This window comes from Lissotriton vulgaris, chromosome 4_1 (assembly GCF_964263255.1).
Source record: "Lissotriton vulgaris chromosome 4_1, aLisVul1.2, whole genome shotgun sequence".
Lineage (NCBI taxonomy): Eukaryota > Metazoa > Chordata > Amphibia > Caudata > Salamandridae > Lissotriton > Lissotriton vulgaris.
Genome location: NC_141691.1, coordinates 580,192,158 through 580,336,336, shown reverse-complemented (window position 1 = coordinate 580,336,336; position 144,179 = coordinate 580,192,158). Strand labels below are relative to the sequence as shown.

The following is a 144,179-nucleotide window of genomic DNA, read 5'->3' as shown; positions in this document are numbered from 1 at the left end:
TATATATATATATATATATATATATATATATATATATATATATATATATATATATATATATATATAATTCACTGAAAAAAACATAGGTTATAGACCATATATAGTTAGGAATTCGCATTTACAAAACCTTATTTTACTCACACAAAACCATTGAAATTCCATATATAGTTAGTTGCACTAACTATATATCGCGCACCCGCAATCCACTGCTGATGATGTCACATATTACATCATTCATGACATGGTCAGTGACATCACTGATGACATCACTGATGACATCTCAAATGACATCACTGATGACATCTCAAATGACATCACTGATGACATCACTGATGACATCTCATTTGACATTACTGATCACATCACTGATGATATAATTCATGTGATAATACGATGAACCTCTTCAGACTCTAATATAATCTTAGATACAATCAGTGTAAACAGACACTCACAGACTGTCACTCATCCATGGAGTTACTCACACACCTAGTCAGTCATGCAAAGAATCAATCACACCTCCATTTCCTCAACTATACAGTTATACAAACTTTACTTTTTTAAACATATACTAACACATATTTACTCTCTTATACAATCCCTGATACAAGTTCACAATGATCCATACAGCCACTCACACATTCACTGGCTCTTATGCACAGTTATTTATATATGTCAACTCTCACATGTACTGTGTTTTACATATGTACTTACTTTGACATGTAGCACTGAGATATCCATTCACTCACCAATACACTCATGCACACAGTCAACCGCCCATACAGCTGTTTCCACATGCACTTTTGAAACCATACATCTAGTGAATCAACTGCTCACACATCTATGCACAGAGTCATACACCTCCCAGCCATCCACGCACACACTCAGTCTCCCATACAAATACTTGGGCAACCAATCAATAACCCATATAGTTACTCATATAGCTACTTATCAACACATGCAACAGTTTACAGAACAACAGACATAATGATGCACAAATTAAGACAGTTTAGTCACTAACCCATGCACTCAGTGAGACACATTTAATCACTCACTCATACAGTCAGTCATGCACCTACTAAATCCTTCATCCAGACACTTATACATCCACTCATTCTTCAATATGTAAGACATATTTTAACTTTACAGAAACATACAGTCACTGGATGTTGTCATCAGTGATGTCATCAGTGATGTCATTTGAGATGTCATCAGTGATGTCATCAGTGATGTCACTGACCATGTCATGAATGATGTAATATGTGACATCATCAGCAGTGGATTGCGGGTGCGCGATATATAGTTAGTGCAACTAACTATATATGGAATTTCAATGGTTTTGTGTGAGTAAAATAAGGTTTTGTAAATGCGAATTCCTAACTATATATGGTCTATAACCTATGGTTTTTTCAGTGAATTTTCAAGGTTTTGTAAATGCTAATTCCTAACTATATATGGTCTATAACCTATGGTTTTTTCAGTGAATTTTCAAGGTTTTGTAAATGCTAATTCCTAACTATATATGGTCTATAGCCTATGGTTTTTTCAGTGAATATATATATATACATACATATATAAACATATATCATCTGTATATCTATATAAATACAAACATAAATGCATGCATACATATACTTATATGCATACAGATGCATGTTATTTACATGAAAGTTGAAAAAACACTAATAAAAGCAAAGCTAAAAAGCCACCTCATTACAAACAGAATGGCTTTAACTTAAACGAGGGCGAGATCTATTGCATTTTCAATGCTTGTTTACTTTGGTTCCATCAAGAAGGCATTCAGATGTGTCACACATTTGCCATAAATTCTGAATGTTAGCACTCTAGTTGCACATTAGATCACTGTAGTAAAGCTACTGCTCACCAGGGACGTCTGCTGCTGGTATTCAAAGTGCATGTTTCAGTCTGCATGTCAGAATTTTTTTAATGAAATAGAAGAGGATTTGAGAAGTCACTCAAAATGATCCCTAATTTTTCTTTCTGAAGCACTAATCATACTTTCTATGGCAAAATTAACCCCCTCATGTTGTTCCTTTTTAAATTGAGTGTTTTCAGACTTATCACTTCATTCCAATCAAGATGGCTTCTGGTGTGCCATACTTTTCTCATAAGTAAGACTGTTAGCGCTCTAGTTGTTCTTTAGAACACTCTGGGACATTCTGTCATTGGGCTATACTTGGGGTACATCTGGGTGATATTTGGGCTACATTTAGGCTCTTTTGTCTCTGGTGGCCATCTTGGGAGACTGTATGTCAGAATTTTTTTATGAAATTGAAGAGGGTTTGAGAAGTCACTCAAAATGTGCCCTAATTTTTCTTTCTGCAGCACTAATCATAATTCATATGGCAAAATATACCCCCTCATTTTGTTCCTTTTTAAATTAAATGTTTTACGAGTTACCACTTTATTCCAATCAAGATGGCTTCAGGTGTGCCATACCTTTGTAATAAGTAGGACTGTTAGCGCTCTAGTTGTTCTTTAGAACACTCTGGGACATTCTGTCATTGGGCTATACTTGGGCTACATCTGGGTGATATTTGGGCTACATTTGGGCTCTTTTGTCTTTGGTGGCCATTTTGGGAGACTGCATGTCAGAATTTTTTAATGAAATAGAAGAGGATTTGAAAAGTCACTCAAAATGTGCCCTAATTTTTCTTTCTGCAGCACTAATAATACCTTCTATTGCATAATATACCCCCTCATTTTGTTCCTTTTTAAATTAAATGTTTTAAGAGTTGCCACTTTATTCCCATCACGATGGCTCCAGGTGTGCTATACCTTTGTAATAAGTAGGACTGTTAGCGCTCTAGTTGTTCTTTAGAACACTCTGGGACATTCTGTCATTGGGCTATACTTGGGCTACATCCGGGTGATATTTGGGCTACATTTGGGCTCTTTTGTCTCTGGTGGCCATTTTGGGAGACTGCATGTCAGAATGTTTTAATGAAATAGAAAAGGATTTGAGAAGTCACTCAAAATGTGCCCTAATTTTTCATTCTGCAGCACTAATCATACTTTCTATGGCAAAATATACCCCCTCATGTTGTTTCTTTTTAAATTAAATGTTTTAAGAGTTACCACTTTATTCCAATCAAGATGGCTTCAGGTGTGCCATACCTTTGTAATAAGTAGGACTGTTAGCGCTCTAGTTGTTCTTTAGAACACTCTGGGACATTCTGTCATTGGGCTATACTTGGGCTACATCTGGGTGATATTTGGGCTACATTTGGGCTCTTTTGTCTCTGGTGGCCATTTTGGGAGACTGCATGTCAGAATGTTTTAATGAAATAGAAAAGGATTTGAGAAGTCACTCAAAATGTGCCCTAATTTTTCATTCTGCAGCACTAATCATACTTTCTATGGCAAAATATACCCCCTCATGTTGTTTCTTTTTAAATTAAATGTTTTAAGAGTTACCACTTTATTCCAATCATGATGGCTTCAGGTGTGCCATACCTTTGTAATAAGTAGGACTGTTAGCGCTCTAGTTGTTCTTTAGAACACTCTAGGAGGCTGCAGTAGAACACAAAGGAATCAACTGACAGTCTCTGTCCTTGTTGGATGTACATGTTTTACTGAGAATGTCAGACTTCATTTTCACATGACTGAGAAAGATAATGTGAATTTACAGAAAATATGCTTTCAGTTTAGCTTATAGATCCCCTTCCAAACCACTGTGGGAAAATCATGAGATATTAGTTTTCTTTCAAACAATATTCATGATATCACAGCAGAAGGTTTTTTCACATGGTAAAATCACCTTAGAACCCACCACAATTCCTAAAACGAGTATGGTACCATCAACAAATGATTTATAATGTAACTAAAGTCCTAAAACCCTCTATTAACTACAATGCTTTTTAATGAGGTGCTATCATGTATATTGGTCCCAAGATGGCTGCCAACACTTCTTGGATGAAGTGCTGACAGCCAATCAGATCAGATGTGTGGTTAGGCTCCGCCCAGATATATATCTTTATTTGAACCTAAATTACTCAAAATCCACTGGAGCACATATATTGAGACCTAGCAAAGGCACATCGGGCTAACAGTCCCTACAATTTTGCCAAGTTTCGTGCAAATCCATTCAGCCGTTCGAGCTAAAAGTGAGGCCAACCGCCCTATGGAAATTAACATGGGAAAAACGCGTTTTGGGACCCCCCTTTTTTCTCGGCCCCCCCTTGACGAAACCCCCCCAAATTGTCAGGGGCTGCTCAGAAACAAAATGTGCCATTTTCCTGAAAATTTCAGCCGATTCCGTACACAAACGCCAAAGTTATTAGACATAGAATTTTCAAAAATCCCATAGAGAAAAAATCCTAACTATATATACCTACTGGCGACCGCCAGTAGGTAATATATAAAATATATATATCCTGGTGCGGTGCTCGTTGTTTGAACAAGAGCACTTGATGCTCGAACGCGTCAACTGGAAAGGTCGGATTAAAATAAACATCTCCTTTCGCCCGCGCGGAGGTTATGAGGAGTGCTGTGCTGATATATATATATATATATATATATATATATATTTATATATATCTCACCTACTGGCGGTCGCCAGTAGGTAGTTATACTTAGAACCTAGCTTCCATAGGCAAAGTATATCAAGGTCAGCTCGTATCCTGAAAGTTTGGGAGTAATTCATCAAGCAGGGGCTAAGAAAACAAGCATTTTCAATGCAATGGTTTCGCCTTTGGAAAAGTTTGAGCTATTGGCATTGTTAATGACAAAAGTTTTATTTATGTGTTGGTTTTGAAAACAGATAAATAAATGGCATTGTCACTTACATTGTTATTAGCTTAATCTCTGCAGTCTCTAGAACTCCATAGCACTCCCTAGTTACTCTACACTCCCTAGCACTGTGCACTCCCTAGCTTCCCTAGTCCCTCCGCACCTCTTAGCATTGTGCATTTCCTAGCTTCCCTAGTCCCTCCGCACCTCTTAGCATTGTGCACTCCCTAGCTTCCCTAGTCCCTCCGCACCTCTTAGCATTGTGCACTTCCTAGCTTCCCTAGTCCCTCCGCACCTCTTAGCATTGTGCACTCACTAGCACTCTCTAGTCATTTCCTAGCACTCCTTAGTCACTCCCTAGTCACTCTGCACTCCCTAGTCACTCTGCAATCCCTAGTCACTCTGCACTCCCTAGTCACTCTGCACTCCCTAGTCACTCTGCACTCTCTAGTCACTCTGCACTCCCTAGTCACTCTGCACTCCCTAGTCACTCTGCACTCCCTAGTCACTCTGCACTCCCTAGTCACTCTGCACTCCCTAGTCACACATGCACACTTAGAGCCACACCCCCCCCCCCCAAAGCCACATACTCCTCCCAGAGCTACACACACCCCCCCAGAGCTACACACACACCACCCCAGAGCCACACACACACCACCCCAGAGCCACACACACACCACCCCAGAGCCACACACACACCACCCCAGAGCCACACACATCACCCCAGAGCCGCACACACATACACACTTTGAGCTACACATATATAGCCAGAGCCACACACATACACACTGATTACAAACACACCCAGAGCCACACCCAGATGCACACACAGAGCTACACATACATACCCAGAGTCACACACATATAGAGTTATACATACACCCAGAGTTACACACACATATACACACACATACAGAGCCACACACACATACACACACCTAGAGCCACATACACACATCCAGAGCCACACAAAGACATACACACACAGAGCCACACACACACACACACATCCTGAGCCACACACACACAGAGCTCCACACACACAGAGCTCCACACACACACCTAGAGACACACATACACCTAGAGCTACACACCGCATGCAAGCTGTCTAGGCTCGACCTAACAATCAGAGTGGAGAAAATAAGAGTGGCAAAGTGTTTCGTTTCTAATAGATAGAATACTGTTGTGTGGCAAAGTTCGTAAACAAACTGGGGAATTTTCATCTGGGATTTGTATACAGTAGGGTCCGCAAAACAATGTCACTGAAGCCAAGCATGCATGCTTAGATAGCTGCAGTACCTTTTTTAGTACTGTAAAATGATCAAACATCCTGGCCATTTACAATTAAGAGTGGAACTACGGATAGATAGATTTTTTATTTTTTTTTAAACAACGAGATAGAAACAATTACTTTCATATGTAAACCTAAGGAGGCATGCAAGACTTCTCCCCGGTGACCTACGGTTATACTAACGCCCTGTATATAGAGTCTAAGAAAGGCTAAGAAATCAGAGAAGCTGTCTGAAGAAGAGAACATTTTTTAAAGAAGCAATAACGCTAAGGATAGAAACATGGGTAAAGCAAAAACCTGATAAATGTTGACTCCATGGCAGGCATGTGGTATTGAAAATCGGTAGGGCAAAGTGTAAAATAATTTGACATGGCAAACATTATCTGCCCTAAATTTATCATACGTAATAAAATGTAACTCATTAAATACCTGAAGGAATAACTAGACCAGTGTAAAAAAAATATTTAGATAACAGAAAGCAAGGTTCCAAGTAAACAATCAGTAAATGAGTGAAACTATGTGGCACAAATTATAAATAAAATTGTTTCAGGAGCACCATTGCATATCTCCTTGGCATCCCTTTTATGTACAACTCCCTTAAACATGCATCTACTCCATACATTTAATCACCTTATTATCTACTTAGACTCCTTTGAAATCTCAACCCTCGTGTCTGATTATCGAAGGCAAAGGTTAAATGGAGGGCAAGGGAATCTACTTTCACTTGCTAGATAGACCTACATCCCATTTGACAAATAGCAGTAGCAAAACGTGGACATTATATTTTGTAGACTCTTGGGGGAGTTAATATCATTGAGGTCATACCAGAGAAAGATCTCCTTGTTCAGCACAAATATTTTGGCATTATTGTACCCTCCCTCAAAGGTACTCATCTGCTCCTTGTGCCAGCTCCGATTCTCTTGATCTAACCACGAATGTTTGACAACCCAACTACCTTCACAAAGTAATCACAGCACCAGATAGGTCCTTCTCTTAAACTACTGCCTAAGCATCCCTGACATACTTACTGTTATTTCCTTCAGCTTCGTTCTCTGTTCTCATCGGAGAAGTTTTAAGGCTTCATTTTTCTTTAGTCCCTTTCGCTGACTTTTTCATAAGTCCATTGACTACCAAAGGATTCTCCACAGGACGGCCTTACTTATATATCCCTCTGTTCTTGCAACCGCTGTAAAATCTTTTCCACTCTGAGCCGAGCGGCTCCCTAGGAGGGTAGGCAGGCTTGTAGGGTAAGGTACTGCGGGAGCAAGGTATACTAAGGGGAACCCCAAGAGTTGAGGCAGCCGCAACGGGGGAGGGGCGCCATTGGTGGTGACCCGAGGTAGGGTGGAGGCAAGGAAAGGTGGGTGCAACCCCGGCAGTGTAGGTGGAATCGAGACCACAGCAAAGAAGGGTGGTGAAACCATGTGGGTGGAACCAAGGCAGGGGCAGAGGGAGGGTGATTGTAATCAAGGCAGAGTGGTGGAACAGAGAGACAGGTGGGTGGAACTGAGGTGGGCTGGGGGCACCCCGGAGGCGTGAGGCAATGAAGATGAGGCGGGTCTCGGGAGGAGACGGGCAGTATCAGAGGGTCAGAAGGGAAGACTTGTGGGAACAAGGAGGGCGAGGCAGGATGAATTAAACTAGACGTGCGGAGGCCTTCATGCCAGGCTGCCCTCTGCTGACTGCACTTCGGGGCTTGGGATCGGTCACAGCAGAGATGCCAGGGGGGAGGGCCCGCGCTGTAACCAGGAGGCGGTGTCAGCAGAGTGGGCCTCACCACCACGCCCGGGGCGCCGGGCTATGCGCACGCGCAGCTCACATTTTACATTTTAGTTTAGCCTCAGCACCCATGAAAGTTACCAGCCTAACTCCGTGAACATACAAATCACAGTGAGCGCTCTGCCTCTTTAAGTGAGCACTCTGTGCAGCGCTCAGTGACCACTCTATTTCTCTCAGTGAAATGAACATGCGTGCATGGTCGGTAGTGCGTTCACCCCTATTCCCGATCCCCACAGTCCTCAAACTCCCCCCCCCCCCCCCTGGGGGCAGCGACACGTGGCACTGGTTCTTACCGGCGATGTACTGCCGCCTGCCGATCCCTGAGCCGGCAACAGAGACCAGAGAGCGGCCCGGACCTGAGAGCGGCCCGGATCCGAGGCGCGGGTTCAAGTCCTCCGGCGGGCGGGAGACGCAGCGATGCCGGTGACCCTCCTGCGGGCAGATTTGCGGGGGTAGAGGCGGTGGCACCCTCCTGCGGGCAGAGGGAGAGGACCCTCCGGCTGAGCTGTGGGCAGGAGCCTCGGGAGCGCAGACCCTCTGAAGACACAAGCGCCGCCCTGAGATGAGACTGGTTGAGAGCCTATGGGGCATTGCGGGAGGGGGGTGGGCGGGAAAGGAACGGACAGCGGGAGGGAAGGGAGCGGGAAAGGAAGGACAGCGGGAGGGGGGCGGGCTCACGGACAGCGGGAGGGGGGACGGGAAACACAAGTAAAATATGCCGCTTACCTGATAGCCGATGTCAGGCAGACGTCCCTCGTTGTGTGCCTTCCAGGAGAAATGAACAAAACAAACCTCCCCCCACCAAAAAAAAAAGCACCTCCCACAGCCGCATAACGTGGGTCAAAAGCGAAAAATTCTCGGGAACGCCCCCGAATCTGGTCCGGCCTTGACGGACAGATCCGGCTCCCAATGGCTAGCCTCCATTTATGGAGCTAGCCAATGGGAGCTGGGGGACGTTCCTGAAGCACATATGGTAAACAAAAGATTTCACCTGCGCTGAAAAGCTGCGCACAAGTGCGCAGCCTTCGGCCAGGCGAAACCTAAAAAGGGGGGTCCCAAAAGTTGTTTTCTCCATGTTAATTTCTGTAGGAAATTTTGCGACAAGCTACAGCTCGAACTGCTGAATGGAATTACCTCAAATTTGGCAGAAAGTTAGAGCTTGGTCCAGAAAGCGACCTTTTTTTAAATGGTGTAAATCCGTTCAGTAGTTTTTGAGAAATTCAAAAAATAAGAGTTAAAAAAATGTGCCCATAGTAAACTTTGTGCAAGGCTACAGCCGAAACTTCTGAACAGAATGACTCAAAATTTGGCAGAAAGTTCTTGGGTCAGAAAGCGACCTTTCTAAAAATAATGTAAATCCGTTCAGTAGTTGCTGAGAAATTAGAAAAAGTTAAAATAAAAGTTTCGATATCTGGGCGGAGCCTAAATCTTGTGGCTCGGTAGAAGCGAGTCACGAAAAATGGAAAAACAAAGGTATAAAACAAGAGAAGGGGGCAGGGTAGAAAAACCCTGACCCACTAGGTCTGCTCAGGGGGGCCCAGAAAGACCCCCAGGGCCCCAAAAATTATTATTTTTTTAAAATAAAAAATCTGCAAAAATTTGCGGTGGGGCTGCGGTTTCTCGCGCTTTATTTTAATGAGGTCCTTGGGTGGGCTAGGTTCCGGGGTATTTCAAAAAAAATATTAGCTCGTAGGGGTCTACACTGCCCCGGGGCTTCACTCATGTTGGGAGGGGGGTTGTACTGCTCCCCTCCTGGAGTCTTCTATGTACTTGTAACTTTGACGTCGTTTGACGAATATTTATGAAATTATCCCAAAAGTTTCTCTTTTTTTGATTAGCTCCCATATTAAAAGTTTGGGGTGAATGGTGTATGGTGTAGGAGGGGCTGAGAAACAAGAGGGTCCTAAAACATGTTTTCTCCATGCAATTTCCATACGAAACTTTTCAGAAGACTACAGGTGAAACTGATGAAGAGAATTACGCCAAATTTGGCAGGAAGAAAAGTGATGCTCCAGAAAGCATGCTTTTGTTTAAATGGTGTAAATCCGTTAAGTAGTTTTTGAGAAATATCAAATTTTACAGATATCGATATTAGAGAATTCTGACGTGATTGGCTGAGGGGTTACGAGCACCAGCTTGCGGCTTATTGGCTGTGAATGGTTGAAACCAGGAAGTGTTGGCAGTCATTTTGTGGTTCACTCCGTCAGGTCGCATCTCTCCGTGTAGAAGTCATCGGGTCCGCAGTTTTACCTGTGTGAGGCAACACTGGCATCTGTGTCTGTGTGAGATATGCCTTTCACGCTGCCTCTCCTCATATCACCAGGTCGCGGGTATGCCTTTAGAAGCCCGTCTGTCAGTTCGGAGCTCTGTGAGTCAGTCTTTTGGTATGATCCCCTACACTACCCAAACACCAATGCATTGTCGTAAACTTTAAAACACTACCCTCAGCAGGACACCCTAAACTACACAAACAACACTGCACTACCCTAAACCCTAAAATACTACCGCCAGCACAACCTCCTACACTATTCAAACACCATTGCATTCTTGTAAACCCTACAACAGTACCACTAGCAAGACCCCCTACACTACCCAAACACCACTGCAGTACCCTAAATCTTAAAACACTACTCTCAGCACAACCCCCTACACAACACAGACATCACTGCACTGCCGTAAACCCTAAAACACTAATCCCAGCATGACCCCCTACACTACCCAAATACCACTGTACTGCCGTAAAACCTTAAACACTGCTCCCAGCATGACCCCCAACACTACACAACACCACTGCACTACCCTGAACCCTGACCCCTTACACTACCCAAACATTAGTGCATTGATACTACTGCCAGCACAACCTCCTACACTACCCAAACACCATTGTATTGTCGTAAACCCTAAAACAGTACCCCTAGCAGGAACCCCTGCACTACTTTAACACCACAGCAGTCTCTCAGCACGAACCCCTACACTACACAAACACCACTGCACTGCCGTAAACCCTAAAACACTACTCCCAGAATGACCCCCTACACTACCCAAATACCACTGTACTGTCGTAAACCCTTAACCACTTAACCGCAGCGCGACTTCCAATACGGTACAGGGGCTCGAAAGAGTGGGCGGGGCCGCGCCGGCCAATGGACATACACAGCACTACCAAGGTAGTGCTCGCGACGGCCGTTGGCCGACACGCGCATCGAAGGGGTTACACACTACTCCCAGCATGACCCCCTACACTACACAAACACCACTGCACTACCCTGAACCCTAAAACAGTACTCCCCGTATGACCCCTTACACTACCTAAACATTAGTGCATTGTTGTAAACTCTAAAACACTAACTCTAGCATGAAACTTACACTACCCAAACACCACTGCAGTACCTTAAACGCTAATACGCAACGTCCAGCACGAACCCTCTACAGTACACAAACACTACTGTACTACCCTAAAGCATAAAACAGTACCGGTCCGTCGGCTTGCAGATGTGCGTCTGCAAGCCATGGTGTCCCTAGCTGTACATGTGCCAGTCAGTCCATTAGGTCATAGGTGTGTCTCTGCTAGCAAGGCCGTTGGCCCGTTGGTGTTCCGTTGTGAGTTAGACCCGAGTTCTCCCTCTGCGATGAACAACAAAATGGTGTACAGAGTTCCCCCGGGAGAGCTTTAAGAAATTTGGCTCAACCTGTAATTCTCTCTCATAATACCTAGACATAGGGTGAAGAAAGGGTCTCAAGTGTGCAGTGTCGACCCATATTCCAGAATGAAGAGGCACCTCACACAGGCTATCAACAGGACCACAACTGTAGCCCCAGTCGATAGTTGTTCAGCCTCATCATCGGTGCCTTGCTCCTTCGGCGGGCTGGCGGTGCAATGCCCGTCGGGCAGCGGTGGAAGCTGCACTTTTAGTGGAGATCTTTAATTCTGGGCCAGCGGGTGTGTGCGTGTGAGGGGCCAGAGGGAGTGTAATAGTGAGCGTGGTGGTGAGTTTAAAAGAAGTCAGGGAAGTCCTGTTGGTAGACAATTTATTGGTCAGGCTTCCTGCTTCAGTAAAATGAAAAAGGGGTACTAGGGGGTGGCAGGTAATGGGACCAACCCGTATTCAACCCTTTGTGTGCAAATAGTGTGCAAATAGTGGTCAACATGTTTCACGCCCTAAGGGCGATTCTTCAGGACCTGGGTGCTCATAAATTACTTGGTTCCTTAAAAATTGATTAGGCTCACTGGTGTGCGTTTGTGAGCCGACGGCATGTAGCTCACACTGTGCAAGCCGAGCCGATGGGCCACAGCTCTCCCTCTGCGAGCCTGCTCGACGGCCTGCAGGTCTCTCTGTGCTAGCTGGATCGCAGCTGTCACTCTGCGAAACGATATTGGGAATATAAGGTGGTTCTAAAAAGAGCCCTTGTGTTTATTAGTTGGAGCTACATATAAGTGTGGATGCACAGGTTCAGGTTATTCAGAAAAACTCAATTTCCCTGATCTGTGAAGTGTACTCCATCACTTCTGTAGATATCAGCCATATCAAAACGTATGTTGTTGTTGTAGATCGACCCCATTCTACGGTTTCTGAGGTATGCAGACACAGCTTTGTTGACATTCTTCCTCGATTTTTCAATCTGAGGACAAAATTGGTTTGACCATTCCCACTTCTGTCTTTGGCATATAATGGAATATACAAAGACAGTTTGAGGCAAAAGCAACATCAATTGTCTATAGGTGTCCTTCATTAGCATTTCCAAACCTACCCCAGTCAATGTGCCTAGGTCGTTTTCACCACAGTGCACAATCATGAGGTCAGGGTGTTGGAGATGCAAACAGGTTTTAACCAAAGGCAACAATTGGTGCCACTTCAATCCTCTCTGTCCAAACCATTTAATGTCCAGATTTTGTGAAGCTAGGTCTAAGTCAATAGGTCTCTGTTCTGCATACCTTTTGCACCAGAAAACATAGCTATGTCCTACGATCCACATTAGCATTTTGAAGGTATAACTGGGAGGTATGGATAGATGTCTGTAGCTCATGCAATCTGTTTGTAGAATAAGAGATATGTTTAAAGATGGGTAACTTCTTTTTTTCCCCATAAAAAACGATAACTGATTGGGAGATAAAAAGCATTGTTTTTTAAAAGTAGGGTGCACATTCGTTTTGTGGAGAAGCATCTTTGTGATTGGTTAATAGAAAGTAGTTTAAACGTGGATTACATATCATAGGATAAAATTTGCTCAACTCAACCACACCTACTACTTGCACTTGGAGGGCACTGTTCGAACTTAAAATAATCATGAACTTTTAACTTGCACGTGCCGTTAAATGTTCGAAAAAATGTTGCAAAAAAATATCATTAGGTTTTAAAAAAATTATGAACTTTTAACCTGCACATGTTGTAGCATGTTCTAGAAAGTGTGTTGATAGAATAAGTTGCACTTCCTTGAATATTTTAAAAAAGTGTTTATATGGAAAAAAAATTGAAAAACAATAGAGAGAGGTTTTGCAATCTACAATCTAAAAGAATCAAGGAACTATTCTAATTTGTTCTTTACATGTATGTATGTGTGGAGCAACAAAATTACAGACACAACAGCACCAGGAAGAGGATCAATCAGGGAGTGGGGGGACGGGGGAGATGGCACAGTGGCATACATGCACAATTAAGTACTGCACAACTACAGACAAACCATGGCCAAAATGAAACACACCAACAAGGAGCACAAGTCACACAACCCACCAACATCACACCACTGAACAAGCATAGAAGTGCAAACCACACTGCCTGAAAAGGAGAAGGGTGAACAAAACCTAACATGAAGGGATATCTCACACACAATGCAGCACACACACATAGGAAGCAGAGTACACCAACATCCAACAGAATGTTGTCCAAATACAAACATTAGCACAATTGAACACAGGACACAAATGCTCGCAAGATTGCTCAGAAAAAGAACTTTTCATCCCTTCAGTAACTTCTCTAGCTGCATTCATACAGGATGTGTACAAAGGCCAGTCGTGGGCATTGTGAGATGTCTGCGACCCTGATCATCATGGATGAGATGCCCAGCATGTGGCACATGGTCAGGTTCACTGTGTGTTACGTTGCAAACAGCTGCTTCTCCCTCCCATGAGCCACCACACTTTTGTGCAGTGAGCTGTTGTATCCCGTGCACTCCTACGGCACACAATTGTAATGCCTATTTATTTGTGCATGTCCTGCGGCATTCTAACCACACCGTGACACTGCCGTTTGGAGGTGGTGCATGCCACTTTATAACATTGACTGCTGCGGCCCTTTTGGCGGCTACACCAGAACACAGAGACACACCACACTTCCTGTACACGGACATGTCCTAGACACCCCATTCCCCTTGCCAGATAGGCACACCCCTGCGCTGACCTATGTACACGGGACTAACACACGCCACTTGTGCATGCAGGAGGATGCATGCATAGTTACATGTCCAGGCTCACTGCTAACGCTGAGGTGACATGGTAACGTCTGATGAAGACAGCACACTGTGATGTTGCAGGGCCCGTGCCCATCGTGCTAACACAATGACGATACGGACACACTTGCTCAGATGCGGGTTCGGGGGACGTTGGCAGTCCTGGGGTTGTCGCGATTAGTGCTGTGGCCCTCATGGGTATCCGTGTATCATTGTCAGGTTTCCCGGCCTCCGGTAAATCACTGCCTGCAATTGCGAAAGTTATTTACTTATGCAAAGACTACATTACCCATGTTTCCTAATGCGGCGCGTCAGATGACGATGCGCGCCTGGGAAACGGGATATCCTGGCGGTAGCGGAAGGGACTTTGCCGATTATTCCTTCCTGTTTTGGCTTGGTGATTGTGCGACCTGCTCTGTGCTTTTGTGTTCGTTCCGGATGGGCTGTGGTGAAGCTCGCGTCGGACAGAAGTGCGGAGCCTTGGGATTAACAGGTGGGGCTTAGGAAGCGCCTGCATCGTTTGCTGTTTGTTCGTGTCCTGTGGACACCGGATCCGTCGAAACCTGGGTGGATACTTTGGAGGGGCTTAGGAAGCGCCCACTTCGTTTCCAGAGTACCAGCAACAGGTTTTCCCCACGCTTAGGGGAACATTTGTTTATTGTTTGAGCTACAGGTGTATTTAACCCATATCTCTTCCGACTCGGCTGAGTCTGAAAGGTTCAGGATTTTGACGCTTTTGTTTTCCTGTGGGCAACTTTGAAACAGGAGATCTTTTCTGTTCCTTGCAGAGACGTATCTGCAGAGGAGCGCTTTTCATTCATTTGGTGCTATCTTTAACTGGGCATTATTTCAGTTGCTGTATTCACATATGGAAGTACCCTAATTGACTCCCGTTTTCTGTGGTTGAGATACTTTTGGGGTATTTGAAGTACCTATCGGTACTACTCAGTAATCAAACTATCGGAGGGGAACGTTCTCTCATTTATGTACACTGTGACAAGCGAAGGGCATCCTCATTATTGCTTTTGGTCATCTTCCTGTTCGCAGAGGGTATGTGGTGAATGGTTTTCTTTAACTCAGGGGAAGATTGAAACCCTTTATTTTAGTGGTGGGAAAAAGGGGGCACATTTATGGTCTTCTTTATATCTTTTGCACAGGACACTCTGAGAATTGAGAAGAAGCCTTACCTGTCACTCTTCGTTTTCTCATCACTTACAAGATTATTCAGGTGGGTGGCGGATATACCACTGATCGCAGAAAATAGATAGAGTTAGCGCCGCTCTTCCATTGATTCCCTGTTTTGTATGTTACAGGTTCCTGCTCCAGTTGCCCAGCGGTTCCCCTCCGGACTATCTATCTTTTTCCCCCGCTTGATCTCCTTAACAGTCTGTGGTCTAAGAGCCAGACTTGGGATGATCTAGAGGTGGGCCCCCTATCAGCATCAAGCCCATCCTGAGGAGTAACGTCGCAAGGGTGTTCCAGTTTGGCTCTTTGCTGTGTTCCCTTTCATGTTGGAGGTAGTCGTCCTGCTTAACACCAGCAGAAAGCAGGTGTAAAATCACCTGTGCTAACGCGGCTTTTCGCCGGAATTTGTTTCGCATCGCAGTTTTTCCCTTTCGTTGTGATGTGGTTTTTTCGTGTACAGAAAAATAAACGAACTGGTTCGTGTATCCCGTCAAGATCCTGCACCTGAGTCACTATTCCTAATCAATATAAATACAATGAGATGTCTTCATTGATTTTGTGTGTACACTGTAAATGCAACCACTACCACAGTACAAATCAATACAGGATTTTAGTATTTAGAATATATCGTAAAGGTGCACGTTGTGTCTTTTTGCACGGAAACAGTACCTCAGCACTTTAATGCTACTAAAGTTGAGATAAATCTAACACACTATTCAGAAGCTGGTGCAAACTGCAGATATAACCAGTTTTCCAGCGATAACTGCCCCAAAATTTAACACCATGGTGTCCCTGTGCGGTTGGACAAACAAATATCTTACTCATGAATGGAATTACATATAAATCATTTTATTTAAAGAAAACAACAACAATAAAACTGAGGGGAGTCTGGTGCTGTGGTAGCTGCCACAGTCTTGAGGTCACTGCCATTCAGGACTCAGGACACAGTTACACATGTGGAATCCGCTTGTGTTTTACTGGGTTAGTGGCATCACGTATCGCCGGTCTTGCATATGGAAATATGACTCACTGATCAGAGGGAGTCTGTTGCTGTGGTCACTGCCACGGACTTGAGGTCACTGCCATTCAGGATACAGGACACAGTTACACATGTGGGGTCGGCTTGTGTTGTTCAGGGTTACGGCATCACGTGTCGCCTGTCTTGCATATGGAAATATGCCTCACTGATCGAAGGGAGTCTGGTGCTGTGGTTGCTGCCACGGACTTGAGGTCACTGCCATTCAGGACTCAGGACACAGTTACACGTGTGGGATTGGCTTGTGTTGTACAAGGTTAGTGGCATCACATGTCGCTGGTCTTGTATATGGAAATATGCCTCACTGATCGAAGGGAGTCTGGTGCTGTGGTCGCTGCCACGGACTTGGGGTCACTGCCATTCAGTACTCAGGATACAGTTACACACGTGGGATCGGCTTGTGTTGAAGAGAGCTAGTGGTAGCACATGTCCAAAATTCGAATTGCGAGCTCTGCTGGCCGCAATGTAGACTTGTGTTGACTGGTCGTTTGCACTTGAAGATGAATTTGGTGATTGTACTAAAGCTATAACTGATATGAAAAAGTTTTTGAAGCTAGGATACTAAAAGGATATTATATAGGTTTCAGGTCTTTGATAGTTACTTGCCTACTGGACTCTGTAATTAAAGAATCAAGACGTAATTTTAATTGTGAGCCCTGATGACCACAGTGTAGGCCAGAGGTAGCGGTCAGCAAGGGCCCAGAGCCACGTGGTGTTGAGTTGAGGTGCACAGTTAGTGGCACCAGAAGCATTGAGACTGTATGAGCCTGTGATGATGCTTGGTGCGGACGGGGCGCACTGGAGCAATGTCTCTTGCCTACTGGACTGCGTCATCTGCAATCAGGAGTCTATCTGAATTGTGAGCCCTGCTGACTGCAGTGTAGGCCAGAGGTAGCGGTGAGCATTGAAAGAATCTTCATAGCAGTCACAATCGTCAAGTAATTCCATTTCAGTTTGCCAAGGTTTGAAGAGGTAAATAGAAAAAAATCTCTTCTATCTGGAGTATCGCAACTTAGTTTCCTGTGATTAATCAGATTTCCTTTGGCATGCTTTACTAAACATCCTTCAGATCCAATTGCAGCATATTTTCCTTCCTTTATAATTTCCATAACATTTTTTATATATGTTGTAGTATTTCATATAGACATATGTTTTACAGGAATGGACTTCTATTTCGATAGTACGTATCCAACATATTTGTTTTCAGAATATCTGTACTTTCTGGTTCATTCAGTGCCAAGTATTCAATTTCTTGCACAGATTTCAAAACTCGATTTTGTGCTGCAGGAAGACCAAGACTTATCGAGATGATCCCTCTTGACTTTGAATATAAAATTGCAGATGTCTATCGACGCGAACATTTGTAGGATCTCATTTCTTGATGTGAAAGCATCTTTAAGCTGAAGCTGTACAATTTTTTGCTAAGTGTCTTGTCTTGTGAATTTTTTTCCCACATTTCTCTCAATTCTGCCTTCTCTGACTTGGTAATATATGACGTGACATAGCGAGAAACAGCAGTTCAGTTATGTGCAACATATTGTATGTCCATATTTGCATTCCACATCTTGTAAATCACTGCATTGTAATCATTAATGTACTTCAATTGCTCAGTTCTTTTCATATTATAAGTATTTTTGGGTGATTTTCGAGTGATAGTATGCCTCACTGCTGACATAAAACTGTTCAGTCTTCCTTGCGATGACTTATGGTGCACTGAGTTAGTAGTACCTTTGGCGCTCAGCGTGTACGTTCCCTGCAATGATGCGTGTTCAGGGTGGGGCACACTCGGACTAATTTCTTTTGTCTATTGAATTCTGCCTGGCTTCTGTTGAACAGGGCTAGCGGTGCTACATGTTGCGGCTTGTGTTGAACAGAGTCGGTGGCAGCACGTTTCACGCCTTGTGCTGTACAGGGTTAGTGGCATCACGTGTCGCCGGCCTTCCATATGGAAATATGCCTCACTGATCGAAGGGAGTCTGGTGCTGTGGTCGGTGCCACAGACTTGGAGTCAGTGCCATTCACGTGTGGGATCTACTGTGCCGATGATGCGTCGTACGGGCAGGCCGTACTGGTAACAATGTCTGTTGCCTACTGGACTGCGTCATCTGCAATCGAGACTCGATCTGAATTGTGAGCCCTACTCACCAAAATGGAGGTAGGAGGCAGCAGTGAGAAAGGGCCCACAGGCACATGGCGTTGACTTGAGCAATGTCTGTTGCTTACTGGGCTGCGTCATTTGCAATCGCGACTCTATCTGTATTGTGATCCCTACTCACTGCAGTGTAGGCTGGAGGCAGCGGTCAGGAAGAGCACACAGGCATGTCGTGTTGACTTAAGCAATGTCTGTTGCCTACTGGACTGCGTCATCTTGAATCGCGACTCGATCTGAATTGTGAGCCCTACTCACCACAGTGTAGGCCGGAGGCAGTGGTGAGGAAGAGCACACAGCCATGTGGCGTTGAATTAAGCAATGTCTGTTGCCTACTGGACTGCGTCATCTGCAATTGCGACTCGATCTGAATTGTGAGCCTTGCTGTCCATAGTGTATATCGAAGGCAGTAGTTTGTACAGACATAAGTGCACAGTGCTGTGCCGCTGGGGCCCTGTGTGGCAGCAGCCAGCGATCGGCTGCGGAGGCTGGCGGTCACAACAGCGACCTCGTGGCAGGGTGATGGGCGCCGCCCTGGCAGACGCTTTGGCTTTCCTACAAGTGAACCACGCCCAGAGCTCCAGCCTATTTATTCACACTCTTACGCTGAAGTGGCTTAGGTCGGACCAGCCTATTCCAGTTACGCTTATGCTTACAGGGAGGGACGACATAGCTACATGACTGAGGTCTTTCCTAGTGTTTAACGTAACATGGTTGGGTCCACTGTCCACAAACCTACAAGCACCAGTAGTATTTGTGCACATGGAGAGGTGTGTGTTGTGCATACTGAGATGTGTCCAGCACATCACCGCTACACTTTGCATTGTGTGCAATGTTATTCATGGGTGAATTGCTTCCTTCACATATAGTTTGTTCACACCTGTCCCAATATTCAGCTATTGTGTGGCTGAGGGGCCAAGCTGTTTTCGGAAAGTTCGCTGTCTTGTTCTGCGCTGCCTCGGTGGTAGAGGGAGGTGGGCTCCTGGGGGTGGTGGTGGGTGTTGTGGCTTTCTTGGGTGTTGGAGCTGCTTGATCAGTAGGTCTATGGCATGTGTTGATCTTCAAATGTGGCTGTGGGCTGGGATCCCTTTCATACTGTATGTAGTTGTTTAATATTTTTTTTAAACAAGAAGACATTATATAGTTTAAATAATAAATACAAAAATTACAAAAACTATTTTTAGGATATTAAAGTTAAAAAATGTAAAAAAACTTTTTTTACAAATTAGTGACAAAATCATAGGTTTATTGAACTTTATAATTAGAAATTAGTATTTAAATAACCTTTGAAATTCACCAAAAAATAGGTTCAGGAACATTACATTTATAAATTAGTATTTAAAAAAAAATTCAAATTTACTAAAAACACATTTCCTAACATTGAGCTATTATATGGCTGAGGGACCATGCCGTTTTTGGACGGTTCGCTGTAGTAGGGAGAGGGGTGATACGGGTGGAAGTCCTGAGGGTTGTGGCAGTGGTTGTTGTGTCCTTCTTGAGTGTCAGAAAAAACTATAAGTTAAATGAACATTATAATTAGAAGTTAGCATTAAAAAAAATATTGAAATTCACTCAAAAAACATAGGTTTCAGGCACGTTATAGATAGAAATTAGCATTTAAAAAACCTTTGAAATTCACTGAAAAAAACATAGTTTTCATGCACGTTATAGTTAGAAATTAGCATGTAAAAAACCTTAGAAATTCACTAAAAAAAACATAGGTTTGAGGCATGTTATAGTTAGAAATTAGAATTTAAAAAACCTTAGAAATTGAGGCACTTGGCAATGAAAATCAGATTTAAAAAAAAAAATGATGAACAAATATTGCAAATACAGGAAAAACTGTGACTTATGTGGCATCCAGAAGTCCAGACAGACAAAAAAGCTTATTGTTGAAATAAAGTCACTCTGAAGCAAGCAAAGGTAAGACTTGACTTTATTCTGTCACCAACTCTCCAAGACTGCCAGAGGGATGCCAACATTCCATGGCAAGCTCTGGCAGAACATACTAACAGGGAGGGGAAAAAGGGGTGGCGGAACGTACCAAGAAGAAGAGGTGAAGACGAGAAGGACGAAATTACAACACATCTCCCATCGCCAACAAAGGGAAAGCCAGGGAAAGGAAGAGAGAAAGTAAAACAAAGGACGAAAGAAAAAGAAGAAACCAAGGAAATGGAGAGGGGAAGGAAACTACAAGAAGAAAGTGGAAGGAGGGGGGCGAAACGTCCTCTGTCAAAATTACATGCGAAGGATAGGGAACATGAAACCTGTAGTACACTCTACACGCTAACATTGAATATTGCACAATACATGCGAAAGATATAGGACATGTGTAACCTGTAATACAGTCTTAATACTAACAGTGAATATTACACAATACATGCGAAAGAAGAGGTGAGGGTGGGGCAAGAAATAAACCCAACACCCCCCCCCCCCCACCCAAACAGGAGGAGGACAGGGGAAAATGCTCACTATTCAATAAGACCCAACTTTATAAATTCCACAAAAGGTAGCTGACAAGAATGTAGGAATAACATTGACAACGTCTGAAATACTAGACAAAAATCTCATTGGATAAGGAGGCACAATTGCAGGTTTCATATTGTAAGATGGAATTTACTATGATATATTACATAACAATAGAAGGGCATTACCATATTACTCAACAAAAGTAGGGATACAGCTACTATTGAATGCAATAATTTATCTCTCCTAGAGGAAAAAGACCTACGTTCATTCTGTAAGGGCAGATTATATATATTTCCTTGTACATTAATAAGAGCATTTCATATACTGATTTGTGTGGGAGAATTAAGAGAGGATTCTCCCATCCATTCCCTTTAAAATACGTACTTAGGAGACTGTACTTCTTCACTGCATACTATTTTTACTTGATTCATCTCCCCTTCTTTGCACACTCTTGCGAAATGGCCCTTTTTATTACACTTAATGCAAGTAGAATTACGGGCGGTACAATGAATACTGTTCGCAAGGTGTTTGCTGCTCCCACACCTGAAACATTTTAACCCTTCAGTAACGCTAACAGGTTTTTCACCTTTAATTTCCTTCGACCTGATCTTAAGAACTTCAGTGTCACCATTATCCTCAAAAGTGCCTTTAATTTTGTTTACACCCCCGACTGGTTCTTTTGGTGGGTTCATTTCCGAAATACACTTAGCAGTGTGTTCAATGGATTGAGCCATACTAATGGCTTCTCTTAATGAGGGATTTTTAGATAGAAGTTTCTCTTTTATACGTGGGTTGTGATTACATCTTACCAATTGATCCCTGATAAGGGAGTCATTCAACTCACCGAACTCACATAACCGAGTTAGGCCGCGGAGTGCAGCTTTATAGTTAGTGACTGACTCGTGTTTGCCCTGAACACGAGTAAAAAACTTGTGCCGTTCTAGGACTACGTTCACTTTGTCACAGAAGTGAGTTTCTAATTTCAACAGAGTGATTTTAAATACATCTAAATCAAACTCATTGTCCTCTAATTCAGGATCGGGAAGGGTATCATAAATTTTAATCCCCTGAACACCTAGGTTATGAAGTAAGACATGTTGTTTCCGGACAGCAGAAAACGTCCCCCCCCCCCCCGATGGCAATAAGGTAAGAATCAAACAAATTAATCCAATCCTTGCAATGGATTTCTGGATCCCCAACTTAATAAGGAGGGCGGTTGGCTCATGGATGACGCAACCTTGGAGAAGGAAAATATGGTACAGGTTCTTCTTACAATATAATGGAGAATAAAGGGAGAGTTCCCTTGTGATTCTTGCTATAAAACACTTCACACCTGAACAAAGCAGCACTAAGAATGTACTAGATACCCACAAAAACAGAAAAAGTAAATGTAACGATAGCTTCACTAAAAAAAACTCTGTCCAAAAGTGGTATACAATAACCAATAGGTTACCCAAACATGCACTAACTCACTATAGGAGCGTAAAAACAACACAACAGTAGATAACGCACAAGGTGTACTGAAGATACAACGGATAAGGTAGAAACACACGGTCTTGACAAACTCACTGTAGGGCGTACAACAACGCAATAGTTGACAACGCACTGGGTGAACTGAGAGTACACAGATCTAAGGGTGATACTTATATAGGAAAGAGGAAATTATTGTGGGACCATCATGAAGAACACACGGCCAGGTGACCTTCCTTGAGGACGAATGGTGTGCATGTCACCGTGAGAAACAGGACAATGCGCAGGAGAGATTCACTAGAAAAGGCACTGAAATCAACTGGTGTGTGTATCACGGTGAAGAGCGCAGTGGCACACAGGAGGAGTTGGAACGCAGAGGTGGCTGAAATTTAGATGGGGTTAATAAGGGCACAAAGGATGGTGTGCGTATCACCGATGTCCACGCACAGGACGTGCAAGTTGGAAGGAAATTTCTGGCACACACGATATATGCGTATGTCCCCACTAAAGTACATACAACTGGCAGCACAGTGTCAACTGAAGGGAAGTCCTGGGCCAGAAGCGCGTCGAACGTACTGAACAGTTTTATCTGTAGTATTGAAAATGGAGGAGAGACGAATTAGGAACAGCACAGCCAGAGGTTCGCCAAATATGAGCCTCTCCTAACATTGGAAGTAGAGAGGTTGGCGTATGCCAACCCGATGAAAAGCAGATCAGACCAAAAAAATATATATATTATTAGAACGTTCTTACTTGCGGAGTGAAGACAGATTCGAAGGATGCAGCCAGCCGCCAGGTGACCCGCAGCATAAACTTGACCTTGGGGTGAGCGCTCGGAGTGACCCTGAGGAGACTTGACGTGCGGAGCCACAGATCTCTGTAAGGCGGCTGGGGCGTAGGACACGCCTATGACTGGGTTAGCTACCGGGGCATGAAATGCGACACACCGGAACCCCAATCACTTTCGAAGCTTCCGTAGAACACCAGGAAACAACACCTCATCTGACAGGATATTTCGCCTACTTAATGCAGCACTCTAAACCCCAAAAAGGTGAGAATTCCCGCCAGGCACAGGAGAGAAGTACACCATAGTAGGAAGGATACCAGCAGTGCGCCCTCTGAAGACGGAATCAGAAGACCGGTTCTTAGTCAGCAGGTGCAGCGCACACGTCCTCACGTTACCTCGGAGCGGCTGCTGACTGAACAGTTAATCTCCACATGAATAAATCATGGGCTCAACAGCAGACGAGCACTCAGGGCCGGCCGGATTTGTAGATAACTTCAAGATGGTGAGGAAAACGCTGCTTGTCACGCACTTACACAGGTTCCTGCTTCAGAAAATGTTTCTTTAAACAATTTCAAAATGACTGACTTAACTTCTATGAATCTCTTGGCTGCTGGAATGTCGAACATGGATCTCCACCGGGACTCTCCACTTCATCAGCTTTACAGCATGAACATCATGGCAGCACTCAAGTACAGGTCGGAGAGAGCACTGAAAGGGGAGGTGACAGTTTGGCCCCCTGCGCTGTTTCCCTCATCGCCAGTGTTGAAATAAAGTCACTCTGAATCAAGCGAAGGTAAGGCTTGACTTTATTCTGTCACCAACTCTCCAAGACTGCCAGAGGGATGCCAACATTCCATGACAAGCTCTGGCAGAACATACCAACAGGGAGGGGAAAAAGGGGTGGCGGAACGTACCAAGAAGAAGAGGTGAAGAGAAGGACGAAATTACAACACTTATCAATGCTGTATCAACCCCAAAACTTTTACACAATATTAGACCATGTATATATATATATATATATATATTATATATATATATATATATATATATATATATATATATATATATATATATATATATATATATATATATATATATATATATATATATATATATATATATATATATATATATATATATATATATATATATATATATATATATATATATATATATATATATTCACTGAAAAAACCATGGGTTATAGACCATATATAGTTAGGAATTAGCATTTACAAAACCTTATTTTATTCACACAAAACCATTGAAATTCCATATATAGTTAGTTGCACTAACTATATATCGCGCACCCGCAATCCACTGCTGATGATGTCACATATTACATCATTCATGACATGGTCAGTGACATCACTGATGACATCTCAAATGACATCACTGATGACATCACTGATGACATCATCCAGTGACTGTGTGTTTCTGTAAAGTTTAAATATGTTTTACATATTGAAGAATGAGTAGATGTAGAAGTGTCTGGATGAAGGATTTAGTAGGTGCGTGACTGACTGTATGAGTGAGTGATTAAATGTGTCTCACTGAGTGCATGGGTTAGTGACTAAACTGTCTTAATTTGTGCATCATTATGTCTGTTGTTCTGTAAACTGCTGCATGTGTTGATCAGTAGCTATATGAGTAACTATATGGGTTATTGACTGATTGTTGAAGTATTTGTATGGGAGACTGAGTGTGTGTGTGGCTGGCTGGGAGATGTGTGACTCTGTGCAGATCAATGTGTTCTTGTATCAATGATTGTATAAGAGAGTAAGTATGTGTTAGTATATGTTTGAAAATGTAAGGTACTCTATGTTAAACTGTATTGATTAGAAAATGAAAGTGTGATTGATTCTTTACAGGACTGACTAGGTGTGTGAATAACTCCATGGATGAGTGTCAGAGTGTGAGTGTCTGTATTGGTGTATGAGTGCATATGATAGTGTTGTAAAGATGAGTGATTGTATGTATGAATGATTGTATGGGTGAATGAGTGAATCTGTGTGTAGACATAGGAATCAGTGAGTGCGTATGTAGTAACTAGTATTGGTGTGTCAATGGTTTAAAAAATTATATTCTGTATTTTACACTGGATGTAACAGAGGTTATATTAAAGTGTGAGGAGATGCATTGCATTGTCACATGAATGATGTCATCAGTGATGTCATCAGTGATGTCATTTGAGATGTCATCAGTGATGTCATCAGTGATGTCATTTGAGATGTTATCAGTGATGTCATTTGAGATGTCATCAGTGATGTCATCAGTGATGTCATTTGAGATGTCATCAGTGATGTCATCAGTGATGTCACTGACCATGTCATGAATGATGTAATATGTGACATCATCAGCAGTGGATTGCGGGTGCGCGATATATAGTTAGTGCAACTAACTATATATGGAATTTCAATGGTTTTGTGTGAGTAAAATAAGGTTTTGTAAATGCTAATTCCTAACTATATATGGTCTATAACCCATGGTTTTTTCAGTGAATTTTCAAGGTTTTGTAAATGCTAATTCCTAACTATATATGGTCTATAACCTATGGTTTTTTCAGTGAATTTCAATGGTTTTTTAATAGCAAATATCAAAAGCTTTAAAAATGTCAAGTACGTGGAAGGTAAAAACATTTTTGTGTTTATGCACGCTGATGTGCTTTGAACGCTGCCCCCCCCCCCTCTTTTCTTTTAGGAGTATTCTCTCTTTGCAGATAGTGAAGGGTAGGTAACGCAGGCCTTTGCCCCCGTTGTAATCCGTCGTGCCTGCTTCCCTCTCCATTTGATTGATTATTATCTAAGCATTTACTGTTTTGGAATTGGTTCTCTTTGGTTCATTCTCTATTTACAAACAAGCACAGAGTCACAATACTCTGTTTAGTCTTTGCAGATAGTGAAAAATCGTTAGAAAAAACAAAAGGAATCAAGCAAAATCAGTAGGCCACTAATGGGATCTCTTTTTGAACTGAGCTCGACGCCATGATGGCTGCAAGACAGCTCGGCTCCGCCGCCCACCCCGCCCAAAATAACGACAAACCCTATGCAAATATTATAAATATATACAACACACCAGCAAAGTAACAGGGTAAAACGTTTCATTAAATAACTATTTACATGGCAGCCTGCTGCAACATCGATCCAAATGCATGCCGCCGTTCCCGGGATTTCTCCCCGACTACTCTGCGGCCTACGAGATGGAGAGGCCGGGGCGTTGACTAGGCGGGGCCTCCGGCCGCAACCACAGCGCCAACGATCGCTGCTGACGGAGGGGAGCCTTGCCGGTGAGAGCCACTGATCTGAAGAACAGCTGCCTGCGGTGCCTCCCTGAGCCGCTTGACGGAGGCCCCCGAGGGGCGGTGTGTTGGCGCGGACTGGGAGGGGGCGCTTGGCTCCTGCCCCCTCCCCAAGTCTTGTTGCCCTGGTGTGGCCTAAGATCGCCCCCGACATAGGCGGCCGGCTCCCGGGGTCCAGCGGAACTTTTTGCCTTTTGGTGACTCTTCCATTCTGCACCTTGTCCCACAATCCGTTTGACCTGAAGACACGTCCTGCGGTGCCCTCGCAATGTGGCCTGGTCCCTGAATGTGCGCAGGAGGACAGTATTCCTCGCTCGGCCAGCAGAGTTGCGCCCACTCTTGCGACCTACGACATGGAGAGGCCGGGGCGTTGACTAGGCGGGGCCTCCGGCCGCAACCACAGCGCCAACGATCGCTGCTAACGGAAGGGAGCCTTGCCGGTGAGAGCCACTGATCTGAAGAACCGCTGCCTGCGGTGCCTCCCTGAACCGCTTGACGGTGGCCCCCGAGGGGCGGTGTGGTGGCGCGGACTGGGAGGGGGCGCTTGGCTCCTGCCCCCTCCCCAAGTCTTGTTGCCCTGGTGTGGCCTGAGATCGCCCCCGACATAGGCGGCCGGCTCCCGGGGTCCGGCGGAACTTTTTGCCTTTTGGTGACTCTTCCATTCTGCACCTTGTCCGACAATCTGTTTGACCTGAAGACACGTCCTGCGGTGCCCTCGCAATGCGGCCTGGTCCCTGAATGTGTGCAGGGGGACGGTATTGATTGGATCAAGATGGCGGCTTCACACAAAGCTGACTCAAGTGTTGCTGCTGATGCTATGCAGACAAAAACTGGTTTTCAGTTTGTACATTCTTCAGGATTTTTCCATCCAAGGCTGGTTGAGAGTTTGTAGAACGATGGCTTCAGATTTTCAACATACTACTCTTCAACATTCTTCATAAATGTAACAATGTGAGACTCACTAGGAGAATGGCCGTTTATCTTTCCTTTCAAAATGCTGCCAACAATATTTTCTGAATGGAAGACACCATCTTGTAGCATAAAGGGCTGCGTCAAGGGTGATATTGCCCAGAATGTCTTGTTTTCTAGTGCTCGTAATGACGAAGCCAGAACTGCCGAAAGGGATTCTGGTCCTGCCGCTACTTATTGGAGACATTGAACTATACTCTGAACCTGCCTGGCTTCGACCAAAATGGCGCCAGTATGGGAGCGACTTGCAACTCCTTATGACGTTCTAGTTACTTAACCTTGACGTTATGGGGGATGTATGCGGTCTTTGTGCACATGGCGGGCGGGGAAGGGTACTGACTGGGAATACGGACAACCCTATTGATGTCGATTTTTCATTATTGAATATTGTATTAATAAAGCTTCGAAGTAATGTTACCCATGATACTCGCCCATGGTGTGCGTATGGACGATTTTATTGTAACTGATCCTGTTATACTTTCAATTAAAAAATCAACCTTCACTGATCCTGCAACCGTTTGTCACGTTTAGTTTTTACAATTAAATGGCTCGCTTGTCACACACTCCTATACCCCTGGCTTTTGAAAGACACCATCTTGTAGAATAAAGGGCTGCGTCAAGGGTGGTATTGCCCAGAATGTCTTGTTTTCTAGTGCTCGTAATGACGAAGCCAGAACTGCCGAAAGGGATTCTGGTCCTGCCGCTACTTATTGGAGACATTGAACTATACTCTGGACCTGCCTGGCCTCGACCAAAATGGCGCCAGTATGGGAGCGACTTGCAACTCCTTATGACGTTCTAGTTACTTAGCCTTGACGTTATGGGGGATGTATGCGGTCTTTGTGCACATGGCGGGCGGGGAAGGGTACTGACTGGGAATACGGACAACCCTATTGATGTCGATTTTTCATCATTGATTATTGTATTAATAAAGCTTCGAAATATTGTTACCCATGATACTCGCCCATGGTGTGCGTATGGACGATTTTATTGTAACCGATCCTGTTATACTTTCAATTATAAAATCAACCTTCACTGATCCTGCAACCGTTTGTCACGTTTAGTTTTTTCAATTAAATGGCTCGCTTGTTACATACTCCTATACCCCTGGCTTTTGAAAGACACCATCTTGTAGAATAAAGGGCTGCGTCAAGGGTGGTATTGCCCAGAATGTCTTGTTTCCTAGTGCTCGTAATGACGAAGCCAGAACTACCGAAAGGGATTCTGGTCCTGCCGCTACTTATTGGAGACATTGAACTATACTCTGGACCTGCCTGGCCTCGACCAAAATGGCGCCAGTATGGGAGCGACTTGCAACTCCTTATGACGTGCTAGTTACTTAGCCTTGACGTTATGGGGGATGTATGCGGTCTTTGTGCACATGGCGGGCGGGGAAGGGTACTGACTGGGAATATGGACAACCCTATTGATGTCGATTTTTCATTATTGATTATTGTATTAATAAAGCTTCGAAATAATGTTACCCATGATAATCGCCCATGGTGTGCGTATGGACGATTTTATTGTAACTGATCCTGTTATACTTTCAATTATAAAATCAACCTTCACTGATCCTGCAACCGTTTGTCACGTTTAGTTTTTTCAATTAAATGGCTCGCTTGTTACATACTCCTATACCCCTGGCTTTTGACCCTTTCGCGCGGTCTGTTCTACCGCCCTCGGGCGATCTATGTAATGAACAGACTACCACTGCCAAAACACAAGGGAATGCATCTCAGAGAGATAAGTCAAGTACGTGGTAGATGAAAACATTTTCGTGTTTATGCATGCTGATGTGCTTTGAACGATGCCCCCCCCCCACCCCCCCGTCCTCATCATTTAGATTACCACCGCCCATTGCACAAAAGCGTACCGGGCGCTCCCCACGCATATATATATATATATATATATATATATGGTCTAATATTGTGTAAAAGTTTTGGGATAGATACAGCATTGGAACGGAATACACACTTTGTAAGCAGGCTGCATCATTAGGCTGGAGGGCCGAGAATCGTCGAGTGCTCCTCCAAGCTTCAGGGCAATTTGGGATTTATCTACACACGGCTGCCCCGGCCGTGGGAGGAAGCAACATCGTCAGCTGGGACTGAGTGTAATTTCTCAGCTGACTGAGGCCGGATTTCTGAACTGTTCGGGATCTTCACCGGCACGATTCTCCAAATGCTAAACAGAGCTTGCTTTTAAGGTGCGTGACTCACTCAGAGACTTTCATGAAGAGAGAAAAAATGACTTTAAAAACACGCATGAACCTACCACAAAGAGAGCACCAATCTGTAAATCGGACTCCATACCCCATAATGCACGTAGGATAATGCAACCTTGACACGCCCATGTGGGAGGTATGGTTAATAAATGCCGGTAATCAAATGTGGTTGTCACGTGTGCAGTCAATGCCCAGGAAGAAGGGGCGTGAGGCCCCGAAACGCGTAGGCAGATTGGAACGGAATATATATATATATATATATATATATATCAGATACCAAATAACTCGCCGCACTCGCCTTGGTTAAGTTGCAGTTTCTTTATTCAAAACGTGACAAAACACCTACGCGTTTCGAACCGTAGTTCGTGTTCACGGTCCGTGAACACGAACTACGGTTCGAAACGCGTAGGTGTTTTGTCACGTTTTGAATAAAGAAACTGCAACTTAACCAAGGCGAGTGCGGCGAGTTATTTGGTATCTGATACAAATCTGGGACACTGCCCTGGTCCCGTCGCTGGCACCGGCTGTAAAGTGCTCCCGCTGCGACAGGACAACTTGTATGCAATATATATATATATATATATATATATATATATATATATATATATATATATATATATATATATATATATATATATATATATATATATATATATATATATATATATATATATATATTCTAATACCAGAGGGAGAGAGATTATATTTTTCTAGCAGAAAATGCTCCTTTTAGCATTGTCCAACATGAAACTTTCTTCACTTCAATTGAAGTCACCGCCACTACAACAAAATTCAATAGGGTTATTAAAATGCCCAATTGTTTCCCTCAAAATGTAGCTGTACCTAAACGTTGGCATGTATGCCTACACAATAAAGAATCAGTACTCTAACCAGTATGCTTCAAGAGTTACTACAAATTACCCCAAAAAATCAAAATCATGTTAACAATCTAGACTGAACAAAATGTATTGTCCAATTGTTACTGGTACTGTTACTGCTTTTATGCTTTTGGTTAACTGCTGTATTAATTCATCTTTTGATCGAAAATATTCTGAGGCATTTGGTATAAAACAAAAGCGCCACTGTGCTTACAGACCAGAAGCAACAGGTGTTGTTGAGCAAGTCAATGTTACAATAAAGAACAGGCTGGCAAAAATGTGTTTAGCTACAGGAATGAAGTGGACTGGTGCACTTCCACTTGTTTTGATGTCTTTGAGAAGTACTCCAGATAGAAAAACAGGTCTAAGCCCACATGAAATACTCATGGGCAGAGTCATGAGACAAGCATTTGTTTCAGTTGATAAAGTGCTGAGTATAAATGATAGTGCAATTAAGGCAAGACAGGTGATACTTGTCACAACAAATGCAGTAAAGTGTAGAGGTCTGAAAAGATGGATTCATGCTAGTCATACTATTCGAGTGCCACCACCTGAGAATCCTGACGAAGGTGACACAACAACTGATTCAGATTCTGAAGAAGAACCTGAAAGAAATCCAGATCCTGAAGATCGACAAGGAAGTCGACATCTGGAAAATTCAAATGCGAAGGAGGCATTGAATGAAAACGATTTAGAGATTGTGATACTACACTCTGAAAATGATGAAGATCTGCTAGAAAAAGAAGCAGAAAAAGAGTCTGAACAAGAAGTGAATCAAGATCAGGAGAGTATTGAAAAGCGGATTGGAAGCTCTGAAAGAAGGAACGAAAATTCTGAAACTGGTGGATTGGAAATAATTGAAGAAGAAGAAGAAGACGAATTACCAAGTACCAGCTATAAGGATGATGTTCCTAACAGAGTGAAGCTGCCGAGTAAAGAAGTACCTGAATCTAGAGCTGATATCACAGAAAGCAAAACAGATGAAAGTGATGATGAATCCAAAGTTAAAAGATCGAGAAAAAGAGCTTGGAGAGTTGAATGCAATCTAACTGAGCCAAAGAAGAAATTGTCAAGAAAAGGAGATAATTGGTCAAATGAAAATGAAAGTCTGAAATTCAAATTAGTGAACAAATCAAAAGAACAGGTTAATGAAATCTCAAGTCGGAAAGGTGATTCAGATAAGAAAAATCAAGCAGGAAAGAATATAGAAGTGATTAGCAGTAAAGCAAAGAGGGTGTTAAAGCCTAATCAAAAATATAAATCACCTGAGTGGACTTATATTATAATCCCACCAGTAGTGGAAGTGAATAGTAGTAGCCAAGAAGATTTAGATGACACAAGGGATAATGATTGATTTTTTTTCATATAAGGTTGAAAAATTGTAGGTGACATAAGGTTGAAGAAATTGTGTTAGGTGACACAAGGTTGAAGAAATTGTGTTAGCTGGTAAAACATATTGATGTAAGACGTAAGGTCGAAGTAAAGCTGTTAGAGGATTCCTTAATTAAAAAAAAAAAAAAAGTTAAAAAGGGGGGTGTATATTAGTGATTTTTAAATTGTTGATTTTTTTTTTGAAAGGCTCCTGCCTCAAAGTAAAAGATGCCTAATACTAACAACAATTCGAGATGCTCTATTTTAAGAAGATGTTGTAAAATGTCTTCTATTTGTGTGATCTTAATAGTTCTGGTTTGGTTAATTTTAGCTGTCATTTTTCCTTTTGGGATAGACAAAGAAATGTTTAAAGCTAATATGACTAGTAAAGTTATGGCTAAACAAGTTATTCATGATGTAGTAGGTAAAACTAATAAAGTCATTGAGCGCAAACCAGAGATCCACCAAGATAGATCTGTTGGTGATTTTTCTAGTAATACCTTTTCTAGACTTTTATCTGAATACGTTAAGGTGATGAATGCAAAGGATCGTTATGTATGTGTGAAATTGCCAACTTCAGTGTCAGAGGGGGTGACATATAATATGCTTCCTCTTACTTATGGTGTGACATGTAGCGTAATAACTAGTTCATTTTATGAAACTGGTCGGTTAGAATATTATTATTCTGACTTTGATGAGATTTTTGCAAATCTAAAAGTTGTAAATAGTTTGAACAAAGTGAGACCCGCTAAACAGATGAGGGAATTTTTCTTAGCGACTGGTGAACTCAACTATGAGTATGCTTTTAAAAATAATCTAACATGTAAGTTGAGAACAGAAGAAAAAACATTTTTAAACATGGTGGAAGAGAGAAGAGCAATTTATAAGAGAAATGTGATGTCGAAACATACTAAGTCTACATTTTGGCAGGTAGAGGATGAAAAACTTAATGGTAGAGATGTAAATGTTGCAATTAACATAGATAACCCTGTTAGTGGAAAACTCTGTATAAGGAGAGACAATACTTTATACGATAACTATTTTGTGGGTGCAAGTCAATGTGAAGATACCTATCGTATTATAGGGGGTTGGGGATTTAACACCTTGGCTGCTAGGTGTTTTCCCCCCCTGTGCTGGAACTCATTTATTCCCATTGTTCATGACGAGCTCAGCTCGTCATCAGCACAGCTCAACCGTGCATCATGACGAGCTGAGCTCGTCATCAGCATCGAAAGGGTTAAAGGAGGCAAAGATCCAATTTTTCCTGGAATTTATTTCATTTGTGGGGATAAAGCTTATTACAGTCTTCCCGACCACTGGTACGGGACATGTTTCGTAGGTTTAGTTTTTCCAAAAACATTCCATGTAGATAGAAATGCAAAGGGTTCATTTGAAATTGGTAATCACCTGAGTAGATTTAGAAGAGAAAGCTTTTTAGAAATTTTAGGAGACATTTTTGGTGCGTTAATACCTATGGTAGGAATAACCCTGAATGCAAACAAAATTAGAAAATTGTCCACAATTGTTGACAGATTGTCGACAGATACTGCAGGTGGATTCCAATTAGTAGATACAGAACTTGTTGCCATGAGATACATGGTAATGCAGAATCGTCTTGCATTAGACATTCTGCTTGCAAAAAAGGGAGGAGTCTGTGGGATATTGCATGTCCAACACTCGATAAATTCTACTACTCTTTTCACAGTGAGTTTTAAAACAGGACAGATGTCCTTATACTCGAAAGCTACAATTTCATAGACAATCCTCGCTATACATTCTACCTTACACACCTAAATCCCTAAACTTGTGCTGTACGTCCACAACACGATACCACTATTTTGAAACAGAACAAATGCACTGTGTAACTTCACTTGTCACACTACTCAGCCGGCACAACTAGGAATTTTCACACTACTGAAAAAAGACCTTTCAACTACATGTAACAACTGAACAAACTTAACATGTTTTAGACATGTATCCTATGTATTTACCATGTAACATGTCAGTTACCAAACTAACCGTAACTCTGCTACAATGGCGTTTTGAATCCTGTCCAGAAAGGAGCCTTGCACAAGAAGTGGAAACTTTTACCACGTTGACAATTTTGTCAGAAAAATACAGTTTAATAGGTTGTGCTAAACGTGCTCTTGGAGAGAAGGTTTCAAGGACAGGAAGCGGCAAGATTGCCAAGGCAAGGAAGTCATGAACTGTAGCTCGAGTGAAATGATACATTTTCGAGGAAGCGAAATGACACGAAAGCAAAGGACAATAGGGCTAAAGAAGAGCCCGTTCTCGGTTTGAAAATGGTGATGACACAATATGGTCTGACATTAGACAGCCAATGGGAACTCTGGATGGCAAAGAAAATGTACAATTTTGAGAAGATTAGCTAGTTAGATAGGTATAAAACTTGGCCCCATGGGCAAGAGGGTATTCCTCTCGTTACCCGATTCCTGAAAGGCGTGACGTGCTGTTGGACTCTTTGGCGCACGTAAGGACGGCAGTCTTTAAAGATTATTCTTTCTAGGTGAAGCGAGTTTTAGACAGGGTGTTAGAATTTAGTTCAGTTCAGTTCAGTGCTTTATTGTACAGTTACTAAAAACCATTACAAATAGCCATTGGCAATGATAAAAGAACAAATTATAAAAAAAGACAGTTAAAAACAGTACGATCTGTCAGTTCATTTCCCTTATGTTTTCCTGTGGGGGGCGGACTGGTCCTCTCCTTAAGTAATCGTACATCATTGAGGTGATGCTTCAGTGTTCCGAGACAATTTAAGTCTTTAGGCCATCCTAATGTTTAGAGGTTGATGGTGTTGAGGGGGTGGTATCGGTGAGCATTTGGTCTTCCAATGTTTGAGCCCGATTCTGCCACTCCCAGATATTTTACCAATCGACAGGCCATTTGCACGTCATCACCTCTGAAGCAGGCCAATGTTGATTCTCTGCAGGTCCTGTTTCCTTTTTTTTAAAATAGGGGTCTCAGTAAGTTCAACCGGACTTGCAGCAGCTCTTTACAGATGGTAATGAGGTGTGTGATGGTTTCCTCGTGTGTTCCGCACAGGCAGCAATTTGCTGGTTTTGGGGGGCGCAACCACGGAGGCATATGGTCCGCTGACGGTAGTACTCCCAGTCGTAGTTTTAGAAATGTTTCTTTTGTTGTTTTAGAAAAACTTGTCGACAAATACGCCTGTGGAGTAAGTTTGTTATAAGTTTGTAGAGTCAGCCAGCCATGTGTTCGTTTAGCTAATGAAGCTTTGTCTTGAAGAAGGGATTCTTTCTTGACGATTTTATTTACAGTTTTTTTTGAAGCCTGCCAAGTTCCCTTGCAGTTCCCATAGCTGCCTAGCCCCCAGTTGGTTGATGGCGTCCTCCAAAAAGAGTCTTGCTGGGCTGTCATTTTTACTTTGTAGTTCTTTCCAGAGGAGATCATTAAGGGTGTTTGTGTCACCTCTGCTTATTTTATACTAGGTCTTAAGGTATGTTCCCTTGCGTGCTAGCTCTTCTTTAACCAACCCAAGTTCAAGTCGGATCTGCGCCGGGGAGGTATATTTCGGCAGACCGAACATTATCCGCATTGCTCTTGAGACTACTCCATTCAAAGTTTCGGAGTCCCTGCCTCTCATCGCTTCACTTCCGTATGTGATGGATGGAATCAGTTTTGCTTGGATCACTTGGAGGAGTGGGATGAAGTTGGGACCAGTGATCTTATTTTTGAGGTTCCTTAGAGATACTGCTATCATTAGGCCTCTCCTTTTTATTTCCTCCTTAGAATTTAGGGAATGGAAACTTAATTTGCTTTAATTCATGCTGATTGATTTGCTTTGAAGTGTCAGTCTAATAAATCTTTTCCTTAATAAAATGTTGCTTTCATTTTGAAATAAAATAAAGATTCTTAATTAAAATGCTCTTTCTTTGAATAATAAAGCTAATAAAAATTAGATTTGAAATGACAAGATGGTCTTGTTTATTCATGGTCTAGTTACCATCAGTTAATCCATTTGCCTTAGTGACTTAATTAAATGACTTATGTTTAAATCCATTGTAAGAAATGATAATCTGCAGTTGTATATAATCATGTAAATAGTTTGTGAATACTACTGATTAATTAGGTCACATGATTCAGTCGCTCAAAAATTGTCTCGTTAGTTTATGGGCCTTGGTAAGTGATTCATGATTAATGGTGAGTATTGTGGAGATAAGTAGCGTTGGTGAGACAGTTTTTCATTAGGAGCGCTGGATCAGCACTTATAGAATAACAATGGGCCCAATTGTCGTGACAACATGTGGTGTGCCTTCTCCTGCATGGGACTTTCTATGGCAAAGCATTCTGCTTTTGTCTTGGCGCCATGCTGAAGAAAATAAAAATAAAATAACTAACAGTGTTTTCACTGTACATTTAAAAGACAGATTTCAACATACAAAAAAAAAATACTATTTATTAATCGGTATTGTTACTAGCACAAATCTTGATTGCAGAAAGGGTCCGATGTCGCTTTGCAAAGTTGTGCGCATACTGAGAAATGTGAAGTGCACGATTGGCTCAACGTATGTAAACTTATTTTGACTTGTATTTATTTTGATTGTCTATTTACTTACTTATATATTATTGTGCCACCTCCTCCGATATTTCTGTAAAACTTATGTTTTGTCCCAAATTTTTGTCCTGAATTTTGACCCTTTGTCCTGAATTTTTACACTGACCGACCGTCATGAATTTGCACCATGCCAGTTGGTAACCATAGCTAAGGTTGACTAGGCATTGCTTGCGGCTACCCTAGTACCAAAGCTCACAATAATCGCCTGGGCAAAGTTCTAAGTAACACTGTGTATCATCAGTCTGGCTGTGGCAGGAGGCTCAAACATCCTATGATTCAGGCAAATCACTTGGGTCCTGATTACGAGTTTGGAGGATGGGCTACTCCATAACAAATGTGACGGATACGTCCTCCCTACTACGAGTTCCATTGGATATAATGGAACTCGTTAAACGGCGGACGGGATATCCGTCACGATTGTGATGGAGTACGCCAAACTCGTAATCAAACACAGTATCTCCCCCAGCCACTTAAAAAAACAAGCATTTACAATGCAATGGTTTCGCCTTTGGAAAAGTTAGAGCTATTGGCATTGCTCATGACATTTTTTTTTTTTTTTTTTTACTTATAAATAAATGGCATTGTTATTTACATTGCCAACAGCTCTCTCAGCCCACACAGCTCTCTCAGCCCACACAGCTCTCTCAGCCCACACAGCCCACACAGCTCTCACGGCCCACACAGCTCTCACAGCCCACACAGCTCTCACAGCACACACACAATGCAACGGTTTCACCTTTGACAAAGTTAGAGCTATTGGAATTGTAAATGACAAATTGTTTATTTATGTGTTGGTTTTGAAAACAGATAAATAAATGGCATTGTCATTTACAATGTCAATAGCTTAATCTTTCGCAAATGCGAGACCTATTGCATTTGCACCCACACACACACACAGCCACACGCACACAGAGCCACACACACACACACAGAGCATGCCCCCCCGTACGTTCCTAAGAGAAGACCAAAACATGCCAGAGAAGTCTATAACAAAGAATCAAAAGAGGGCCTTGACTCATTACTCAGTGAGGCTGAGTCCAACTAATACTAATGACCAACACAAAAGCCAAAACTGGGGTTTCAATAATTGAATGAGCTGGTTTCAATGAAGGTTGTTTTGATTGAATCAAACAACAACCGGTTAACTTGTTACACCGAGCAATTTTATTTGATTTTTGCAAACGGTCTTTTTTTCTTTTTTCAACACATTATTCGTTGTGCGTGGAAAATACAAAATGAACAATGAAATACGTTTTATGTACAATATATACAAACATATAAATACAACATTTCATACACACTTGGCCATACATTCATACACAGACCATACAAAGCAAATAATAATACAAAGAACACTGTGTCCAGGCATCTGTAAAACAATCAGTGGAAAATGATTCTTTTCATATTTTACAATGTCGTTGTAATTATCATGAGATCCCTCATGAACCCAAATTAATGAAATCACTATTCCGACATGATAATGGTAGCCAGATGCGGGACTGAAAAGCTGGTCGACGCGTTTCAAACCCCTAGGAATTGGTGGGGTTCTCCTCAGGACCGGGTTTGGTTCTGAAATAATAAAGATAACTAGCTTGAGCAAGGTGTCATGGAGCGACTATCAAGTGGATTTAAAAAGGGATCGACTACCAGAGTCCAGCTGACGCTCCCTACCTCAATCCAAAAGTTCGACCGACAACTTGAGAGTTTCCGATCAAAATCGTATTTCCCAACAGGTTTGGTTACAGCAGCTGTGCAAGAAAACAAAATACACGCGACAACATTTCAGTGTGGTGCAATGCTATCAGACATCATTCATACCGCTTGCAGAGGGGCGCGTAAACTTACCTGCGAGCGGGCGGTTTCAGTCTCGCTGCTCTGATACTTTCTTTGGCGGCTGCTCCTATTCTGTAGAACGGGGGCGAAAGCGTTTGTTAGTGATGTGGCGGTTACCCGTGTGCGAGTCAATTCCGTATCAATCGAGTACACATACCGGAGTGGGAGCAAGGCGATGGTCCTTCTCCCTAGCTGGTGTACATGGTTCAACCGGCTGGAGTCCTCGAATGGGGGTGTGGCCTCAGTACTTCCTGGTTGGTGTTAGGAAGGAAGGAGGGCCCGAGAATTCTGGGACTTGTAGTCTAGAGACAATGTGCTGACGAAAGGTCAGCTGGCCTAAGCATTCGGCTTGTAAATTTCAGATATTTCATTAAGTCCTCGTGTGGCAGTATTGAACTTCATAATGAGCATTGCTTCACGTTGTGATAATTTTGCATCAATGTCCCCTCCCCTAGGGTCATTTTCAATTTTAGACAAGACAGTCCAACGTAAATCCGTGATCACATGTTTACACCTAGTCCAATGATTCACTAAGGGGGCATTCTCTACCCCTCTGCGGAGGCGCGATTTGTGTTGCGTAATCCTGGTCCTGATTTCCTGTGTTGTTTTGCCAATGTAGACTGAAGGGCAAGGGCAAATGATTGCATATACCACGTTTTTTGATTTACAATTCGTAAAAGTCTCATGTTTCCAATGGGTATTCTCGAATGTAAAAACTGTGTCTTCAATGGTCTCGATGCAACAGGTGCAAGTCCCGCACTTATGATGTCCTTTTGGTGGAGGTAATCCAAAGATACTTTGTAATGTGGGGGCCCTTGTCATTGGTAACGCTGCCCTAACCACGTAGTTGGCAACACTTTTGTCCTTTTTATACGCAAAAAGTGGTGGGGCTGAGAAATCCTCATGCAGATTTTTTAGTAAATGCCAGTTAGACATAATGAGCTTTCTGTGTGCGTTGGCTGCCGAACAGAAAGTGGTAACGCACACCATCCTTTTAACTTCAGGTCTCATTCTTTTTTCTAACAATGTCTCTCGTGGGGTCCACCACGCTCGTTTGAGTGAGTTTTTTAGAAGTTTTTTAGGGTAACCTTTCTGAATCAAACGATTCTTTAAACATTCAGCATGAATGAAGTACTCTTCCTTGCTCGAACAATTTCGATGTATTCTCAAAAACTGCCCATAAGGCAGATTTTGTTTCAAGCTGCGGGGGTGGTTGCTATTAAAATGCAACGCTTTGTTCCTGTCCGAAGGTTTCCGGAAAAGTGTTGTGCTTAGGCCTCCCTCAAAAGGTGCCACTTTCACATCCAAAAAGTTGATGGATTCATTAGATGCTGTGACAGAGAACTGGATGTCTATTGTTCTCGAATTCAGCCAGCTTACGAATTGACCAAGGTCTTCATGTCCGCCAGTCCAGACCATGAATATATCGTCAATATATCGCATATAATGCGAAATACTCTTGTCAAAAGGATTGGTTTGGTAGATGAATTTCTCCTCAAATAACCCCATAAACATTATGGCTAGCTCCGGGGCAAAGGGGCAACCCATCGCCACCCCTTTGATTTGATAAAAAAATTCCGAATCAAATGTAAAAAAGTTCTTCTGTAGCGCAAATCGTGCAAGGTCAAGAATAAATTTGGTGGGGACTCTTACTGGTCTTTCCCTTTTGTCCAAGAACACTGTCAGAGTTTCCAGTGCTTGTTCTTGAGGGATCTGGGTGTATAGGGACACCACATCGAGTGTCACTAGGAGTTGGCTGCTTTGGTCGAATTTAATGGTGGAAATGCGATTAAGGAACGCAGTGGTGTCTTGGAGATGGGCAGGGATAGTTTCGATAAAGGGTTTCAAAAAATGGTCAATATATTTAGCCACAGGTTCAAACAGCGATTCGCATCCTGAAATGATAGGTCGCCCTGTTTTGTATTTATTAGTGTCCCATATAACCACCGCTCCGCCTTTATCGGCCTGTTTGACAACGATGGTAGTGTCATTCTTCACTGCTATGAGTGCATCTTTCCATGGTATCCAGAAAAAATGTCAAGACCTACGGATTTCACTCGAATGAAACTAGAGACATTGGAGTTCTGCCGTAAAATACGTCTTAAAACATTTTTTCTGGATACCATGGAAAATACACATGAAGAAACTACAGGCCTAAAGAAAAAGTCTACATTCTGCCCAAAAGGACCCAAAATCCCAAAGGAAGTTTCAACGTTTGAAACCACTGTGCTATCAGGGATTTCATCAATTGAAAAAAAGAAGTCATTTGTCAAATTCAACCTTTCCAAAGCCGAAAAAGATGCACTCATAGCAGTGAAGAATGACACTACCATCGTTGTCAAACAGGCCGATAAAGGCGGAGCGGTGGTTATATGGGACACTAATAAATACAAGTTAGAAGTACACCGTCAACTTAACGATCAGAACTGCTATAGACGCATAGGGAAGAATCCTACATCTGAATTACAGAATCAATTATTTGACATTATCCAAAGAGGCTTTGCAGAAGGGATTATAGGACCCAAGGAGTTCGCATTCCTACAAAACAAAAACCCAAGGACGCCTGTATTCTATGTACTCCCTAAATTACATAAGGACGAGAAAAATCCCCCAGGGCGACCTATCATTTCAGGATGCGAATCGCTGTTTGAACCTGTGGCTAAATATATTGACCATTTTTTGAAACCCTTTATCGAAACTATCCCTGCCCATCTCCAAGACACCACTGCGTTCCTTAATCGCATTTCCACCATTAAATTCGACCAAAGCAGCCAACTCCTAGTGACACTCGATGTGGTGTCCCTATACACCCAGATCCCTCAAGAACAAGCACTGGAAATTCTGACAGTGTTCTTGGACAAAAGGGAAAGACCAGTAAGAGTCCCCACCAAATTTATTCTTGACCTTGCACGATTTGCGCTACAGAAGAACTTTTTTACATTTGATTCGGAATTTTTTTATCAAATCAAAGGGGTGGCGATGGGTTGCCCCTTTGCCCCGGAGCTAGCCATAATGTTTATGGGGTTATTTGAGGAGAAATTCATCTACCAAACCAATCCTTTTGACAAGAGTATTTCGCATTATATGCGATATATTGACGATATATTCATGGTCTGGACTGGCGGACATGAAGACCTTGGTCAATTCGTAAGCTGGCTGAATTCGAGAACAATAGACATCCAGTTCTCTGTCACAGCATCTAATGAATCCATCAACTTTTTGGATGTGAAAGTGGCACCTTTTGAGGGAGGCCTAAGCACAACACTTTTCCGGAAACCTTCGGACAGGAACAAAGCGTTGCATTTTAATAGCAACCACCCCCGCAGCTTGAAACAAAATCTGCCTTATGGGCAGTTTTTGAGAATACATCGAAATTGTTCGAGCAAGGAAGAGTACTTCATTCATGCTGAATGTTTAAAGAATCGTTTGATTCAGAGAGGTTACCCTAAAAAACTTCTAAAAAACTCACTCAAACGAGCGTGGTGGACCCCACGAGAGACATTGTTAGAAAAAAGAATGAGACCTGAAGTTAAAAGGATGGTGTGCGTTACCACTTTCTGTTCGGCAGCCAACGCACACAGAAAGCTCATTATGTCTAACTGGCATTTACTAAAAAATCTGCATGAGGATTTCTCAGCCCCACCACTTTTTGCGTATAAAAAGGACAAAAGTGTTGCCAACTACGTGGTTAGGGCAGCGTTACCAATGACAAGGGCCCCCACATTACAAAGTATCTTTGGATTACCTCCACCAAAAGGACATCATAAGTGCGGGACTTGCACCTGTTGCATCGAGACCATTGAAGACACAGTTTTTACATTCGAGAATACCCATTGGAAACATGAGACTTTTACGAATTGTAAATCAAAAAACGTGGTATATGCAATCATTTGCCCTTGCCCTTCAGTCTACATTGGCAAAACAACACAGGAAATCAGGACCAGGATTACGCAACACAAATCGCGCATCCGCAGAGGGGTAGAGAATGCCCCCTTAGTGAATCATTGGACTAGGTGTAAACATGTGATCACGGATTTACGTTGGACTGTCTTGTCTAAAATTGAAAATGACCCTAGGGGAGGGGACATTGATGCAAAATTATCACAACGTGAAGCAATGCTCATTATGAAGTTCAATACTGCCACACGAGGACTTAATGAAATATCTGAAATTTACAAGCCGAATGCTTGGGCCAGCTGACCTTTCGTCAGCACATTGTCTCTAGACTACAAGTCCCAGAATTCTCGGGCCCTCCTTCCTTCCTAACACCAACCAGGAAGTACTGAGGCCACACCCCCATTCGAGGACTCCAGCCGGTTGAACCATGTACACCAGCTAGGGAGAAGGACCATCGCCTTGCTCCCGCTCCGGTATGTGTACTCGATTGATACGGAATTGACTCGCACACGGGTAACCGCCACATCACTAACAAACGCTTTCGCCCCCGTTCTACAGAATAGGAGCAGCCGCCAAAGAAAGTATCAGAGCAGCGAGACTGAAACCGCCCGCTCGCAGGTAAGTTTACGCGCCCCTCTGCAAGCGGTATGAATGATGTCTGATAGCATTGCACCACACTGAAATGTTGTCGCGTGTATTTTGTTTTCTTGCACAGCTGCTGTAACCAAACCTGTTGGGAAATACGATTTTGATCGGAAACTCTCAAGTTGTCGGTCGAACTTTTGGATTGAGGTAGGGAGCGTCAGCTGGACTCTGGTAGTCGATCCCTTTTTAAATCCACTTGATAGTCGCTCCATGACACCTTGCTCAAGCTAGTTATCTTTATTATTTCAGAACCAAACCCGGTCCTGAGGTGAACCCCACCAATTCCTAGGGGTTTGAAACGCGTCGACCAGCTTTTCAGTCCCGCATCTGGCTACCATTATCATGTCGGAATAGTGATTTCATTAATTTGGGTTCATGAGGGATCTCATGATAATTACAACGACATTGTAAAATATGAAAAGAATCATTTTCCACTGATTGTTTTACAGATGCCTGGACACAGTGTTCTTTGTATTATTATTTGCTTTGTATGGTCTGTGTATGAATGTATGGCCAAGTGTGTATGAAATGTTGTATTTATATGTTTGTATATATTGTACATAAAACGTATTTCATTGTTCATTTTGTATTTTCCACGCACAACGAATAATGTGTTGAAAAAAGAAAAAAAGACCGTTTGCAAAAATCAAATAAAATTGCTCGGTGTAACAAGTTAACCGGTTGTTGTTTGATTCAATCAAAACAACCTTCATTGAAACCAGCTCATTCAATTATTGAAACCCCAGTTTTGGCTTTTGTGTTGGTCATTAGAGAAGTCTATAACATCACTGGTACTCGGTATTGGTAAGTGGTAACAAACCCAAATTCTAGGGTCAAAAGTAACAGAAGGCAGACAAATCACTGTTTTACTATGAATGTGTATAGTCGAAAAACACAGTGTGTAGTGAAATTTCAATGGTTAAGATGCGGTGTAGAGAGGACTAGGCAGAATGGGGTGGACACAAACTAAAACAAAGGTGCTTATTAGGGAAAGGTTGTGTGTGAACACATGTACAAATCTGCACTACAATTAGTATAGGTGATAGCAGAGGCGCGCTGAAGAGCTCATGGGCGCCTATCAACTGTGGAGATAATGCAGAGCCGTAGGGCATGGGCACTCACTGGGTACGTCCACTCCTACAAAGTCGCTGGTAGGGGGAAACTCCTGTGTGCACAAACATAATTATGCATGTACAGTATAACGAATGGCACGTAGAAAAGGCACGTGGCTGTAGGGTGCGATCTGGAAAATGGCAAAGAGACAGTACATGGGCATGAATGCGGATAGGGAAACATGCAGCGGTGCAGTATGACGAATGACCCAGGGTAGAGGGAGCGTGAATGATGGAGACAGTAGCGGAGCAAGGAATAGAGATTGTGTGGAAACAGTAACGGCGCTGTTAAAATGCACATACATGTAATGACGGGTGGTGAAAGAATGTAATACTGGTGAGTCTGGTGTCGCGTACCTTGACAAACTGTAACAGCTAGAGACGGTCCGAGAAGGATATCTTTAAAATTAAAATAAAGCTCTGGGTGAACTAGCCGGTCGTGGCAGGACGGGTACGTCCACAGGTGGAGCTGCAAAAACGGAGAGGAAGAGTTAAAGCAGCTACCGGACCGTAGAACCAGGTCAAGGACGGTGTAGTAAAACGAGGAATCCCACGAGTGATGTAGGGAAGTATCCATCGTACGAACAGAGTATGCGGGTGTGGTCTCTTACCTTACAATAGGTGAAGGAATGCACGGGTAATGTCCTCCACTCGAATGTAAGTCCTCATCCGGGTAATGGATGCGGACGGGTAAAAGTGGGTGTGTATATACAAGATATGCACTGCCGTGATACGGTTGGTGCATAGGTCAAGGGGGGGTATTAATTGGTGAAAGGATAACAACTAGACCGGTAATCGAGAAAGTGATGAGTGGGTCTCAATGTGCGCCTGCGCTAAAGAATAGAGGCAGCTCATGGCAATGAACGTTTGTCGGCCGAAATGCGGGAGGGTCAATAATATGAACGAGGGACAGGAGGAGGGGACTGGACGAGAAACGGCGAGGAGAGGGTCTGTGCTTCAAAGGCCTTTGGGACATATAAGTATTTAGCCATGCAGCACATTATCCTGGGTGCCATAGCATCTACTGTTACATCATGTGAAAAGCAATATGCATTGTACTATCCATAGAGAGTTTGCATCCATGTGCCTAAGAGAGCTGTATATTAAAGTACCCGCTCAGGTGTCAGATAAACTGTCATGTGGTATTTGTTTCCTGCATCATGTGGCTAAAAGAGAACATGCACTAACAGTGTAACAATAATAATACAAAGGAAAAATATGACAGCCAGTGCTGCGATCCAAACCTGCTAAGCACAGCTGCACTCTTACCCAAAACATTCACCCCTGCGCCATCTAGGCCAATGGAGTGATAGCGCAAACTCGACCCAAAGGTATTGAAGCACTTTAAAAATAAAAAAACCACAGCAGCACTGCTGTCAGTGCCCAAGATCGCCTCCAAAGACCCGTCTGGATCACAAGAGCACATTGGAAGGGGAAGGAGAGGTAGTGGGGAAGTTTATGGAGTAGCTGAGTACTGTCTGGGCCATTAACACCCCAGTCCTCCAACGCCAGTGACAACTGCCTGTTTGCGCACTGCCTGTGCCGACAAAGGCATATTCAGTTTCCACGAGTGACAACATACGCTGCAGCAGTGCAGTCCATCTGGCTGCATAAGTGAAAGCGTAGCCAAAAGGTAACACAGTCGGGGACCGCACGTCCAGTCTGCACCAGTAACAGCACACCTGCCTTCACTAGTGACATCACACTTTTTTGTTGCAGTGTTTATATAGCGTGAACTCGACCCGAAGGTATTACAGCTGGATCAGACGTAAGAACCTTTGCTGGCACACCTTTCCGCTTTGCATTCTGGTATTTGTGGTCCTATATTTGAATGGACACAAACACGACAAGCACCAGAATGCAAGTAGAGCTAGATTAGCAACTGATGTCGGTCACCGGGCACCGAGAGACTCTGGAGGCGTTTATGTTATGTTTTATGCATTTAGTTTAATGAGATGTCGGGTTTGCTGCTGTGCATTGTTTGTTACAATGCTAGTAGCTGCAGGTGACTTTGAACACGTGGATACCATCTAGGCACTCAGTAGTTTGCAACAGCGCATGGGCTGGTGTGAAGTCACTACTCGGTAACTCTGATACTTTGTAACCCGGAACAATGCAAAAGCAAAACACAGCAACCTTAATTTTACTAGACGGTAGCAGCGGATCAGTGCTTGATAAATGCAACATAAAATTAAAATAAAAAGCTACACATTTTGTTTTAATATGGACGTTACTATTTATCTAACAAAGTTAGAACTGGGCCAACGATTTCATGCTTTCTAACATACGTGAAATGTTCTAATCTGCATCGGTCGCCAGTCGCAAGGCTGTGTAATTGTTTCCAGACAGTTCTTGGTTCATAAAGGCTGCTCAGAGCAACCATATGTGGGCGACATCAAAGGCGGCCGAGTGCCGCGATACTTCGGAGGAAGGCGGGAGGAGGGGGGCGTCCTGCGCCGTATTCCTGCTCCCCCGGCCGTTAATAGCTCGTTCGGCCGAGATGGTGTGGCTCGCTGGGCACCTTCTGCCGCAATTAAGGCTCAGGCTGCAATACCGATGGCCTCCACTGATCTTGCCTCAGGCCCGTCGCGGCTCAGCGCTCCCGTGCCCGTCCTCCAGCGGGCCAATGTGCGCTGCAGTATAGGTAAGGCGAGCCACCGTGCGGATTGAATAAATGCTCCGCTTTCGGAGCTTCGTGAACTCGCCGCCGCAGAACCTTTGGGACATCGGGAAAGGATCGGGTTACCCTGGCACAGATGGTGGCCTGCTCCCTGGCACAGCCGCTGCAAGGTCGGGACACACTTTGCAGCATCTTAAACAAGCTACTGCCCGGCCGCCATCTTCGCCGAAATGACGAAAACAAACATTGAAAAAAAAAGTAAACCCGCCCACCGCCGCAATGACGATCAGAGAGGGAAGAAATTGCGGGAACGCCCACGAATCTGGTCCGGCCATGACTGACAGATCTCTGTTCCAATGGCTAGCCTCCATTTATGGAGCTAGCCAATGGAACAGAGGGGCGGAATCCAAGCCACACTGTTTCTAACATTAGATTTCGCCTGCGCCGAAAAGCTGCGCAGTGCGCAGCTCTCGACGAGGCGAAACCTAAAAACATAACTGGATTACACGGAATAAAAGAGGCACATAGTTTATTAAATGAAAGGGGCACGGGTGATTCCATGCTTTCTGCTGGGCACAGGATTGCCTGTTTTACACTACTTTACTCTGATAGCTCGAATGGACAGTGTTTTATAAAATTGGGTCCCGTTTTTCAGTGCAGGAGAAAAACATCACTTTTTTGGGGAATGAGATTTTTAGCAGGATCTTGTTCCTTTATTAATAAACCTGAGTATTTTACGAGTATTGTGACTTCTCAATGTCATTTTGTGTTAACATGTCAATTCACTATGAATTATATTAGCACAGAATGTGACATCTAAAGTTGCATAATTTGCCTTTTGTCGTCACATAATTTAATCAACACTGATGTATACCCCCCCTCACACACACACACACATCCCCCGTCAAATAATTGCAATATCCCTGAGTACAACTAAAGGCTCTAGACTCCACAGTTAACACTTTCACCACCTGTTCACATTTCATACCTGCAGCTGAGAGAGTGGAATGCACTACTCGAGTTAGCCCTCAAACAGGACGGAACAAATAGTACTCAATCGTTAGAAATAAAAAAGATAACTCGATTGAATGAATTACTGAATTTAAGACAATACTGAGAACTTTCACTAATGGCGTGCTTATTAAATGTGTTAATGCTTGGAGCCCATCAGCAAACATGGTAGATTGCAGCAGACCTAAAGTGCCCTGGTGATAAAGTGTGAAAACACAGCTGCTAGTACCTACATCAGTGGTACTTTCTTAATCATCCTCGTGATGATAAAAGGGCTAGACGGTCCACCGACATTCTCAAGGTAGAACCCATGACCTGCAGTTCACACGCAGATTTGAAGGGCAGGCGCATTGACCCACTGAGCTGGCTTAACTGCTAGCAGAAACGATTTTGTCCTGAACAACTGTGCGATAACTCCCTCCCCGAAACTTGCACTAATTTCTGAGAGTGGAACTTACTTGGCGCTCCAAAGGGCTCCGAGGATGCTTCTGAGGTCGGGCAGGACTCCTCTGGAGGGCGAGGGGCTCAGTGGAAGAGGCTTCACTTCATCAGTGTGTCAGAGGGCTGTACTCCGCAATCACTCACACCCCTTCTTCTCCATCCCTGGTCCCCTCTTGGGCAGTTTCTCTCTGGGTCCTACGACGCGGTGCTGCTCGATACCACTTCTGGCGCAGCCTTGGCGCTGGCACAGGGTGGCCTGGGTGCTGGCACAGGGCGGCGGCTGTGAGGTATAGGAGGTCTGAAGCCGGGTCTTCGGCTGCGCAGCAGGGAGAGAGCTCAGTCGCGTCTTCTGAGGGTGGGGCAGTACTGGCAGCGCGAGCTGGCCTGTACTCAGTGTTTGTGTGTGATGTGATCCCGCGGGGGGCGGGGAGGGGGCAGGAAAAGCACTGAAACTTGCAGTCTGTAGGAAGTTTGACAAGGAAATTACCCAGAGGATGCTCGAAGCAGAGAGCGAGGGAATAACATGTTGCTTGGCGCGGAGACTGGAAATTAGGCATGGAGAAGAGAGTGCAGGGGTGTGCGAGAGGCGGCAGATCTAACAAGGCGCATATGCAACAGATACAGGGCGCGGGGAGGGGGGCTGGTCTGACTGACACCGGGAAAATGGAACACCTTCGAAGAACACAATAGGCGAAATCAGGGAACTTTCACGAACGTTTTGTAATTGCAATTATATAGCGCTTACTACTTTCAGTGAGGCGTTGAAGCGCTTTAAGCTGGGCAGCACACTGCTCTAAAATCCAAAGTTAGTAATTAATTCATTATTGTTACTGTTCGTTTGTGCGACTAGTTTTATTTGCTCAAGAAAACCACAGACGGTGGCCTGCTCCCTGGCACAGCCGCTGCAAGGTCAGGACACACTTTGCAGCATCCTAAACAAGCTACTGCCCGGCCACCATCTTCGCCGAAATGACGAAAACAAACATTGGAAAAAAAAAAGTAAACCCGCCCACCGCCGCAATGACGATTGGAGAGGGAAGAAATCGCGGGAACGCCCACGAATCTGGTCCGGCCATGACGGACAGATCTCTGTTCCAATGGCTAGCCTCCATTTATGGAGCTAGCCAATGGAACAGAGGGGCGGATTCCAAGCCACACTCTTTCTGACATTAGATTTCGCCTGCGCCGAAAAGCTACGCAGGGCGCTGCCTTCGGCGAGGCGAAACCTAAATGTGTCCCTCTGTAATGCAACATTACAGAGGGACACATTTACTCCCTTTCTCCTCCGCAGACCCCACCTCACTCCAATTGGCGGCTCCCTCGAGGAGCACAGGTCGGCCCCCTTCCCTCCCCCTCCCTTGTGACCTCCCCTCCTATTCCTCCCCCCTCACAGTATATCCCTTCACACATCATTTCAACCTTACCACAAGCCAATACGCTCCTCGTCCCATCTGCACCATCCCGTTTCTCCAATCTCTTCTCCTCCCCCATCTTCCTTCCCATCACCCCCCTTTTTAGCCCACCTCTCCTCCGTCCCTCTCCCCAAGTGTACTTTCCTTATGCTCCCCTCACCCCTTCCATCCCTCCCCCTTACCCCCTCCTCCCCTCGTTATTCACCCCGTCCTCTCCTCAATCCCACCGCATCTCTCTCCTCCCTCCTACTCCGCCAGGAATGCTGCACTACTCCCCTTCCCCGCCCGGTAACCCCCTCCACTTCCCTCCCTCAGGCCCAGCAGAACCACTTCCTCTCTTCAACTCCCCTTTCTCCCAACACCCCTCACTCTGCCTGATGCCCGTTCCCTCGCAGCCACCTCTCCTAGCTGACAGGTCCTCCACAACCACCTCACCTCTTTTCCTCCCGAACCTCCCACATTCTCATGACGCCACACAGGCCTCCCCTCTCATTCTACCCAACCGCCGAGTTCCGCACACCTCTCCCCCTAAATTTGTCCTTAATTCCTCTCCCTCTTGCAACACCAACATAGACAACTCTCCCTTAACCTCCGTTTCACTAACTCCCGCTCTCACCCACCACCCTTCCCCACTTATGAACCCCACACCCAAAATCACCTCCTTTCCTGCCACCTCTCCCTGCCTGCCACCACCCACTCCACCCCCCCTTGTTTCAATAGAGCCACCCAACCTTCCCCAACCCAACCTTCCGTGCTCTGCCCCATTCTCACTGGAAAACACACTAGGCTCTCTTATCACCTCCATCTCCCAGCTTACAGCTGCCATTTCACTTTTATGCTCTAAGATTGTCACCCCTTCTTGCACCGCTTCTCCTTCCCAACTTCCCACGAGATGCACCTCGCCCCCTCACCCCAGTACAGCCAAGCTTAACCTATCGTCGGGAAACTCTGTTAACTCACTCAAGCCCTGTAGCGCCACCCCTCCTCAACCGGGATACCCTAGCAACCCCACTATCTACGCCATTCCGATCATCACCTCTGTCAGAACAAAGCATCCACCTAAACCCCCCAGAGCACCCCCTCATAAGTACAATATCCCGATCACCCTTCAGAGCCCTAGTGCCCCCGTCACCAAAACGGTCTTGACAGAGCTGCGCTGCATGCTTCACAACTGCAGATCTGCAGTAAAACACAAACTCGAAATCTCCGATACCATCACCCTTCATAATATTGACATGCTCTTCCTCACAGAGACCTGGTTCAAAGATACATCTCACTCTATATTTGATCTCCTATTACCCACAGGCTACTCTTTACTTAGGAATGACAGAACTGACAACACGGGGGGAGGTGTTGCAGTCATCTTTAGAAACACCCTCCAACTCAAGGCCTCTCCTAACAGCTCCTCCAAAACCTTTGAATGCCTTTCTCTTGAGCTTCAATTGCAACACCGTTCACCCCTCAGATTCCATGTCATTTACCGCCCGCCTCGTAGTGGCCCTTCGTTTATGGATGAACTCACCGACTTCATCAGCGACCAATACTCGCGAAGTGACAATCAGACCTTCGTGGGTGACTTCAATCTCCACTGGGGAGTACCGCAAGACTCCTCTGCGAACTCACTGGCCACTTTCCTATCTACTAACGATCTTATCCAACACTGCACTGAATCAACCTATTCTAAGGGCGCAATCCTGGACCTTGTTATTTCTAAAGCAGGCATGCTTTCTACCACTACCCCAATTCATGTAGATTGGTCTGACCACCTCCTCATCCCATTCTCTCTTCAACTTTCACACTCTATAACTCTTGGCCAACCCAAGAGGGCCATCTCATGGTTCCGGGATGCTAAAAATATTGATGTCGGTCCACTCTGTGAATCAGCTTTGCTATCACTTCCAAGGCTCGACCCGAACCTAGATGTTGACGAACTCACCTCTCAAAGCCTCACAGTTCTTGCAGCTGAAATTAATAAAGTCGCTCCACTCAAAAGCAAAAGGTTAAGGCCCACTCCCTCAGCACCTTGGTTCAACAAATCCCTTTATGAGGAAAGGAAGCAGCTAAGATCCCTGGAGAAACAATGGAGGCAAGTGCCCTCCACAGACAATTTGGCCAAGCTTCGCTCAGCAAGATCCAAGTACCACAAGCACATCTTCCTTGGGAAAGCGACACACTTCAAAACCCTCCTTGACTCCGCCAAAAATAGACCCAAAAAACTATTTGATCTCATCAAAATGCCTAACTGCTCTCCCCCAACCTCCAAGGTGGATGATTCTACAAAGAGAGCAGCGGATTTTGCTATTTTCTTTGATGAAAAAGTGAAATCACTTGTGGCTCAGGTCGCTCATCCTACCCCTCCAGAGGAGCGCAAATCCTTAGCCATTTGGCAGAGCTTTGACCCTATATCTGAAGATGCCCTTCTCAAGTGCATACGAGAAACGAAGCCATCCAACCATTCTCTTGACCCTATCCCCAGTGCCATTGCCATTGACTTCTATACCCATTCCCTCTCCTATTGGACCACTCTGATCAACCTCTCCCTCTGGCAAGGCTCCCTTCCTGCCTCCTTCAAAACTGGGCAGGTCACCCCTCTTCTGAAAAAACCCACTGCTGATGCGAATGACCTCAACAACTTCCGCCCCATCACTAACCTTCCCTTTCTGGCGAAGATCACAGAAAGATGTGTAGCAAAACAACTCTCCTGTCATATCAAGGACAATGACCTTCTAGACCACTGTCAGTCCGGCTTCATCCAAAACTGCAGCACTGAAACAGCCCTACTGCAAGTGGTTGATGACGCGTTGAGGATACTCGATTCAGGGGGGTCCTGTCTGCTAATTCTCCTTGACCTTTCCGCAGCCTTTGACACTGTCAATCACAATACCCTCCTCAATATTCTTCAACAGAGAATGGGCATGGAGGGCACTGTGCTTAAATGGTTTGCATCCTTCCTTTCTGGCAGATCCCAAATGATCAAAATAGCGAACAGTCTTTCACCTCCTGTGGCGGTAGGTCAAGGTGTTCCCCAAGGCTCGATACTTGCTCCCACACTGTTCAATCTCTATTTAGAACCACTGGGAAATCTCCTAAGTAAATCCGGGATTCACTATCATCTTTATGCTGACGACACTCAACTCTACCTCAAGATTGCCTCTACTCACGATCTTTCCATCCTAAGCTCCACTCTCGACTCCATTCAAAACTGGATGTCAACTCATCAACTGATTCTGAATCCCTCCAAAACTGAATTCCTCCTCTTCTCTTCCTCACTCTCTCCTCCCCCGGTTCAATCATGGATGGATCAGATGAATCTACTAAACAATAAACCCATCATTGTCGACAGCGCCAAATCCCTTGGTGTCATACTAGACAAAAAACTTAATCTAATTCCCCACATCAATTCCATTGCGAAATCAGCTCGATACCAACTGCGCCTTCTTTGGGGAATCCGTCGCTTCTTCGCAGAGCGGGACCTTATAACCCTGGTGCAAGCACTGGTCCTCTCCAGACTCGACTACTGCAATTCTCTTCTTACTGGCCTCCCCAAATCCCACTTGTCCCCACTTAAGTCTGTTTTCCACTCAGCAACTCGTTTCATTTATGGGGCCAAAAGAAGCGATCACATCACACCGATGTTATCTACCCTCCGCTGGCTTCCCTTTGAGGCTAGAGCTATCTACAAGACCGCTTGTATCACCCACAAAGCCCTGCACTCCTCTTCTCCTCTCTACCTGGCGAATAAACTGAAACTCTCTGGAGGTTCTAGACCTTCACGCAATGCGGAGAATCTACTGCTTGAACCTCCCACTTTCAAGAAGGAAAGAACGATGGCCCAATCCTTTTCAGGCAACGCAGTGAGAATCTGGAACTCATTCCCGCCTCAGCTCCGAACCACCGCCTCCTCCCAGGCCTTTAAAAGGGACCTCAAAGCTCTCCTCCTCCAGAGACACCTCCAAAAGTAACTCTCTTTTGTCTGAAGGAAGATCTCCCACTACTGATAATTTCTACTTCTCATGTCCATGGAAGTGCCTTCCCAGTGTGTTCTTGCGGTTAGAGTGTTTGCCTTTTATTGCAGTATTATCCATGTACTTGTGTTTGGTACCCTCTTGCAACTTGCACTCACCACTTTGCCCCTGTAACACACGGTTTGCTTCCTCTCACATGTTTTTTACCTTTGATACTTGCACAAGTGCCACTTTTGCCTACGTAATCGTTTGTTCTTGTGCCTGAGTGTGTAACATATATTGCAGTATTATACCACAAATTATACTCTATTTTCTCTTGTAGCCTGCACACTTGTCACTTTTTCCTCCTGTGCACTTTTTACTACCTCATGTATTTTTGGTAGCCCACATTTCTACTACCTCATGTATTTTGTTTGCTCACAAGTGTCACAATTACCTTGTCTACCTCATGTATTTTTGGTTTCTCACAATTTTTACTACCTCGTGTATTCTTGGTTGCTCACAATTATCACTTTACCGTATGTAACGTAATGTATGCCTCTGCAATCTGTTGCTCGTGTAATGTTCTCAGTTTGTATTTTTCTGTTCCTATTGTGAAGCGCTCTGACACCTTCGGGTAAAGTCCGCGCTATATAAAATTGCATAAATAAATAAATAAATAAATAAAAACAGGCAACCATGCAAAGCACTCTGATACCTTCGGTTCGAATTCGCGTTATGTTATGTATAAAAAGTGCACCCAGAAAATTAAAATAAAACGGAACCTATGTAGTTTATAACAAACTTAAGCCACATCCCACCCTTTTGGTTTAACTTCAAAGAGGAGATAGAGAAAACCTTTAAGACGGAACAACGCACCACGTCGATTTTCTTACGTTACGTGCTTCGCTATTAAGGATCATTCCTCTAATGGGAACTTGTCACTACAGCTTCCGCTTTTCTTTTGCATGCTGGTCTGTTGCAGGCTTTGTAAGTGGATTCTTAGCCGTTTTTTGCGGGAAGGCGATATGGCGGTGACCGCAACCACCAATCCCTCTCAGCTGTTGCCGCTTGGTAAGAATTTACCCTTTCTGTTTGTGAGGGTAAGGAACCTTGCAATGATGCCGTGTTTCTTTGCGCCACCCCTTTTGTGTGTAAACCATGCATAGTATTTATTCCGTCTTGTACCGGAGACTGCGCCTTGAAGCTAACTAAAAGTGTGGTAGACCATACTCCGTTAATGAACATGTTACAGATGCTCCCTCTTTACCGTGCACGCTGCTCCTCTAAACAACGCACGTTAAAAGGCTAACAATCCTGTTCACTAAGTTGTTGTTAGAATGCTCAAAAATGTTAATCATAGTACACTAAAGCCTTTGCAAGTGCCACAAACTGACTACTAAACCTTGCCTGGTATGTATTCATTTGTAGCAATTATATAGCACTTAATACCCATATGCGGGATACTGAAGTGCTTCCCTGCCTACATAGTTAGACTCGATATGTAGGGTGTGTGGTTGACAGGGTGCTGTATTTGTTATGATACTATACCTACTAAGGGGCATGACGTGCCCATACTTTTTAAATGTAAGAACAACAGTTCGCCTTCTTTTTTGTGGAAATACACAATCCGGTACGGTTGATTCCGAATTTCCGACAGTGAAATGTCTTCGCTAAAAGTGTAAGGCATGTAGTATCCTGTGCTGTGAAACTGAAGGCGGGGCAGACAGCTAAACAGGCGTTCTTGCCTGCTTCCTGAAAAAATGTAAATGTGCACAAGTGGTCAATCTGTAACATAAAGGGTGCTTGGAAGGTGGTTTTTGCTTTAATTGATGTAATCACTTTATGCTTCCCGAGCAGTGTTGTGTGCTTATAAAGTACAGTTCTAAAAGCAAAGTGCACTGTGTACAGTCTGAGTAGTACTAAATTCTATATTTCTGAAGCATTTGTTTTTAAATCTTAAAAGGTATTTCTTATTTTCACCTTCAACTAAGCTGGTTACCGTATAAGGTTGTCCATTATGAGATTTGTTTATATTTATGATTTTGGGCAGGCATAGATCTGATTGCATTGTTTTTGTTACAATCATCCCGTTTGTGATTGTCATTATGAGATGTGAAAAAGCGGTCATAGTATGCAGTTAGTTGGGATCTGCAGTGGTAGTCTACAATAGGGTTAGCTTGCGATATGAGGCAGATCTCAACTGATATTCTAATTCTGTTCAGCTGGTGATTGTTGCTGCAGAGGGATACAGTACTGGAGGATAAATATGACTTGTATTGGCCTTCCAAGTTTATGTAGTAACATACTGAACAATATGTAGGAGTTGAGAAGAACGAGAATTGAGGTTTATTATTGTTTGATATAGGGAAAAGCTATATTATTGGTTTTACAATAGTGTGGTCTGTAGTAGGATTTTACAATGCACGTTCCATTTTATGTCTCTGCGCCTGGGCTCATTCTGTGTTGCTCATTATGCTGCACTGTATATAGTTATGATATACTTTTGCTGCTGTTTTAATATACTTTTCCCTCTGCGCAGATAATGCAGAATTAATTTTCCTAAACTTATGCAGTCCTAGTGAGGTGTAAATAGCTAGACTTATGAGGGTGGTTGGTTTCTGACTAGCCAAGCCTCAAATGACATATGATTCAGCCACTCCCCCTTTGAGGTGATTCTTATGTCTGACTAGCCAGAAATACTGTTCTTTCTGTCAACGGTCCCACAATTGTCCGAATGTAAACTAGCCCTGCCAGCATTTCAGAGGTATCGGTCATTTGAGTGCTACTTATTCAGCCACTGTTGTCCTTTTTACTAATGATCCTATAATATGATTGCCTATTGTTTAGTACGTTCAACCAGTCATTATATTTTATGAAATGCATCCATATTAACACCACTGAGAACGCTATTCTTTGCAATGGTGGGTGTCTAAACACAGTTTTGCCTTCAGCTTTTGAGGGACAATCATTATTGTTGCTATTTTTTCTATTTCTAGCTGTGGGGAAATGGAAGCTGCTCTCAAAATCTTTGAGGCAGTCTATTTTTGCTGTCGTGAAGTGATTAGCTGTTATAAAATGTTGGTTTCTTTTTGACTGGCTTATGACAGTAGATTTTGATCAACTTGGGTGGTTTGCCAATATAATTATTTCTTTCAACTATGAATTGTATATACTGGTCAATTATATTGTTAATGGTTTGAAGTGAATTTAACATTAAATTATTCTTACTTGTTCGTTTCTAAAAATTTGTAAAGAATAATTTTGATCTTCCCACAATACCTAATACAAGTTAACAAAATGTTGATAAAAACAAGTGTTGTGAAGTTGAAATTGCAAGCATGTATGTTGACTGACTGGCCGTTATTACATATTTTTGTGTTTCTCTAGAACTGGTGGACAAGTGCATTGGATCGCGAATTCACATTGTGATGAAGAGCGACAAAGAAATTGTTGGCACATTGCTTGGATTTGATGATTTTGTCAGTATCCTTTTCAAGTATTTCAGCTTTTTTAGTGCATATGTTTTTGCTGAAATGTATTAGAAGCCAGTCCTATCGGAGAATCAACAAAGCTGTTTTTCATTTGCTAAGTTTTCCCATTCTGTTAGGTATTTAATTGATGAAGGTGAATGTAAATTTAAATAAAAGGTACATTTTACGTTCTTCTGATGCAGTCTTCTCCATATCCCCTTCTCTCGTTGTGCTTTACCTTCACCTTGGGAACTGCAGATTAAATGTCTCCTATGGAAGTGCTTTTTCTCATTTCCGCCTTTTGAAGGTGCTTTTCATTCTGCTGGGTGTTAGTCCCTCTCCTTTGGCTTTTTCATCCCCTTATTTCCCCTCTCAGCCCCCCTCCCCCACCACACTTCTCCACTGGTTGGAATTCCCTCTGCTTCAGCAGGCCCTATGACACCAAAAGTTCTTTTGATGGACCTACCCTATTCTTTATGTTGAGTGGGCATCTACCGACCATTTGGACTATTTGGCATTTTTCTCGTTGGTGGGCTTTTCTGTCCTACACTACACACGAGCTGACTGCTGCTATCCTTTTTTTTTTATCAGTTTTTTTTTTTTTTGCTTAAATGCTTTTAACATTAGAAAATACATAACAGCAGAGAGAAACGGGGGATATGGTTGAAAGGTAGGATAGTCTATTAATGATCGTGGCATAGGAGGAATTTGAACCCATGCTTGTTGGCCATAATGGGATATTATTGAGATGGGGTTACTGGAAATGAGGGGTGACCGCATTTAGAGGAAGTCCATGTTGGAAACGACTCCTGATCCAGAAGATAATGTATTCACTTTGGATCTTGATTGGTTTCTTCTCTCTGCATCCTAGAATATTACACCAGAACGTCTTGTTGAAGAATGCCTCTTTTGCAGGGCCATAATGCTTCCTTGCAGGCAGTTTATTTTTTAAAGTCATCCAGTAGCTCTCACTAAAGAGTCACTTCAGATTGTCCTCCCATTACAAAGCTGACCTGTTTGAAATCCACAAATTTTTTATTGAAACGCATACCTTTGCAATACTTCCGTATGCCAGGATTTAGTGAGTTTCCTCTCATCCTATAAACTAGCTAGTGTCTCACACCAATTACACCATGATAGAGCTAGTGGTGCATCGGCTTTTTCGGACAACTAGAGATGTGATTAATGGGTTAGAAGGACCGTTCAATAGGGCAATCTGTTCCACTGTCATTTTTCACACCAGCTTGTCTCCTACAGCTCTGTAAGATCAGGAGGTGTGCACCATTTCTCCTCCCAAATTCGGAAAGTGTTCTTACTGTCATTCTCTTTCAGGCACACCTTGTAGATTTTTATTGAGCAAGGGTCCGAGTAGGATGCAATACATGTGTTTATTTTTACAAATATTTGCCAATTTAAATTGTGAGTAGGTAGTCTGTCTAATGAATGCAATAACTTCATAGGAATGCTACGGACTTAATTTTTGGAAATGAGCGAATTTTAAGAGTTAATAATTTTAAGAACTAATCCCAGTGGATAGCTTTTCATGAATACATACATTAGTAGACAGTTTGATGCCATTGTAGCCAGTAACTGCTGAACATCTGTTTTAATGCATTTTTCCAGTCTCTACATATTTGTAATTTTATGTGAATTTTATCTGAATTGTTTCGTAGAAAAGGCATCAATCCAGTGTGGCAGATGATTGCCACTCTAGTGTGTGAGACCTCGCAACCTGGGACCTTTCCTCCTAGTCCTCTCTAGGGGTGTCTGACTGAGTACTTTATTAGCAGACTTCAGGCACTGAGAATAGGTACATGTAACAAAGGTACCTCATGTGGAAGACAGAAATGGGTACCCATGCTATAGGATGCAACTAAGTAGAGAAGTGTACCTCCTCCTCTGGTTCTAAATAATCAGGAGGACTAGCCTAATTGCAAAGCTCTGGGTGAGTAATCTGCAGGAGCGATGAAAGCATGAGACCCTTGTACATGGTACAGAGCAAAAAAAGCATGCCAGGCATAATGCGGGGCAATGCACTAATAGTAGTCCTGCTAATTAAAACACATCCTAATAGTGAGAGAAAAATGATGGTTGTTTGTTTTACACCTTCTAGGGACTTATCCAGATGAGCAGCACTATACACCTTGCACATGTGAGCATGAAAAACAGTCAGCAACATGCTCCAGCATAAACAAAATGAAGGAACACTCATGGGTGTTTTGGGGGTGAGCTCTTGAGTGCCTCTGTGGACTCATTTAGAATGGCTGTTCTCTGTTGACCAGTTTCTGAGGGGGGTAAGGGGTGGGGAACAATCTACTCGTAGGGTTACGCATGACTCCCACAGGTGGTCCCCCCTTCCTGACATGCCTGTGTGATGTCCTTCGTCTCACCTGGTCAAGAGAACTGTGTTGTGTTAGCACTCCGAACGTCAATGGACTGACTTCTGGTGAAGGCCCCAGCCTCTTTCAGGCACATAACAGAAGCAAGGCTTGATCACCTCATGCTGTTGTGACCTGGGATGGGGAAACCGTTAGGGAGCCCCTTTATCCTAGCCTTGGGAGCCTTGCTGTGCTTTAGCTCTTGTAGCCTGGGCCCGCAACGAATTAACCATATAGACAAATGTTTTTTAAGTTTGCATGATTTCAGTAAGTTGTGTGGGGAGGAATATAATGTGTAGTATTGATGGGCACTAACCGACTTCTACTTGCTCATTCTTCAGTGCTAGAGCAGGGCTGTGCATGAGCGAATGGCTGGTCGGGAGCTATACCACAGAGGTGTGAATTTCTGCTGTACTGGTAGGCCCTTGGCCTGCTTTTGTGGAAGAGGAGGGGATATAAGATGATACATGGTATATATCCACATCATGGGACCTTGATACAACAGCACCAACACTGCAGAAGTTGTAGACAAGTTGGGTCTGGGGAAGTTGTGGTTATCTGCCTGTCATTTGAACTTTAAAGACCATCTTTACATGTATAGCCACAAGCTAAGATTCTGGGCTCTAACGCACCTAATCGGCAATCTAAAACGACTTTCCGTATAATGTGTTCATAGTTTGCTGTCAATCAAGCTAAAGCAATATTATTAATAATTGCATATATGGAGCATTATTGGCCTCACTCACAAATAAATCTGAGTTTATGGCCAAAAATGACTTCATTTATGCCTGTCCGGACTTAGCAGAAGAATACGTGATAGGTGTGTATTGTTTTACTATTGCGTAAATCTCTGCCATGTGAGCTTGAATTTATACATTAGTAAACTCCACACAAGGAGTAGGGAGGGGTAGGAACAACACATTTTTGACCATGCTCATGTAAATTTGTAAACGCCAACAAACATTTGAGTTTATTAAACTAGTTTATGGTGATTCACAAACTTCAGTGTGACCGTTGCCTGCTGAGGAAGTAGTTTCACTGTAGCATAGGGCTGGAGTAATTCCCCTTGGGAAGGGGAACAGATCCCCTCCAAACTTTGGATGAGGAGGCAATGTAGGGAAAGGGATTTTCCATGGCAGATAAATTGTACACTTATTTACATGGCTGCTTTTTAGAGCACCATTAAAGATGTAGATTTACTATTTTTGGGGGAATTAGTCTCAATATATTTGTGTGAATATCATTGTATTTGTTTTACTTAACTGCAAACCTAAGATATGGTTCTAGAAGATGTCACAGAATTGTAAGTATCTAATTTAGGTCTACATTCTGCATGATTTATATCTGATAAAGACAATGTTCTGTGGGGTTGTTTCTTTACCTGAGTGGAGTATTCAAGCTCCCAATTTTGAGACGAGCACCTTGGTAAGCAGGCTCTTGATTTGATGCTACTTGTGTTGGTCCAGAAAACCAGAATATGAATGGACCTTCAGCTGTTGGACAGAATCTTGTTTTGACTATCCCTATGGAATTTAAAGGTGAAATATTATGTATGTGTGTCCCTCTCCATCATACTTTCTTTCAATACTCCTATGCATATTGATTCGTGATTTCAGATCACATGGACTTTTTATGAGCATACACCATTCCTTAGAGCTCTCTAAATGGAGATAGGCGGGCAGTAAATGGAGCTTTAGAAGAAAGAGACTGTGCAGTTCATGATGCCTAGCGTTTATCACTGGGTATTCATCCTTTCTACTGTATTGCATCTATATAGCTTCACATACTTTTCATTTATTTACCATCGTCAGCCTGGGAATTTTTGGTAATGTCTCTGACCCCCACCTGACCACCCTCTTGCTCCCTGCTGTCCATTTGAAATCAGAAATTAATACATTTTTAAATAGTGCTTCAAACTAAACTTCAGCTTTTTATGAGCACTGTAAAGAAACAACTCTACGTTTACCTTTTTTTAATAGTAGTCCATTTTTCAACTTCAAAAGGTTGGGAAGCTGTGTCTTCCTTGCAGATATTTGTACCGTGATGTGCAGATCTCTACTAATCTCAATAGTAAAAACATTTTACTCTTGAGCATGTCTGGAAAAGTAGAGAGAACTCAGCAGGCCTTTTTTAGCCCTTGTTAAACTTGTGGGTTGAAGAAACCTCATAATAGTGGCTCTAATGAGAAGTCTGTGTATTATATGTCCCTTGCCACATTTTTTAAGAGATCTACAGCTGAAAGATGTTCCCTCATGAGATCCACAGAAGGAGACAAACAATGCTCCTATTTCCCTTTTAATGGGGAGCATACCATAGTCACTTCTGTTTGCCAGCAAATCTTCTTAAGTGTAAAATAAAAGTTGATTATTCCTCTCATTGTAGAAGTAAACGGTCAGGTGAAGGATAAAGGTTTGACCTGAGTTGGCAAATCTATCTAGAGGGGCCCTTTTATTTTCCGCCTGCATAATCTATTGTATTTATTATAAGACTTAAAAGGGGATTATATCCCGCCTCTTGCTTTCCTTGTATTTCATTGGTTCCTGTGATTGCCACTTACATTTCCTCTGTTTCTATTGGGTGTAGTATACTGTTTCTTGCTGTTCCTGGTGTTTTCCTCGGGTGCTTCTCTGATCAGTTTCCTAGCGATCAAGTACTATTTCCATCCCCTTTTGTTGAACTATTTTTTTTTTAAAGGTTTTGCATGCACAGCGTTTATTTTGGGTTCTTCTTCCTCGAAACTGCTTCCTCTGTCGTGAGCTTGATCTTGTTGCTACTTTGCTCTTTTTTCTTGACCACCACGTGGTTTGCTCTTTTTTCTTGACCACCACGTGGTTTGCTGCTGGTTATCTTCCGGTGCTCTTACTCATTCCTCTATCGTCTTGTGTTACTCCACACTACCCGGCCCCCCTCCTTTTCCTCTCTGCTGCATCTCTAAGCACCACTGTGTAAACATGAGCTGAAATCCACTGGTATAACCGCTGGTAATTTGTGAAGCGTCAACTGTCTTAAAGCAAAAACAATGGTTACAATTGTAGGCAATGGTGTGCAAATCGCCGTTCAAGATTTGATTTAGGGATCGCCTCTTGCCAGCAAATGTCAGCATGATGACTCTGTGCTCTAGAAACGGCACTATGCAACGCCTTGGTGTAATTAAACTGTTGTGCAAATTGCTGCTAATGACTCGCCGACATCGCTTGCCACTTACCAGTAAGATGGTTTCAAAAATGGCCTCAGGGCTGGTCTAACCTTTTGCCACACACTTCGAAAGTAAAGCCTCCGAAAAGCGAGAGCTCCACATGCTGTAGCTGCCTCACAACTGCTCCGTGAGCTCTGACACAAAGTACTTTCTTATAAATGTTCAATTCCCTTCTGCCTTTCTAGTTTTGTTCTACTTTACTTTGATGCACAGATCGAGATACTGATTATAGTTTTGGCTCTCCTTGTGGAAATATACATTTTTAGGGGTGCGCTGGTGCACGGTCACCCTTTTGTCCACGGGTTCTAAAACTAATAAAGTAGAGAGCAGCACTGGACTAGGAATAAATGACAAGTTTATTAATGACTCTTGAGTGGGACCACGTACACACAGCACTCAAGTGCTGGAGGAGGGAGTACACTGGCTTCACAAACCAGTGCCCTTTAAATACAGGTTTTGTACAGTGTAAGCACGTGAACAGAAATAGGAAGAACACGTTTTAGGAATAGTTATCAGCAAACAAGGGCAGATAAAAATTACATGGTCAGCAAAGTGGGAGGGGGAGCAGGAGTGCTTATGCCAGCAGTAAATGATTGGCAGTTAACAGATGTACTGGCAGCTACAACTCTCAGCACGTACATTGCTTTTAGCTGAGTCAGGAAGTTAACTAAAATAGATGGCACAGGCAGAAAGACAAAAGAATTACGAAGCAAACTTAAATGAACACCACCGCCAAAATGGCTGCTGCTTATGCCAAGTAAAATATTACATGTTTTCCACAGACGGCCATTTTGGCATAAGCGAAGACATTGCCTTAAACTTTAAAAGGGTTACGATAAATGTTATGCATATCAATTGGCTTCATGCTGCTAACTTCTTGATCTATTGCTAAACTCACATTTACGTTTTGGACATTTGTTTTAGATGGTAGATAAGTAGTACAAGTGGATATACAGAGGGAGCAAAGCATCTGTGTGGTCGACTACAGAGACATCGATTGCACGTTTTTCCCTACTACCAGCATAGTGATTGAACAATTACAAATCTTGATGGTAGGTTGGGGGAGTTAAAAACATAGGTGGTAGAAGGAAGACCATGTAACAGGTAGCAGACGAGGTAGGAAGTAGTGTGCCTTAGTTCCACAAAAATAAGTGTGACGTAATGCAAGGAAGCTGCTTCGGCCTCTCGTAGACATCTGCAACACTGCTGTACAGTTACTGTAGCCCACTGGCAAATCGCCTGTAAGTATTACACAAAGGGGGCCAGTGGTCATGACAACAGAGATAACAAGGGGTCCATTTCCTTTAGCCAACCTAGAATTTGAATACACCTAGTTTGTTGCTGCACTTCTTTTACTATATTCTTCCATTTCTAAATCAGTCCCTTTTGCTTGTGGGTCCCCATCTTTGTTGGGGTAACGGACTTTGTTCATTAGAGGCATGTAGAAGTTTGAACCAAGCTGGGCATGAGCCATTATGAGGGAATGGCAGCGGTGACAATGGGATTCCTTTTTATGTTCTGATGAGGAGGAATCTTGCCACAAACCCAACAATTGGTAGCATTGCTTAGTTGGTGTGTCTGATGCAACATTTGAAGAAATGAATTGTTTCTCAGATTTTCCCGGTATCTCTGTTCATAATGCTGCAAATCAAAATGATAATGCTCTTTTGCAGCAAGTGATGCAACAGTAATGTTGGGTAAGGAGGCTACAGGCATTACTTCCTCCACTACCCTCATTACCGTAGCGATGATGGCAACAGTCAAAGATAGACCAAGAATGCAGATTGTACAGCTGTTGCACATTGTCACAGCGATCTTTCTTCTTAGGCGAGCTCATTTTCATCGGCAAACAAAAAAATCGATGATGCCCTAAGCATAGATCCCTCTAACATGCGCGGGTGATTGCGCGCACACAAGCCTTCCTACAGCGCGCACAAACCCTTTCAAAGCGTGCACATTATCATGAGTCCATTCCTCAACCACGTATGTAAATATACATATACATATGCAGATGAACGGGGTAAAAAGGTCACTTTCTGGGCAAAGCGCAAGGAGCAGTGGCTGTGCTTTTGCAAGGCCAGACGGTAGAGCTGCTATTCTGCCACCAACACTCCGGGTATGCTGCAGATTACAAAGCTCACAGCTTCTACACTTTCTACTTCCTCTGTCAGGAGCCAGAAAAGCTTTGCAGTGGTGGCGTGGTGTAATGGTAGCGCTGCTTACTTTGGAATGGAAAAGCTGTGTTAGACTGCAATTAAAAAAATAATAATAATAAATATATAATATATATATTTATTTATTTTTTGTTCGCCCCCCCCCCCCCCCCCCCCGAAACGCTTCTGAAATTGCATCCTAATATACAGAGATTTTCATTCAGCGATTCTATATTAAACCTAATGGCTCTGGGTGAGAGACTGCGATCAGGCTGTAATTTAAGGGCACTCCGAAAAGTCAACCCAGGGGCAGCTGGCTTTCCACATAGAACTTACCCTGCTCCCTCGTTGAGAGTGGGGGAGGCAGTGTTAACCTTCAATGGAAAATGTTTCCAAGCTATGCATTTTTAACATCCCTTAACTCCCAGGAAATCACGTTATCTCCCCGTATCTTAAAAAGAAATCTTAATGAGTCTTTGTGTAATGCAACTGGTGCTCATGCAAAGTGCTCCAGTGTCCGTTCCAAGTTAGCGCTATATGAAACAGAAAAAACTAGCAACATTTGGGGGCACAACGCAGGAATGTAAGTATTGTAGACAGCATATATTTATTGTTGTGGGACTGGCCTGAATTTAATCCACAGAAATGTAGCTGCCCCTGTTATGTGATAGACTGTTCCTAAGCGCATGTTTTAAAACCATTCACTTTTAATAAATACTTTCCAAATATATGGATGTATTAAAGGGAAACACTTCCACATACTGAAGAAATGCACTTTCTTGAATATTGAATGCAACTTTATCATATCCTAACATGTTTGTTGAATGTTATACATTTCAAATATTTTCAGGGGTCAGCTCGTACAAATAAGAGTGGTGCTGTTTAGAATTTGGGGAGTTAGGGGAATGAATGGCTCTGTTGGGTTTTTCTCAAGTGGGAGCTGATCATAGAACCACATGCACTTTGGCCAATTTTCCATGAAACCACCACAGAGACCTCATTGATTTGCAGACTCAGAAAGGGGGTGCAGTCACAGTCATGCAAAGCAGAGTCACTGGCTGTCAAATTAAACTTGTTTTAAACTCTGCAGCAAAGAATTTGGCAACAAGAACAAATGTGATAGTACATCTGTTCTAGTTTAATTGATTGCAAAGACTGCATTTTAAAATATCTCATGGGGTTGAGACTTCCTCTGCAGAGATCTTTTTGTGCCCAGGATGCCCTGGGGGATAATAGTAATGGTCATATAACTCTGGTGGTTAGTGCAGCTGCTGGAGAGAGATGCGTTTTGTCTAGTTCCAGTTTTGACTCATAATGCTGCATAGAGGGTTAATGCATCTCCTGTAAAGCCCATCCTGTAACATGCAAAACACATTTGTTTAGATCGGTAAGTGGGCCACTACTTTTACCACATATCCTTAATCTTGCAGTACATAAATTGCAATCCTAATGTAGCACAGTGAGCTATATACCAGCGTTAACAAGTCTCTTGTAAACTGCTAGGCTTAGGGAACTTTGTTTTCTTACTATATCTGTCGTATGGTGCTGCTAAAAAGGATTCCTTTGTGTAGTAATACATTTTTATAAATACAGACCCAGCACTGTTACATTTCATATCCATACTTTTTGTTTCTCCCAGTTAAGTACTCTTAACATATGCCTAACCTATTTGAGTAAACGCATGTAGCTTCTGTAGGAAGGGTAAAAGTCAAAAACCTGCTTCAAATGTGTCTTTCATGTACTTGACTTGTAAAGTTATAATTGTGTGCCTTTGTTTATCCTCCATTATGTTGGTATCTAGCTATTAGGCTTCAGGTGGCTCCCAGACAGGATCATTCTTAAACTAAGGAAGGGCTGCCTGGCCTTTAAATGAGGCCTGTGTTTTGGGCCAATTTAAATTGTAAATAAGAAAGCCCCTTCACTGCATGCAAGTTTCTGCTCAGAACTGAAAGCAGACAACCTGTGGGCCCTGCTCAATGTGTTCCGGTGTTGGCGAGTTACACTGGGAAAAATGTTAGTATATTTGACTTGAGTCAGGCCGGATTCCGGTTCAAGCTCAGTAATTGCCTCATTCTTCTGACTGCTTGGATCAACCCTGCTGTTCTGTAAATATTTATAATGGTAGCACCTTCTGTGTCGTGTCCTTTTCTAAAACTGCATTACAAAACGGTTTCAAGACTTTAATAATCGCTTAATCTCTGCACGAATATCGTGGCGGTGCAGCGGTTTGCAAGAGTGGGCGGGGCCGCGTCGACCAACAGATGTGCACAGCACTACCGAGGTAGTGCTTGCGCTGGCTGATGCGCGCAGCAAAGGGTTTAAATAGAGCTGTATGTGTCTAATGCACCTGTTTTGCACTCATTGTAAACAAAGGTTTGGAGTGGTGATTGTCATAGATTTATATTGCTGAGCAAAGCACTCAAATGCATGATCAGTTGCTTGGTGCGCATAGCCTTGGTTGCAGTGCACAGAGACCTTGAACTGCCGCACACAGAGGAAAAATATTAGAGGGAACTTTGGCCCTAAGGTCCTGGGCAGGCGTTGGTTTCTTCACTAACATTGTGACGAGTAGTCACTAATCGGCTACCCCCCCATTTTCACCCCACCCCCCCCCCTTTGTAGTCAGTCTTTAACCACCCAGGACAGTGGCTCAAACAGTCTTTCTGCGATGAAATATCTTTCTTCCTGGATCGAAGCAGATATCTAGATATATCAGGGATTGTGTGGTCCGGGAAGACTTCCTCATGTCCTCCAGGTGTCGCAGCTCGCTCTTTCTCGGTAATCAGAATGTCTTTGTGATCTGTCATCGCAGCTGGGCTTACGAGGGCATGCAGCATGGAATCGCCAGGCAGATCGCGGCCTTCATCCTGTGACCTGTCTGGAAGAACTTCCCGTACCTGCTGATAAATAGAAGACAAGCTGTAAGTTAGCTGGGTCAAATAGTCACTCATCAACACATGGGGTACATCATGTATAGGGTGAGGTTTAGGTACGCCCCAAAGCCTATTACATGTGGTGTAAGGCCAGACCGTGTATGTGATATCGATCTAATAAAAAGCAGAGCTAGGGACAGTGCATCAGGCCATTTCAAAGACGTGGAAGCCTGTATTTTAGCCAATTTCAATTTTAGGGTGAAGTTCTAATGCTCCACCAGGCCTGCTGACTGTGGGTGAAAAGTGGCATGACATTTCTGCTTAATCCCCAACCCTTTCATGATATATTCTACAACTTGCCCAATGAAATGAGGTCCGTTGTCCATTTGCAGGACCTGAAACGGTGCAATTGGTGTCACAAACCCTCCTGTTGGAGTTTGTGTTCACTTTCCAGGATTATACTGGAGGCAGACCAGAATGGACTATCTTTTTTTCTTTTTTTAACAGTGCCGGCAATATCGGGATTATCCCAAACTTTAATACGTTGTTTTGCTATTGAGGATGCACGAACATGTGCTGGCCCATGTGCCATGTGAATCAAGGAATAGAAATAGGCTGGTGGTATCTTCGATTTGGTCCTATCTTTATTCCTCCAACAGCCCTCATCATCCAGAGTTCCCTTCTTCGACCATTGATCTAGTTCAAAGGCAGATTGATGCATGTCCAGCACTTCCTGCCTGTCTTCATGCCATTGTTCAGCTTGTGACTTCACATATCTGGAGGTGGTACTACACTGCATTGCAGTCTCACGGGCTTTGTGATCCGCAAATGCATTTACCTGCTCCTATTTTATCAGTCACTTTCTTGTGTACACTACATTTAACAATTGCTACTTTCTTAGGATAAGTTGGGGCAATAAGAAGATTATGCACTAATTCTCCATTCGCTATTTGTGTCCCATGTGAGGTGAGGAAACCCCTCTTTCCATAAGCGACCAAAATTATGTGCCAACCTGAATGCATACTGGCTGTCAGTAAAAATATTGACAGATAAGTCTGTACTAAGCTCACATGCTCTTGTTAGTGAGTGTAGTCTGGAGTTCCTATTACTGGTGCAGAACAAAGAGCTTGACGTGACTGTTGGGAGGCATTCTGACATTCAGTAGTCCATTGGAAAGGCATCAGAGTATCTTTAGTCAAAAAGGGCCAACAAAGGTTTGATAATGTGTGAAAAACTGGGTGTCCACTGTCTACAAAAAAAAGTAAGGCCAATCGGTGCACAAACATCTTTCTGAGTGTGGGGTACAGGAGTGTCTAAAATGATCTGAATGTGGCCTGGTGTGAGTTCACGTCCCTCCTTAGACAGGAGGTTTCCTAAATAGGTAACCTGCTGTCTACAAACTTGTAATTTCCTTCTAGAGACTTTGGGATGATGGGAGGCAAGAAATGAAACCATAACAGTGTTCCTTCTTTACACTAGGTAAGGACGCCAAAGTGGCATCCTCATTGACAAGACAGAATCTCTCAACCATGCACACCTTCAGGAGAACGTTTTGTAGCAAGAAAATATTTAAGCATATCGATACCCTCAATGTTGTCCGGCGTGTTAGGGGAAAACAAAAATGGACATGCTGCAGTGAATTTGTCTAGTCTGAATTAAAGTGGCCGTGAAAGTGGGCTAGGTGTAGGTGTCCCTTCGAATCCTGTCGACGTTATCATTGTGCCAGACAGGGGAGCCCTAGGAACCAGTTTTTTAGACTGAGCACTACGGGTAGCCCCTGTGTGAACCAGAAACTGATCAGTATATCCCAAGACGTTTGCGTCAACATAAGGACCCATTTGATCTACTGACTCAACTGGTTCCTTACACCGTCCTAGGCATCCTCATGTGTAACCCGAATCTGCAAGGACCTCCTAAGAATAATCAGACATTTGATATTGATTTTGCCTATCAAAAGGATTAGAGTAATTTGGTCCTTGTTCAACTGCTTCAAATCTGGGGCGAGCTCCTGTACCTCCCCTGTTTCCTAAATTACCTGTGCATCTTCTAACACTACCCCTTCCCCATTGGTACTGCTGACTTTGCAAAAGAGGGCACTCGGAACACCAATGCCCAGTCTCTTTACAATAAGCACACTGATCAATGGACACGTTTACTCAAGGGAGAGGGGGCAACCCATGTTTATACATTGCACGTCCGCCTCTTCCTCCTCCCCTAAATGGTGGACCATCTACTTGAGCCAACATAACTTTTGTCTTTTAACCTTCTTATCCTCCCCTGCCTTTTGCTTTCTGTTCTTGTCGCTCATAACTAGGAGCCCTAGTCAAAAAGGAAACTGGGGAAGACGTGGTCCAAGAACTCTTGCTGGCCTTTAAGCGACTAGCTATTCCCTATAACATATTAGCGACAAATTTATCAACAGACAAATGCTTACCTGTATCATCGAACAATGACTAACCACTTAAATCATGGAATGTTTCCTCAAATCTTGTAAAGAAATCAGAAACAAACTCATCCTTTTTCTGTTTACAGGACGCTAATGTAGTCCAATCTATTTTCTTAGGTGGTATGAAAGTCTAACTTGGTCACAATAGCTTTAGGAAGAACTAATATCTCCTTCTGAGATTTCTGCGCAGGCTCCCTTTCCGCATCAAAAACACACAACCATATAGAGAGGCAACAATACAATTATTTTTACAGTGCTTCAATGCACTAGAAAGAAAGGATGTCCTTCGGTGTTGTGAAAAAACACTCTCTAATACACCGTTAAAATGTTTTTCATATGAGATGATCAGATATAACAGCCAACGCGTTTCGACCCAGATAGGGCTTCCCTAGGGCTGCAAATACAACATGAATGTAATCAAAACAAGCATTCAGATGAACACAAATAGTGTATATCAGTATTAAATTAACACCTCTCATCAATACCATGTTAAAACATGCTCTAATCACAAGGACATCTCACTGAACGTTCTTGGAAATATTTCAAAACCAAGAAAAATATATATATATATATATATATATATTTTTTAATTTAAGAGCAAACTCAAAGAATCAAAAGAAGAGAAGGGAGCACCCAGTGTAAAAGATAATGACACAAAAAAGAACCATTAATAAAAGGAAAAGGGGGGGGGGGGGAAAGGAAACCGAATTCAAAAGGTGTTCCAAGTATATTTGCAAAAACGTCTATTCCATTTAGGAAAACTCCTAGAACAGAGGTTACTCCTCGCAGCCAAAAACAGGAAAAATGGCTACAGTATGTGCTGAGTTTATAGACCAATACCACATGCTATCCAGGACAGTCACCTTGCCAGTCGCCCAAAAGAAATGGGTAACATAGATCCAATATTCACCATATATTCGAAACAACCGGCGTAACAGTGCTTTCTATTTCAACAGAACAAGGATATAGGCTAAAAGAATAAAACGACCATAATGCTTGTATTGGTGATCTAGCTAACCCAACCTGTTGCTGCATCACCAAACATAGAGAGAAACAGTTAATTTCAAGACCACATATACCTTCTTGTGGGGATATCTCGTCCTCCAGACAGGGACGTTGGTTAAAAGATAGCACTGTTTGCAACAGTCGACGCAAGGTTTCTGTAACGGAATATCAATCAACACTCAAATAGTGTCTATGATAAAAGAAACACATCTGGGTATTTTGACAATAGTTATTTGTTGGGACCAACTATTTACCTTGTTTTGCTCCACGTAAGTCCAATGCCTATGTTCTGCTGCTAGTGTACGCTATGATATGCGACACTGTAAGAAGCTGTAATCAATTCAAATAAATTAAGAAAAAATTAGATCACAGTATGCCAGTTTCTAATCATTATTTCCACGTCATTATTCAAAGTATATAATGACTACATAAATCATAGTAAGCATCTGGACTCTATATTACAATTAGATTATTCGATCTATATTCAGTGGTGTACACAAGTCCCATAAGGCGGTAAATACGAGAAAGGAGGGGTTCGCACCAGGACGTGTAATCCAAAAACCTTTAAAACGTCACCAAAGGATCTAACAGAGTGTCGAAACATTTGATTTATATCGTCTACTATTTATGCAACAAATATTAAATGTAATAGATGAAAATTAAAATGGCAAGAGTAAAAGCAAAACCCGTAATCATCTTACGGGTATGTTAGATTTAGCACACCACATTAAGCTAGCGTCTACTGGTAACAGAATACATATGGCATTAAGATAGGAACATCGAGATGCTCTAGATATATGAGCAACGATATGCTTAAATACCAAATTCAGGTACTTGTAACTGATAATTCACATACCATGTTGCGATAATTATGTCAAAACATCCACTTGCAATGCATACAGAGTGCAAGTCGATCGAACTTGTGTTGTTAGCAGCCATAGGTGTATATCAGTCATTTCTCTGTGTGTGTGTATATATATATATATATATATATATATATATATATATATAATCACGAAGATTGTCACTCCGAAGACAGCAACCGGCTGCCAATCCCTGAGTGACAAAGAGTCGACCCGTAAAGTGCTGGTGCAAGATAGTTTATTTAATTGAAGCCAGCGCTGCCGCCATGACGCGTTTCGCCTTTGAACAAGGCTTGATCACATGACATATATATATATATATATATATCAAAAGCACCAGACATGGAGAGCCACACACCTTGTTCGTTGCTTTTATTCCTGCAAGGCAGCTCGGCTTCAAACCAAGAAACGCCCTGAAATCCATCTGCCAAATGTTCAATCCTTACGCGTTTCAAGCGCCATGCGCCCTTGATCACAGGTGTTTGGCAAATCTGGAAAAGCAGAATACCGTCTCTACTCTTTGTAGTCCCGCCCAGTGGGCGTGTCCGCACATTGCATTCTGGTAAGTAGAGTTCCTGAAAAATAAAAGTCTTTATTTACTACGGCTGTTAATTCCACATTACACAGTTTAAAATGCCTCAGTAGATTTCCATTGCAATCCGAGGTTGAGGCAGGGCTGTTTTGCTCCTTACATGCAGAAAGCATCAAGGCTCCATATTGCGTTGTTCAGTAACTCGCTGGACAATGCTTCTTGCGCAGGGGAGCTCTCGGCGACCCTGGAAGGCCGCAATTAGATTCCACAACAAAAGCACCAGACTTGGAGAGCCACACACCTTGTTCGTTGCTTTTATTCCTGCAAGGCAGCTCTGCTTCAAACCAAGAAATGCCCTGAAATTCATCTGCCAAATGCTCAATCCTTGCGCGTTTCGAGTGCCATGCGTCCTTGATCACAGGTGTTTTGCAAATGTGGAAAAGCAGAATACCACCTCTCTACTCTTTGTAGTCCCGCCCAGTGGGCGTGTCCACACATTGCATTCTGGTAATTCGCATACCATGTTTCGATAATTGTCAAAACATCCACTCGCAATGCATAAAGAGTGCAAGTCGATCGAACTTGTGTTGTTCGCAGCCATAGGTGTATATCCCTCATTTCTGTGTGTGTGTGTGTATATATATATATATATATATCATTCAAAGGGCTCCTGGGCTCAAAGACGCTACTCCACGCTGGAAATTCAACAGAATAATTTATTCATGGAAGTGGCACAGCAACCCGATCATTTCCAAGTCCCTTACGCGTTTCAGAGAAAATATATATATATATATATATATATATATATATATATATATATATATATATATATATATATATATATATATATATCAAAATGTCCCGTTCCCATAAATTGTCAGGCGCATCTAAACCAATAACAGAAAAAGGTCCATACGAATACGTATATCAATGTACTTAGAAGGAAGGTTATTTAGAAATGCCCCCGTGGGACGCTGAGTCTCTCGACCTGCCAGCGGTCCAGTTTAAAGTCATGTGGTGTCTTATAACCAATAAAGACGCGGGATTCAACGTAATCTCACCACGTCTTTCTTTAACAACCAGACGTCACCAGCCGCATTTGAATCCTGCGTGCTTTATTTACTAGGCTACTCTAACACACCGCATTTTGCCTAAATAGACATGTATTTCAAAATTAGATGTTGCAGAAAATCATCCTCATCAGCCACAACACACTTGTTTTATAATGCGCGCACTGGCGGAGTATACAAATTTGAAAGTATGAAGACAAAGCGGGCAGAGGACACATTATGTATCAAAGAAGAAAAGAAAAAATATAATGTTGAGTTAAGTCGGTATCTCATAGCATTCTCGAACTCCCTACCCATGTGGAATGGGAGTAACCGATATAACGTCTCACGCCACCACCTTAGGATGACAAACATCTAATAGCAGGTTGTCACGTATTCTGTCAATTCAAAAAAGGTGGGAGCGACCCCAAGCCCAAGAGAAGGGGTACCGCAGGTAGGAAAAAGGCGAGTTTCTCTTGGGAAAGATTCACCAATGCTCCAATTCGAAATATTTGCCAATACACACCAATCAAATTTGATTCACCTTAACCATTCAACCCAAACCTCCAACCTTGCCACTCACAAGAGAAACATGCAGGGCCCTATTCATCAATTCTGTAATTCAATGCTCAATAAACATCAAATATTCAAAAAAGACATATCATTTATTAAAATTGCATATAAAAGAAACAGTTGTTAAAAAATCCTGTTGTCGTCAATTCCACAATGTGCAAAATGGATGAGGACAAAATTTATCAACACAATACAAACAAAAAATATATGAAAAAGGGAGACAACAAACAACCGTGCATAATTATACAAACATCACAAATTGGTTACTCCACATCGAATTCATAATACTAGTTCATAGGTGTCCATAAAACATATCCTCTATTAGACAACCAGTATGATCCGTGGATGTAACACAGTCACGTATTATGGACAACAATTCCTCGATACATGGCGGCTAAGACAACAGATGTTTCAAAAAAAGGAAAGCGTCAATGATTTCATTGACTAGCCAAATTAGTCCAGCATCAAGTTAAAGATAGGTTAAGAGATTAACATGTCTATTAATATGATTAGTAAGTTAGATCAAGTACACAAAAAAGGGGGCCTCCAAACAACACCATTCGTGTAAAGCTAAAGTTGTAATAATAAAACGTCTAAATGAACAGTCCTAGCAAGTTCAAAATTAGATGAAGATCGACCCATAATCAAATAATTATCAATATAGCATATAGCCTATACATTTTGCTTTCTCAGATTAATACATTGTCCTCATTTATAAAATGAGTTTTGCACATACACTTACAAATTTTTTCACAAACGTCAATACATCTGGATACACCGAATCTTACATCAATTTCAAAGCATCATGAGAGAGAGAAAAAGACCAATAATTTCAGGAAAGATGTCTAATAACAGAGCGACATGTATTCCGGAGGAGGAGAATTCATTCCATCCTAACGTGTATCATATCCTCTTGTTTCTTCATAAGTCGCACTTTGCCAATACCCAAAGTTACAGATTTCAGTGAACACACATCCCAAGAGTGACAGAAAAAAGCATACTGAAAGGGAAAATAGTATTACCCGATTATCGCAATCGGAAGAGTTCCAGTTTTATATTACAAACATTTGTATAGGATTCACATCTCGCCCCAAAAAATTTAGGAGAGAATAACGGAAACAGGTGGGAAAAGGAGTAGGAAATGAAACGCAAGACAGTTAGTCACATTGTTTTTCAGAAGAGACATATTCGCTACCAACCGGCTAAATGGGGATTCACTGGGGGGGTCGAGCACATTACAGGAATTAATACATCTCATTGTCCGAATTAAGTCCACATGTAGTGGCCCCTAATTTACAGATCCAAATAGCTTCCAATTGACGTAGACGGAGCTCTCTATTCCCATCTCGTCTGTCAAGAGGAACATGATCAATCGCATGGAATTTGAAATTGATCTTCGGTATTTCAGTTTCACACATATGGGCCCAAGAGCATTAGTTGTCATTTGTAGAGCAAGCCCTTCGATGTTCCTGAATGCGTACTCTTAACTGTCGAACTGTACTCCCTACATAGATCTTAGTACATGTACATAAATCCCATACGTTGATTGACAATTCAAAAAGTATTTAACTTCCTGTAAATAGCCACTGTTTTATGTGAAACGTGATATTTTGTTCAGGCCCAAATGACAGACATTGCAGTTACCGCATACAAAAAACCCTTTAGGGCATTTAAGCCATTTCTCAGGATTTCTTGTTCTGGTAGCCGTGTAGCTAGGGCAGAGTGCCTCCTTCAGTGTCTTAGATCTTTTGTAATGATGGAAAGCTTAGCATCAAGAAGTGATCCCACTCCTGGTGTCCCTTTCCGCATCTATTTGTTCTAAATGTTCCCAGGTATCACCATATACTACATTGTCATCTATTTTACATATTGTTCCCCTCCTATCAGGAGGCAAAATAAGCCCAAAGAACATATCAATATCTGGCAAGGTCATAGCGCAGGAGCTAATGGTTCCTTCCACCTCCTCATAGAAGGCGGCAGGATTTTTTCGGGGGTCGGGCAAATCCGCTTTAAGAGCCATCACATCAGCTCCACTCCAAGGAGTTTAAACCCAATTATGTATAAAATATCCCTCTGCATCATTTGAAGTTTTATCATTTGTTCCTGCTCCCATAGGAGGAACATACAGGGGTGCAGCTTCACACATAGGTTTTACATTAACTGTAGTACTACTGGGTGGGGCCTCTCCCACCGGAGCATCATCATTCTGTGCTTGATTGAACTACTTTCCTACCTCTGTTTTCTAGCTAATTCTTGCTCTTTTCATAAACTCAATGTTGCGTCTCATATTTTAACCCCTTGTTTAATCACATCAGATAGGTTAGAAAAAGGAAAAGTCACCTCCGTTAATAGTTTGTAATCAGTATTTATATCAGCTGGCTCTAGTTCCTGAGAAATTTGCCTATAATCAAATATTACCTCCCAAACAAATTTTTCTACAAAATAAAATTGCACTGCACTGTTCCACTGTTGGACCATAGTTACAATGAGCGATGCCGCGTGAGATGGACGAGCCTCCTCCCAGAAACCTCAAAGGGGCACTTGGAGTGGGAAATCTATACGAGGGTGGGGGTCGTTCTAATAGGATGCAATCATCCTGAGGCATATTAAGTATGGGATAAATAGGGAGTCTAATAGGATACTGGCCATTTACCTCTAATCGACGTTCCTTATCTTCTTTTTCTATCTTTTCCTTCTTTTCTCAATTTTTTAATTCTAGCGTTTTTTGATATATCTATTTTGTTCTTTTTCTGCTATAGCTTCTGCTCTTTTCACTCTTTCATACTTATTTCTCCCACATACATACACAAACAAACATATCCTGTCTACTTTTTCTTTCAAATAAACACTGCTCTCCATATTGAACCTTTTTAAAATCAAATGACCCATTCACTGGCCATTGTAGATCAGAATCTTTTTTTGTGTATTTTTTCCACAGTGGACCGTACTTTATGGAAGAAATACCATCTAAACTTTGTTTGGTTCTACCAGAACAGCAACACCACCTACGGAGTGTGCTGAGAATAGGCATGCTACAAAAATGTATGTAAAATATTACTACTTCAAAATATATAAAAAGGAGAAACATCTCCACATTACCTGCCTTCAATCTTTGCAAAGATTAAATAACAAATTCAAACAAAAAGGCCAGGCTGTGGAGTGCCGCTTTAGTGACCTTACCGAACAGAAGACTCCGACTCCCACCTGCTGATCTCTGGTCGACCTAATGGTCACTACAAAATAGCGCCAAAAAACAAATAGGAAGAACAAGTTTTAGGAATAGTTATCAGCAAACCAGGGCAGATTAAAACTACATAGTCAGCAAAGTGTGAGGGGGAGCAGGAGTACTTATGCCAGCAGTAAATGATTGACCGTTAACACATGTACTGGCAGCTATAACTCTCAGCACGTACATTGCATTTAGCGGAGTCAGGAAGTCAACTTAAATAGCACAGGCAGAAAAAGACAAAAGGATTACGAAGGAAACTTAAATAGACACCACAGCCAAAATGACTGCAGCTTATGCCAGGTAAAATATTACACGTTTTCCACATCCTCATGTTATGTACTTTGGTGAATTCAGTGACTTTCATTGTTTTACACGTTTGCACGCCGTAGGCAGCGATGTGTCTCGCTGTTCTGTTTCTTTACGTACAATACGTTTAAATTTTCTTTTTTATTAAACTCCCAAACCTGCTTAATAGATACAAAATGCTTATTAAACTGTAAGTACTCAAATGGCATTGTACAGTCAATTAATAATCTGACGCCGACGTTTATTAGCTAGCATTCTTAACTCTTTCAGTTCTGTTACTTTATTACAATATGTTTAGTTTGCTATACACACTTTAGGCTACAATGTGCTTTTTAATTATAAGTGGATTATGTTCATAAATCTGATTTCCTATTTACACTACACTGAATAATTCATCCATTAATCGTCTGACATTCAGACATTTACCATTAAACCAGACACCTCTCTGCTATCTTGCAGCACTCTTTTATTTAAACTGTAGGGTCCGTCCTTACCCCAGCGTTGCAGAGGGAAACGCCATGCCTCTCTTTTATTTTATGTAATAACTTTGGGATGACTCAGCTTCCCTGTAGCTGATGGGTTTAAAGCTGCTGGTTTCACATACACTTTTTATTCTACAACCCAGCTGCCCTTAAAGAGACTGTCTGTCTGAAGTGTTGGTGATATGTTCAGTTCATTTTGTAAAGGTGAACTACCTGCCTTGTTTCCTTTAATGTGCCATCCTTGCCTGCTTTCTCAGAACTTTATCTTCAAAGTATCCCATTCTCTTGCATGCCTGGAAAACTCGATCCACGCCCACTAAGTTATTCAGTTTCAGTTACGAGCAGCGGCGCGCACCGCTGCAGCTGATTTCACTTTTGCCGCTACTTGACCTTGCGCGCACCACTCGCGGGACGCTGCAGCGGATTCCACTTTTGCCGCCATGCGCCCGAACAATATGTTGCTGCTTGCTCACCGTGTCATACGTCCGTCAGATTCTTTTTATGCTGAAATGGAAGCCGGCAATTGGAACTGCACTGTAAGGAGAACAGAACCATTTCAGCATGGGCAAACTTGTTTCAATTATACCACCTCGAGAAAAATCACTTTTCATTTTGCCTTGCACTTTTCCCCCCTTTCAGGCTAAAGAGGCACACTTGCACTTAAATTCTAATGACCTGTAGAATAAGGCTATGCTTGTTGAGGAGCTGTGAAATTGTATTTTTGTGTTTTATATTGCAGGGCACAGAGCGCGTCCCCGTTCACCCCTTTGTAACTTGAATGAATAAATCCTTTTAATTGCTCCACAGAAAGGGGGGGTCACAACACCAGACAGATTGTTGAAATGGAATCCAACTGCTGCTAATGTTATTTGTATTAAAAATTAAAACCTCCCCGAAGAACGTTGTGTGAGTTGAAATCCACTGCTATTGCAGGTCATTAATTCTTTACATTCCGGAGTGTATTCTGTCACCTTTTGCGTTTCATGTGCGTGTTGGTGTGCTCCACCGAAGCACCCCGGCACGCTGAGGTAGAGCCCTGGAAGACCAGGATTTTACCCGATGTAGGCTTTGCCGTCACATCATTATTTCCGAAAAGATACAGGATCCTGTAGGTATATATTTCTACTCGTTCCAGACTTACTCACTGTAGTTTTTCTTATTCTTTTTTACATTGCCTACTGTTGGGGTGACCTTGAGAGAGAACCAGAAATCACATTTTTTTAACTCTTTATTGGCGCGCTTCAAAACATCAGCTCAATCATATTAGTGTTTACAAAGGTTTTGCCACTTGCGTTCTTGCAGAAATCATACATCTTGATATTAGTTTTCACAGCCTAGAATATTCATAGAATTCTCAAGATTCGTGGGTCCAGTCAGTACATTTCTAGATCAGACAGGTTCTTCCTTATTAACAAGTGAAAATTGGGAAGGCTTCACCACGCACCCCACACTTTATCAAATGTCCTCGGACATCCGCTGCTTTTACATGTCACTATTTCTGCTTCTGTAAGCTAGTCTAGATCCTAGCATCATTTCTCTATGGTTGGGCCCTCTGAGCTACCCCATCTTGGAGCTATATCGTTCGGTTACCACCAGGGCCGGACTGGGAACCGAAACCGGCCCTGGCTAAGTGCTCTGCCGGCCCCCCCTCCCCCCGGGGGCGGGGGGGGGGGGGTTGGGGGTGCGACCGCACTCACTCCCAGGGCCGGTTTTCGGCCGATTTTGTTACAGGGCCGTTTATGCAGCTATGGCCCTGTAACAAAAACGGCCCCCTGGGGCCCAAAACCGGCCCCCACCCATGCGGCCGACCGGGGGATTGCCCGGTGCCCGCAACGGCCAGTCCGGGCCTGGTTACCACTAAAGCAAAATCAACCTTTTTTTTTTTTCTTTTTTTTTTCTTACCATGTTCTAGTCAGGGCCACTGTAATTAGGAAGCAGGTGAGGTCCGAATTATGTTGCCGGGCTGACTAAATTATGTGCCAGGAAAAGGCAAATTATGCGACCTAATGCAGCACATTTTGTAATGGTACTTGTTACATTTTTTTTCACATTAATACTGTCTGGGCAAAGGTGGCACCTCATTAGTACCAATCTAACACCAAGACACAGTAAAAAGCAACAAAAAGATGACCAGACAGCCGTTGCATAGGGCTTTTCACTGTGTGGCAACACAGATAGCCACGATTTTAATAACTTTTGATCCGTTGGAGCTTAGGAAGAATTTTTGTAGTTAAAATCTGCAGGTTATGCCGCAGATCATAGATTTCGGCAAGTGTGGCAATTCCATGAGATGTGTAAATTGCAGTGGACACAGAATCTCATAATTACACTGGCCCTGCGTATACTCTCTAGACCATTCCATATCGCCATCAGTAGGAGACCATACACTCAGTGTGTCTCCTAATTTATGTATTGATTACTTTGTATCTGAAGTTCTGCATTGGAGGGAATAACCAAAGGAATGTGGTGAAAATATGCTTTTTCAGCACATCCCTTTGAATGTGTGTATAAGGTAGCCTACCCAAAACCCTGCATCTGAATCACCAATGGCGGAACAAGACCTCTCCACCTTCAGCGCTTCTCGAAACTCCCAGGCAACTTCCCATATCCTATACTTAACCACAGCCTTGACCTGACCTACTTGAGCTTATTAATCTAGTTACTTTGTTGTTTAAACATTCACTGAGTTGCCATACCTTGTTATCTCAATGTAATCATGCACTGATGTAAAGGCATCTGATACCCCCTGGTCCTGCTAATGCTATATAAATCTCTCTAAATAAATACATTGTATGTTCTGTGTATGATCGTCAGTTGGATGCATCAGTTGGATTAGCGAGAACCCTGCTAAGCTATTGGCATTGTAAAAAAACGTGCCTTTCATTTATGTTAAAAAACAAAAATAGCTCAAACACACATAAATGCGAGACCTATTGCATTGCAAATGCTTGTTCTAGTTGGTATAGGTGTGAGATGCCCTTTACGATCCATCTGTCGAATTTGAGACTTTTCCCCTTGTACTTGATGTTGCTATTAGACCATAGCGATTCTTATTTGGATCCTTTAATACTGATCTCCATTTTCTTGTCTAGTTTTAGAAGCGCTATTTTAGTGTTTCTCAAGATTAGGTTAGCCAAGTGCGGGTATGTGTTTGTCGTTAGAAGGGCTAGTGGGTTCAGGTTGTTCAGAATGGCTTTTACTACCTGTACCCACAACGGTGTGTATTCTGGCGTCTGGACAACCCATTGTGTACCCTGTTTGGCTAGGAAGGCTAGCTGGAAGAGCTTAAAATATGCTAGGTCCCCCTTGCGGCTTCGGCAGTCTAAATTTCTTAATGCTAATTCTCGCCTTCTTATCGCGCCAAAGGAATTTGGTGAACATTTTATCTACTTTCAGGTGGAAGTAGTCTGTTAGGAGAATTGGGAGCATGCCTGACAGTTTATCAAAGGCGTGATCATAATTTTGAAGGTTTCGATTCATCCCCACCATGGCATGAATTTTGGTGACCAGGCTTCTAATAGTTTCTTGACTTTTTCTAGTAGGAGTTTCTCATTGTGGCGTAGGGTGCTTATCAGGTCTTTGCCAAAGAATATTCCTAAGTATTTGATGTGACCTGTCTGCCAGGCTAGCCCCAACTCTCCAAGCATGTCTCTAGCGCAGTAGACGTTCAGTGGTTTGCATTCTGATTTTTCCTTAAGTTTGTATCCCGAAAGTTTGGAGTATTCCGCTATTGTGGCCATTAGCGCCTTTATTGAAGGCTTTGATTGTTGTATCATTATCAGAAATTTCATCCGCGTACGCACCCAGTTCAGCCCCATTAATATCGACCCCTTTTATGTTGTCATTAAGTTTTATGTCCTGAATGAGGGGTTCGAGAGCCAGCAGGAAGAGTGACAGTGAGAGCGGGCACCCCTGTCTGGTTCCTTGTTGGAGCTTAAATGGGTCAGAGTTTGTTCCATTTACCGTGATGCGAGCTGAGGGAGTCTGGTAGAGGGACATTGTCATCCCGATGTAGTCCTCCCCTAGGTTAAAGGTGTGCATACATTGTTCTAGGAAGGCCCAGGATACTTTATCGGAGGTCTTCTCCGATAAAGCTACTAATGGTGATGGTCTCGCGGAGACTTGTTCTAGTACATGGCAGAATAGTTGTGTATTGTCGCTAGACAAACGGTTTCGCATAAAACCTACTTGAGCGTTACTTATTAAATTGGGAAGAACTTTGTTCAGTCTGGCCGCCAGGATTTTGGCGTAGATTTTACAGTCCACATTGATGAGCGATATGGGTCTATAGTTTTTCGGTTGTTGTTGGTCTTTGCCTTCTTTTGGTATAACTAATATAGTTGCTTCTTTCATAGATTGTGGAACCCTCCCTGAGGTTGCTATCTGATTTAAAGACCTTTTTCATGGTTGTGGCTAGCTGGGATAGGAAGGTTTTATAGAAGTTGGCAGTGTAAGGACTTAACTGCCATTTCAATCTCTGTGCGGTTGATTTCCTGCCCTAGTCTTGCTGTGTCTGCTGGATCTAGCTTTGGGAGTCTGTCTGTCTAGGTATCTTGTGCATTCTTCCTTTTTGAGTATCTGGTCTGTTTTTTATAGTTCGGAGTAGAAGTCTTGGAATGTCCTGAGGATTTCTTTGTGCCTTGTGTGTGTTTTGTTGTTTGAGTCAGTTATTGATGAGATCGCTACTTGGTTACGTTTGTGCTTCAGGTATGAAGCCAAAAATGTCCCTGCTCTATTGGACTCGCAGAGTTAAGTGCTTTGCATTTGTTGAACCACAGTCCTGCTTTCGTTTATGATTTTATTCGTACTTGTGTTGTGTTAGGGTGTTTAGCAGTGCGTTGTAATTTTTGGTGTTAATGTGTTCGAGTTCTAGCTTTTTTTATCTCCTCTTCGAGTTGGGTTATCCTGAGGTTCACTTTTTTGTTTATTCTTGCCTTGATACGTATTATTTTGCCTCTGATCATTGCTTTTAGGCCCTCCCATAATGTGTTTTTACTAATCTCGGTTGCATCATTATGGGATATGTATTCCTCTATGGCTTCCTCAATTTTTTTTTTGTTGGTCTGGTCCGAGATGGTGTCTTTTTGAAGCGCCACCTTGTAGGGATTGCTTCATTCTGACAGCCAATTAGCTTTAGGTTGATGGCTGAGTCGTCAGAGACTAGCCTTGGTTCGATCGTGGACTCCTCAATCAAGTGTGTGTCTCCCTGAAATCAAAATATAGTCTATCCTTGTGTATGACTTGTGGGGGTTGGAGTAGTGTAGTCTCTAGTGTCTAGGTGTTGTAGTCTCCATGCGTCTTTGAGGTTGAATTTGGCACACATGTTCTGCAGTGCTACGTGAGAGTTGGTGGGGTGGTATTGGCAGGTGGGCTGTCTGTCTATTAAGTGATCTAGTGGGATGTTAAAGTCTCCTGCTACAATAGTGTGCTCATGCTGTGGTATTTTGTCTAGTGTGTCAGACACTTCGGCCCAGAATATAGGGTTGTCTGTGTTGGGGGCATCTATGTTTGCTACATGAAACTGTTCTTCCCCTCTAGAGAGGTTGGTTATAAATAATCTGCCCTCCTTGTTGTGCATGTGGGAGTCTATCGTGATCTTTGATCTCTTGGATACTAAGGTCAGGACCCTCCTTTTCTTTTTGTCTGCTGGAGAGCTCGCTAGCTGCGCAATCCAGTTGGCTCTGACTAGTTTGGCGTCTTCCTCGTCTAGTTTTGTTTCTTGTAGTATTATGTTGCGTTTGGACTTTGCTAGGTATTCCACTATCTTCCTACGTTTAATAGGGTGGTTTAAGCCCTTTACATTGAGGGATGTTATGTTTTATATAGCTCAACGTTCACCGGGTAGGTTTCTTGCTGCTCGAGAGCAGGGCGCTACAACAAAGATGTGAGTTAGTTGAGATAGGCGGACGTGAATAGCCAAGTTTTAAGGTGCTTCCTAAATTGAAGATGATTGTCAATGAGCCGTAAAGAGAGGGAAAGAGAATTCCAAAGTTGGGGAGCCAACGTTGAGAAGCACATCCCGCCATGTTTGATTCGTTTGAATCTTGGAGTGCTCAAAAGACGTTGGCAGGATGACCGACGGGGACGAGGGGGATTATACTTATTGATCTTGTTGGATTTGAACACCGGGCCGGTGTCAGACAGAGCTTTGTGTACGATGCAGCTTAATTTTAACACACTGCGTTGGCTCACAGGGAGCCAGTGGAGTTGTTCAGCAGGGGTTTGACATGATGGCGGGTGGGGACTTGGAAGATAAGCCTTGCTGCATGATCCTTGCTTATCATAATCCCCAGGCTCTTCGCTGTTGCTGCAGGAATAGGAGGAGAACCCAAGGAAATCGGCCAAAAATTGGAGTTCCATGGGCTGGCGCTCCCACCTGTCAGGATCAGCTCAGTTTTGTATGGATTTAATTTGAGTTGATTCGAGTTCATCCAGTTGCTAATGTAAGTCATTGTGTCATGCAAAAAGGATTCAGATGAGCCGGTGGAATGTAAATTGAAAATCAATTGCAGATCGTCTGTGTAATTAAATACCAAGACATTCATCTCCCGCAACGCGGTGATCAGAAGCTGCATATAAAGGTTGAACAGGAGGGGAGACAAGGAAGAGCCCTGTGGAACTCCACAGGAGAGTCTTCCCTTCGTAGAGCGGTAATGGCCCAGGCGGACAGATTGAAACCTGTCTGACGGGAACGACTGGATCCATTTCAATGTTAGACCTCCAACACCTGCCTTACAGACACGGTCGACCAAGATGTTGTGGTCGACCGTGTCAAATGCCGCCGATAAATCGAGGAGGATTAGAGCCTGAGAGGTGTTTTGATCTGCTCCTCTGAGAAGTTTATCCACAACTGACAGAATGACTGTTTCGGTCGAATGAGCAGGTCGAAAACCGGCCTGGTTGGAGTCTAGGTGAGAAGAAACTTCTACAAAAGAACTCAGACAGCCTGCTACATGGGCCTGCAAGATCTTGCTAAGGTAGGGTAGAAGGGAAATTGGACGGTAATTACTCATGACCTGAGGGTTTGCGCCAGGTTTCTTCAAGATAGCAAGAATCTCTGCCACCTTGAAGGATTCTGGTACCAGTCCGCTACTGAGTGAAGAGGTGAGAAAGGATAAAGGGGGATCCGGACAGGCCGTGAAAGCCTCGCGCAGAATGTGAGGAGGACCACTATCAAGGGGAGAGCCTGACTTGACTTTAATCATTAAATCAAAAAAAGCGTCCAAAGTAATAAAAGAAAATTGGTTAAGAACCACAGGGGTTTGACAAATCAAACTAGGTGTAGTGGAGATATTGGGTTGAAGAATGCTCGCTTTTATTGCAGTAATTTTATCGAAGAAGCAGTGGTTTAATGAGTCGCAGAGCTGCTGAGATTGCTCCGGCTGTGCCGTCACTCTTTCCGGTCCTGTGAGTTCCTCTACAATAGAGAAGATTTCTTTTGATTTGTTGGCTGAGTTTGTTATTTTTGCGAAGAAGTACTCCGTTTTACATAAAAGAATTGAAGATTTATAGTCTCTAAGGAGAAGAAGGTACATTGGTTTGAGTGCAGGATTGTAATGTGTTCTCCATTTCCGTTCAGCTTGTCGAAGTTTTAATTTAGCTTCTTTAAGCTCTGGGGAAATCCACTTTTGGTCATCATGAGTCTGCGCGATTTAATATATTTTTGAGGGGCCACTGAGTCGCATGCATTACCTAGCCATATAGGGAGGTTAGAAGACTGGCTAGAGGTGGAGCAGACTTGGGTCTGAGGGGCAGTATTAGCTCTAATGGTGTGAAATTTCACAATGTTTGCTCGACTCCAATTCCTGGCTAACAGGCCGCCAGGCTTGGAGGTAACAACAGCGGTGGTATCCGGAATCGTGAACATGATCAAATAGTGGTCAGACCACATGCAGGGAATGATTGTTATAGAAGAGATAGTTAAATTCTGGGTCCATACTTGGTCTAAGATATGTCCTTTATTGTGCGTGGCTGTATGTATGTGCGGAGTACAATTTAGGCTCGTTATGGTGTCCGTGAATTCACGGGATTTGGGGTCTTCCTTGCTGTTCTCAGGCCAATAATTAAAGTCACCGACTATCAGCACCCTAGTGTGGTTGATCACGAGTCACCAGTAAGCAGAGTTGCTCCAAGGTCCGCCTCAGAGTGTTATCTATCTTGTAGTCACCTTGGAGGTGCTCTAGTTGATCGGGGGAGTAAGTTAGTGCTCAGGCATAGTAACGGCCCCCTTGCCCGGGGCTGCCGCGGACGGGTGCGATGACCAACACTTCCGGTTAAATGGGGGAGGGACTGCCAACCACTAGACCGTTCACTCGCAACCCGCCGGAAGTGAGGGAAAGATAGAGCGGTCAGGAAAAGCAAGACCGTCCCTCCACAACAAACGATCGAGCTCGCGGTGGACCGGGGAGGTGGAAAGATAATTCCCAGAAGCGAGAAAAGTTATCTTGAGGTCTGCAGTCAGAGTTTTATTATTAGACATCTGTTTTACAGTGGGCGGTGGTTCTCTGTGCCGAACAATCAGGATTCTGCGCTGCTGCTTGTATTGCCCCCTTTAAATCTGGTTCGGGTCGCCTGCTCTAGTAATTTGCCACGTGCATTTGTGTACAAGGTGTGGAAAGAAGGAAAGGATAGAAATTAAAGAGAATAGATACGGGATATTTACTGGTGCTGCTCCCCCCCTCCATTTTTCCCCCTCTACCCCCCCTCTTCCTTCCCCCTCTTATCCCAACCTTCACTAGATTGCGGAAGGTGCGACGGCAGGATCGCCATTCCGCCTTCCGGAGCGTCGTTCTCTCGAACAGTCAGTTTGTATACTCCACTTTCTTTTGTAGCTTTGGTGTGTTCGTTATTATGTATGGCCCAACCAAAGTAAAATGATACGCTGTAATTTCTGGGTATTCCTTTTGTCTCCTTCGATCTTCCCCTCCGCATTAGCGCTCTAGCCCGCTGGCTCTCTGGTAGCGTCACCCTAGAGCGTGAGGTAGCTGTTGCTGTTTTTAAAGGGTTTTTATTACTGTTGTGTGCATCGTCTCTGTGAGGTAGGGGTGTTGTATAGGCTTTGGTATCTCATTGATTGATTGAGTTTTATTCACATGACTGCCCTCTCGGTGTTAGGGTCCGGCGAGGGGCCTCTCTTTGCTGAGCCATGAAGTGAGGTGTCCATGGCTTGTGTTGCTGGTCCCTCTTGGTAGCAGTTCAGCTCCATAAAGGGCACCACTTTGGGCCTTTGCACGATAAATGTCAAGTGCCGGTGAGAGGGCGGTTGGGTATATGATTGTTTTAAAAATCTTAATACTGATTTAGATCTTTGGCAAAATATTAAAGAGCTCTTCCTCAAGTGGTATTCCCAACTAAGCGTCTTATTTATGCCTAAATAATCAAAACTTTTTACCCATTCCAATGGTTCGTGTAGAATCTTAACCTCTAATATACCGCCCCGTAATTTTCCAAACACCATAAATTTGGTTTTAGAGATGTTCAGTTCCAGTTTCCTCTCTTTGCAAAAGCACATACATTTATCCAGTAGTACCTGTAAACCCTTGGGAGTTGTAGATGGGGACTTTTGTATCGTCCATCGAGGGGGGGCATCATTCTTGCAACCCATTAAACAACTAACCACATCATTGATAAACAGGGAAAACGGTGTGGGGGCGAGAACACACCCTTGGCGCACCCCACGTTTAATCTGAATCCTCTCTGTCAATTCCCTGTTTTCCGCCCACATAATCTGGGCGTAGTTATTCTTGTGCAGTCTGGCAATCATAGACACCAAGTATTCCGGAGCTCCTTGGTCAAGCATGGTCTTCCATAGTAAATTGCGCGGAACCAATTCAAATGTGGCCCGCAGGTCCACAAATGCTACATAGAGCCGCTAAGTAGCATGTACTTCCACGTCCGCAGGGAAAACCTGAAGGCATGGTCGCATGTGCTAATCTTAGCACCGGAAACCTGCTTGGGCAGGGGGCAATACCATATTAGCATCCATCCATTCTTGGAGTTTGTCTAAAACCTGCCTGACAAAAATCTTCTGAAGATTATCGATTAGATTAATAGGTCTATAATTGGAGGAGATAGCAGGATCCCCCTTTTTAAAGATAGTTATCACCTTTGCTCCCTTTCAAGTTTCAGGGATATCCCCACAAGCCAGTATACAGTTGGACAGAAGATTTATGTATGGTCCCCATATCATTGGTTCGGATTTATACAAGTCCCCCCAGTATCAGATCAGGTCCTGGAGCTTTGCCTGCTTTTAATTTACTGATTGCAGACATAGTGTCCTCTAGGCTAAAAACCAATGAAGGATTATTTGTGGTCTTGTCAAAGGCAGTGTTAACTACAGTTGGGGTAGCCTGGTCAGTATGTAACTCCCTAGTGGCCACATCATCGGAATATAAGCGTGAAAAATGTTCCACCCAAACTTCCTGTTGGATATGATAGTTAGTAGGAGTAGGGTTTTCCGCATTACCCTTGGATACAATAAGCAAGAAAATACGGCTATCTCTAGCTTGGGCTGCTAGGACCAAATTGCGCCAATTTGTGTCTGCGTATTTGCGCTTTGCTATCACAGTTCTTTTAAAGTTTTATTTGATCCTCCAAAGATGCTAGAAGATTTCCTTCTGCGAGACAGGTGGGCGAAGTCTTGACTGTGCGAAAATTTAAATGTACCCATTTGTCCATTGGATTCTTTAATAGCAACGTCATATAGACTTAATCTGGTGATCTGCCAAGGAATTTGCTATTATTAAAAATGCAAAAGAAAATTGAGCTTACTGAAATGTCCTTCTTACCAACGATATCTGGTTTCAGGACAACAATTGGGTGTATGATTTAAAGGCCGATATTGCTATTGACCAAATGCCTCTATGTTGGCTTCTATTTTAAATAAGTTGGTAATCAAATATTTGGTGTTGCTGATATTTTCTTAAATCCACCCCTACCCTCCCTCAGGAAATGACCCTATGCGCTTTAGACTGATAATGATAACTTCCTTTTAACATACTCTGCATGCCCACCTTTTTTATTTAGATGAATACACTGATATTTAGTCTCCGCAACCCATTCCTGAAGTAAATGTTCGAGGCATGTGGGCTGCTGAATTCATATCTGTGCATAGATCGCCGCCTAGTGTTGGGTCCGGATGATTGCACATTGTTGTCCTGGAAGAGTCTTCGAAGTATCACGAGATAGGTGGCTCCTCCCCTGGACTTCAGTGCGCATGGGCATCCGCTCCATCCTCAGATTGTTTTTTTCCGCCATTGGGTTCGGATGTTACTATCTTAGCTCAAGTTAGGAAAACTTTCTATAAAGCCAAAAGGCTTTCGATAGCGTCAGTATCGTTTCGTTCGGTATCGGTGCCTTTGCTTAGAGGACATCGAGGACTCAACAGGTTTTTTCTTTCCACACTCTACCCGATCTTAGATCTGAAATGGAAAGAAGTCCATTCAAGCGGTGCCCCCTTTGCAATGCAAAATACCCGCACATCGATGTCCACCCGGTGTGCAACAAGTGCCTGTCCCCAGACCATAACGAAGACAACTGTATGGCCTGTGCCCGGTTCAGGTCGAAGAAAACCCTCAAGATTCGACGCGCGACTCGACTGGAGTCGAAGAAGTCAGCGCCTGTTCCCGTGAACATCTTCGGGACCGAAGACGAGGAGGTCGTTTATCTGGAGGATCAGGAACACTGCTCCGATCCGGCTTAGGGCCATGACTCCGAGTATGACGCCGAAGACGAGGAGGTACAAGACGAAGATGAGAACGTCGTCGATAAGGTAGACGACGTGGAGGCCCTTGGAAGATAGCTCAGGCGAAGAGCTAGGCCAACCCGGCCGCACAGAAGCCGAAGATGATGCACTCAGTAAGGCTCAGGTCGAGGGATCGCCACTAGGCCTTACCCAAGATCCACAATCTCGTTCTACAGCCCCGCATAAAGGCCCGGCTTCGAACATTTCTAAAGAGCCTGCGGTTTCGAAACCGCCATCGGTCGATACAAAGAAATCGAAACCGACAGCATCTTTGCAGAAACCGAAACCGAAAGTGCTTGTGTATCATCTGCTCCAGGGCCACAAACCCCTCGGAGCCAAAGAAAACTAAAATGGCCGTCGATGCTGGAAAACTAAAGAAGGTCGTCGAGCCAATGGTTGGGGCGCCGAAGGCCAAGGTCAAGGCCGTCGAGCCATCGAAGCCGACGCCGAAGGGTGTAGATTTGCACAAAAGGCCCGCACCGAAAGACTGGATCGATCCTCGGTCGAGGCCTACGGACAAGTCGAAGACTAGCTCCAAGGACCCTGTCGAGTCGACAAAACCCAGTCCGTTCATAGCCAAAGAAGTGTCGGAGTCGCTCCAACGCATCAAGGAGAAGGGTACATCGGTCGGACCGAAGAAGGCCCCGACGCCGAAGCTTGTCGGACAAGTTCAGACCGCGTCAACACCTATCAAGTTTGGGTTACCACCCTCGGTACGTCAGATGTTTGAGCTGAAAAAATCTATTGGCGCAGCTACACATGTGTCGACGGAAATGGAGGCTACGGAAGAGCCTGAAGACCAAGAGCCGAGACAATTCTTCGACTCGGACACTGGGAGACTGTCCATATACAAACGAAAGTTAATGCTAGAGACTCCCATGGAATCATATAAGATTCCCTTGAAGAAAAAAAGACTTTCTACAACTTCTCCAGCTCTTGTGGAACCCTTCCATCACTATGGACAGGAACCTCAATTTTTCCCCAACATACTCAGATGTTGAGACAGGGGATAATGACAATGAGGATGACCTCTATCATGTGGACACTGATCCGAATGATCAAGACCAACAATGTACGGACCCTGCTGACTCAAGGGATTCACAGACTCTCCCGGACACTCATGTGTACTGTGTGAAAACGTCTCCTACTGAGGACACGACTGCTTTTAACGCCCTTATTGAGAGGGCAGCCAGTAATCATGACGTCTAGCTACATGCTGACCCTGTGGACGAATACTTTCTAGTCGATACTTTTTCAACTTCAGAAAGGGAAGTCAAAACCCTACCCATGCTCAAAGGGGTCCTCAAGCATGCTGCTGACATTTTTAAAGATACCACTAGGGCCAGGGTGTTAAACCCAAGGATTGTGAAGAAATATCGGCCGGCCCCTGTGGACCCTCCTTATATAAAGGGACAGTTTCCATTGGATTCATTGGTTGTTTCTAATGCACGTAAGAGAGTGAACTCCCAGACTACAGGTGATGCTCCTCCTCCGGACAAAGAGTCGAAGGTTATGGAAACTTCAGGGAAAAGAGTAGCTGCGCAGGACACTCAGGCTCTCTTGGCCAAATATGACGGGGCACATTCTGACATCCTTGAGACACTATTACAACATCTACCTGATCAGTACACGGAGGGGGCAGAGCTACTCATCCAGGAGGGGAAACTCATAACCAATGCTTCTATCAAGCTGACACTGCAGCCAGGGGCATCAACACTAGTGTTATGCTAAGACGACACGCCTGGTTGAGGATTTCAGGATTCAAACCTGAAATTCAAACTTCTATCCTCAATCAGCCAGTTAACCCAGACTTCTTATTCGGACCTGAGGTTGACACCACCCTTGAGAAACTTAAAAAGGACACAGAGGCTGCAAAGTCTATGGGGGCTCTGCAGTCACAGCAGTTTCGGGGTGGCTCCTTTCGTCGCTCCAGTACTAGAGGCCCCTCAAGAGGCCAGCCAACGCAACAAACACAATACAATAAGGGAGGTACACAATCCACCTACAATAAGAACAACCGTGGTGGATATCGGGGAAACATCATCAAAGGCAGAGGCAGAGGAAACCACAGTTTCAGATCCTCTGCCAATACCAAACAGTGACGCCCTGTCACTGCCCCCGACCACATAACACCTGTCGGGGGGGGGGGAGACTACAACAGTTCCTGCCGTTCTGGAAATCCATCACCACAGACAGGTGGGTGAGAGGCATTGTACAGTACGGGTATTGTCTGGAATTAACGTCCACTCCACCCAATATCCCAGGTCAAGTCAAGTCAAGTCAGAGAATTTATATAGCGCACTACATACCCAGAGGGTCCCAAGGCGCTTAGAAAGGGGAGGATTACTTGTCAAATATCCACGTTTTAAGTTGCTTTCTGAATGCTAGGTGGTTCTGGGTAAGGCGAAGGTAAGCGGGGAGTGAGTTCCATGTTTTAGCAGCCAGGTATGAGAAGAATCTGCCTCCCATGGTGGTCTTGTTGATGCGAGGTACAGTGGCGAGGGCTTGGCTGGAAGAACTTAGTTGGTGGGAGGGGGTGTAGAAGGATAGTCGTGAGTTGAGGCATTCTGGTCCGATGTCGTAGAGTGATTTGTGTGCGTGGGTTAGCAGTCGGAAAGTGATCCTCTTATTGACGGGTAGCCAGTGGAGGTCTTTAAGGTGACCAGAGATGTGTTCGTTGCGTGGGATCTCTAATATGATCCTGGCTGAGGCGTTTTGGATTCGTTGGAGTTTCTTCTGGAGTTTAGCGGTAGTGCCTGCGTAGAGGGTGTTTCCGTAGTCCAGTCGGCTCGAGACCAGAGCATGGGTGACTGTTTTCCTTGTTTCGGTGGGGATCCAGCGGAATGTTTTTCTAAGCATGCGAAGAATGTTGAAGCAGGAAGAGTATACGGCGCTGACTTGTCTATTCATTGAGAGTGAAGAATCCAGGATGACGCCTAAGTTCCGTGCGTGGTCTGTCGGGATGGGTGCTTTTCCGAGGGCTTCCGGCCACCAGGAGTCGTCCCATGCAGAGGGGGATGTGCCTAAGATGAGGACTTCTGTTTTGTCTGAGTTCAGTTTCAGACGGCTTTGTTTCATCCATTCGGCAACTTCTTTCATTCCTTCGTGTAGGTTAGTTTTGGCAGTGCTGGGGTCATTGGTGAGAGAAAGGATAAGTTGAGTGTCATCCGCGTAAGAGATGATGTTGAGGTTGTGTTGGCGGGCGATGGCCGCGAGGGGGCTCATGTATACGTTGAAGAGGGTGGGGCTGAGTGAGGATCCTTGTGGTACGCCACAGATGACTTCAGTGGCCTCGGACTTGAATGGTGGGAGGCGGACTTTCTGAGTTCTTCCGGTGAGGAACGAGGTGATCCATTCAAGTGCTTTTCCTTGGATTCCGATGTTATTGAGGCGTTGTAAAAGGGTGCTGTGGCAGACTGTGTCAAATGCTGCAGAGAGGTCGAGGAGGATGAGGGCGACTGTGTCTCCATTGTCCAGTAGAGTTCGAATGTCGTCTGTTGCTGCGATGAGGGCGGTCTCAGTGCTGTGTTTTGCTCGGAAGCCAGATTGTGAGGAGTCGAGGGATTTGTTGGCTTCGAGGAAGGCGGCGAGCTGGTTGTTGACCGCTTTTTTCGATGACTTTGGCCGGGAATGGAAGGAGCGAGATGGGGCGGTAATTTTTGAGTTCGGTGGGGTCCGCTGTGGGTTTCTTCAGAAGGGCGGTGAGTTCAGCGTGTTTCCAGTCTTCCGGGAAGGTGGCGGAGTTGAGGGAGCTGTTGATGACGTCTCGGAGGTGCGGTGCTATGACGGAGTCTGCTTTGTTGAAGATGTGGTGAGGACATGGGTCTGTGGGGGATCCTGAGTGGATGGAATTCATCAGGCGGATTGTGTCCTCAGTGGAGATTGGGTTCCAGTCGTTAAGGGTGTTCACGGGGGGAGAATGTTCAGCAAAAGGTAGGGTGGGTTGGTTTCCGGGTTGGTTGTCGAAGCTGTTGTGGATGTCTGCAATCTTGTTGTGGAAGAATGAGGCTAGGGAGTCGCAGATGGCTTGAGAGGGGGTGATGTCGTTGGAGTTGGCCGAGGGATTGGAAAATTCCTTGACGATGTTGAAAAGTTCCTTGCTGTTGTGGGCGTTGTTGTCAAGTCGATCCTTGAATGCTGTTTTCTTGGCCTTTCGGATTAGTTGGTGGTGAGTGCGGGTGGCGTTTTTGAAGGCGTCCTTGGTGCTAGTAGTTGGGTCTTTTTTCCAGGCCTTTTCGAGGGAGCGGCAGAGTTTCTTGGACTTCTTAAGATCATCGTTGAACCATGAGGCCTTTTTGCTGGCAGGTTTGTTTTGACGTTTCTTCAGTGGTGCTAGGGTGTCGGCGGTGTTGGATAACCATAGGGTGAGGTTGGCGGCGGCTTCGTTTGCGTTAGAAGAGTGGGCTGGGGTGTTTAGAAGGAGCGATGCGGAGATCTGGTCCGTGGTGATTTTGTTCCAGTTTCTTTGCAGGGTTGGTTGGAGGTGGTTGGTGGGTTTTGGTTTGTTGTAGGTGAAGTGAACGCAGCTGTGGTCAGTCCAGAGGAGCTCCGTAGTGTGGCTGAAGGAGACATGATTGCTGGAGGTGAAGATGGGGTCGAGTGTGTGACCTGCGATGTGGGTGGGGGACGTGACCAGTTGTTTAAGTCCGAGGTTGGCGAGATTGTCCAAGAGGGTGGTGGTGGTGTTGCGGTCGTTGATCTTTTCAAGGTGAAAATTGAGGTCTCCCAGAAGGATGTAGTCTTTGGAGGGGAGCGCGTGAGGGGTGATGAAGTCCGTGATGTCTTCACTGAATTTTGCGCGGGGTCCTGGTGGTCTGTAGAGGAGGGAGCCTCTGAGTGTGGTCTTGGGGTCGATGTGGATCTGGAAGTGAAGGTGTTCAGAGTTGGTGAGATTGGCGTCAGAGCTGGTTGAGATGCGGATTGACTTCTTATGGACGATAGCGATTCCTCCTCCTGTGTGGTTGGTGCGGTCCTTACGAATGATCTTATAATCTTCAGGGATGGCAATGGTGATGTCTGGGGCGGAGGAAGCGTTCATCCAAGTTTCTGTTAGGAAGGCGACGTCCGGAGAGATGGTGTCTAGTAGATTCCATAGGTCAATGGCGTGTCTGTGGACTGATCGGGTGTTGATAAGGATGCATTGTAGGTGGTTGGGGTCAGGAGTCTGTGTTGTGGTCGTAGCGGAGATGTTGTCGGTGCTGATGAATTTGCAGGAGTAGCCGGAGAAAGGTCCATGGGTGTGTCCGGGAGCGGCTTGGACGCAGTTTGGGGCGCGACCGGAGTCAAGGGCTAGGAGGGTGGCGGCATCGTAGGTAATGCGGGGGGGCTGGGGAGCGTGAGGGGCAGGGGGTCTGGCACTGGGCGCGGTCCAGGCGCGGACTGGCGTAGACGGGCTTACCTTTGGCGCACCTTCGGCGCGGATTGGGCGCGGTCGCTGCGCGCGGGAACTACTGTCATATATGGAGAGGGGAGGGGCGAGGGCGGTTCAGCTGGGAGGCGGGGCGGGCTAAGGAGGAGGACAATAACCAGATGGAGGCGGAGGGGTCAGACCGGCAAGAGGGCTTGAGGTAAAACGCTATTTCTGCACAGTCACGCTAGCAAGTCAAAATGCTAATGAGCAAAGCGGCGAAATGATCAAAACAATCTGCAACAAAGTTATGTTGTCAATTTCACAATGCAGATCGGCAATTAAACTATGTGAATGGGCAGCGCGGTAAATAAAGCACGCAGGCGGCAATCGGAGCACACAGCAGGCAGTAATTAAGAGTCAGAGTCCAGAATGTATCATATGCGCAGCACAACGATACCGCAACAGCAGGGGAGCGACCACTCGGCTTGGAAGCGAAGAGCGAGTCACGGCGCTTCCAGGTCAGGAAGCGCTGTTTGTTGTTTGTGGGAGGGCGGTTCAGCTGGGAGGCGGGGCGGGCTAAGGAAGAGGACAATAACAACAAGATGGAGGCGTAGGGGTCAGACCGGCAAGAGGGCTTGGGGTAAAACGCTATTTCTGCACAGAGTCACGCTAGCAAGTCAAAATGCTAATGAGCAAAGCGGCGAAATGATCAAAACAATCTGCAACAAAGTTATGTTGTCAATTTCACAATGCCGTCCTATGTCCGCAGAGCGCTTACACTTATTGCAGCAGGAGGTCGTCAGCATGCTGCAAAAAGGGGCCATAGAGCTCGTGCCTGTAGAAGAACAAGGGTCAGGGGTGTGCGCTCTCTACTTTCTAATACCCAAAAAGGACGGGTCGCTCAGACCTATACTAGACCTCAGGCCTCTAAACAGTTACATTCTGTCAGAGCAATTTCATATGCTCACCTTGCAACAGGTTCTACTGTTACTCGGTCAGGGAGACTTCCTCGCAACGCTGAATCTAAAAGATGCGTATTTCCATATACCCATACACCCGTCACACAGACAGTATCTCAGGTTCACTATTCAACATCAACATTATCAGTTCAAAGTCCTCCCTTTCGGAGTAACGACGGCACCCAGGGTGTTCACAAAGTGCCTGGCAACAGTAGCAGCACACCTCGGGAGACAGCACAAACATGTCTACCCTTATCAGGACGACTGGCTTATTTAAGCAAAGTCGGGCCAGCAGTGTGCCAGCCACATGTCCCAAACCATTCGTCTTCTTCACAGTCTGGGATTCTCACTGAATTACCCGAAGTCACACCTTCAGCCCGCCCACGTGCGACAGTACCTGGGTGCGACAATAGACACTCTGGCAGCCAAAGCACAGCCAAATTCAGTGCGAATAAACAGCATGCAATTGCTGATACAGAAATTCAGACCTCAACGCTCGCTTCCAGCGAAAGTGTTCATGCAGTTGATAGGCATGATGGCCTCCTGCATTTTCATAGTCCCGCACGCGAGACTACATATGCGTCCGCTTCAGGAGTGCTTAGCACGTCAGTGGAATCAGGCTCAAGGACAGTTAAAGGACCTAGTGTTGGTGAGCGGTCGGGCATTCAACTCTCTGCATTGGTGGAACCCACGAAACCTTTGCAAGGCACGACCGTTCCAAGAGCCTGTTCCACAAATTGTACTGACGGCGGACGCGTCTCTCCAGGGATGGGGAGCTCATGTACTCCACTACACAGTGCAGGGACTATGGACAGCACAGAAAAAGAAGATGCACATCAACCTTCTGGAACTGATGGCAATCTTCATGGCGATGAAGGCTTTCAAGGTACACTTGTGCAACAAGGTCGTGTTGATCCGGACGGACAACATGACTGCCATGTACTACATACAGAAGCAGGGAGGAACGCACTCTCCACAGTTGTCTCATCTGGCTCAGAGCATGTGGAAGTGGGCCATTCAGAGGAACATCTTCCTCATGGCGGAACACCTCCTGGGCAAAGACAACCAGATGGCGGATCTGCTCAGCAGACACAGCCACCAGATGCACGAGTGGGAGATACATCCATCAGTACTCCAACCGTACTTCCAGCAATGGGGTCATCCACAGATAGACCTGTTCGCCACAAGGGAAAACTCAAAATGCCAAAGCTTCGCAAGCAGGTTCCCACACCCACAGTTGCAGGGCAATGCGATATGGATGAACTGGTCAGGCAAATTTGCGTACGCTTTTCCCCCAGCACCTTTGATACCGCTGGTGGCACCCAAACTACGGCAACATTCGATGACCCTCATCCTGGTTGCTCCAATGTGGGCACGCCAACCATGGTACACCACGTTTCTGGAACTATCCGTGGTACCGCATCAACGGCTACGCCTCACATCCAGGCTTTTGACGCAGAGCCATGGAGACATTCAGCATCCAGATCCGCCACAGCTCAACCTGGCGATCTGGCTCCTGAAGTCCTAGAATTTGGCTACCTCAACTTGCCGCCGGAATGTATGAATATCATCAAGGAGGCAAGACGGCCCACAACCAGAGCATGCTATGCGGCTAAATGGAAAAGGTTTGTCATATATTGTACCAACAATGACATTAACCCACTGGATGCATCTATTCAAACATCTGTTATTTGTTGCATTTATACAGATGTAATCTAGTGTACAGTTCCATTCGCATACATTTATCCGCCATAGCAGCCTATCTTCAGAACAGGCAGCACCTCTCATTATTCAGAGTGCCTGCCATTAAAGCTTTTCTGGAGGGACATAAAAGAATGATCCCTCCCAGACACCCACCGTCACCAGTCTGGAACCTTAATGTGGTCCTCACCAGATTAATGGGACCAACTTTTGAACCTCTACACTCTTGTGAGATTCAATTTCTGACTTGGAAAGTTGCTTTCCTAGTGGCCATTACCTCACTGAGGAGAGTTAGTGAACTCCAGGCACTAGCCATTCATCCAGGTCCACGCAAATAGGGTGGTATTACGCACCAACCCTACATTTATACCTAAAGTAATTTCGCAGTTCCACATGAACCAGACCATAGAACTGCCAGTTTTCTTTCCTAATCCGGAAAATGTCGCAGAGAGATCCCTAAACACGTTAGATGTCAAAAGGGCTCTAATGTACTATATAGACAGAACAAAGGATTTCAGAAAAACGAAACCGCTTTTCGTTGCCTTTTCTCCACAACACAAAGGCAACCCCATTTCCAAAGCAGGGATAGCCCTGTGGATCGTTAAATGTTTACAGATTTGCTATGCTAAGGCTAAACGCACACTAACCATTCCACCACGAGCACACTCCACACGTAAGTTAGGAGTGTCCATGGCTTTCCTGGGGAATATTCCTTTAGAAGAGATATGTAAGGCAGCCACTTGGTCCACCACACATACATTTACGAAACACTACTGCGTAGATGTGCATTCTAAACAGCAGGCAGCTGTAGGACAGGCTGTTCTCAAAACTCTTTTTCAGACTGCTGCAGCTGGCACAGGCAGCCGCCGCTAACAGGAGGGACTGCTATGTAGTCTATGCACAGATATGAATTCAGCAGCCCACATGCCTCGAACCGAATATGCTACTTACCAGTATGCATCTGTTCTTGGCATGTAGGGCTGCTGACATTCATATCGCCCACCCTCCTCCCCGGCGCCTGTAGCATTCAGAGTAATTATCTAGCATGGACATCACTCACTGTATTACACTCCATCTCTGCCACAATGGCGAAAAACAATCTGAGGATGGAGAGGATGCCCATGCGCACTGTAGTCCAGGGGAGGAGCCACCTATCTCGTGATACTTCGAAGACTCTTCCAGGACAACAATGTGCAATCATCCGGACCCAACACTAGGCGGCGATCTATGCACAGATATGAATGTCAGCAGCCCCACATGCCAAGAACAGATGCATACTGGTAAGTAGCATATTCGTTACCTGATTTCAGCTATATTAAGGAATGTGCATATTGGTGTTTGGCTAATCCATAACCTGACATCAAATAGTATGGGAAGGGCTAAAAAAAAGGTTAAATAAAATGCTGGATTGCTAAGGCGATCTGTGAAAGCTTAAATGGGGGCATAGAATAACAACTAATGAGGATGGCTGCCTAAAATGTGTGTCCTCTAGGCCTTCCATCTTTTTCCATGGCGAAAATAAGATAGCCCATGTGGTAACAGAATAAAATTGGTCCAGACTGCATAGTGTGAGGACAGCCGAATGATGCAGTGCAAAGAACAGAGCGGACCATGACTGAAGTGGTCTGTGCCCCCGCAGCAGACCCGTGGATTCTGTATTCCTCTGTGGATTGGCATAGGCCCGAAACTGTGTTTTGTCGGCAAAGCAAGACCTGTATGTGTAGCATGTTGGAGGTTGCAGTTTGGTGGTTGTTGCATGCTTTGCTTCAAATTAAGGAATGATGCATGTGTACCAAAAAACTGCCAAGCTGGTGTCAGGAGGACCAGTGACGGTGGCTTTGAAAGAGAGAGTGCAATTGTACAGTCGGCTCGCAATACAATGCAACAATCATCACACTAGTTTCAAAACAGGCAGACTCCCTGGCGTGGGGCACACAAGACAGTAGAAAAACAGGAGACTAAAATTGATAACTATTTTTTTTAATTGCCATCTGTACTTGAGATAGCCAAACGTGCAAGGGTAAAGTAACAAGTATGGTTGGAATTGTTTCTTTACCCCAGAAATACAATCAACTGGAAAAAGTTTTGGAAGATGTCCCTGACAAAGCATGATCTTCTAGCTAGGTTTGAAAAGAGGCTAAGCTGGATGAGCTGTATAAATGTGGCAGATGCTGCACGCCCACATTGTTCTAGTGGCTCTGCTGCTTTCAGTTAACAAAGTATGCACTGTCTACAGACAGGATGATTACATTTGGTCATGGGCTGTGCTTACTTGGATCTTAGCACAAATTAATAGCTGCAAAAAAATACAAAATAGAAACAAATTCAGGTAAGAGCACAAATGATGAATTGCAAACATGCTTTATTTTGCAGTGTATAGAAAAGTAGAAATAACCATTTTTCAGGCACGTTGGTGAACCTAACTTCCCTGGTATGACGATCTGCTTGGTATTTTAATTCAAAAACATGTCAGTTTGTGACAAATCAGAGCTAGAAAAAAGTAAAGGAGGTATGTGTAATTATAGGTCCTATTTATTTATGGCACTGTTGTGCTCGGAAATTTGATGGTGGCACAAAATGGGTCGAGGATAACCCTTTAGAAAATGGAAATTAAGGATCTGGTTAGGCAACAGGAACTGCTGTGAGCCTTTAATGCTTCTTCATAAAACTTACTGAGAACAAACTGTGGGAGGTATTGAAGGAGATGGGGATGCCACTCGATTTACTCTCCTTGATTGCCCACCTCCATAAGGAAAACTATGCACAAATACGTGGGGGGAGGTGGAGGGGTTGGAAATAAGACAGATCCCGATCCCGTGCTAAAGGGTGTCCGTCAAGGATGTGTATTGGCTCACACATTGTTTTCACTCTTCATAAATGGAGTCTCAAACTTTCTTGATGCCATACACACTGATGCTCCTGTCTTAGCTGGAAGAAAAATTCCTATTTTAATGTTTGCGGATGAAACTCTGATAATCTCTAAAACTCCTAGCAGATTGTAGTGTGCCCTCCATCGTTACGAAGAGTTTTTTGCCTTTTGAGAGGTCTTAAAATGAATGCTGCCAAGACAAAGTTCATGGCATTTAACCAGCATAGACCCTTTAAGGGGAAAATGTGGACTCCCCCTGGAGCAGGTTGATGCTTTTGTTAATCTGGGCATCAAACAGCAGAAGGACATGAGGTGGTAATAAATGAAATTACTATAGGTTTTTCTTATTTTTATCTGATCTTTAGTGGTCATTTCGGTATTACTGTTTGGAATTTTTCAAACTCGGTTATGCCTAATTATATGTTTGACAGAAAAGGAGAGAATGAATCTTTGATGTATATGTTACCTGTTCAGTGTGTAGTGCTGTCACCTTTGCCATTGAGCGAAATATGCCCATTTCTTATTTGGACAATGTTACACAAATTCAAATGCCCCCACAAAACTAAAACCGCATAACTCAATTCTTGGAAGCTTATTAAAGTATTTCTTTTTTATGGACTGGTCTATGTTACCTTTTTGATTATTTTACCTACACTCTTCTGTCAATGTTGTATGGATTTGAAACAATGTGGTTTTGTTTTCGTCACCGTAAACCTGTTCCTTATTTTCTAACCAGCGAGATCACACCTGAAGGAAGAAGAATCACAAAACTCGATCAGATTTTGCTAAATGGAAATAACATCACTATGGTAAGTAATGTGACTGAGTTTTGTATTCCTTTTTGAAATGGCATTTAGTGGGAATGATGATTTGATATCTGCCTTGTGATTGGGACATGGGCAAAGAGGCACTTGCACTCTTATGCTTAAACAGTTTTGCTATGTTCCTTCAGTCTGCCTAATATTCCCTTCAGTCCCTCATAACTACACTCTTTATCCACTGTGTCAAGAATATGGGCTGGAGTCAAGTTCTTGAAGTGACCAGCGTTGATGTGAAATACTAACCCTGCTCTTATACGAACACATAGGCATCCTATTACAGTATGTTTGACAGTATGCATGCAGGTACATCTAAATAAAGTATGCCAGTTTCAGGGATCATTTCGAGATTTGTAAGAAGCCATTTCACATTATACAGCTTAACTCTACTTTCTTTCTTGCATGCCACGTCTCAAGCAATTAAAACAAAAACGCCTTCTACAGGGATTTTTTAAAGAAAAAAAAACCTAGCCTTTCACTATCTTTTGGAGTTTATTCAGCATTGGGATGCAGTTGTAATTTATTGTATTGTCAGATAAGCTAGAAAGACGCTGCTATTCTTCTGGAGGATATGTGTAAGTGTCTCCTGCTTACTTTTATCACTAGTAGACCCACTGCCGTTAGAACTCTTTAATACCATCAGTTGAAGGTCAAAGGATTTTGAAATCACTAGAGTATGAGACTGCTTGTATTTGTTTGCACCTAGAATACTGCTGATGGTACATAGTCGAACTATTCCATTGTCTACACTCAAATCTCCACGGGTAACTAGGTAGAGTAGACCAAGTTTTCTTGAAGTGCTGTTAGTGCATTTGGAACTTGGGCAAATTAAGATGCAACAATTGCAGCAAGAAACTCAATGTGAATCCAGATCTTTATCATTTAAAGTGAGTATATGTTTATATGCATATCATAAGAAATCGGGCTATTTGTTGAGGGGTTGTAGAAGCCCTACTTGGGCAACAACCAAATTTCTTGTCGGGGTAACCCACAGTCACTAAATAATTCTGAGCTTAACTCTGTTAGCTTAGCACAAATCAGTAAGGCTTAACTTGGAAGCAATGTGTAAAGTATTTCTGCAGACAGAACAGTAATATATTGAAAACTCAACACAATAAGAATCCCAAACCAATTTAGAAAAATTGTCAATTTTAATAAATAAAAATATATTAGAATGACAAAAACCCAATAAGTAGTACCAGAGTAAATCGCTCCTGAAAGCACAGCGTGCCACTTGCAGTCATCTGATCGCAGTAGGGGGAAGGTCACAGGTTCAGGCAGACTGCAATAGAGTGAAAGTCCAGCGCAAAGAGTTGTGGTCGCAGTGGAGGAGGCTCAGTCACGGTGGAGGAGGCTTAGTCTTGTCGATTGTCATTGCTGCAGCCACGAGCCAATCTGGTGCTGCAGATGGTCATTGCTGCAGCTTCGATTTGGTGATTGTCACGAGCTGTCGTTGCTGTAGCACGAAGGGCAGGTCTTGCATTGCCGGTCATTGCTTTCCTCGCTGTCGAGACGAATAGCAGGTCTCACTTGAACTTCGCATTGGAGGTCGTCGCAGAGAGCATTCTCTTAACACGAATGGGCCCAGTCTCGAGGATCCTAGACTTTGGATTTTCACATTTTCTTCAGGAGGAGTACACTCTGATGCCTGCCAAGAGGACCTGAGAGGCACGTCTTTGGGATCATGACTTACTCCAGCAGGGCTCATACAGGTCCAGTTGCAGCATGTCAGCTGGACAGTTGCTGAGAGGGCTCTGTAGCTTGTTGTGTCCCTCACATAGGTCAGACAAATGACCCTTGGAGTCACTCTGGTTAGCCTGGGATGAAGGTAGGCAGGTCCAGTCTTCCTTCTCAGACAGCAAGGCAGTCTTTCTGTGACTTCTACAGATCCAGGAGTGTTCTGATGAATGGCACTCTGGAAGTCCACAATGCATACCTGCTCTCAGCATTGGTGGTGGGAGGGACACACACACGCTCACACTCCCGCTCTCTCTCTCCCTCCCGCTCGCTCTCTCTCCCTCCCGCTCTCTCTCCCTCCCGCTCTCTCTCCCTCCGGCACACACTCGCTCCGGCACACACTCGCTCCCGCCCTCTGACTCTTTCACTCTCTCTTCACAACGATGGCTGGTGCAAGAAAATGACAATTTTTCTAAACATGGCGCTTTCAGAACTGTGACTTAAAATCCGCCTTTACCATTAAAGAGGACTTTAAATTATAATTAATTTGAGTGAGTATCTCGATCTGCTGCCAATCCAAAGTTGAGATCAAAGTCAGAGGGTTTTGTCCAAACTAAGGCGCCAGGTAGGACATTACATTACGCACAAAAGAAGAAAGACCTGGCTGCCATTTTTTGTTGCTGTTTATTTAAGCAGACTGGCAGGGGCGGCCTTAGGCATGTGCAAGCTGTGCACCTGCACAGGGCCACCACACCAATATATATCCTTAATATAATAATCATCCGAGGATGAATACATATGTGTGGTGGCCCCGGGCAGGGATTTGGTGGCCTCTGGCTCTGTTCCACTATCAAACAACCTAACCCCCCCTCTTCACTGGCCTCCGTGCTCTGCCCCGCACGGACTCCCTCTTCCAGGGCCCCCTACTTACGCTCCCTGCCTAGGGCCACCATGAGCCTAGAGCCGCCCCTGAGACTGTTGACCTAGACTCATTAGTTCATAGGCTTAATGTGGTATACTCACAAATTATTTATATTTTCTATATTTGTACAAACATTTACTCATGTCTGAATAGGATACACAATCAGTTAATATGATAAGTTAGACATACAATCGTGAAAACAAAACAATGAATACAAAAATGTGCAAATAATGAGATTTTCAAATAATGAGAAATTTTCAAGAATTACACTAGCAGTAATAGTTTACATTAAGCAATCTCAATGGTCCTATGCCTTGGCGCTAGTTAAGGGATTGCTGCTACAAGGGTCACATTCTCTGTGGGGTTAGTTTATGAAAGTAGAACCTCCTCAGAGACATCCAACATTTTTTTGAGATACTCTTCGCGGATTAAAGAAGAAAAGCCAACGCGTTTCCAATCCCGTTGTTGACTCCCAGGATTTTCATCAGGGCTGGGGCACGGTGTAACCTCAAGCTGCACACAAAATCAGTGAAAAAATAATTACCTAAAATTGTAGTGCTTTCTCGTATTTTACATGATAGTCATGCGTGTTAAATTTAAAGTGTACCTCAAGCTGCAAACAAGAACTTTAGGGCTTCTTATTGATGCTTCATTCTTGATTTTAAGACCTGAAAGATCACGAACATCTAATTTCAGTTTTGCGTCATGTGTGTTGTACATTTGATATTCCAAAGTCAAAAGAAGATTTTGACTTAAATTTTTTTTGGTGAAGGGCAAGGAGGGGGTTAAATGTTTGTACAGATGGATATCTGGTTTTCTCTATGGCTTTCTGTTTTTTAATGGGATACGTAATCTGAAGAAAAGCAGATGGAACCACTTCAGTTTAATGCTGGGAAAAATCACCTTATTTGAAAGGTTGTGGTAAAGCTAATCTTATTTACGGGTGACTTACTTGAATGTGTGCATTTGCTCTTCATTTTTGAAAGCCTTTTAGTTCGTCATGTATACAACTCACTTCGTCTAAAAAAGGGGAATCAAGCACGTTCTTAGCATTTAAAGTTAAACAGCAAAAGTATTACACATGTTAAATACATTGTGACCACTGAGGTCGGGGCGCACTTACTTCGAGTTATTTCTGTGCTGGTATTGTTTTAATCACAGCCTCGCGCCACGGGAGCTAAAAGGGCAAGAAAGTGAAACCCACATTTAATTTATTTGTGAGAACGGGCCTCTTCCAATATGAAATTAGTGCTCGTTCGATCACTTACTGGTGTTTTTTTCATCAGAAGTTCAAAGAACGTTCGTCTTGTGGTGTGATTCGGTGAATGAAGAAGGAAGTATGACGCTATGAATTGTAGTCTTAGACAGGAATTTGAAGTGGTATGCTTGAAATGCATTATGGGGGTTGAAGTTCCCATATTTACTATGTGTTCTCTTAAAGAGTTATACGACATTAAGAACACAGTTAAGTTTGCTATAAATGGATATTTGAGTGGTTTTTGATGCATGTGAAAGCAATATTACGTACCCTCTTCTGTAAGATAAATGGATTTTGCATATTAAAAAAATATATATGTTGCTGGACGTATGAACATTATAGTTTTACAAATGGCGATTTTTGCAAAGACTTTTTACAAAGGTTTTTTTTTTTATACAGAGGACTCAGCACAATGTTTGATGCAGTTCTGACAATTCATTCAGGCCATCAGTCACGCAGTTGAATTTTAGTATTAGAAAGGCCTCTCATTTTTAAAAGTGACGTTTCAACATTACCCCCTCGAGGCGAGGGTTTGATTGCTGAAAGTACAGTCCAGACAAAATCTTTCAGAATGGTTCTTATCATTGATGTTAGTATTTTTTTTTTATTCTTGAACGATGTTGGGTGATTCTTTGGTTAATTTGTTGGTTGGTTTTGCCGATGTGCAATTTGGGGCATGGGCACATGATTTCATATAATGTGTTTTTAGTATCGCAGTTCGTGAATTCTTTGTGGGCCCATTTAATGGAGTTGAACACAAAATCTTTCCCTTCCACCGTGTTATAACATGATCTACGTTGGCCACATTTATGGTGGCCTTCTATGGGTTTGAGGTTCCATAATGTTTTTGCTTTCGACGCTCCCAGATAGGCTTGTATGATCTTTTGTCCGATCCATTTGTTTTTCTTCATGGCGAACAATGGTCTTTCCATTGGGCATTCTAATGTATTAAGAAGATGCCAGTTATTAAGGATGACCTTCCGGAATTTATTGGTGTTTGTCCAAGGGCTTTTTTGACCAATAATCTCTCTCTGGGTATGAACCATGCTCTCTTGGTTGCATGTTGGAGCATTTTTTTAGGGTATTCTCTTATTTTCAGTTGTTCGCACAGTACTTCTGCGTGTACCTCTTCCTTCCTGGCACAATGTCGCCTTATTCTTAACCGTTGATTGTAAGGTAGATTATCTTTAAGGCTTCGAGGATGGAAACTTTGGTAGTGTGAAGGATTGTGTTCCTGTCCTTGGGCTTGCGATGTAATGTCGTGGTTAACTTCTGGTCTTGTGCAAATATCTCAACATTTAGGAACGTTAGATGCGTCTTACTTTTTGTCATGCTGAACTTTGTCTGCATGTCTATTGTTGAGCCATTCAAAGAACATGCGTAATTGATCTTCCGTGCCTAACCACAGACACCAGACGTCGTAAATATAGCAGTACAATGATTGTATGTACTGACTGTATGGATTATTGTAGAAAATGAACTGGTCTTCAAATTGGGCATTAAGAGGACTGCCATCCCTGGAGTGTAAGGACACCCCATGGCGGTCCCCTGGACCTGCATGAAGAAAGTGTCGCCAAATTTAAAGTAGTTTTTTTCAAAGCTATTCTTGCCAAATACAATATGAATTCAGTTGGAACTCTTTGTAGTTTGGGCCGTGTTTCTAGAAAGAATTCAATTGCCTCTAGTCCTTCTTCTTGGGGAATCTGAGTATGTAATGAATTGACGTCAAATTAAACCATCCATTGATGGTTTGAGTCAAATGGAGGGCTTTCAATTTTATTGATAGTCGTTTGTATCTCTGAAGTGTGTGATGGAACTTGATCCATGAATGGTTTCAGAAAAACATCCACATATTTAGCTATCTGCTCCATTATCGAATCACACCTCGAAACCATTGGTCTCCCGGGTGGTTGTTGAAGATTTTTGTGGATTTTTGGAAGGAAGTAAATTACTGGAATTCGCAGATTAGTTTTATTCAAGAATTCGAATTCCTTCTGGCCTAGGATTCCTTCTTTTAGTCCTTATTTAAGCTTGGTGGTTATTTCGCTCTCTATTTTCTTTTAGTTGTCTGTCCATTCTGTGTTGAATATTTGACTGTTTGCCTCTGCGATATATTTGTCCTTGGCCCACCAACAAAGTTAGCTTTTGTTAAATAGAAGTTAACACAGTGTTGGTCAATGGGAGAGTCAGGCTTACAACAGTGAAAAACTACTTTAGGAGTTTTCCAGTGCCAGGACACGTAAAACTTAAGTATGCATGTCCTTCCTTATCCATACAATTCATCCTTCCCATTGAGCTTTTAGGGCCTACCTTGGTGTGACTAATGTATTACAAGCACTGGCGTTGCCAATAGGTCTCGCAGTAGGAAAGTTGGAGCTATTACATTTGCAATTAACAATGCCTTTTATTTTTGTTTTCATTTTAAAAACATAAAGGGCTTTGTCATTTACAAAACCAATAGCTCCAACTTTCCTACTGCGAGACCTATTGTGCACTGCACAGTGTGGGTGAAAGTGGCACTGCGTGTGAGTGGCTTTGAGTGAGTTGCGTTGCGTGGGTGAGTGGCGTTGCGTGGGTGAGTGGCGTTGCGTGGGTGAGTGGCGTTGCGTGGGTGAGTGGCGTTGCGTGGGTGAGTGGCGTTGCGTGGGTGAGTGGCGTTGCGTGGGTGAGTGGCGTTGCGTGGGTGAGTGGCGTTGCGTGGGTGAGTGGCGTTGCGTGGGTGAGGCGTTGCGTGGGTGAGTGGCGTTGCGTGGGTGAGTGGCGTTGCGTGGGTTAGTGGCGTTGCGTGCGTGAGTGGTGTTGCGTGGGTGAGTGGGCTTGCGTGGGTGAGTGGGCTTGCGTGGGTGAGTGGGCTTGCGTGGGTGTGAGTGGGCTTGCGTGGGTGTGAGTGGCGTTGTGTGTCTGAAAGTAGCGTTGTGTGTCTGAAAGTGGCGTTGCGTGGGTGAGTGGCGTTGCGTGGGTGAGTGGCGTTGCGTGGGTGAGTGGCGTTGCGTGGGTGAGTGGCGTTGCGTGGGTGAGTGGCGTTGCGTGGGTGAGTGGCGTTGCGTGGGTGAGTGGCGTTGCGTGGGTGAGTGGCGTTGCGTGGGTGAGTGGCGTTGCGTGGGTGAGTGGGCTTGCGTGTCTGAAAGTAGCGTTGTGTGTCTGAAAGTGGCGTTGCGTGGGTGAGTGGCGTTGCGTGGGTGAGTGGCGTTGCGTGGGTGAGTGGCGTTGCGTGGGTGAGTGGCGTTGCGTGGGTGAGTGGCGTTGCGTGGGTGAGTGGCGTTGCGTGGGTGAGTGGCGTTGCGGGGTTGAGTGGCGTTGCGGGGTTGAGTGGCATTGCGTGGGTGAGTGAGGGCTTGCGTGGGTGAGTGAGTGGCGTTGCGTGTCTAAGTGTTGCTGTGTGGGTGAAAGTGGCACAGAGCCTTTGATGTGGCCTGGCGCAGGAGAAATGCTGCTGCTTCTAATTAAATATAAAAAGTGTTTAGGGACTCACGGCTGCCGAGAGTAACAAGGCAGTGCTGGGAGGGGGGCTGCACACCAACTGAAGTGCTCTGGTTGCACGGCCTGCGGCCAGCCGTGTGAAGTGATAAGCCTTTGAAGTACACAGGCATGCTGTGACGGAGGTGTGAGAGGTCTGGCAGGGAACAGATGGCCTGGCTGTGAAGCAGGGGGCGGGGCAGCGCTGGGGAAGCCTGTGGGAGGGTGATTGATGCCTTTGATGTGGGGAGGGAGGAGAGCCTTTTGCGAGCCTGCAGGAGAAATGCTGCCGATGTGCGTGCATGTTTACTCACGTGATTCACGTGAACTTAAAGAAAACCGCGGCTGAAAGCCCGTGGTTTGAAGTGGATTTTGCCGACTTGAATTCTCCCCATTTCCCATTCCTGCGGAATGGTAAAGGCGAGACCTAAAAAAAGGAAGGCTTAGGCCTGAGAAAAGGTTTATTTTCCTCGATCAAAATATTCGTTTAAAATTGCCCTGCAGGTAGCAGTGGCACGCCTCAAACATGTTTTTATAGTGCTACTCTAGTGAGTGGCAAAATGAGTGTTGCGTCCCACTAGTAGCTTTTAATTTGCATGCCTTTGGTACATGTAGTGGGACTTAAAAGTAAATGAAATGTGACAATTGGGTGTAGCTCTTAGTCTACTTTTTTAAAAAAAACATTTTTTTACCATGTTTGAAGGAGAGAGCACCAGCACCTTAGCACTGGTTAGCAGAGGTAAAGTGCACGGAGTCCAAAACCAGCAAAAATACATTCAGCTGAGCAGGAGTGGTGAAGGCAAAATTCTTGAAGGAATAGTAAGCCATGGATGTGAGGTCTAACGTATATTTTATGCAGGTCTGTTGCAATGAAATAAAAAACACATAGGGGTCATTGCACAGCCCTGAATAGTTTTACATTTGTGCAGTAGGGGTAGAGAGATCCATAAGAGACTCCCAGGTCCCATAGCGGAGGGACAGGGGGGAAGGTGGCCCTGCTAGAGGCCCCCAAAGACACTTTCCAACAGCCTTTCCATATCGGAAAGACAGACATAAAAAGGCTCCCAAAGTGCCATCATAATCCCACTGGTAGAGCTGAGCCTGGCACCTTGAGCCCGTCAGGACCCCCCGCAGGTTTCACTCCGACCGCCGTTATCTTAATGCAAAAAGAACAATTGATGGACAGAATGCAGAACAATGTCCTACATTCACCCCAGTACTGAGATCCGGGCCTAAACCCATCGTTTTTTGGCTCGCCATGCAATTCCAGTTTGGACCCAGGCATATGCAAATCCGTCTTGACCCTGCGCCCAATGGGAATGGCATATAGCTGTCTGAACTGGGGTGGCGAAGTAAGCTCATGAACGATGATGGATTCAACCCAGATCTGTTACTGGGGGTGAGTGTCCTAAAAGTTTCAGTGCTCCGTCCATCATCTGCTTGCGTTTCACACTTTTGACGTCCACACCTAAGGTTGCAGGGAAAGCCGGACCATGAAACTGAGGCAACCGATAGTCCAACCAGTGAACAGGGAGGTAGAAGCTTTGGCTGAGTTATGAGAATAGCCCAGATGCGACTGCTTCAAGCAGCACTCGTTTGAACCATTCCCGTGCCCAAGTTCCAGCATGTGACAAGCCAAAGTATGGAATTGAGGGCGCATATAAACGGAGGAAAAAACACCTGCTTCAGGCCTTTGTTAGCCTGGTCCTCATGATGCTGTTCTAAAAAGCTGGTGCTTAGATAGGTCCCTATCGGGCTCTCCATTTTTGCGCTCACCTTCAGGGTGAAAAATATCTTACCTGCAGCAGTACCACCCTTCGCTGCCTTTGATACAACTTCAAAGAGACTCCTTATAGTTCTTTCACTGTCCTCATTTCAGACGGCAATATTTCCAATGTTCCATACAACAAAGCCATAGCTGTTTCATGTTTATCTTAGGCAATTATCAACCATTAGCAAAGCCAATAGTCCTGGCTTGTTGTAAGTGTAATGTTACTTGTTGTATTATATATCTGGATGCAATCACAAATATTCCAGTTGGGTGGCACACTATGCTAAGCACAACTTTTTAGATTATGTTAAGCCACACCCTGAATTACATCAGTCACGTCCGTTTGAGAGACCCCTTAGTTTTTTCATCCCACATAAATCCCTGACCAGTCCTGTAAAAAAATGGATGGGTAGTGCACTTCATTGCCACAAATGACGAGGTTTCCTTTGTTTTTACACATTGGCTGCAATAGGGATCCGCTTGGGGTCTTCGTCAAAGCTGCCTGTTTGTTGAGTGATATAGTGTACGCGTATGCCCTTCTTGGCTAACATTTGTATAAGTGAAACTGAAAGGATTACAGAGCGTGCATCTCTGTAACCCGGCAGTCGCACAGACAGACAGATGCTCAGCCCTATCACAGTGAAACCCAGGCCCCAAGCCAGCCAGACCCCCCAGTGTTCTCGGAGGAGCCTGAGAGCAACTCCTTGCACTCAAGATGCCCGCAGCAACAGGCCACTGCCTCTTCTCCTCTCTCACCTCGCATTTGGAAAAGGTCACTCAGTTTCCCCTTACTGATTTTTAATTTTTTTTTTTATTTGTCATGGGACGTTCTAAAATTCGGCCAAGAGAGCAGCTTGTAAACACAGGCCAGCAACTGGCGTGACAAAGCAGACCGGGATGCACAGAATGCGGCAGCTGAGAGGTCACAAAAAAATAGACTATGCTCCGTCCATAAACCCTTGCCGATTTCACAATATCTGCTTTGTGTGCTTTTAGGCCGTATGTGGGACTCCGGAAGAGGGACAAACTCATGGACGGATAGATAGGAATAGACCGGCAAATGAATGGACGGCTCTCAAGACCGTTGCATACATGGAGTCTGAAAAGATGCTTCTAAGACCAGACACGTTGATGAAGTTATAGGCTAATAGTTCATGATTTACTGGAACTAGTATGGTAAATACTGCTTCACAGCCATACTTCAGGAGCAGTTAGAAAGTTGTGGTAAATCTTACTAGACGTACTCCGAAACCTATTCAATAAAAATGGTGAACCTTGTTTTCAGCGTTTCTTTTAAACGAGCAGGGCTGCAAGGCCAGGCTTGCATGCAATGATGTATAATAAACAGGTTTATGAAATGTCCCCAGCTGCAGGCAGGTGCTGCCCTTTCGGAACACACAAGAAGCTAGCAGGAACAACACGAAATACAGGAAAATCGCAACGTAAACCGATAGTCTTTGAGGTTCGGCTCTGAAAATAAGGCTCTGATTTCACAATTAGTTGCAAGAGCCAAGCGTAAAACAAACAAAGAGAAAGTTTGCATGCCACCAGACAAGAGGAACACACCTGTATGCAGCAGGCTGCTTGTAGTAAGTAAGGTACTCGCAGCTGCCAGGCTCCTCGGTGGCTAGTCGGCGTCTGTATTGAGGGCTCACCCTGCCCAGAGTACTACAGACTCCTCTTTCAAAGTGAAAGGACATGCTTTGAAAGCAGAGGGAAGGAGTCTGAGCGTCGATGCAGGCCACATGGCTCAGAGACCACTCTGGCAGCGTACGGCGGTGGCAGCCTTTCGTAATGCTGCAAGACAAGCTACTGCTGCCTTCCAAATTTAAATAAATCCTTTCTCCACTTAGACGCTGTGCCTCGACCTTTACACTGCACTGAAAAGAGGCTCTCTCTTCGAAGCATCTCTTATACGGTCCAGGAGGTACTACTTCCAAAAAAAGCTTTTGCAATGCAATAGGACTCGCATTAGCTCTAAATAACACCTCCGTATAGTGTAACACTTGAAGTAAAGGGGCCAACGACATGGCATAATAAGGCGGGACCCATTATCAGTCAGAAGAAAGAATTTACGAAGGACCAACACAGAAGCCGATGAAAAATATGAGCGTAGAGTGAAGGCAGCTAGTCTCCCCATACTGGACTACAGCATGCCTCTTAGAGCGAGCAGCGCATGCGCGCTGTCGCTAACCGCGACCTAAAAATGGCCAGGTGTATGGGGTGCTTATTGAATGGGAACTTGAAGTGGTGGTCATGTCGAAATGTTTATAAAAAAGTAATCAGATTGATTTTACAAATCTTGCACAGTCATTAAAGATTATGTCCCCATGCGCTGTCCTTCCTAAAATCTAGCCAGTACAGTGAGGATGCAGAAGAGTATATACGCTCTAGATTTTGGGGGCTAATATACCACTTGCTAACATCTACTTGCCATTCTTATGTCACCTGAATGAAATGTGGAGTGATAGCCACCTCCACCAGGGACTTGATTGATTTGTTAGCTTGACATAATTTATGGTTGCACCTTCACATGTAGTAACATTTTCAGAGCATTCCTCTTTCTTAATGTGTTTCTGTACAGCGGACAGTGTTTTTAGATCATTACATAAACTATAGAGCCCAACTCGATCGGTTCAATCTACAAACCTTCTGTCGACCTAAGGAGAAAAGAATAATTTAGCTTTAAAGAACACTCACACACTCTGGGTACCCTTTGGTGCCCGTTAGGCCCCACGGGTTCGGGAGGGGCCCTTACTGGATCCACACCAGTGGGTCTGCCGCCAGTCGAGCCCCAGAGATCCACACATGGATCCCGATCGGTGCCAATCATGCCATGTTGACCTTCCCCAGCGCATGTCCCGAGGCACACACTCCAGCGCTATCCCCATTTTCCACCCCAACTCTGACACAAACCCTTAGGTGTGTCGTCTGACGCAGTCTCCAGCGCCGACTGCAGCCATTCCTTCCAGGCCGAATCCTGAGCCCTAATCCTATGGCCTAGCAGTCGGGAAGAATGGGAGGGGTTGCTGTACCCAGAGGAATACTAGTCTTATGAATCCTTAGACTGGTGTGAGGATCTGGGTGAAATAAGTGAACAAGACACTTAAGCCAACTTGGCTATGCTGAGGGTGGCTGAGGTCCTGGATCTTAACTTTCCCTTGGCGGAAGTCCAGACTGTTTTGACGGAAGTGCTCCGGGCAGGAATGTCCCCTTCCAAACTTCTTCTCCCATTTAATGAAGCATTTACTGATTTCCTGCTTGAGACCTGATCCAAGCCCAGCACAGGAACTTCTGTGAACAAGACTATATTGCCCGCTGCCACCGTCCCGCTCCTGGGGACCCCAGATTACTCACCAGACACCACACCTAGGAGAGCTTGGTTGCCCAAGCCTCCTCCTCTCATGTAAATCTTGGCGCATTCCAACTGCCCCTCCGGATGTAGGCGAGAAAATGTTTTCTTCCACCATCTTGCATTGCGTTTAGTGAACACCACATGTCTTTTGGCCTGCTATTGCCACGCCTTGTGTGATACAATTGCACAGGTGCAGCCAAATGTCTTGGAGGAAACCTGCACAGGCTGTTGCCGATGGGAGGGACGCAGCTAAGTTCACCATTCGCTGTGGATGAGACCCCACCAACTCACTTGGCAGAGCAGTTTTGACGACAGTGGCCCTGCGACACAATGCCTGGTTAAGGACTACTGGCTGTTCTGGTGATGCCCAGTCCTCACTCCTGGACATGCCCTTTGATGGATCTTGTCTCTTCGGAGACAAGGTGGATTATGCTGTGGAGCGCTTTAAGGACAGCAGATCTATGGCCAAGTCCTCGGGCCTTTCTATGGTCCATTGTCGCCCTCAATCTGCCTTTCTTGGTCACAGAAGCAGTGTACAGACATGCTCACTCCCCCATCCATCATGACTCTCAATCTTTCCGCCCTCGGCTCTGCGGGTCAGTAAATCTGACCCCCCCCACCCCCCACCCAAACAAAAAGGTGCAGCATCCAAACTCTCATAGTCTGCCCGTTTACCATCATGGTCAACGAGTGGGCCGCAGAATTCTTCCTCACCTGCTCCGCTGACAGTCCATAAAATTGGTCAGGTGGGTTTTGCAGATTGCCCAAAGAGGCTATTCCCGCCCTTTTAAGACTTTCCCCAGCCTCCATACCACCTACTTACGACAGGCCGACAGAGGGCCGCCTACATCTTCTCCGCTAGGAAGTGAAGCTCTTTTGCCCAAGGGAGCCATAGAGCGAGTGCCAACGCCAGAAGTAGGTCGTGGTTGCTATTCCCTCTACTTTCTGGTGCCCAAGAAGGACGAAGGCCTTCGTCCTGCACTCCCTCAATTTTTTCCTCGGGAAGGAGAAATTCAAATGCTCATTCTTGCTAGGGTTCAATATGCCCTGGATCTGGGAGACTGAATGTTAGCATAGGACTTGCATGGATGCGTATTTCCTCATTCCCATAATGCCTGCCCACAGGCATTACCTGTGGTTAACAAGCACTTTCAGTAACAGGCATTACCTGTAGTAGACCAGCACTTTCAGTACTTGTACTCCCTCCTGGCCACACCAGCCTGCCACTTGGGTGTTCACCAAGGTGATAGCGGTGATTGCTGCTCATCTGCGGAGATCCGGGATGGCAGTCTTCCCTTATCTCGACAACTGGCTGTTGAAGGCAGGCTTGCCGAAGACTGTCGTCTCCCACCTCCAGACTATGGAAGAGCTCTTGCATTTTCTAGGGTTAACTATAAATGTGCTGAAGTAGTACCTGACTACCTCTCAGACGCTCTGTCATCAGGGCTGGTCTAGATACTGTGCAGTTGAGGGCCTATCCTCCCGAACAGCAAGTCCAGGATATTCAGGCTATGATTCCGCCTCTATGTTGTTTCAGCCTCTATCCTTGACTTCAGTGAAACTGACTGAGGTTGCTGGGCCTCCTGCATCCTGTTTGTGACACATGCCTGTTGGCAAATGCGGGCTCTGCACTGGGACCTGAAGTTCCAGTGGGCGCAGCATCAGGGGAGTCTTTCAGACCAGGCCAAGATTTCAGATGGGACTGCAAAGGACCTGCAGTGGTGGCTTACGAATCGCTACTGGGTCGGTGTTAGACCCCTCTCCCTTCTGTAACCGATCTGACAGTAATGAAAGATGTGTCACTTCTGGGATGGGGTGGTCATCTGGGAGAGGTGGAGAGCAGAAGCCTCTGGTCTCAGGTGGAATCCGAACTCCATCTTAACCTGTTGGAGCTCCGAGTGATCGAGTTGGCATTGAAAGCCTTTCTATGTACCATTCAGGGAAGGCTAGTGCTAGTGTTCGCAAGCAAGACCACCACCTGCAACAAGTAGGGCGGACTGGGGTCATGGATCCTTGTTGAGGGGCTCTGCATCTTTGGACATGGCTGGAACAGCAGAGCATATCCCTGGTGTTTAAACATCTGGCTGGTTCTCTGAACTCCAGGGCAGATAAACTCAGCCGTGTATACTTCGCGGATCACAAATGACATCTCCATCCGTAGGTGGTGCAAGGTCTCTTTCAGCAGTGGTGAGAACCTTGGTTAGATCAGTTTGCCACTGACGAGAACACGCAATGTCAGCAGTTCTGTGCTCTGGAGTTTCCAAGGTGATTCTCACTTGAAGGCGCTTTTTGTCTCAAGTGGAGCTCAGGCCTCCTGTACGTTTTTAAGCCCATACCACTGCTGCCCAGAGTTCTCAAGAAAATCAGGAACGATTGGGCCTACATCATTCTTGTGGCTCCGAATTGGCCATGGGGAGTCTGGTATCCAGAGCTGTAGAGTATGGCCATCATTTCTCTGATCGGGCTGCTGCTTCGGGAGAGGTTCGCCACCCGAACATGTCAATTCTCCACCTTCTGGCATGGTGATTTAGCAGCAGCAGTTGACCGTGTTTGACCTTCCGCACGAAGACTGTAACATTATCTTCGCCGATTGTTTGCGCCTGCTGTTGGGCAAAATTTCTGGCATAGTGTACAGAAAGACAAATTGATCCCCTTCCTTCCCCTACCCTTTCTCAGGTTTTCCTGTTCACCCTTTCTCTTCCCCAGCAGGGCTCTACTCTGGGTACAGTTAAGGAATATCTTTCTGCAGTCTCTCCTTTTGTTTAGTTGCCTGACCAACCTTCCCTTTTCCAATCCCGTATTGTATGTAGTTTTTGAAAGGTTTGCAACATGTTTCTTCTTTCTCCTTTAATTATGTCTCAGTGGGACCTTAATCTATTCTTGATGTACCTAAGGTGCACTCAGTTACAAAACTATCCTCTCAGGATCCTTACTATCAAGACTGCCTTCCTTGTGGCAATAACATCTGCCTGTAAGGTCACTGAGGTTTGGGCCTTATCATCCAAGCCTCCTTATCTTAACTTCCACCCAGATAAACTGGTCCTTCGTACGAGATCTCCCTTTTTCCTAAAGAGGTCACTCCATTTCACATAAGCCAAGCCATCACTCTACCTACTTTTTATGCTCCTCATCGCTTCAAGGAAGAGGACCCACTCTACTGCCTGGGCCCAAAAAGAGCTTTATTGTTCACCTTTGGCCACACACAAGAGTTCTGGGTGGACAACCATCTCTTTGTGGGGTATGTCTGAGCAAAGTGAAGACGGGCTGTTCAGAAGAGGTCCATCTTATTATGGATCGTTCTCTGTATCAAAATCCACGTCACATTTGCTAAGACGTAACCCCATACTGGTTTGCGTGCTCCTTCTGCCAGAGCTAAAGCTGCAACAACTGCATTAGCTCGTAGAGTACCAATGCTGGGCACCTGCCACGCAGCAACAGAAAAATTTCTGGATCCAGTCTGACACCGGGTGTTAATTCTAAGATAAGGAATCTGCGGCTAGATAGAGTCCCTACCAGATAAGGTGTTACTTCAGATCAGCAGGGGGGTGGAATTCTTATGACCGGACTCCCACAACCTATTGATTGGGGTCAAGGACAAAAAGTTTTCATGTTTTTTGTCCTTGGGACAAGTAGGCCCAACCCCTTGCAGCACAAGCTCTTTGGCTGCCAGTTTACACTACTATATTATGGATCTCCGAAGGGCGTTATCTGCATGTTAATGTCATATGTGTGCCATATGTTAATGCTGTTTGAACTTGTATTTATGGTTCATTAATGCCAACCCTTTTTTATTACGGTGAGCGCTCTAAGGAAATGTTGTATGCTTGGACGCACTGCTGACCGCGTTCCCAGTATAAAAATGTGTACCCACTTTTGCTAAGTTTAACACTATGAAGCTATGTATACTGCTCCTAGAATGCTCTCTGATTAGATGCAAAACATTTGCAGAAGCTTGAAAGCAAGATTGCTTTCAAAATAAAATGTTCACAAAAAAGTGCAACTAGGAAATAAAACGTATGGCTCAACTACTGTGAAATTTTAGCTACCATTTCTTTGAAGCATCATCTAGTAAAATATGTTGACCCATACTAGTCCTCCCAAAAAATATTCAGAATGGAAAATCAGTGCAACTAGTTTAAAAAAGATTATGCGAAACATGAAAATAAACAACTGCTGGCAAAGCCATTAGGTCTAACATTGGTGGTCAGCCTTTTGGTTTGTCAATGCAGGTCTTTTTTTTTTTTACATGGTTTTTGTAAGACTTTAATGTTGTGGGAGCTGCCAGGCCCTCGCCATCATAACAAACATTGGCAAAAAGCAATCATTTTATATGGTCTCAAAAACCCCACATTGCCAAAGTAGCCCCTGATACTGAACAATACTACTTTGTGTCCCGATATGCGCCTGTGAAAGAACAGAATGCTGTTACTCATTGTGAAGCCAGCCTACAGATAGACAGAATTTTAAGAAAAACAAGAGGTCTTAGTTAACTCGGGACATAATTAGGGGCCCAATTCTTAAGTTAAGTCACTAATGTTAACCCGTGGTATACATGTCCTTGCAGTAGTGCAGATTTACAGCTATCATGAATTCACAATAATTTAGACGAGTAGGCCAGAAAATCATGCTCCTAGAGAATATTTGCGACTGCATATGATCCCGAGCAAATATGCATGTGTAGATTTCCTAATGCGAAAATCTGCTAGGCGTTTACTAGTTCACTTTCACACCAACCACTATTGTCCCAACTCTGGAAGAAATTTTACTTCTGTCCTGGTCTGGAGTAAATTTCCAACCTTTCTCAATATGGGGAAAGATTAAAGAAGAGCAGGTAACGACCCCTAAAACATGCAAGGTAGTAGGTTTGCAGAGTCAAAAGCTCATTCGAAACTAAGAACTATTGCTCTACACTATCAGTCCCAGTATGTAGATCTGTGGAAAAGTTGCAAAATAGGGGAATTGCTGGAAATCAGTCCCTTCTGTAGTAGTATTAGCCGTGGCATTATCAGAGAGGCTATTATCAGAGCTCTTCTATTAAGAGCTTGCTGCCATAATTGGTAGCTGCACTATGTGGCTCCAAAGTGACCAGTGTTTTCTTTCTACAGGACAAGTAGATTTTTGTACTAACCTGTCCCATGGACAAGTAAATAGTTTATTAAATTCCACACTCCTGGTAAGTAACGTGTTCTTTCTGTCATAAAACTGCTGCCTTAATTATGCTCTGTGACCTGACCTGTCTTTCCTCACGGCTGCTGGCTCAGGCAGTTTGTATTATGACGTCACTACTAACTGCAATTAGTTATTACAGTCTAGTTCGGGTGTCCTTTCTCTATAGTTGACGACTGGATGGATCCATCACAAGTTGTTGATTTATTAAGACAGAAACTGGCTTTTATACAGGCATTGCAAAATCCCATGTATTATAAATATATTTTGTATTGTGAGATCTATGTAGCACTTAATATACCCTTTTGTTGGATACCAAAGAACATTTTGGATCGGTAGTACACTATAGTATGGGGGAGTGAATAGTGGCAGATTGTTGCATTGGATGGGATTTTGCATTGGAACTAATTTAGTGTTGTGCGCGAGCAAATAGAGAGGTCATCTTATTTTGTCTTGGGGTACAGAGCCTAGGAGCGTCATGAAGGAGAGGCCCACAAATTATAATTTTAGGCACCAAAGTTATTAGGACAGCAATAATGCTCTTAGTATGAAACCTCTGACCTAACTATATTGTAACAGTGGCAAATGCTGCTGGGTAAAATATATTTAATTATCTATTTTATACAGTTTCAAATATTCTATTCAAAACTATTAAAATATAAGGCCCACTGTCTGTCAAACTTCCCTAGTTTCGTAGTTGCAAAGCCCTTTTTGCACTGCAATCCTAGATTAAGGGGGTGAGAAGGTTGATTACGTCTTTTTTTCTCTGGATTATTTCGGTGTGACTATGTTGCAATTGTGTAGTCTAATGACTACTAATTGAATATATACTTTTTGTAGAGCCAAATTCATTTTTCTAGTGTCCGTATCGTTTTCTTCCTACAGAGTCCTCATTCTTGGGGATTTCAGTATTTGACTTGACTGGCATAGTCCTTAACTTCCGAGGGATTATTCTTTATCATCTCTGCACATAATCTCTCATCAAATTACACCAGCCTCTGACGAGAAAGGGTGCGGACTCTGCGTCCTCTCACGAGAAAGGACGTAATCTCAGCATCTCTCACGCAGTGGCGGCTGGTGACATTTGAAAGTGGTGGGCGTAAAATTACTCTTACTTCACCGCGGCGAGCGAGCGTTAACAACTTAAGGAGGGTTCGAGAAAATTTTGAAAAAAGAGTGGACAAATGGTGCATTTTCAAGCAAATTTGAGAAAGCAGGAAGGTTAATAAAGCAATTGTGAAAGTGCAGTTATTACATTAATAAAGAGATGTCATATAACATAGGTAGCTTATTCAGTATAGGGAACTGCTTATTCAGTATAACCACAGATCTTCATAACAGACTTCGAGATACAATGCATTTCTGAGTACCTCACAGATGTTTTTTATTTAACAAACCACTAAACATCTAAACATCATGTGCATTTTGTGATCTGCAACAGGTACATGTTCTTTGCAGCAGGCACATTAACCTTCTGCGCTACCTTTCCTGAGTCAAAACTTCCACTAGACAAAACTCTGATCTCTCTAGGAAAAACATTAACCATCAGCGTTATCATGACATGTTTATTATTTCTGTGAATAAAATCAATCTAGCCACTTTGAGAACACTTTGACTGCTTTATTTCGTTTTTTATTTATTTTTCATAGTTTGAACCTTTTATTCCCAAAGCGCACTGTGAAAACAAAAATGTTGACCTCCCCCTTACTACTACAAGGAGACTGAGGCCTGTTGCTATATAGCGGCGTTGTAGCCACTCAGCTTAGATTGTCTGTTTTCAGTGGGAACTAAATATCTTCTGAAAGAAATATTGTGTCCTACATATCGTTAATATGCAAACGATGTGCAAACGATATTTAGGACAAAATATTTATGAATATTTATACATTCACGTATACACAAGATATTCATATTATAAAGCTGAAGCAGTCTAAAGACGGGGTCTGGAAAATAATGTTTTACAATAAGGAAAAAGAAAATATATTTTAAGAAAATGAATTTTTATCTTCTGCTATTTAATCGAAATTTGTATATGTATACTTTATGGTTGTGATAAACCAAATAAAGTACATTTTGAATTTGAATCATATTATACATGAGGAAAAATTGTATATACACCCACAGTGCTTAAAGTACATTTTGTTAGTTGCTGCTATGTTATTTCCCATGAATATTCCCACCACCATCGCCAAGTAATGTAGCTGCCCTGGGTGCCAGCCTTTCAAAACTTAAACAATTTAATACCATGCCACTACAAACTTTGAAGTAGAAGCAAATTGCATATGTGTAAGTAGTAGAGTTTCGCCATGAGAATGCTTACTAGGTAGATTACCTTTATTTTAGCCAATGAGACCGAAATCTATGGGCTCTGAAAAAATTGAAGATAAACCCACCCCCAGCCCATTCGGCATCCTGAGGTTTCTCGCAGAAGGAGTAAAAAAACAACTGACTTAGGGGGACTTGATTTAGTTTTCAGGCACGTAAATAACATTCCTGTAAACATTGTAAAAACATCTAGATGTTTGTTCAACTGAACACACTCTAGGACGCTGAATCCATCACACTGCGATTCTGTCACGATAAGGAAGACCCTCCGGCGATTCCAATACAAGAACTTCACGAAGTGTAAACACACATTACTTCTGCAGTAGTTATTTTTGAAAACATTATGGCAGGATTAAAATAATGGATCTGGTGGCAGAGTAGATAACAACAAAATGTTTCTGACGTGTTCCTTTCAGTCACCACAAATGTGAAGAGAGTCGCAGCCGGCATGAATCCGGGTAGTACGCGCGATGGGGGGATGTATTTAATTACATTAAATACAAACAAATAAACTTACCAGGATGAGGAATCTCCTCTGCCGGTCCCGCCGCGCATCACGCCTCCGAGTCCTCTCATGGCAAGTGGCAAATCATGAGACTGGATGTGACTCAAGGGCAGCTACTCAACTGTATCCTGCCTGTTGACAGGGCATGGGGCGGCCATACGTCACCGCCCGTGCAGGATCCTATCTTCAGGCTCCTGTACTACATTAGGCATGCGCAGCATGCCTAATGTCATATCAATGGAGCGGGGAGCTGAAATTAAAAGCGCCCCTTGCAGATGCGCAGTCGGAGTCTGCTGGACTCCTGCTGCTCTCGCCTGGTGCACGTTTGTAGTTGAATGACGACTGACTGTGCTCATGCGCAGTTGAATCTGTGAAGCAGCTGCCAGCACAGGCAGGAAATGTAAACAGACGAATTTCGCCTGCCGTCTGTTTACATTTCCTGCTGTCCGTGGGCAGTTTTGCTTGTTGAATCTGCCTAGTGGGGCGCTGCCCCGACGCCCCTATGGACCAGCCGCCCCTGACTTGGACGCAAAGCGCGCGGATTGGGATGGGCACGCGAGAGGAGGCAAATCGAGCTGTAATTATGCACTTGTTCCGTCGCAAGGACATCAAAGAAGACGGTTAACAGTTGGTATTAAGCATCGGTTTGTGGTGGCGCAGGACTCTCCTGCAGCTGAGGCCCTTTTCAGATTTTAAATCCTATCTCGTGAGTTACTCTCTGAAATATCTCTTTTGAACACAAGGCTGAAGAATGCCCCGGTGTTTGAATGCAGAGGTGTTAGAATTTCTGGAGGGCAGAGGGAGTTACTCAAGGTCAAGTTGAATATATCTTTTTGCTCAGATGTGGTCACACTCATTCGGTTCCCTATGGGAAGCCTCCATAAGAGGCTCCCTCAAGTCAGCTAACATGGCAGCCCGCGCTCTTAGGTCATCCTCTAGTTTGTCATCTCTGCGGACATGTTTGATCCGGGTTTCTTCATCTGTCCCCCATTCGGAGATGTCTCTGAACCAATCCATTGATCTTGGGGGCTCTGCACTCATCCACTTCAAAGCTATACGGTGTATTGCCAGTACTAAGACCAGTGGAAAAAGTTTCCTACTAAGTTTTTTTTTTTTTTCTGGAGGGGAAAGAACTCAGACCCAGTAACACCTGTTGTATTTCCAGTTGTATTTGCCAACCAGCAGCCCTGTTCAGATAGTCTTATACCGACTGCCAATAGAGAGTTAGAACCGCTCAGTACCAGACCATGTGTATAAGGTCTGTTGCCAGGCTCCCGCACCGGGGGCAGGTATCTGATCAGGCAGGGTAAATAGCATGTAAGGTTTTTGGATAGAGATATGCTTGGTAAATAAAGTTATATTGCATTTACTTAAATCTAGCATTGGAGCAAGTAATGCAAACCCTTTCATGTATACGTGTCCATTCCTTCCTCGTCACTGGTTCATTTATTATCCTAGCCCATATATTGTGGATGGGGAGGGGTGCCTCCGGGAGGTTGCTGCGTAGCACCCTATAGAGATGCGAAATCAGGCGGCGGCCTCCTGCCACTTCCAACAGTATTACTAGGGTGTTGGAACTCTGTGAGGTGTCTGGAATTGTGGGCCAAATCTCATGTGCAGCGGCGGAAATGTTGGCGTATAGTAAATATTGTCCTGTACCAAGGATAAAGGACTCCATGGCGTCCTCTCTTTTGATGAATCTCCCTTCAGGGTACAGGTCCTCGAAAGTATTACAGCCCCATCGTTCCATCTCTGTACCGACATAGATGCTGCTATCCTTCGGAATTGCTGCAGAATCCATAGCTACAGGTCACTCTCTGAATCGCTCCCTTCCATATCTCTGACACTTGTCGTATCAGATAAGGCGTGTCAGGCGGAACCTGAGACCCACACATTACCAGCACAGGGAGCGCAATGTCCACATGAGAGCCCCTTAGAAGGGTTTTCTCCCATGACTCCTCAGGGTCAAGCCAGTGCATTGCGTGTTGTAGATGTGCCGCCATATAGCAGAGAACTAAGTTGGGGACCTCCAGACCCCCCAGACTCCTTGTCCTTTTCAAAATGGAAAGCCTCACAAGTTTCTGTTTATTAGCCCACAGTAGATCGACAATAAGGCTATCAATTGTCTTAAAGTAATTTCTAGGCATCATGTACAGCGGGCCTTGGATTACGTAGAGACATCTAGGGAGCAATATCATTTTCACAAGTGCTTCTCCACCCATGAGGGAGAGTGGTAGATCTCTCCCGAATCTCACTGATGCAGGCTGCTCCTTCACCACCCTTCCAATATTAAGGTTCAAGAATGATCCTGCAGTGGGCTCTAGTTAGGTCCCTAGATATCGGATGTTGCTCTGTTCCCAAAGAAGCCCTACTGTAGGGAGCCCCTCAATCGACACCACTGCCAAGAAACCCAGCAGGTGCAATTTGGATTTTGTTAGTTTCATGCAGAGCCCAGAGATTTCCCCAAACTCCTGAATCTCTTGCAAGAGTATGTGTATAGAGTTATTGGTTGACTGAGGTACGTATGTGCTCTCCCTTTACGCCGCCGCGTAAAGGGAGAGCACATGAGTGATCTCCTCGATCGATTGTAATCCCCCTGGCGTCAATCGTCCTTCGCAGTCGATCGGGTAATTGCTCCATTGCAAGTGTGAACAGGAGCGGTGATCGAGGGCATCCCGATTCCCTTTCTGGTTCCTCTATACAGGCTGAACTGGTCTGAGACCACCTCTCCCAAGTGCACCCATACACAATGGTCAAAATTATAACAGATGGACCCATAGTACAAATTTAGGACTTATCCATACTTTCTTCAAAACGTGGCAGAGGTATGTCCAGCTTACGGAGTCTAACGCTTGTTCGATGTCTAGCAATGCTACGGCAAATAAGTAATTAAGCTGCTGCGAGGTGTTGGATCCAAATGACTTTCAAAGTCGCTCAGCATATACAATGATTTTATAGAATTATTAGGAGAGAATTTGCTACTCCTTCTCGTTGCCAGATTAACTGTTTTCTTCACACGGGGTTTAGGGGGTGCGCAGCGTTAGTTTGAAGACTGTTGATGCATTATGTGAAATATCAAATGGAAGAAATCTAATACCCAACAGATGGCGCTATAGAATTATCTATTTTTTGACTCTCTAAGCCTGATAGACGTTATACATTAGTGTAGCATAAATCTGACAAAACGGGCTGAGAGAACACTGTTGAATCAATGATTAAATATAAAAATCAGACACCGCTGGTGAAGTGTACCGATAAATGTAAAGCTATATATTTTATTTTTTGTAACGTGTGCTAAAAGGAGCATTCATAGATATTGTATATCATTGTAGTTAATACATTGTTTCGTGTTGAAAATATTTCCATATCCTCCATAGGAGTACAAAAGGTTGATAGGATAAGTAACTTGCTGAATAACTTTCAATATGTAAGTAACAGTGACATAACGGTATCTGTGTTGTATACGTTTGATTTATTTGTAGTGCACTACTTGTCTTTTAGCTCTCAGACCCTTTTTTTGGGATGGGGGGATTTTGAAAATAGGATTAACTGCACACCATATTTAAGAAGAATGCCAGTTTAGTGATGTGTGAACTAGGCAGTGGTTTTGTTTATTTACAGTTGCGCAGTTTTTGAATTTCTAGCTTTTCCCAGTCAATCCCTGAGCTGTTCACAAGTATGATAAAATCAGTTTGCCTGCTCGGGGAAGGAGTACGCCCCATGCTTGGTATGCGCCCTGGCCCAGCTCATATGAAGACTGTTGAGGGAGACCGCAAAAATCAAGACGTGGGGACCGATGTCTTTTACTCATTCTGTCCTGGGGCTCAACCTACTACGGATCCTGAGCAGCCAGCCAAGTACTCCTTCAGCACTTAATTCTCCTGAGTAGCCCGCGAGCAAGGGTTCTCGGAGCGTGGGGTATGGGGGTAATGGTGGGGCCAAACACAAGCTCACAAATAAAAGTACATTCAGTAGCCGCAATAAATTGTCTAGTCAAATACTGTCTTTTATGACAAAAGTAGTTTTTATATAAAAAGACAACATGAAATATGGCATACACAAACCATGCACTCAGCCCCCTCAGTCAGGGTACTGGTGTTCAATAGGCGGTCTCCTGACCACTACTTCCCTCTCACTAGCAGTAATGGTTATTACCCATTCACTATAGGTGACATGCAGGTTAGGCCCCAGTAGCAGCAGTATCTCAGGAGACCCAATCCAACTACTTTTAGAAAGGCGAAAAGTGTTCCAGCACCAAAGCTCTATCTGACAATCTCCCCTGGGTCCTTCTGGCCCTTCGATAAGCGTTACAGCACCAGCGGTTATACACTACCAAAGTCTTCAAGATCATCTCGCTTGCAGCGCTGAGACTGCAGTGGCTGTCTTCGGTGGTTAACACTTGTGACGCTGCAGGGGCAGCAGCTGGGTGCCCTAGGGGCTTCTCTGGTGCAACAGTAATTTTTCTGTGATCCTTCCCACAGAGGTTCGGTGGTTTGACTGCTTCTATTTCCAATCCCCAGTCAGTGCTCTGGCTCACATGGTCACTGTGGTGGCCTTTTCTCCTGACTAAGGCATCAACCAGGCTGCAATCCTTACCCATTCTGGTGGCCCTCTCTTGCATGCAGGATCACCACTCCTACTCCTCACTCAAACATCGGCACAGCAGCAAGTCGCTCTTCACACAGCTTTCTGGCATACGGAGTCTCCGACTTACACTCTGCCCATGGGCCACAGCCTGAAACTGCACAGTTAACTTCCCAATGGCTGCCTTTGGCATACAGGGTTGTTAGCCTTGCCATCGCATATGGCCAATACTCGATCATCACAGCTGTACTCTCCTCACACCTCCCTACAGGGATCCACTTGCCCGGATCCCCCACTGACCTCACTCCCACCAGTGATCTCCTTTTCCTCACATGGCACATTGGATTTGGCAAGCAGGCAGGCCCTAGTGTTCCGGGGCAGATGTTCTTGGATTTTCCCTGGGTAATGTCCCATCACCCAGCTGGGAGACAGGCAGGCCTCAACCCCCAGTCCTGGTCACAGGCAGAAATCTTGCAGAACTCTCCTATTCACATAGCTTGACTGGATCCTTGGCGGTTGACAGTTTCGGGGGCCTGGAGCTCCTCTTCCTATAGTCCATTTCCAGACATCAGATGTGATTCAGGGTCTGCGTCTTTGAAGTTTGTGATGGAGGTCTGCTACCTTTTAAAGGCCTCCCCTCCTCTGCCCTTCTTCCACAAAGCAGTCTGTCGCAGCAGAAGCAACTTCAGATCTGATAGCCCTGTAGCACAGGCCATGAGAGTGGGTAGAGGTTGACACCTAGATGTCAGCCACAGTGATATGTGTATCAAAAGGTTACCCCAAGGCCTTTGCCTTATTCTTTATAATTCTCTTGTCAGCCCCGCTTCCTACCTGAGGTGTACCCAGGTCCTTTTTCAGTGACCTAGTACCCGTTGGGGGTGTGTGGGAGATGTGTGTATATATGTATGCATGCACAGCTATCTACAAACTTTTTTTTTTAGGGTGAGATGTTCCTCTACATCCTCGTGGTCCACTAGTCAGCCCTGGGTCTCCTAAAATAGAACCCCTAATCTACCATGTATTGTATAATTCACAGGCGCAAATACACCCAGCACATACATACAACACGCATGCACTGCACAGCACTGCATGCTAACTTGATGAACGCCAACTGTGCGTTAATCACATAGCAGAACTTTACATGAGTGAGGCTGTAAGTCTTACTCCAGTGACGCAGGTAAAAAGGACCTGTCCACTCCTACTGATCACTACACAGTATGCTGCTGCCCTTGACTCCAGCTACTTCATTCCTGTCAATGGCAGTAGTCTTTTTCCACTATGAGGGTAGCGCTTTGGGCACCCCTCCCGGTCCAACAAGACCACAATCCGTAAGACCGACCTCTGTCATGGCATACATGCATGATCCTTGTTAGCCCACGACAATGAAAATGAGCAGCAGGAATCAAGACATCGTTGCAGCGTGGGCAATCAGGGCAGGGGTACATGCCTGTCGTCATGTAATGGATTTTCTCATCCCAAAAGTTCTATGGCTCAATTTTGGTAGCTTGTCAAAGTACAAAAAGGAATCTATTGGAAATGGCAGGGACAGCAGCAGTACAATTTTAGAGATAAATAACAAACCTTTGGAGAATAAGTAAAACCTACAACATTTTTTAATTAAAAATGACACTGAGAAATTAGCAAAGTCATAGCTTACCCTGTTTGACTACAAATAGGATTGATTAAAACCCCTTAGCTGTCATAAGTAATTAAGATTCTCTTAAATAAAAAACAATCTCGACCCATTTACTCAGAAAATGAATAGGAAGTGTAGTTTTAAGTACAGAATGAAAGTGTCAAATAGTGAATACCTGTGCACCGTGATTATTCACTACTAGGCCTCACAGGTCTGTGGGACTGGGACGCATTTTTGAATTTGGTACATGTAGGTGGTTTCTTTGTTCTGATGTTGAAGCCTTTTCAGTAAGCATGCTAACACTGCAGCCTAAGAATGGGCCTAACAAACTCACCATTGCTTCCCAGAGACCTCCCCATACTGTAGCAGGTACAAAGGTTCCACACGCAGCCAACTTCTGAAAGGAGCTTCTTCTAAGTTACAAATGCCTTTGATCTAGGTGAATGCAGCCAAAATAGCCATTTGCAGATATTCCATTATTATTTAAAAAAAAAAAAAACTCCTAAGGGCCAGCAGCAGGGTTGCATGAAAGTGCTAAAGCAAAAAATCTAGTTTTGTTCCAAAGCTCTTAGTCGGATTATGCTCCTGGTTCATGTTGACCAAGCCAAGATTCACCTGTCTGTATTTTTTGGTTTGCTTCATTGCATTTTGTACCCATACTATTGCTTGAGCATACCAAACATAAATTGATATGTAAGTGCACATTCAGTTTGGCTATGGAATGCACTTAAAATGACACAAAATGGAGAGGATTTTTATCATTGACCTTGCTGTCTTGGAAAAAAGGTTCCTGTGATCCTTATAGGTCAACTTGAGGTAGGAGAGTCTGTTAGAGGGCATGTAGGTAGCCACAGATTATAGAAAAGCATGATACAAAACCTATTGGGGGGAGTGCCTTCCTTGTAAAGACAAGATCCATCCTTCTAAATCCCCGAACGCTGGCAGCTTACACCGAAATGGGGCACCATGGGTGGAGGGTAGCAGCTCTCCTAATACTTCTCCCAGCACATCGCTCTTTGGTGCCTGCCACCTTTGCAGAGCCTCTGTTTTCCCTTTGTCCACATAACCACTAATTGCTGCAAGCCCTGCTGTATGTCCATTAGCAAACTACAACTACTCTTAACCTCTTGTGATCCTTTGTATTTGTTTCAACACTGTTGCCCACAGTCTCCTTTCATCCTGGACACAGGCCAAAGTCAGTCTTGGGTGCATTGGAAAGGTGAGTAGTTGGGTTCCCACTCTTAGTACCAGGTGTTACGGCTGAAATAAATATAACACGCATGCACCCTAAGTCATAAAAAACATATTGTGGACAGTCTAGACTGGAACGCAGTGTTACTGACAAACCGTTTTTAAGAAAGAGGAAGCATTGCACCACTCATTTAGATATATCGGCCACAGAGCTGCACCTCACCGAAGCCCATGCTGGCTTGAAGATCTGAGGAAACCACCAACCTCTGGGACCTGAGAGGAAATTCCATAGACTGGATCCTGTAACAAGCGAGCCCTTTTGCCACTCAGACCCAAGCGAATGAAATACATTCTAGGAGTTCTCATTGCAAGTGTGGCATGCATCTAGTGTACTACTTACTCCATCTGCTTTAGAAGTTATTCCTTCTTCAATGGCTAATGGGGAGTTTATGGTGAGTGAAGTGTTTACCAGACACTAGCCGTATCTTAAGGACTGAGTGGATCCGAATTCATATTATGCAGTCCCATGGTATGTAACTCTATCTGGTGCAGGGAATCTTCTTGAGACCACAGCATCCGAGAAACGCGTGTCCACAGTCACTGCTCAAGTTGCCCTCTAGGCCTATGTCTTACGCTAGGGCTGAGTACACCATACTTGTATCACTTGGCTGGCACATATTGGGACAGCATAAGCTGTTCTATAATTGTTCAGACGACCTTCTAACCACTGTGAAGTGGCCGATTTATAGATTTATTCTATTTCAAGCTATTTTTGAAAGGTGTTCTCGTGCCACCAAACAGAATCTTTGCTCAGATTGTGCTTTCACAATGGTCAGTAAAAACACACTCTTGCCTTTTTGTGTTCTGGTCAGAGCCTTGGGTGTTATGGATGTAGAAAAGATCTTTCATTTGCCAGTCTCCCAGAAGAATATTCAGAAAGGGCTGACCTCGGGTTGGCACTGGGAATAGAGGTGCAGGATTGTGAGGTAGTGATTGCATACAACTACCTCACCCCCGAAAAAAAACATTCTGAATCCCATTAAGACAGCAAGCATTCTTTCCGGAGTAATACTTTTCGGAAAAGGGAATTATTTATCATGTTCATTTCTCATAGTACCTGACGTTTCCTTTGGGTACTGATTTTGTCGGAATTCCTATTGGAATCTGAAAATTAAAGCTATTCCTCGTCTCTACATGCTGTAACTTCCTTTCTAACGTGAGCCTTTATCATTTCCAAGTGCTTTAATTCTGTATTAGACTTGTTTTTTCCCACCAAATCTGAGCTCTGACTTAGTTGTTCCATCATTGAATGTATGCTTTTAAAGGACAAACCTAGCTATGAAGCAGGGGGTTGGAAATTGGGGGCTGAAAACACGGAGGTTGAATCAATTGTATTATATTTATCTGAGGTTAAAAAGTTACTTTTCTGGAAACGTCCAGGAGGAGTGGGTGCTGTAGGTCAAATAACTTAAACACCTGGTGTTCCTTAAATATGTTTCTCTTCAGATCATTTAGGAAGTGAAGGCAAATACTATCTTGTCTGTTTTGTATCAGAATGGAGCTCCAGATTCTGGCTCCTTAGCAGGATACAGCTTGTTGCCTGCCCTTCTCCTTGTTACATTTCTTAGCTTAGCGCTTAGTGATGTACTTAGTGATGCCACTACTGTGGGTGTTGTGAACTCTGCTTCACATCTGAACTTTACTTGTCCAATAAGGTGATGTGCTGGAGTTGATAGCCTTAAATGTGACTCAGCAGACCTTCAGGTTGATGCAGATGTTGCCAGTGAAGTTCTTTAATTGTGGGGTGGAGCCAACTGGGCAAACTATATTAGGTCCTTGAGATCTCTCCAAGGAGGATGGCGGTTTACTCTGCTCATGCGGGAGTCTAGGCTGCTTACGAGGAGGGTATTGTCTATAGTTAGGTGCAATTTGTCTGTTTTTACAGCTCTTCTGAAGTCTTAAAGACATATGCCTTGATTCAGCTAACCATGAAGTTGTAGTTTGTTTTCCTAGTTGTGTGTCTTACAGGTGTGACTGCTTTTGCTGAGGAACCAGAGGGCTGTGACGCTGTTGGACTTGTGGGTTGAATCTTAAAAGGTTCATACTCAAAAGACCGCATCAGTATACATTATTTTTTATTTTTTTAGATGTTTGCACTACAAGCATGCCCTTGACATTCTTGATCGAATTGGGAAGTGGCATTCCTTTGGCTGGTGAACATCCTTGCCAGAAGAGACCTTCAGATTGACTTGGGAGTAGCCCATATAATGATTGGGCTTGATGTTCATGCCTGCCAGGAGTACTAGAGGGAGTTCCATTTGGTGATTGCGAGTGACTTTATAGAGCCTTGGGGTATGCTGCACCACAGTCTCTGGAATACGCTTTATTTGTACATTTGTTTGCATTTCTTGGTCTGTAGCTAACAAAGTTCAGCACGTCTTTGTCATTGAAACCCATTTATTCTTACAGAGGCTTGAGCAGCGATTTATATTCTGGCAGTGTTGGACTCAACTGAGAGGTCTAGAAAGATGGCATTGGTGGGTGACTATGCCCTGTGGATCACGGGCAGAGTAGTTAGTGTGTGCTTTATAGAATGATTCCAGACTAGTAGTTCTGAAGGAGGTCACTGGCCTCGAATATCTTGTGTACATGATTAAGTGTATAGTAGTTGGTAAATCATCTAGCTGAGGGTGGCCTACTTCACTAACTGGGAGAGATCTTTCTGGTTTTTAGGTATCCGGGCAGATGCTTTGAAATGGAGAGATGCATTGATGATGTTGATCAGAGGTCCGAGTTATTCACCCTTGATGGATCCACTATGGAAGATAGGACCATATTGTCTTCATGTAATGGCTGCTTCTGGAGAGTCTGGAATCTGTAGAAGCCATTGATTGCTTGGCTATTCAAATGTGTTTATTTAGGCTTGCTGCTCTATTGTGTGAGGTGGATGGCAGATAAAGTCTGGGCATATAAATAAACAGGAGAGCGGAGGTAGAGCAGTTTTGAAGGACTCTTACTCCACAAACTAATATGCATAAACAAAAGGAATCCTCCTTAGAATGACAGGGAAGTGTTCTCCTCAGTGGTATGGGAGCACTTAGTGTTTTGTAAAATACCCCTCACACACCAAAAGGCCCCTTGGTGTCATGCTTCATCATAGGGGTCTTCGCAACCCTCTAGCGGGTTGCGGCGTGCTGCGACCTACGACTAAGTGGGAGCACTTTTAAGTTTTGGCTATATGTGGTGCGTGTGCGTGTGAGTGGGTATGTGTTTGTGGTGGGATTTAGTGAGAAAATTAAAAAGCACCTGGCTCGTGGGTATAGCAGAATTTTTTTTTTTATTCCATGACCCCGGGCTGGTACTAGTAAAAGAATTGAAAAGCGAGGCGTGTTTTGTCGTGATTATGGACAAAACCTCATGTGTGCGTCGACATGTTTCGGAGGCAGAGCTCCTTCTTCAGGACAGGGGCACAACTTCCCCACCTTACTCACGTTTCACTAATAGTTAAAGATATGTATAAGTCAATTTAACAAAAGTGACGAAAAACGAAATACGTGTCTGTATATACAGGCTATTATGTACCTACAGCGGTTTTTGGATCAAGTAAATGCAAATTGCATGACTTATATAGTAGAGCTTGCTTGCTTCATGAGCATTCAGAACATCTGGGGGGTGATTGTTAATATGCAGTGAACACTGGAGGAGTTCTCCTCGGTCTAGCCCCACACGCTGCTCCTGCTCAGCGGAGCAGCGTGTGGGGCTAGACAGAGTGGAGATTAGATTAGATTTAGATTTATAGAGCGCATGGCTGCCCTGGAGCGTCCCAGCACTGAAACTGACCTGAACCCAGTGAACTCAAGAGGGGACGGATTTAGGGAGTGGTAGGGAAGAGAAAGGTTTTGAGAGCTTTTCTGAATTTAAGGTGAACGGGTTCCATCTGGAGATCTCTAGGAAGGCCGTTCCACTTATTTGATGCATTCAGCGAGAACCGGCGGCCTCCAGTGCGCGCCTTCCTCACTCTTGGTATGATGGCCAGATTTTCCCTGTCTGAGCGGAGGGCCCTGGCCGACTTATAGGGGCGAATCAGTCCTCTCAAGGCCGTAGGGCCTTTACCCTGCAGCGTTTTATGGGCAATACAGAGTGACTTAAAAGTGATTCGCTCTTGGATTGGGAGCCAGTGGAGGGCCTTTAACAAGTGGAGATAGGTTTTTCTTTAATTCCTTGGCTCAGCAGTTCTTTACCTGTGATCCGGGGGACCCTTGGGTGTCCACAATGCCTTGTCAACGGTCTGCAAATGTTTAGAAGATTGAATAATATTAACAGATTAACCTGTTTACCGCGGCGAACATTCGGCCGCTGTAATAGTGTATATAAATAAAGAATCAAAATGTAACATTTAAAATTGTAAAACGTTCTATAAATATGAAGGGATGTCAAATTTGAGTCTAAAAATTAGTCGTCCTCAGATTGATAAGTGGGAGTAGTGTTAATGGATCAAACAGAATATAGCATGGAGGATGGGGGCCATCAGTTGAATTTAGGAAAGCCCCCACCTTCCCATTAATCCACAAATGCCTCAAAACGAAATTAAAATTTTAAGTAAAATATTTTATTATTTGTATATTTGTTTGAATGCTTCTTTCTGTATTTTTCTGAATTGTTTTGAGTTTTAAATCATCAAAATTTCTTACACCGGTGTCTCCGGCTTCAAGTAATGACTCAGTGGGGGTTCCCTGATCCAATAATGGTTCAATGGGGGTGCCCGGATCCCAGTAAGGAGGGATCTACAGAAGACAAAAGGTTAAGAACCACCACCATAGCTCATCATGCAAACTTCTAGGTGTCCGCATTGGTTTTTAGTAAACCCCATTTTTGATTATCTTCATTTCATGTGGCGCTTACTCTGAGGAGATTTGGAGAATATTGTTTTTGAAAATGTTACGTTTATTGTTAACATTAAGTGTACAGATTTTGTATCTTTGTCTGTGTTATGGCTGTTCGTAGCTCAATTGTTTTAAGAGAGGGGACTGTGGGCAAATTGCTTAGAAAGATCTGTGTCCATTTGTGGTTCTGGCCCACTTCCACCCATACAAACCCTTGCCCAGGCTGACCCATCTGGTCTTTTTAAGTAAAATTGCTTCCCCCACAAGGCCAGACTCACAAGCTCTTTTTAGAATTAGTGTGGTAACCTTTGCAGTATTTGATAACTTCTTTTAATATCATTCCACCTTAAACCTTGTTTGAGGGGAAGTGGGATGGGAAGACTCAAGGCACATGGTAAATCTCTACCTTTTCTTCTTTTGCAGTTGGTTCCTGGAGGAGAAGGACCCGATGTGTGAACGTGTCTCGTTGCAAAAAAACATTTTTTTATGAAAATGTATATTTTGTAAAAATGCTCAGATTCATATTGAGCGAAAATATTGTAAATGATTTTTAAGTTTAAATCAAGTGTTTTTTTTGTAGGGAGAAACTTTCTGCTTTTTGGAGAACAAAATTGCTTTTTCAGTGTTTATATTCTCCCTCTTCACATACCTTAAAAAATAAAAGTATAACAATGTACCAACAAGCCGATGTTTGCTGTGGTCATTTAATTTTTCCAGTCAATTTGATTAAATATTTAATTTGCCGTAGGCCTCTTGCTAACAAGGAAACTTAATGAGGCAGAGTTTGTCCAATTCAATGTAGTTGGGTGCGAAGAACAATTTCTGTTAACATATTTGCATGCAATTTTTCAGGATTCCATTGCAAGAAGATTGGGAATATAGATTGTTTCTGCTCCCAAATTTACCAATACAAGGTATCCTATGTATTCAGGAAGCAGTAGTACTGTGGTATTCTGACTTTGACAGCGAGGGTGCTCCTAGAATAAGGAAATTACCATGGGAGTCCGAACTGCTATTCAAATTCCTGTGGTAATTCTGTACTTTTGTGCTGTTTCAATACACAGAAATTTCACCAGTGACTTGTCTGCTTAGAAAGTACCAGGAATTAAGTATTCCCGCATTTGTTCTACTTCCTTATTTGCTGGTAACTACATTGCTGGCTAAACTGCGAATTACATGGCCTTGGAATAGGGAGGGTAGAAGGCGGGAGGGCCTTTGCCTTTTTGAGTGTCCCTTTTTAGGTCTCGACTCAACGCGCGGAAGCGCGTCTCCGCCGAGATCTTTTGTTAGCGACTATGCTTCCCAGGAGACAGTTTCGGCCACTCGCATCCTTCGAGCCGATTTGTAACTGGAACGCGCGCTGTGGCCAGGCGCTGTCTCCTGGGAAGCTCAAGCACCACACACGCATGCGCATACACACACACAAGCGCCCATGCACGCACGCACATACATACATACAGAGACACCACCCCTGACACATACACACACACGCGCACACACACAAGTGCACCGAGGCCTCCCCCTCCCCCGCCGTCACCGTCGCACACATACATACATACACACACACACATACACACACACACATACACACACACACACACACACACACACACACACACACACACACACACACACACACACACACACACACACACACACGTACACCAAGCCCCCCCAGCCTTTTGGAACTTACCTGGCCAATGTCGGGGACTCTGCTCAGCACGCGGCGCCCAACCACCTGCTGGCGCGGCCCCGGGGCTCCACACCGCTCACAGGAGCCCCGGGCGCGAGACGCATTTCACTCCGCCTGCCTCCTCTTCCGGTCTGGACGTGGCCCCGTCACAGGCGACCGTGCCTGACTTCCGGCCGCAGCACAACCATGGCAGTAAACAGGATGCCCGCCATACCTCCAGCCTACACCGCGGACCCAATCTCTGAAGTCGGAGGGTCCCTTCCCCGCTCTGCAGCACCCCCACTGGCTACACCGCTGCCCTGACCTCCGCCATCCAATACCGTCGTGAGTACAAGACCCGCTCTCGCAGAGGCACCTCCCAGCATCTTTGGCACCCCCAATCCACCAACTTCAGCATAGACACCTGTGGAATTGTTGAGGCGGAGCGCCCGATCCGGGGCCGGCATGAATGAGTGCTGGGGTCTCCACCGCTCCCCTGCTCAGCACGTCTCCCACGATGGCGGCTAGAGCCTCTGGTCAGCCCTTTAGTAAGCCTCTCAGTCTTGGGCTCCAGGCAGGGGTGACTCCAGCTATATCCCAGCGGGTCTCCGACAGCATTAAGCGCCGCCGACCACCGCACTGCTGTCTGCCTCTTCCTCTACAGCCACGGCGTCACCAGGCGTTCCCGGGGGCAAAGCGGCTTCCTCAATACTCGCCGCCCTGCGATCGCCTCCTTAGCTGTTCTGTTCGGTCCGCTCTGGGATCTGCACCGCTGCTCTCTGAAGGACCACAGCACTTCAATTCCGCCGTACCGGCCCCCTCTCCGTGTCGTCACCGACACATCGCAGGTTCCACCGACGCCATCTTGGCTCTGCTTGGGCAGGGTTCAACCATCCGCTCGGTGCCCAGCCCTCGTCGACCGAGGTTGTTTGACATACAGCTCTCCATGTTACCAATGCAAACATTTCTGACTTCCCACAGCTGATAAACAAAGGTGCCGGTGTAGGTATTGTCCTGTTCCTAATGAGGCACCTATCGATCTTTCTTCTTCAAATACCATTTAGCAATGATAATCACCTAGTTCATGGCTAATGTCCTGCTTCTCTAATTCTCTTCAGGTGCTACAAACATTGACAGTGTCCTTGAATCAATAGTACCCAACATTTCTGTCATCATTGTTGGAGACTATTAACTGTACATTAGCAATCAGCTTCATCTGTACTTGCAGTTGTCCTCTAACCACTCACTGCTTAATACTTGCACAACATCCACATGTAATCAGGACAACCCATTAAACCTCACACTGATTTCAAACCTACTGTCATACTCTCTATTCATGGCTGATCATTCTCTGTCTGTCAGTAGTGAATGCAGAGTAGTGAGTAGTGAGTAGTGAGTGCTGAGTGCAGAGTAGTGAGTAGTGAGTGCTGAATGCAGAGTAGTGAATGCAGAGTAGTGAGTGCAGAGTAGTGAGTAGTGAGTGCAGAGTAGTGAGTAGTGAGTGCAGAGTGCAGAGTAGTGAGTGCAGAGTGCAGAGTAGTGAGTGCAGAGTGCAGAGTAGTGAGTGCAGAGTGCAGAGTAGTGAGTGCAGAGTGCAGAGTAGTGAGTGCAGAGTGCAGAGTAGTGAGTGCAGAGTGCAGAGTAGTGAGTGCGCAGAGTAGTGAGTGCGCAGAGGAGGGAGTGCGCAGAGGAGGGAGTGCGCAGAGGAGGGAGTGCGCAGAGGAGGGAGTGCGCAGAGGAGTGAGTGCGCAGAGGAGTGAGTGCGCGACCATTGCATTGCAAATGCTTGTTATGTATGTTACGAATATTCAGAACTGCACTGCAGTGGGTGTAACTCTTAAGGGCAAACCCCCACAGCAGCTTCTACAATACTCCCGTCTTCCAGCCTCAGGCCCCTATAGCAACTTCCCCGCTCGTGACAGAGGTCACAAATGTGGCTCCCTCTTGTATTTCCTTGTTTTCAGTAGCCATCTCTGTAGCATCCTTCACTGTCCTTGCATCAGACCTTGTTGCACTTCCAGCAGCTATTATCTTTACAAAGCTTCCTTTCCCAGTGAGTGCCTGGAGTGTGGAATCACACATAATCTGCTGCCTGCAGGTTTAGCACTCAAAACTCTTTTCTCTGTTTTGGCTCTTGAATTTTTCATCATCGTATGTCTTTCTGGTGTAAAAGTGTCTAGAACTATGTGGGTAGTACAGACAGTTGGGAGCAGGGCCTAACAGGGAACCCAAAGCAGCCCTGGCAATGTTGACTGACCAGCCCCCTGCTGCTTTTGTTACTGGGAGCAGATATAGCTGCTCCTCTGTAAAACCGGTCCCCGGTAACAAAAAAACGGCCCCCGCCCTGCCAGCCTTCCGGGGAAAAACCTGATGCCAGCTACATCCAGCCCAGCCCAGCCCAGCCCTGGTTGGGAGCACAAAACTATTTCGATACAAATGCTCTACACTTCTTTTCAGTTTCTGTTTAACAGCCTGTTGTGACCAGACTTTAATTTCCACATAAAACTAAGTCGAGACACTATAAAAGAAAAGCAAGTTTGTGTTTTTGTTCAAGGAACCTACATTGAGACATCTTCTGCTCAAATTCTGAACTGTGACATTATGCTCGAGGCTCCAATCGTCTTCCTCCTTCATACTCTCCAGTCAACTGTACTGATGCTTGCTTGATATGTACTCTTTTGCTGAACAAAACATATTGAACCTGTGTAAAATTGTAAGAATGAGGGTAGGCAGAGTGGATGATGTATCAAGATGAAAGTTTATTCCTCGGTTCAAGTAGGAGTAATTGGTTACAGGAATTGTTAGTAATAAGGTAGCAGAAGCCCCACCCGGAGCAGCAGCGCAGCTACAATCAACTGACATTTACTCAACCAAGAACATTCTATGACATTACACACACTTTGGCTGAGCGGCAGGGCTCAGAATACAAAGGAAACAAGCATTGGAAATGCAATAGGACTCGCATTAGGAAAGTTTGAGCTATTGGTGTTCTAAATGAATTATTTTTATTTGTGTTTTTTTTAAAATAGCTAAATTAATAGCTTTATCATTTACAATGCCAATAGTTATAACTTTCGCAAATGTGACACCTATAGCATTTGCAATGCAACATGTTTTGTATTTACGTGACTTAGATGTATTATTACAAATAACAATGGCTTTTAATTTTTTTAAATAATACTGAATTATTTATTTAATTTGTAATGGCAATAGCTTAAACTTTTGTAAATAACATTTGTGAAGATTATGTTCAGTGTTTTTTATTGTGACGAAAATCCAAGAACAGAAGTGAAATATTAACATCTTTTTGTGATTTGTAATAAAGCGTGAAAGCTTGAAAAATTGAAAGAACATATTTGAACCAGTGATGCTGTGGTTGCGCTGAGTGGTGTGTGCATCGGTGTAGCTGTTTGGTGGGTGCATTGGTGGAGCTTAGTTGGAGCATCGGTGGAGCTGTATGGTGGGTGCCACGGCGGAGCTGTGTGGTGGGTGCCACGGCGGAGCTGTGTGGTGGGTGCCACGGCTGAGCTGTGTGGTGGGTGCCACGGCTGAGCTGTGTGGTGGGTGCATTGGTGGAGCTGTGTGGTGGGTGCATTGGTGGAGCTTAGTTGGAGCATCGGCAGAGCTGTGTGGTGGGTGCCTCGGCGGAGCTGTGTGGTGGGTGCCTCGGCGGAGCTGTGTGGTGGGTGCCTCGGCGGAGCTGTGTGGTGGGTGCCTCGGCGGAGCTGTGTGGTGGGTGCATCGGCGGAGCTGTGTGGTGGGTGCATCGGCGGAGCTGTGTGGTGGGTGCATCGGTGGAGCTGTGTCGGTGGAGCTGTGTGGTGGGTGCATCGCTGGAGCTGTGTAGGTGGAGCTGTGTGGTGGGTGTATCAGTGGAGCTGTGTCGGTGGAGCTGTGTGGTGGTTGCATCGGTGGAGCTGTGTGGTGGTTGCATCGGTGGAGCTGTGTGGTGGTTGCATCGGTGGAGCTGTGTGGTGGTTGCATCAGTGGAGCTGTGTAGGTAGATCTGTGTGGTGGGTGCATCGGTGGAGCTGTGTCGGTGGAGCTGTGTGTTGGGTGCATCGGTGGAGCTGTGTCGGTGGAGCTGTGTGGTGGGTGCATCGGTGGAGTTGGGTGGTGGGTGCATCGGTAGAGCTGTGTCGGTGGAGCTGTGTGGTGGGTGCATCAGTGGAGCTGTGTCGGTGGAGCTGTGTGGTGGGTGCATCAGTGGAGCTGTGTGGTGGGTGCCTCGGTGGAGCTGTGTAGGTGATGCTGTGTGGTGGGTGCATCGGTGGAGTTGGGTGGTGGGTGCATCGGTGGAGCTGTGTCGGAGGAGCTGTGTGGTGGCTGCATCGGTGAAGCTGTGTGGTGGCTGCATCGGTGGAGCTGTGTGGTGGCTGCATCGGTGGAGCTGTGTGGTGGCTGCATCGCTGGAGCTGTGTGGTGGCTGCATCGCTGGAGCTGTGTGGTGGCTGCATCGCTGGAGCTGTGTGGTGGCTGCATCGCTGGAGCTGTGTGGTGGCTGCATCGCTGGAGCTGTGTGGTGGCTGCATCGCTGGAGCTGTGTGGTGGCTGCATCGCTGGAGCTGTGTGGTGGCTGCATCGCTGGAGCTGTGTGGTGGCTGCATCGCTGGAGCTGTGTGGTGGCTGCATCGCTGCAGCTGTGTAGGTGGAGCTGTGTGGTGGGTGCGTCGGTGGAGCTGTGTGGTGGGTGCATCGGTGGAGCTGTGTCGGTGGAGCTGTGTGGTGGGTGCATCGGTGGAGCTGTGTCGGTGGAGCTGTGTGGTGGGTGCATCAGTGGAGCTGTGTGGTGGGTGCATCGGTGGAGCTGTGTAGGTGGAGCTGTGTGGTGGGTGCGTCGGTGGAGCTGTTGGGTGGCTGCGTCGCTGGAGCTGTGTGATGGGTGGCTGCATCGCTGGAGCTGTGTGATGGGTGGCTGCATCGCTGCAGCTGTGTAGGTGGAGCTGTGTGGTGGGTGCATCGGTGGAGCTGTGTGGTGGGTGCATCGGTGGAGCTGTGTCGGTGGAGCTGTGTGGTGGGTGCATCAGTGGAGCTGTGTGGTGGGTGCATCAGTGGAGCTGTGTGGTGGGTGCATCAGTGGAGCTGTGTGGTGGGTGCATCGGTGGAGCTGTATAGGTGGAGCTGTGTGGGTGCATCGGTGGAGCTGTGTGCATCGGTGGAGCTGTGTGGTGGGTGCATCGGTGGAGCTGTGTGGTGGGTGCATCGGTGGAGCTGTGTGGTGGGGGCATCTGTGGAGCTGTGTGGTTGGGGCATGTTTAGTGGGGGCATGTGTGGTGGGTGCATCGGTGGTGGTGTGTGGTGGGTGCATCGGTGGAGGTGTGTGGGGGTGGAGCTGTGTGGTGGGTGCATCGGTGGAGCTGTGTGGTGGGTGCATCGGTGGAGCTGTGTGGTGGGTGCATCGGTGGAGCTGTGTGGTGGGTGCATCGGTGGAGCTGTGTGGTGGGTGCATCGGTGGAGCTGTGTGGTGGGTGCATCGGTGGAGCTGTGTGGTGGGTGCATCTGTGGAGCTGTGTGGTGGGTGCCTCGGTGGAGCTGTGTGGTGGGTGCCTCGGTGGAGCTGTGTGGTGGGTGCCTCGGTGGAGCTGTGTGGTGGGTGCCTCGGTGGAGCTGTGTGGTGGGTGCCTCGGTGGAGCTGTGTGGTGGGTGCCTCGGTGGAGCTGTGTGGTGGGTGCCTCGGTGGAGCTGTGTGGTGGGTGCCTCGGTGGAGCTGTGTGGTGGGTGCATCGGTGGAGCTGTTTGGTGGGTGCATCGGTGGAGCTGTGTCGTGGCTGCATCGCTGGAGCTGTGTGATGGGTGCATCGCTGCAGCTGTGTAGGTGGAGCTGTGTGGTGGGTGCATCGGTGGAGCTGTGTCGGTGGAGCTGTGTCGGTGGAGCTGTGTCGGTGGAGCTGTGTCGGTGGAGCTGTGTGGTGGGTGCATCGGTGGAGCTGTGTGGTGGGTGCATCGGTGGAGCTGTGTGGTGGGTGCATCGGTGGAGCTGTGTGGTGGGTGCATCGGTGGAGCTGTGTGGTGGGTGCATCGGTGGAGCTGTGTGGTGGGTGCATCGGTGGAGCTGTGTGGTGGGTGCATCGGTGGAGCTGTGTCGGTGGAGCTGTGTCGGTGGAGCTGTGTCGGTGGAGCTGTGTCGGTGGAGCTGTGTCGGTGGAGCTGTGTCGGTGGAGCTGTGTCGGTGGGGGTGCATCGGTGGAGCTGTGTGGTGGGTGCATCGGTGGAGCTGTGTGGTGGGGGCATCGGTGGAGCTGTGTGGTGGGGGCATGTGTGGTGGGGGCATGTGTGGTGGGTGCATCGGTGGAGTGTGGAATCACACATAATCTGCTGCCTGCAGGTTTAGCACTCAAAACTCTTTTCTCTGTTTTGGCTCTTGAATTTTTCATCATCTTATGTCTTTCTGGTGTAAAAGTGTCTAGAACTATGTGGGTAGTACAGACAGTTGGGAGCAGGGCCTAACAGGGAACCCAAAGCAGCCCTGGCAATGTTGACTGACCAGCCCCCTGCTGCTTTTGTTACTGGGAGCAGATATAGCTGCTCCTCTGTAAAACCGGTCCCCGGTAACAAAAAAACGGCCCCCGCCCTGCCAGCCTTCCGGGGAAAAACCTGATGCCAGCTACATCCAGCCCAGCCCAGCCCAGCCCTGGTTGGGAGCACAAAACTATTTCGATACAAATGCTCTAAACTTCTTTTCAGTTTCTGTTTAACAGCCTGTTGTGACCAGACTTTAATTTCCACATAGAACTAAGTCGAGACACTATAAAAGAAAAGCAAGTTTGTGTTTTTGTTCAAGGAACCTACATTGAGACATCTTCTGCTCAAATTCTGAACTGTGACATTATGCTCGAGGCTCCAATCGTCTTCCTCCTTCATACTCCAGTCAACTGTACTGATGCTTGCTTGATATGTACTCTTTTGCTGAACAAAACATATTGAACCTGTGTAAAATTGTAAGAATGAGGGTAGGCAGAGTGGATGATGTATCAAGATGAAAGTTTATTCCTCGGTTCAAGTAGGAGTAATTGGTTACAGGAATTGTTAGTAATAAGGTAGCAGAAGCCCCACCCGGAGCAGCAGGGCAGCTACAATCAACTGACATTTACTCAACCAAGAACATTCTATGACATTACACACACTTTGGCTGAGCGGCAGGGCTCAGAATACAAAGGAAACAAGCATTGGAAATGCAATAGGGCTCGCATTAGGAAAGTTTGAGCTATTGGTGTTCTAAATGAATTATTTTTATTTGTTTTTTTTAAAATAGCTAAATTAATAGCTTTATCATTTACAATGCCAATAGTTATAACTTTCGCAAATGTGACACCTATAGCATTTGCAATGCAACATGTTTTGTATTTACGTGACTTAGATGTATTGATATTACAAATAACAATGGCTTTTAATTTTTTTAAATAATACTTAATTATTTATTTAATCTGTAATGGCAATAGCTTAAACTTTTGTAAATAACATTTGTGAAGATTATGTTCAGTGTTTTTTATTGTGACGAAAATCCAAGAACAGAAGTGAAATATTAACATCTTTTTGTGATTTGTAATAAAGCGTGAAAGCTTGAAAAATTGAAAGAACATATTTGAACCAGTGATGCTGTGGTTGCGCTGAGTGGTGTGTGCATCGGTGTAGCTGTTTGGTGGGTGCATTGGTGGAGCTTAGTTGGAGCATCGGTGGAGCTGTGTGGTGGGTGCCACGGCGGAGCTGTGTGGTGGGTGCCACGGCGGAGCTGTGTGGTGGGTGCCACGGCTGAGCTGTGTGGTGGGTGCATTGGTGGAGCTGTGTGGTGGGTGCATTGGTGGAGCTTAGTTGGAGCATCGGCAGAGCTGTGTGGTGGGTGCCTCGGCGGAGCTGTGTGGTGGGTGCCTCGGCGGAGCTGTGTGGTGGGTGCCTCGGCGGAGCTGTGTGGTGGGTGCCTCGGCGGAGCTGTGTGGTGGGTGCCTCGGCGGAGCTGTGTGGTGGGTGCCTCGGCGGAGCTGTGTGGTGGGTGCCTCGGCGGAGCTGTGTAGGTGGAGCTGTGTGGTGGGTGTATCAGTGGAGCTGTGTCGGTGGAGCTGTGTGGTGGGTGCATCAGTGGAGCTGTGTCGGTGGAGCTGTGTGGTGGGTGCATCAGTGAGCTGTGTGGTGGGTGCATCGGTGGAGCTGTGTAGGTGGAGCTGTGTGGTGGGT

At 44.5% G+C, this 144,179-nt stretch overlaps 1 protein-coding gene across 2 annotated transcripts; it reads left to right on the top strand.

Moving 5' to 3' along the window:
- Positions 1-54,536: 54,536 nt before the first annotated feature.
- Positions 54,537-135,025, top strand: LSM5 (LSM5 homolog, U6 small nuclear RNA and mRNA degradation associated). 2 transcript variants are annotated; one of them, XM_086966824.1, is made up of 5 exons: positions 54,537-54,685; positions 57,002-57,097; positions 60,738-60,765; positions 77,091-77,194; positions 101,528-101,587. In XM_086966824.1, the coding sequence occupies exons 1-5, from the start codon at positions 54,580-54,582 to the stop codon at positions 101,578-101,580; spliced, it is 387 nt and encodes a 128-aa protein (XP_086822950.1). In that variant the 5' UTR covers positions 54,537-54,579; the 3' UTR covers positions 101,581-101,587. The 2 variants fall into 2 exon arrangements, with proteins under 2 accessions (XP_086822950.1, XP_086822951.1); XM_086966825.1 differs by lacking the exon at positions 77,091-77,194 and adding an exon at positions 134,762-135,025 and having other exon boundaries at positions 54,548-54,685; positions 101,528-101,600.
- Positions 135,026-144,179: the final 9,154 nt, after the last annotated feature.

Excerpts from the sequence above, each read along its gene's own strand:
- LSM5 (XM_086966824.1), top strand. The coding sequence starts at position 54,580 with ATGCTGGTCTGTTGCAGGCTTTGTAAGTGGATTCTTAGCCGTTTTTTG. Across the intron at positions 60,766-77,090 it reads CTAGAAGATGTCACAGAATT|TGGACCGTACTTTATGGAAG; the intron begins GTAAGTATCTAA and ends TTTTTTCCACAG. Across the intron at positions 77,195-101,527 it reads AATAGGCATGCTACAAAAAT|CGAGATCACACCTGAAGGAA; the intron begins GTATGTAAAATA and ends TTTTCTAACCAG.